The 144,179-nt window shown below is 40.9% G+C and overlaps 3 protein-coding genes and 1 long non-coding RNA gene across 4 annotated transcripts; all 4 read right to left on the bottom strand.

The window, feature by feature from the left end:
• Positions 1–59,758: 59,758 nt before the first annotated feature.
• LOC143784576 (uncharacterized) lies at positions 59,759–61,112 on the bottom strand. Its single transcript, XR_013217817.1, has 4 exons — positions 60,946–61,112; positions 60,176–60,384; positions 59,958–60,064; positions 59,759–59,873 (listed from the first exon to the last, which is right to left on the bottom strand). It is a non-coding gene; the product is annotated as an uncharacterized LOC143784576 (long non-coding RNA).
• Positions 61,113–61,119: 7 nt separating this feature from the next.
• Positions 61,120–80,840, bottom strand: LOC143786176 (uncharacterized). The gene is made up of 17 exons (XM_077275465.1): positions 80,790–80,840; positions 71,758–71,922; positions 71,410–71,618; positions 70,789–70,895; positions 70,590–70,699; positions 68,465–68,635; positions 68,100–68,341; positions 67,910–68,013; positions 67,005–67,123; positions 66,187–66,345; positions 65,633–65,835; positions 64,025–64,137; positions 63,691–63,803; positions 63,113–63,283; positions 62,606–62,853; positions 61,785–61,888; positions 61,120–61,310 (listed from the first exon to the last, which is right to left on the bottom strand). The coding sequence occupies exons 1-17, from the start codon at positions 80,838–80,840 to the stop codon at positions 61,171–61,173; spliced, it is 2,529 nt and encodes an 842-aa protein (XP_077131580.1). The 3' UTR covers positions 61,120–61,170.
• Positions 80,841–84,445: 3,605 nt separating this feature from the next.
• Positions 84,446–106,143, bottom strand: LOC143785508 (uncharacterized). Its single transcript, XM_077274416.1, has 30 exons — positions 106,016–106,143; positions 105,696–105,808; positions 105,285–105,467; positions 104,972–105,174; positions 103,939–104,045; positions 103,722–103,837; positions 103,124–103,291; positions 102,550–102,746; positions 102,338–102,441; positions 101,929–102,047; positions 101,635–101,793; positions 101,266–101,465; positions 100,680–100,786; positions 100,317–100,435; positions 100,076–100,237; positions 99,739–99,944; positions 99,202–99,299; positions 98,950–99,062; positions 98,087–98,254; positions 97,766–97,974; positions 95,569–95,672; positions 95,368–95,486; positions 93,934–94,092; positions 93,573–93,781; positions 93,396–93,490; positions 93,041–93,159; positions 91,689–91,844; positions 90,541–90,743; positions 89,165–89,268; positions 84,446–86,236 (listed from the first exon to the last, which is right to left on the bottom strand). The coding sequence occupies exons 1-30, from the start codon at positions 106,083–106,085 to the stop codon at positions 86,088–86,090; spliced, it is 4,338 nt and encodes a 1,445-aa protein (XP_077130531.1). The 5' UTR covers positions 106,086–106,143; the 3' UTR covers positions 84,446–86,087.
• A 1,593-nt stretch (positions 106,144–107,736) lies between these two features.
• On the bottom strand, positions 107,737–142,327 carry LOC143786175 (uncharacterized). Its single transcript, XM_077275464.1, has 28 exons — positions 142,219–142,327; positions 141,227–141,426; positions 140,643–140,840; positions 139,313–139,725; positions 126,174–126,298; positions 124,653–124,757; positions 124,457–124,494; positions 123,632–123,650; positions 123,499–123,583; positions 123,306–123,381; positions 123,117–123,138; positions 123,002–123,032; positions 122,658–122,742; positions 119,080–119,232; positions 118,743–118,951; positions 118,511–118,602; positions 118,285–118,391; positions 117,844–118,193; positions 117,645–117,748; positions 117,197–117,312; positions 116,513–116,698; positions 116,182–116,396; positions 115,179–115,276; positions 114,634–114,737; positions 113,609–113,794; positions 109,410–109,609; positions 108,016–108,104; positions 107,737–107,894 (listed from the first exon to the last, which is right to left on the bottom strand). The coding sequence occupies exons 1-28, from the start codon at positions 142,325–142,327 to the stop codon at positions 107,752–107,754; spliced, it is 3,858 nt and encodes a 1,285-aa protein (XP_077131579.1). The 3' UTR covers positions 107,737–107,751.
• Positions 142,328–144,179: the final 1,852 nt, after the last annotated feature.

Below are 144,179 nucleotides of genomic sequence, written 5' to 3'. Positions count from 1 at the left end.
TTTCAATGAGCTTTGTGCCTGACTCTCCTGGAGTCGCAGAACCTGTTGGTATTCTTAAAGAGGGAGTTATCTTGTCAGCCATTTCTCCTGATTTGCGACGCGTGTTGCAGAGATTTCAGGCTGGTAGACCTGACTCTTGTCCACCTGACAGACTGTTTGTTCCTGATAAGTGGACCAGCAGAGTCATTTCCGAGGTTCATTCCTCGGTGTTGGCAGGTCATCCGGGAATTTTTGGCACCAGAGATCTGGTGGCTAGGTCCTTTTGGTGGCCTTCCTTGTCACGGGATGTGCGGTCATTTGTGCAGTCCTGTGGGACTTGTGCTCGAGCTAAGCCTTGCTGTTCTCGTGCCAGCGGGTTGCTCTTGCCCTTGCCTGTCCCGAAGAGGCCTTGGACACACATTTCCATGGATTTCATTTCTGATCTCCCGGTGTCTCAGGGCATGTCTGTCATCTGGGTGGTATGTGATCGCTTTTCTAAAATGGTCCATTTGGTGCCTTTGCCTAAGCTGCCTTCCTCTTCCGATCTGGTTCCTGTGTTCTTTCAGAATGTGGTTCGTTTACACGGCATTCCTGAGAATATTGTGTCTGACAGAGGATCCCAGTTTGTTTCCAGGTTCTGGTGATCCTTTTGTGCTAGGATGGGCATTGATTTGTCGTTCTCGTCTGCCTTTCATCCTCAGACTAATGTACAAACGGAGCGAACTAATCAGACTCTGGAGGCTTATTTGAGGTGTTTTGTTTCGGCAGATCAGGATGATTGGGTGACCTTCTTGCCGTTGGCTGAGTTTGCCCTTAATAATCGGGCTAGTTCCGCTACTTTGGTTTCGCCATTTTTCTGCAACTCTGGTTTCCATCCTCGTTTTTCCTTGGGACATGTGGAGCCTTCTGACTGTCCTGGGGTGGATTCTGTGGTGGATAGGTTGCAGCAGATCTGGAATCATGTGGTGGACAACTTGAAGTTGTCACAGGAGAAGGCTCAGCGTTTTGCCAACCGCCGCCGCGGTGTGGGTCCCCGACTTCGTGTTGGGGATTTGGTATGGCTGTCTTCTCGATTTGTTCCTATGAAGGTCTCCTCTCCTAAATTTAAGCCTCGCTTCATCGGTCCTTACAAGATATTGGAAATCCTTAATCCAGTTTCCTTTCGCTTGGATCTTCCGGTGTCGTTTGCCATTCACAACGTGTTCCATAGGTCCTTGTTGCGGCGCTACGTTGTGCCGGTGGTTCCTTCTGTTGAGCCTCCTGCTCCGGTGTTGGTTGAGGGCGAGTTGGAGTACGTGGTGGAGAAGATCTTGGATTCTCGTCTCTCCAGATGGAGGCTTCAGTATCTGGTCAAGTGGAAGGGCTATGGTCAGGAGGATAATTCCTGGGTGGTTGCCTCTGATGTGCATGCGGCCGATTTAGTTCGTGCCTTTCACGCTGCTCATCCTGATTGCCCTGGTGGTCGTAGTGAGGGTTCGGTGACCCCTCCTTAAGGGGGGGGGTACTGTTGTGAATTAGACTTTTTGGCTCCCTCTGGTGGTTACTAGTGATATGACTCTGGGATTTTCTTCCCTCAGTTTGCACCCACCTGGGTCGTTAGTCCAGGGGTGTTGCTATATAAACCTCATCGATCCTTAGTCCAGTGCCTGGCATCGTTGTAATCAGATCCTTTTTGTTTGCTCCTATCTGCTGGTCCTGGTTCGTGCAAAATTTAGCTAAGTCTTGCTTCTTTGTTTTTTCAGTTATTTGCTTGCTCTCATTTTTGTCCAGCTTGTACTAAATGTGATTCCTGACCTTGCTGGAAGCTCTAGGGGGCTGGTGTTCTCCCCCCGGGCCGTTAGACGGTTCGGGGGTTCTTGAATTTCCAGCGTGGATATTTTTGATAGGGTTTTTGCTGACCATATACAGTGCCTACAAGTAGTATTCAACCCCCTGCAGATTTAGCAGGTTTACACATTTGGAATTAACTTGGCATTGTGACATTTGGACTGTAGATCAGCCTGGGTGTGTGAAATGCACTGCAGCAAAAAAAGAATGTTATTTCTTTGTTTATTTTTTTTTTTAAATTGTGAAAAGTTTTTTCAGAGGGTCATTTATTATTCAACCCCTCAACCCCCCAGAATTCTGTTTGGTTCCTCTAAAGTATTAAGAAGTAATTCAGGCACAAAGAACAATGAGCTTCACATGTTTGGATTAATTATATCTTTTTCCAGCCTTTTCTGACTATTTAAGACCCTCCCCAAACTTGTGAATAGCACTCATACATGGTCAACATGGGAAAGACAGAGGAGCATTCCAAGGCCATCTGTTGTGAAATTGGATTTTGGGCTCCCCCGGTGGCCACTGGTGGAATTGAACTTGTGTGCATCATCCCCTCTGTTCACCTGTTCCCATCAGGATGTGGGAGTCGCTATTTAACCTTGCTCCTCTGTCACTTCCATGCCGGTCAACATTGTAATCAGAAGCCTTTCTGTGCATGTTCCTGCTACCAGACAACTTCCAGCTAAGTCGGACTTTTGTCCTTGTTTGTTTTTTGCATTTTGTTCCAGTTCACAGCTGCAGTTTCGTTTCTGTGTCTGGAAAGCTCTTGTGATCTGAAATTGCCACTCTGATGTTATGAGTTAATACTAGAGTCTTAAAGTAATTTCAGGATGGTGTATTGATAGGGTTTTCAGCTGACCATGAAAGTACCCTTTCTGTCTTCCTGCTATCTAGTAAGCGGACCTCGATTTTGCTAAACCTATTTTCATACTACGTTTGTCATTTTCATCTTAAATCACCGCCAATATATGTGGGGGCCTCTGTCTGCCTTTCGGGGAAATTTCTCTAGAGGTGAGCCAGGACTATATTTTCCTCTGCCAGGATTAGTTAGTCCTCCGGCCGGCGCTGGGCGTCTAGGGATAAAACGCAGGCTACGCTACCCGGCTACTGTTAGTTGTGCGGCAGGTTTAGTTCATGGTCAGTTTAAGTTTCCATCCTTCCAAGAGCTAGTTCCTATGTATGCTGGGCTATGTTCTCTTGCCATTGAGAACCATAACAGTTTGACCGGCCCACAAAGGGTTAAATTAATTGACACTTCAGTTCTGAGTGTGCTTTCAATTGAATCACTTGCAAGTCTGCCTATATTGCAGCCTTCCTCTCTCTCTCTCCTTCTAATCCTGGAATGGCTCTGTGTTCACCTGTTTAAAATGGATATTCAGAGTTTAGCTGCAGGTTTGAATAATCTCACCACGAAAGTTCAAAATTTACAAGATTTTGTTGCTCATGTTCCTATATCTGAACCTAGAATTCCTTTGCCTGAATTTTTCTCGGGGAATAGATCTTGCTTTCAAAATTTCAAAAATAATTGCAAGTTGTTTTTGTCCCTGAAATCTCGCTCTGCTGGAGATCCTGCTCAGCAGGTCAGGATTGTGATTTCCTTGCTCCGGGGCGACCCTCAAGATTGGGCTTTTGCATTGGCTCCAGGGGATCCTGCGTTGCTCAATGTGGATGCGTTTTTTCTGGCCTTGGGGTTGCTTTATGAGGAACCTCATTTAGAGCTTCAGGCGGAAAAAGCCTTGATGTCCCTATCTCAGGGGCAAGATGAAGTTGAAATATACTGCCAAAAATTCCGTAAATGGTCTGTGCTTACTCAGTGGAATGAGTGCGCCCTGGCGGCGAATTTCAGAGAGGGTCTCTCTGATGCCGTTAAGGATGTTATGGTGGGGTTCCCTGTGCCTGCGGGTCTGAATGAGTCCATGACAATGGCTATCCAGATCGATAGACGTCTACAGGAGCGCAAACCTGTGCACCATTTGGCGGTGTCTACTGAGAAGACGCCAGAGAATATGCAATGTGATAGAATTCTGTCCAGAAGCGAATGGCAGAATTTTAGACGAAAAAATGGGTTGTGCTTTTATTGTGGTGATTCAACTCATGTTATATCAGCATGCTCTAAGCGTACTAAGAAGCTTGATAAGTCAGTTTCAATTGGCACTTTTCAGTCTAAGTTTATTCTATCTGTGACCCTGATTTGTTCTTTATCATCTATTACCGCGGATGCCTATGTCGACTCTGGCGCCGCTTTGAGTCTTATGGATTGGTCCTTTGCCAAACGCTGTGGGTATGATTTAGAGCCTCTTGAAACTCCTATACCTCTGAAGGGGATTGACTCCACCCCATTGGCTAGTAATAAACCACAATACTGGACACAAGTAACTATGCGAATTAATCCGGATCATCAGGAGATTATTCGCTTTCTTGTGCTGTATAATCTACATGATGTGTTGGTGCTTGGATTGCCATGGCTGCAATCTCATAACCCAGTCCTCGACTGGAACGCTATGTCTGTGTTAAGCTGGGGATGTAAGGGGATGCATGGGGACGTACCTTTGGTTTCCATTTCGTCATCTATTCCCTCTGAGATTCCTGAATTCTTGTCTGACTATCGTGACGTTTTTGAAGAACCTAAGCTTGGTTCATTACCTCCGCACCGGGAGTGCGATTGTGCCATAGATTTGATTCCGGGTAGTAAATACCCTAAGGGTCGTTTATTTAATCTGTCTGTGCCTGAACATGCTGCTATGCGAGAATATATAAAGGAGTCCTTGGAAAAGGGACATATTCGTCCTTCGTCATCTCCCTTAGGAGCCGGTTTTTTCTTTGTGTCTAAGAAAGATGGCTCTTTGAGGCCGTGTATTGATTATCGGCTTTTGAATAAAATCACGGTTAAATATCAATATCCGTTGCCACTGCTGACTGATTTGTTTGCTCGCATAAAGGGGGCCAAGTGGTTCTCTAAGATAGATCTCCGTGGGGCGTATAATTTGGTGCGAATTAAGCAGGGGGATGAGTGGAAAACCGCATTTAATACGCCCGAGGGCCACTTTGAGTATTTGGTGATGCCTTTTGGCCTTTCAAATGCCCCTTCAGTCTTTCAGTCCTTTATGCATGACATTTTCCGTGATTATTTGGATAAATTTATGATCGTGTATCTGGATGATATTCTGATTTTTTCGGATGACTGGGACTCTCATGTCCAGCAGGTCAGGAGGGTTTTTCAGGTTTTGCGGTCTAATTCCTTGTGTGTGAAGGGTTCTAAGTGCGTTTTTGAGGTTCAAAAGATTTCCTTCTTGGGATACATTTTTTCCCCCTCTTCCATCGAGATGGATCCTGTCAAGGTTCGGGCTATTTGTGATTGGACGCAACCCTCTTCTCTTAAGAGTCTTCAGAAATTTTTGGGCTTTGCTAACTTTTATCGTCGATTTATTGCTGGTTTTTCTGATGTTGTTAAACCATTGACTGATTTGACTAAGAAGGGTGCTGATGTTGCTGATTGGTCCCCTGCTGCTGTGGAGGCCTTTCGGGAGCTTAAGCGCCGCTTTTCTTCCGCCCCTGTGTTGCGTCAGCCTGATGTTGCTCTTCCTTTTCAGGTTGAGGTCGACGCTTCTGAAATCGGAGCTGGGGCGGTTTTGTCGCAAAGAAGTTCCGACTGCTCCGTGATGAAACCTTGTGCTTTTTTTTCTCGTAAATTTTCGCCCGCCGAGCGGAATTATGATATTGGGAATCGGGAGCTTTTGGCCATGAAGTGGGCTTTTGAGGAGTGGCGTCATTGGCTTGAGGGGGCTAGACATCAGGTGGTGGTATTGACCGACCACAAAAATTTAATTTATCTTGAGTCCGCCAGATGCCTGAATCCTAGACAGGCGCGCTGGTCGTTGTTTTTCTCTCGGTTTAATTTTGTGGTGTCATACCTACCGGGTTCTAAGAATGTTAAGGCGGATGCCCTTTCTAGGAGTTTTGAGCCTGACTCCCCTGGTAATTCTGAACCTACAGGTATCCTTAAGGATGGAGTGATATTGTCTGCCGTTTCTCCAGACCTGCGGCGGGCCTTGCAGGATTTTCAGGCGGATAGACCTGATCGTTGCCCACCTGGTAGACTGTTTGTTCCTGATGATTGGACCAGTAAAGTCATTTCTGAGGTTCATTCTTCTGCGTTGGCAGGTCATCCTGGAATCTTTGGTACCAGGGATTTGGTGGCAAGGTCCTTCTGGTGGCCTTCCCTGTCACGAGATGTACGAGGCTTTGTGCAGTCTTGTGACGTTTGTGCTCGGGCCAAGCCTTGTTGTTCTCGGGCTAGTGGATTGTTGTTGCCCTTGCCTATCCCGAAGAGGCCTTGGACGCACATCTCGATGGATTTTATTTCAGATCTTCCTGTTTCTCAGAAGATGTCTGTCATCTGGGTGGTGTGTGACCGTTTCTCTAAGATGGTCCATTTGGTTCCCCTGCCTAAGTTGCCTTCTTCTTCCGAGTTGGTTCCTCTGTTTTTTCAAAATGTGGTTCGTTTGCATGGTATTCCGGAGAATATCGTTTCTGACAGAGGAACCCAACTCGTGTCTAGATTTTGGCGGGCATTCTGTGCTAGGATGGGCATAGATTTGTCTTTCTCGTCTGCTTTCCATCCTCAGACTAATGGCCAGACCGAGCGGACGAATCAGACTTTGGAGACATATTTGAGGTGTTTTGTGTCTGCAGATCAGGATGATTGGGTTGCTTTTTTGCCTTTAGCGGAGTTTGCCCTCAATAATCGGGCCAGCTCTGCCACCTTGGTGTCTCCTTTTTTCTGTAATTCAGGGTTTCATCCTCGATTTTCCTCCGGTCAGGTGGAATCTTCGGATTGTCCTGGAGTGGATGCTGTGGTGGAGAGGTTGCATCAGATTTGGGGGCAGGTGGTGGACAATTTGAAGTTGTCCCAGGAGAAGACTCAGCTTTTTGCCAACCGCCGGCGTCGGGTTGGTCCTCGGCTTTGTGTCGGGGACTTGGTGTGGTTGTCTTCTCGTTTTGTCCCTATGAGGGTTTCTTCTCCTAAGTTTAAGCCTCGGTTCATCGGCCCGTACAAGATATTGGAGATTCTTAACCCTGTGTCCTTCCGTTTGGACCTCCCTGCATCTTTTTCTATTCATAATGTTTTTCATCGGTCATTGTTGCGCAGGTATGAGGTACCGGTTGTGCCTTCCGTTGAGCCTCCTGCTCCGGTGTTGGTTGAGGGCGAGTTGGAGTACGTTGTGGAAAAAATCTTGGACTCCCGTGTTTCCAGACGGAAACTCCAGTATCTGGTCAAATGGAAGGGATACGGTCAGGAGGATAATTCTTGGGTGACTGCCTCTGATGTTCATGCCTCCGATCTGGTCCGTGCCTTTCATAGGGCTCATCCTGATCGCCCTGGTGGTTCTGGTGAGGGTTCGGTGCCCCCTCCTTGAGGGGGGGGTACTGTTGTGAAATTGGATTTTGGGCTCCCCCGGTGGCCACTGGTGGAATTGAACTTGTGTGCATCATCCCCTCTGTTCACCTGTTCCCATCAGGATGTGGGAGTCGCTATTTAACCTTGCTCCTCTGTCACTTCCATGCCGGTCAACATTGTAATCAGAAGCCTTTCTGTGCATGTTCCTGCTACCAGACAACTTCCAGCTAAGTCGGACTTTTGTCCTTGTTTGTTTTTTGCATTTTGTTCCAGTTCACAGCTGCAGTTTCGTTTCTGTGTCTGGAAAGCTCTTGTGATCTGAAATTGCCACTCTGATGTTATGAGTTAATACTAGAGTCTTAAAGTAATTTCAGGATGGTGTATTGATAGGGTTTTCAGCTGACCATGAAAGTACCCTTTCTGTCTTCCTGCTATCTAGTAAGCGGACCTCGATTTTGCTAAACCTATTTTCATACTACGTTTGTCATTTTCATCTTAAATCACCGCCAATATATGTGGGGGCCTCTGTCTGCCTTTCGGGGAAATTTCTCTAGAGGTGAGCCAGGACTATATTTTCCTCTGCCAGGATTAGTTAGTCCTCCGGCCGGCGCTGGGCGTCTAGGGATAAAACGCAGGCTACGCTACCCGGCTACTGTTAGTTGTGCGGCAGGTTTAGTTCATGGTCAGTTTAAGTTTCCATCCTTCCAAGAGCTAGTTCCTATGTATGCTGGGCTATGTTCTCTTGCCATTGAGAACCATAACAGCCATCAGAGACAAGATCGTGGAGGGTCACAAGGCTGGCAAGGGGTACAAAACCCTTTCCAAGGAGTTGGGCCTACCTGTCTCCACTGTTGGGAGCATCATCCGGAAGTGGAAGGCTTATGGAACTACTGTTAGCCTTCCATGGCCTGGACAGCCTTTGAAAGTTTCCTCCCGTGCCGAGGCCAGGCTTGTCCGAAGAGTCAAGGCTAACCCAAGGACAACAAGGAAGGAGCTCCGGGAAGATCTCATGGCAGTGGGGACATTGGTTTCAGTCAATACCATAAGTAACGTACTCCACCGCAATGGTCTCCGTTCCAGACGAGCCCGTAAGGTACCTTTACTTTCAAAGCGTCATGTCAAGGCTCGTCTACAGTTTGCTCATGATCACTTGGAGGACTCTGAGACTGACTGGTTCAAGGTTCTCTGGTCTGATGAGACCAAGATCGAGATCTTTGGTGCCAACCACACATGTGACGTTTGGAGACTGGATGGCACTGCATACGACCCCAAGAATACCATCCCTACAGTCAAGCATGGTGGTGGCAGCATCATGCTGTGGGGCTGTTTCTCAGCCAAGGGGCCTGGCCATCTGGTCCGCATCCATGGGAAGATGGATAGCATGGCCTACCTGGAGATTTTGGCCAAGAACCTCCGTTCCTCCATCAAGGATCTTAAGATGGGTCATCATTTCATCTTCCAACAAGACAACGACCCAAAGCACACAGCCAAGAAAACCAAGGCCTGGTTCAAGAGGCAAAAAATCAAGGTGTTGCAGTGGCCTAGTCAGTCTCCTGACCTTAACCCAATTGAAAACTTGTGGAAGGAGCTCAAGATTAAAGTCCACATGAGACACCCAAAGAACCTAGATAACTTGGAGAAGATCTGCATGGAGGAGTGGGCCAAGATAACTCCAGAGACCTGTGCCGACCTGATCAGGTCTTATAAAAGATGATTATTAGCTGTAATTGCAAACAAAGGTCATTCCACAAAATATTAAACCTAGGGGTTGAAGAATAATTGACCCACACTTTTATGTTTAAAATTTATAAAAATTTAACTGAGCAACAAAACTTTTTGGTTTGTAAGATTTATGCATCAGTTAATAAATCCTGCTCTTGTTTGAAGTTTGAAGGCTCTAACTTATTTGCATCTTATTAAACCTGCTAAATCTGCAGGGGGTTGAATACTACTTGTAGGCACTGTAAGTTATCTTACTATATTCTGCTATTAGCTAGTGGGCCTCTCTTTGCTAAATACCTAGCTCATTCTTACGTTTGTCTTTTCCTCTTACCTCACCGTTATTATTTGTTGGGGGCTTGTATCCAACTTTTGGGGTCTTTTTCTCTGGAGGCAAGAAAGGTCTTTCTTTTCCCTTCTAGGGTTAGTTAGTTCTCCGGCTGGCGCGAGACGTCTAGAATCAACGTAGGCACGTTCCCCGGCTGCTGTTATTTGTGGTGCTAGGATTAGATATATGGTCAGCCCAGTTACCACTGCCCTATGAGCTGGTTTTTGTGTTTGCAGACTTGGTTACTATTTCTGAGACCCCCTGCCATTGGGGTCATAACAGTTATTGCCGCAAGGCCTTACTGGGAACGGAGCATCGCGAGGAGCATCGCCAAAGGCCTGGGCTTGATCTGGAGGCTGCCAGAAGGTGAGTATATAACTTATTTTTTTTAATTTTTTTAACAGGGATATGGTGCCCACATTGCTATATACTACGTGGGCTGTGTTATAGACTACGTGGGCTGTGTTATATACTGCGTGGGCTGTGCTATATACTACATGGTTGTACTATATACTACGTGGCTGTGCAATATACTACGTGGCTGTCTAATATACTACATGGTTGTGCTATATACTATGTGGCTGTGCTATATACAACGTGGCTGTGCAATATACTACGTGGTTGTGCAATACACTACGTAGCTGTGCTATATACTATGTGGCTGTGCAATATACTATGTGGCTGTGCTATATACTACATGGGCTGTGTTATATGTTACGTGGGCTGTGAGACTCTTTCGCCTGTAGCCCTCAAAAACCTGGAGCCGGCCCTGGCTTCACTGATTGGTCGCGACCCGCCGGCAGCGAACAATCAGCAACAGATCCAGTCCTGCCGCGAATTGGCACAGGATATAAAACTCGCTTCACTAATTGATCACGCCCGGCCGGCTGAATCCTGTGTATTCATTGCATTATTCTGAAATCTTCATAAATAAACTGCATACATATTCTAGAATACCCAATGCATTAGAATCGGGCCACCATCTAGTTCAGTTATAATTTATTAAAACTGCAAAAACACCAATAGGCTCTAGTTCTACGTTGTGTTTCCCTTTGGACATTGACACCTACTGCAGTAAGTGTATAAATTGGAAGCACGAAAGTAACCATTTTAATAAAGGCGATAACCTTATTTCTTGTTAATCTATTTGGATATCCACCTACCTGTGTAAGGTTTTTGTTGTAAATGATCAGATCTTCTGTGGTGGCATACTTGAAAAAATAGTAAAAATTAATCTGAATCCAGGTTTCGTAGTCTACAGCGCCACAAGCAATATCTGTGAATGAAGAATGAGAAAAATCATGATTTGTCAGAAGTTTATATACAGCATAAAATAGGGATTTTTGTGTACTCACCGTAAAATCCTTTTCTCCGAGCCATTCATTGGGGGACACAGACCATGGGTGTATGCTGCTGCCACCAGGAGGCTGACACTAAGTATTACAAAGAAAGTTAGCTCCTCCCCTGCAGTATACACCCCTCTGCTGGCTCCCAGCTAACCAGTTCGGTGCAAAAGCAGTAGGAGATCAATAACAACATATAAGCGTATAGCATGTCACATTATATATGAGAGTATAACATATCAAATGATAAAAACAAATACAACTAATAATAGGGAGGGAGCTGTGTCCCCCAATGAATGGCTCGGAGAAAAGGATTTTACGGTGAGTACACAAAAATCCCTATTTCTCCTTCGCCTCATTGGGGGACACAGACCATGGGACGTCCCAAAGCAGTCCCTGGGTGGGGACAACATCAGATCAGGCCGTGTAACCGCTACTTACAAGTGCGCCAAGGCGGCCTGCAAAGTCCGCCTGCCCAGACTCACATCTGTGGAAGTGTGTGAATTATAGTGCTTCGAGAATGCATGCGGACTGGAGGAATTCGCAAGCTTGCGGTCGTGCTTGCCGACGCCTGGTGCCTAGAGCCCTGAGACAGGGAGATAGGCTGACATCTAGCACGGAAGGACTCCTGGATGGTGAAAAGAATCCACCAGGCTAACGTGGCCGATGAACACGGCTAAACCCTTCCTGTGACCGTCGGGAAGCCTACTTACCATCGAGAAGCCCAAGCAAAGTGTCCAACCTTCGGAAGGACGCCGTCCTCGATACGTATCCACTTGGAGCACTCACTTCTTCCAGATTATGGAGAACCCATTCCGTTGTGTGGACTGGAGCCGAAAGAGATGAGAGGACGATGCCCCTGCAACAGTGGGAATACAAAACCACCTTGGCAACGAGGGAAGGGGATGGCTTGAGGGCAACGATGCATTGATGGTAATAAGGAAAAAAAAAAGACTGAAAAGCTCTGAAGACTCATCAGGATGACAAGAACGCAGAGAAAAAAGGGGGGTGACGTTCCCTGATAGTAAAGTCTTTCTGGATCGAAAAAGGAGTCTACTATAAGATCCCCAGGACCATTAAGGTCCCCCAGATCTAACGGTACGCGGTAGGGAAGAACTACAGGTGAAGGCTCCCTGCGAGAAGGTCCATATTTCCAGTTTTGACGAAATAAGACGGAGAAATACTAGTACCGCAAGCGAGAAAACCTGACATGGTCAGTGCGGGTCTCCTGGGATCACTGGAGGCCTTTTCTGCTTCCAAAAAGATCTCAAGACGTAGTGGAAGAGGAGTTATGGAAATTGGTACCGTGGAAGAAACGGAGCATGCACTGCGATGGACTTGGATCTTGAAGCCAAACCATGAACTGGAGTACATAGGCGTTCAGCTTGGACGCCATCCGACCTACATCTGGAGTACTCCAGTGAAGGCAGATGTGAAGGAAGACGTCCGAGTGAAGTTCCCACTCACTTGAGGAGAAAACCCTGACGGCTGAATATGTCAGCCGCCCAGTGTTCTACTCCAGGGACATGTACTGTTGAGATCACCGAATGATAGATCTCGGCCCATCAGAGAGTGCGAGGTACCTCGGCCATGGCGCTTGACTGTGGGTACCTGCGAGATGATTGACGTATGGCACAGCCGTGGCATTATCCAAATTGAAGACGGATGGTTGACCCGCCTAAGGGCAGTGGACCTGCTGTAGGATTAGCCGTACTGTTCGGATCCCCAGAGAAATGATCGGGAGAAGAAGACGGGCATTGGTATCCCTAATAACCATTGGACCAGAAGAAGGCTCTGGATGAGGAAGGAACTTAGAGACTACCTTTTGAAAGCCTGATTGACCTGCTGAAAACGAGCGGAGCAAAAGAAAACTACTTCCGTTTTCGTCTTATTGCTCAGAACCCTCCTAGCTAATTGAATGAACCGAGGGAATGAGTGATCAAGTGCACAAGCTCCGTGTTGAAGGGCCACGACCTTGACTCGAGAGAGAGAATTACCATCCTTCTTGTGCAGGATCATCGTCAAAGAGGATCTGCTGGGCTGGGAATGAGGAAAAAACTTGTCTAAGTTTAGATGCTAGCCCAAGTGAGAGGGTATTGCAAGTGATATAGACGACTTAGCGTAGTCCTTGTAGAGCGGCTAGAAAGTCGACCGAGTAGGGCAGGACGACCATGTTTCTAGGGTGCAAGAAGCACATGACAACTGCTATGAGCGTTGCGACCACTGTGGTGCGGTAGCCAGGCTGAAGGGCGAGGTCGTGACTTGAAAATGCTGTTCGCGAATGGAAAGGAGAAGAGATAATTGTAGAGGGGAAAAAAGTAGGCATGTGAGGGTAAGAAAACCGAATGTCGATGGATGCCAGAAAACTCCACTTTTTTTTTTTTTTTTTTTTGTTGAATGGCTGAGCGGAGGAACTGCCTCTGAAAAAGGAGGGCTTTGTCAAAGATTGTTAGAATGGTTTGAGGTCCAGGAATGATCATACTTTTCAATTTCTGCTTCGTGAAACCAAGATCTCTTAGATCTAGACTGTCCAGGACAATGCTTCTACTGCTGGATGGGTCTGTAGAAAAAATACGATCCCTTGTTAGTCTCCCGCTCAGAAGATTTGATTTGAATTGAAGTAGATAAGGTCTCTGACCAGGAGACTATTGGTCAAGCAACATCATGTGGCGCTAAAGAAGGGTAGAGCGCTGAACCCGAAGCCACAAGACGGAACGAACCAGATTTGCTATCTGACCGTCTGTGGTTTTTTAATTGATGATACATCGGGCAGGGATACTGGTAGGTATACCACAAGAAATTCCACCCGGTTAGACTGCCAAGTGGCAGAATGCGGGGCTGCAACCAGCAGGCCTCTTGCCATCTTCGTGCAGAGTAGAAAATTAGGAACCTTCGATCCACCATTCTGTTAACAGGGAATTGGAGAGGAATCGTCCGCTTTCTTGCATCATCCCCTAAATTGATACAAAGGGGGGTGCTCGGACGCCAAAGATGTGTGCCTCTGTACATCCCCAGAGTTGAGGTCCCCGGGTGGACAGGGCAGGTTGTTTGGCATAAGGCCTGGATGCAGAAGAGGATACATGGAGGCGACACTGCATGCGTTCGTCTGTTGAAGATGTGGGGGGAATCGGTGCCCTTAAAAGGACCCGTCGCCCATAAAAATCAGACCAGGTATGGCAACCTACTTAGCGGCTTCTGTCCAGTGAATTGCTCGTCGATTTGTTGATGGTATAAATAGGAGAGTCCCTCCTTTTCTGAAGCTCTTGCAATCCAAGGCAATATGCGATCCATATTCAGCGTTGTTCTCAACAAATCATGGGGGAGAGATTAGGAAATGAAAAACTTCCGTTTTGCAGACGCATGTACGTTTTTCTAGAACACTTGCGGCCCCTGCTAGCGGACGCTCCCATGTAGGAGAGGGACCATGTATCTCGGTCCTGCGAGTACTCCGAGCCACAGAGGGTTCACAGAGGGATTCAATCTCTTGGTCTGAGAAAACCATGGGTTGCGGTTAGGGGATGAGTGGCGAAGGCTCCTGAGCTCAGTTAGGGTGACCAGCTTCGGATTGATGATGTGCCCTTAAGACCAGTAAATACTGGTCATGCGCCTTTAAGACCAGGGAATACTGGTCGTGCGTCTTTAAGACCAGGGTATACTGGTCTTGTGCCTTTAGGAGGAGGGCATGCTGGTCATGTGCCTTTAAGAACCAGGACAAACTTGTCATATGCTTTGAAGACCAGGGCATACTGGTTATGTGTCTTTAAGTCCAGGGCATATTGAACACGTGCCTTTAAGACCAGGGCATACTGGTCATGTGCCTTTAAGTCCAGGGCATATTGGTCACGTGCCTTTAAGACCAGGGCATACTGGTCATGTGTGTTTAAAACCAGGTCATACTGGTCATGTGCCCTTAAGACCAGGGCATACTGGTCATGTGCCTTTAAAAACCAGGTCGTACTGGTCATGTGCCTTTAAGACCAGGGCATACTGGCCAAGTGCATAAGACCAGGGCCTACTGGTCATGTGCCTTTAAGACCAGGGCATACTGGTCACGTGCCTTTAAGACCAGGACATACTGGTCATGTGCCTTTAAGACCAGGTAATACTGGACATGTGCCCTTAAGACCAAGAAGTACTGGTCATGCGTCTTTAAGACCAGGGGATACTGGTTACGTGCCTTTAAGACCAGGAATACTGGTCATGCGCCTTTAAGACCAGGGCATACTGGCCATGTGCGTAAGACCAGAGTATGCTGGCCATGCGCCTTTAAGACCAGGGAAAACTGGTCACGTGCCTTTAAGACCAGGAATACTGGTCATGCGCCTTTAAGACCAGGGCATACTGGTCACGTGCCTTTAAGACCAGGAATACTGGTCATGCGCCTTTAAGACCAGAGCATACTGGCCATGTGCGTAAGACCAGGGTATGCTGGCCATGCGCCTTTAAGACCAGGGAAAACTGGTCACGTGCCTTTAAGACCAGACAATACTAGACATGCGCCTTTAAGACCAGACAATACTGGACATGCTCCTTTAAGACCAGACAATACTGGACATGCGCCCTTAAGAACAGACAATATTGGACCTGCGCCTTTACGACCAGCCAATACTGGACATGCGCCTTTAAGAACAGAGAATACTGGACATGCGCCTTTAAGAACAGACAATACGGGACATGCGACTTTAAGACCAGCCAAAACAGGACATGCGCCTTTAAGAACAGACAATACTGAACATGCGCCTTTAAGAACAGACAATACGGGACATGCGCCTTTAAGACCAGACAATACTGGACATGCGCCTTTAAGACCAGACAATACTGGACATGCGCCTTTAAGAACAGAGAATACTGGACATGCGCCTTTAAGAACAGAGAATACTGGTCATGCGCCTTTAAGACCAGACAATACTGGACCTGCGCCTTTAAGAACAGACAATACTGGACATGCGCCTTTAAAACCAGACAATACTACATGTGCCTTTAAGAAGGGAGAATACTTGCGCGTTTAATGCCTTGATGTAGAGTGGCTGTGCCCCCTTAATGCTAAAAATCGTTGCCTCAGTGTGAGCCGGCCGGGTGGACCAAGATGGCCGCTGTGAGCTGCAGAGTAGATAAAATCTCGCAGAGAGCGAGAAGCGCCAACTCGGGGGGCGGAGCGACGGACACGATGCTGAATAGGCCCAAGCCGGGGCCTAAATTTCTGTAGCAGGTGGGCGACACCAGCGGGGCGTTTCAGGAGACTTCCGGGATGCGGCCTACACATCGGCCGAAGCCAGGGGCTAAATTTTTGCAGCCGGCCAGAGCGTTACCTCAGAGAGGTGGGCCACAGGAAAGTGGCTAAGGCTGCCTGCGCCTTTATGGATATCCCTCTGAAGATGGGTCCACTCACCATCGTTGCGCGTCCCGGCATGGAGCCGCCGCGGATGTGGGTTTCAGCGCTGTTCTGTGCAGCGTGGACGGTGCAGGGATAAACCTCAATCCATCATCCGTTTGTTAGGGAGGAGGAGAGGACCATCCGCTCTTAATAGTGGTGGTGCAGTGGGGGCTGCTCGGACGCCACACTGGATTGTGCCTCTGAACAGCCGAGGGTATAACCTGGTGGTCAGGGCTGAATGTCCGGCAATAGGCCTGGCTGCAGAAGAGGATACTGAAGGTGACACTCCAGTGCTTGTCTGAAAAGGGAGGGGGGAGATCGGTGCCATGAAAGGGCCCGTCGCCCCTAGAATCCGCTCAGGCAGTGGCTTCCCACGTCGCAGGAGAGGATACGGAGAGGTGAAACTCCCGTGCTCGCCTGTTGTTGGTTCGGGGGAGATCGGAACATGAAAGAATCCGTCGCCCCCTTCGTCCGGTAAAAGGTAAAAGTAAAAAGATTCTTTGGGTCTGAATAGCAGACCAGTCCGTGTGCCTCCTACGGACACTAAGCAAGAACTGGTTAGCTGGGAGCCAGCAGAGGGGTGTATACTGCAGGGGAGGAGCTAACTTTCTTTGTAATACTTAGTGTCAGCCTCCTGGTGGCAGCAGCTACACCCATGGTCTGTGTCCCCCAATGAGGCGAAGGAGAAATAAAGAAATATATTTACAGAAATTGTGTGTATTTTCCAAGCTTAGCTATTATTCTGGAGTCTTACCTGCAGAAGTTGCCTGTTGAGTCATATATCTTTTGATGAAGTAATTGTAGATATCTCTCCCAGTGTCATCGCTCAGCTCAGAAGAATCAAGACTAAATCCTTTTACTCTGTGTCAAGAAATAAAGATAACAATTATGTATAAGGATTTCATCATAATATTGTTTTGAAAGATTTATTTTTTCTGTTTTAAAAGATGATAAGTTGCTGATGTCTTTGTATTTCTCCATAAATACTTGGTACTTACATAGCTTGATAGGAACTGCAGGAAATGCTTGTTGGCAGGAGCTCAAGTAAGGTTGCGTTGAAATATTGGATCAAGACTGTTAAGCTGCTCTGAAACAAAACCTGCCATTGCTCAGTGGTATAATTAGAGAAGCTGGACTGAAGTTGCTGAAGCTCCACAGCCAGGAGAGTTTCTTTTACATTGTCTACCAGCTCCAGAGACAGATTTGCCTACGAAAATAAAAAGAAAAGTTTTAATAAATTTTCAGTAAAACAGATCCAGCCTAACTGGTGCCCTACTATTAGTATTTGGTGTTACTGTTACAGCATTCTCAAACTGAAAATGTTGTGACCTTCTTGAATTTCATAAACCTCAGTTGAAGGTTCAAAATTGCTTACCTTTTCTGCTGCGGATGTCAGAGCAGTCAAGAAGACGGTGACATTTTCTAATTCCACCTTACTTAAATATGAAATGAGCAAGGTTTCATTCTGAAGAACATCTGTCCTGGTCACAAGTTCAGCCACAACATTTGGTGTCAGGGAATTCTGGAAAACGCATACTTTTGTTAAAAAAAATCAGCCCTGGCATTCTTAAAAAGTAAGTTTCCACATTACCGATCATATACAAAAATGTGTCAATATATTTCTCGATGGAGACGCAGTTGAGCCTGGTACTTTGTGATGGACTAGTGAACAGCTAAAGTATTGTTTGTCCTTGAGCTGTAAAATTGTTTAAAAATAACTATATCGCTAAACTAGTGTTGTATTTGTTTGCTACATATGACAATATCCAACTTGAGGTAAATTTACCCAAATCTATATAATAATCATCTAAGGTCCACTTGCATCTATTTGCGTGTTTGTCTGTCTGTCACGGAAATCCCATGTTGCTGATTGGTCGTGGCCGGCTGGGTGTCACCAATCAGCGACAGGCACAGTCCGGCCGCGAACTGGCCCCTCCTTACTTCCCCCAGTCAGCGCTCACATAGCGTTTTAGCAGTCCGTTAAATGGACTGCATTACACTGTGGCATAGCACAGTGTAATGCAGTCCGTTAACGCTGCCATTAACCCTGTAAGTGTGACCAACTTTTTACTATTGATGCTGGCTATGCAGCATCAATAGTAAAAACATATAGTGTTAAAAATAATAATATAAAAAAATCATTATATTCTCACCTTCCGGCGCCCGCAGTAGCCTTTAACGCTTCACGCGATGCTTCGGTCCCAAGAATGCATTGCGGCAATGACCCCACATGACGTAGCGGTCTCGCGAGACTGCTACATCATCACAGGTGTTGTGTATCCGCTTTTTGGGCTCCCCTGGTGGTTGCTGGTGGTACTGGTGACTTGTTTTCACTTTGCTGTTTCTGTTCACCTGCTTCCATCAGTGTTTGGGAGTTTCCTATTTAGCCTTGCTCTCCAGTCATTTCCTTGCCAGTCATCATTGTAACCAGAGCCTTCGGTTGCATGTTCCTGCTACTAGTCTGCTGATCAGCTAAGTGGACTTTGTCTTTTTGTTTTGTATCTTTTGTCCAGTTTACAGTTTTTGTTATTCTCTGTAGCTGGAAGCTCTTGCGGGCTGAAATTGCCACTCCTGTGTCATGAGTTGACACAGGAGTCTTAAAGTAATTTCAGGATGGTTTTTTGAAAGGGCTTTCAGTTGACCGTGAAGTCCTCTTTTGTATCCTTCTGCTATCTAGTAAGTGGACCTCTCTTTGCTAAATCTACTTTCATACTGTGTATGTCTTTTCCTCTTAACTCACCGTTATTACATGTGGGGGGCTGCTATCATCTTTTGGGGTATTTCCCTAGAGGTAAGCCAGGTCTGTTCCTTCCTCTACCAGGCGTAGTTAGTCCTCCGGCTGGCGCGTGGCATCTAGGAAGTCGTAGGTATGCTCCCTGGCTACTATTAGTTGTGTGGTAGATTTAGCTCACGGTCAGCTCAAGATTCCATCACCCAGAGCTCGTCCATTATTTTTGTGTTCTGATGTTTCCCTGCCATTGGGAACCATGACAGTATGACCGGCCTATGTTAAACTTATTGGCAGAAGAAAGGAGAGAAAATAAAAGAAGTCTGTAAATTTTTTTTTTTTTCCCCTATGCTTGCTCCATAGTTGGATCAGTTGTATTTCAGCTCTAATTACAGCCTTTGCCTTTCTCTCCTTATAATCCTTGAATGGCTTTGAGCTCACCTGTTTAAATATGGATCCTCAGAGTTTGGCTGCAGGTTTAAATAATCTTGCTACGAAGGTTCAAAATTTACAAGATTTTGTTATACATGCTCCTATTTCTGAACCTAAAATCCCTACACCAGAGGTGTTTTCCGGAGATAGATCTCGGTTTCTGAATTTCAAATATAATTGTAAATTATTCCTTTCTCTCAGACCTCACTCCTCAGGAGATCCTGTCCAGCAGGTTAAGATTGTAATCTCTTTGCTGCGAGGTGACCCTCAAAATTGGGCATTTTCATTGGCACCAGGGGATCCTGCGTTGCTCAATGTGGATGCGTTTTTCCTGGCTTTAGGGTTGCTTTATGAGGAACCTAATTTGGAGATTCAAGCTGAAAAAGCTTTGATAGCCCTATCTCAAGGGCAAGATGAAGCTGAGATATACTGCCAAAAATTTCGTAAATGGTCTGTGCTTACTCAGTGGAATGAGTGCGCCCTAGCGGCAAATTTCAGAGAGGGCCTTTCTGATGCCGTTAAAGATGTTATGGTCGGGTTCCCTGTGCCTACAAGTCTGAATGAGTCCATGACAATGGCTATTCAGATTGATCGGCGTTTGCGGGAGCGCAAACCCGTGCACCATTTGGCGGTATCTTCTGATGAGACGCCAGAGAAAATGCAATGTGACAGAATTATGTCCAGAAGCGAGCGGCAGAATTATAGGCGTAAAAATGGGTTATGCTTCTATTGTGGTGATTCTGCTCATGTTATATCAGCATGCTCCAAGCGCACTAGGAAGCTTGACAAGTCTATTTCAATTGGCACTTTGCAGTCCAAATTTATTTTGTCTGTAACCTTGATTTGTTCATTATCAGTTATTACCGTGGATGCCTATGTGGACTCTGGCGCCGCTCTGAGTCTTATGGACAGGTCCTTTGCCAGGCGCTGTGGGTTTGATTTAGAGCCTCTGGAAGTCCCTATACCTCTGAAGGGTATTGATTCTACACCTTTGGCTTGTAATAAACCACAGTTCTGGACGCAAGTGACTATGCGTATGACTCCAGACCATCAGGAGGTGATTCGCTTCCTTGTGTTGTACAATTTACATGATGTTTTGGTGCTTGGATTACCATGGTTACAATCTCATAACCCAGTCCTTGACTGGAAAGCTATGTCTGTGTTAAGCTGGGGATGTCGGGGAGTTCATGGGGACATACCTTTGGTGTCCATTTCGTCATCTATTCCCTCTGAGATTCCGGCATTTTTGTCTGATTATCGTGATATTTTTGAAGAGCCTAAAATTGGTTCACTCCCTCCCCACAGGGATTGTGATTGCGCCATAGATCTGATTCCTGGCAGTAAATTTCCAAAGGGTCGTTTGTTTAACCTATCTGTACCTGAACATGCTGCTATGCGCGAGTATATTAAGGAGTCCCTGGAAAAGGGACATATTCGTCCTTCGTCATCACCTTTAGGAGCCGGTTTTTTCTTTGTCTCTAAAAAGGATGGCTCTCTGAGGCCTTGTATTGATTATCGACTCCTGAATAAAATTACAGTCAAATATCAGTATCCGTTGCCTTTGCTGACTGATTTGTTTGCTCGCATAAGGGGGGCTAAGTGGTTCTCTAAGATTGATCTTCGTGGGGCGTATAATTTGGTGCGAATTAAGCAGGGGGATGAGTGGAAAACCGCATTTAATACGCCTGAGGGCCATTTTGAGTATTTAGTAATGCCTTTCGGCCTTTCTAATGCACCTTCGATCTTTCAGTCCTTAATGCATGATATTTTCCGTGAATATTTGGATAAATTTATGATTGTGTATTTGGATGATATTTTGATTTTTTCTGATGACTGGGAGTCTCATGTTCAGCAGGTCAGGAGGGTTTTTCAGGTTTTGCGGGAGAATTCTTTGTGTGTAAAGGGTTCAAAGTGTGTTTTTGGGGTTCAAAAAATTTCCTTTTTGGGGTACATTTTTTCCCCTTCTTCTATTGAGATGGACCCTGTCAAGGTTCGGGCTATTTATGACTGGACGCAGCCTACTTCTCTGAAGAGTCTTCAGAAATTCTTGGGCTTTGCTAATTTTTATCGTCGATTTATAGCTGGTTTTTCTGGTGTTGCTAAACCTCTGACGGATTTGACTAAGAAGGGTGCTGATGTTGCCAATTGGTCCCCTGCTGCTGTGGAGGCCTTTCGGGAGCTTAAGCGCCGCTTTTTGTCTGCCCCTGTGTTGCGCCAGCCTGATGTTTCTCTTCCCTTTCAGGTTGAGGTCGATGCTTCCGAGATCGGAGCGGGGGCGGTCTTGTCGCAGAAAAGTTCCGATTGCTCGGTGATGAGACCTTGCGCGTTCTTTTCTCGAAAATTTTCGGCCGCCGAGCGAAACTATGATGTTGGTAATCGGGAGCTTTTGGCCATGAAGTGGGCATTTGAGGAGTGGCGTCATTGGCTTGAGGGTGCCAGACATCAGGTGGTAGTTTTGACTGATCACAAGAATCTGATTTATTTAGAGTCTGCCAGGCGCCTGAATCCTAGACAGGCACGTTGGTCGTTGTTCTTTTCTCGGTTTAATTTTGTGGTCTCGTACTTACCGGGTTCTAGGAATGTGAAGGCAGATGCTCTTTCTAGGAGTTTTGAGCTTGACTCTCCTGGGAATTCTGAACCTGCTGGTGTCCTTAAGGATGGGGTAGTTTTGTCTGCTGTCTCCCCAGATCTGCAACGTGCTTTGCAAGAATTTCAGGCGGATAGACCTGATCGTTGTCCGTCTGGTAGACTGTTTGTTCCTGACGATTGGACCAGTAGAGTCATCTTGGAAGTTCATTCTTCTACTCTGGCAGGTCATCCGGGAATTTTTGGCACCAGAGATTTGGTGGCTAGATCCTTCTGGTGGCCTTCTCTGTCTCGAGATGTGCGTGTTTTTGTGCAGTCTTGCGATGTGTGTGCTCGGGCCAAGCCTTGTTGTTCTAGGGCTAGTGGGTTATTGTTGCCCTTGCCTATTCCGAAGAGGCCTTGGACGCACATCTCTATGGACTTTATCTCGGATCTCCCTGTTTCTCAGAAGATGTCTGTCATCTGGGTGGTGTGTGACCGTTTTTCTAAGATGGTTCATTTGGTGCCATTGCCTAAGTTGCCTTCCTCATCTGAGTTGGTCCCTCTGTTTTTTCAAAATGTGGTTCGCTTGCATGGTATTCCGGAAAACATCGTTTCTGACAGGGGTACCCAGTTCGTGTCTAGATTTTAGCGGGCAGTCTGTGCCAGGTTGGGCATTGATTTGTCTCTTTCGTCTGCATTCCATCCTCAGACCAATGGCCAGACGGAGCGAACTAATCAAACTTTGGAGACTTATTTGAGGTGTTTTGTGTCTGCGGATCAGGATGATTGGGTTGCCTTTCTGCCGTTGGCAGAGTTTGCTCTTAATAATCGGGCTAGTTCTGCCACTTTGGTTTCTCCTTTCTTTTGCAATTCAGGGTTTCATCCGCGTTTTTCATCTGGTCAGGTTGAATCTTCGGATTGTCCTGGAGTGGATGCGGTAGTGGATCGGTTGCATCGGATTTGGGGACAAGTGGTGGATAATTTGGAATTGTCCCAGGAGAGGACTCAGCAGTTTGCTAACCGCCGTCGTCGTGTTGGTCCTCACCTTCGTGTTGGGGACTTGGTGTGGTTGTCTTCCCGTTTTGTCCCTATGAGGGTTTCTTCTCCTAAATTTAAGCCTCGGTTCATCGGTCCTTATAGGATTTTGGAGATTCTTAACCCTGTTTCCTTTCGTTTGGACCTCCCGGCATCTTTCGCTATCCATAATGTGTTCCATCGGTCGTTGTTGCGGAGATATGAGGTACCGGTGGTTCCTTCTACTGAACCTCCTGCTCCTGTGCTGGTGGAGGGTGAATTGGAGTACGTGGTAGAGAAGATCTTGGACTCCCGTATTTCCAGACGGAGACTTCAATATCTGGTTAAATGGAAGGGCTATGGTCAGGAAGATAATTCTTGGGTAACTGCCTCTGATGTTCATGCCTCGGATTTGGTTCGTGCCTTTCATAGGGCTCATCCAGATCACCCTGGCGGTTCTTGTGAGGGTTCGGTGCCCCCTCCTTAATCCTTCCATCACCCAGAGCTCGTCCGTTATTTTTGTGTTCTGATGTTTCCCTGCCATTGGGAACCATGACACACAGGTTATTGCCGCAAGGCCTTACTGGGAACGGAGCATCGCGAGGAGCATCGCCAAAGGCCTGGGCTTGATCTGGAGGCTGCCAGAAGGTGAGTATATAACTTATTTTTTTTAATTTTTTTAACAGGGATATGGTGCCCACATTGCTATATACTACGTGGGCTGTGTTATATACTATGTGGGCTGTGTTATATACTGCGTGGGCTGTGCTATATACTACATGGTTGTACTATATACTACGTGGCTGTGCAATATACTACGTGGCTGTCTAATATACTACATGGTTGTGCTATATACTATGTGGCTGTGCTATATACAACGTGGCTGTGCAATATACTACGTGGTTGTGCAATACACTACGTAGCTGTGCTATATACTATGTGGCTGTGCAATATACTATGTGGCTGTGCTATATACTACATGGGCTGTGTTATATGTTACGTGGGCTGTGAGACTCTTTCGCCTGTAGCCCTCAAAAACCTGGAGCCGGCCCTGGCTTCACTGATTGGTCGCGACCCGCCGGCAGCGAACAATCAGCAACAGATCCAGTCCTGCCGCGAATTGGCACAGGATATAAAACTCGCTTCACTAATTGATCACGCCCGGCCGGCTGAATCCTGTGTATTCATTGCATTATTCTGAAATCTTCATAAATAAACTGCATACATATTCTAGAATACCCAATGCATTAGAATCGGGCCACCATCTAGTTCAGTTATAATTTATTAAAACTGCAAAAACACCAATAGGCTCTAGTTCTACGTTGTGTTTCCCTTTGGACATTGACACCTACTGCAGTAAGTGTATAAATTAGAAGCACGAAAGTAACCATTTTAATAAAGGCGATAACCTTATTTCTTGTTAATCTATTTGGATATCCACCTACCTGTGTAAGGTTTTTGTTGTAAATGATCAGATCTTCTGTGGTGGCATACTTGAAAAAATAGTAAAAATTAATCTGAATCCAGGTTTCGTAGTCTACAGCGCCACAAGCAATATCTGTGAATGAAGAATGAGAAAAATCATGATTTGTCAGAAGTTTATATACAGCATAAAATAAAGAAATATATTTACAGAAATTGTGTGTATTTTCAAAGCTTAGCTATTATTCTGGAGTCTTACCTGCAGAAGTTGCCTGTTGAGTCATATATCTTTTGATGAAGTAATTGTAGATATCTCTCCCAGTGTCATCGCTCAGCTCAGAAGAATCAAGACTAAATCCTTTTACTCTGTGTCAAGAAATAAAGATAACAATTATGTATAAGGATTTCATCATAATATTGTTTTGAAAGATTTATTTTTTCTGTTTTAAAAGATGATAAGTTGCTGATGTCTTTGTATTTCTCCATAAATACTTGGTACTTACATAGCTTGATAGGAACTGCAGGAAATGCTTGTTGGCAGGAGCTCAAGTAAGGTTGCGTTGAAATATTGGATCAAGACTGTTAAGCTGCTCTGAAACAAAACCTGCCATTGCTCAGTGGTATAATTAGAGAAGCTGGACTGAAGTTGCTGAAGCTCCACAGCCAGGAGAGTTTCTTTTACATTGTCTACCAGCTCCAGAGACAGATTTGCCTACGAAAATAAAAAGAAAAGTTTTAATAAATTTTCAGTAAACCAGATCCAGCCTAACTGGTGCCCTACTATTAGTATTTGGTGTTACTGTTACAGCATTCTCAAACTGAAAATGTTGTGACCTTCTTGAATTTCATAAACCTCAGTTGAAGGTTCAAAATTGCTTACCTTTTCTGCTGCGGATGTCAGAGCAGTCAAGAAGACGGTGACATTTTCTAATTCCACCTTACTTAAATAGGAAATGAGCAAGGTTTCATTGTGAAGAACATCTGTCCTGGTCACAAGTTCAGCCACAACATTTGGTGTCAGGAAATTCTGGAAAACGCATACTTTTGTTAAAAAAAATCAGCCCTGGCATTCTTAAAAACTAAGTTTCCACATTACCGATCATATACAAAAATGTGTCAATATATTTCTCGATGGAGACGCAGTTGAGCCTGGTACTTTGTGATGGACTAGTGAACAGCTAAAGTATTGTTTGTCCTTGAGCTGTAAAATTGTTTAAAAATAACTATATCGCTAAACTAGTGTCGTATTTGTTTGCTACATATGACAATATCCAACTTGAGGTAAATTTACCCAAATCTATATAATAATCATCTAAGGTCCACTTGCATCTATTTGCGTGTTTGTCTGTTTGTCTGTCACGGAAATCCCATGTTGCTGATTGGTCGTGGCCGGCTGGGTGTCACCAATCAGCGACAGGCACAGTCCAGCCGCGAACTGGCCCCTCCATACTCCCCCCAGTCAGCGCTCACATAGCGTTTTAGCAGTCCGTTAAATGGACTGCATTACACTGTGGCATAGCACAGTGTAATGCAGTCCGTTAACGCTGCCATTAACCCTGTAAGTGTGACCAACTTTTTACTATTGATGCTGGCTATGCAGCATCAATAGTAAAAACATATAGTGTTAAAAATAATAATATAAAAAAATCATTATATTCTCACCTTCCGGCGCCCGCAGTAGCCTTTAACGCTTCACGCGATGCTTCGGTCCCAAGAATGCATTGCGGCAATGACCCCAGATGACGTAGCGGTCTCGCGAGACTGCTACATCATCACAGGTTTTTTGTTGTGAATTAGACTTTTTGGCTCCCTCTGGTGGTTACTAGTGATATGACTCTGGGATTTTCTTCCCTCAGTTTGCACCCACCTGGGTCGTTAGTCCAGGGGTGTTGCTATATAAACCTCATGGATCCTTAGTCCAGTGCCTGGCATCGTTGTAATCAGATCCTTTTTGTTTGCTCCTATCTGCTGGTCCTGGTTCGTGCAAAATTTAGCTAAGTCTTGCTTCTTTGTTTTTTCAGTTATTTGCTTGCTCTCATTTTTGTCCAGCTTGTACTAAATGTGATTCCTGACCTTGCTGGAAGCTCTAGGGGGCTGGTGTTCTCCCCCCGGGCCGTTAGACGGTTCGGGGGTTCTTGAATTTCCAGCGTGGATATTTTTGATAGGGTTTTTGCTGACCATATAAGTTATCTTACTATATTCTGCTATTAGCTAGTGGGCCTCTCTTTGCTAAATACCTAGCTCATTCTTACGTTTGTCTTTTCCTCTTACCTCACCGTTATTATTTGTTGGGGGCTTGTATCCAACTTTTGGGGTCTTTTTCTCTGGAGGCAAGAAAGGTCTTTCTTTTCCCTTCTAGGGTTAGTTAGTTCTCCGGCTGGCGCGAGACGTCTAGAATCAACATAGGCACGTTCCCCGGCTGCTGTTATTTGTGGTGCTAGGATTAGATATATGGTCAGCCCAGTTACCACTGCCCTATGAGCTGGTTTTTGTGTTTGCAGACTTGGTTACTATTTCTGAGACCCCCTGCCATTGGGGTCATAACAGTATGCCAGGCCAACATTGAATGTTTAATGCATTGCAGAAGTGGGATTATAAGAAAGGAAATTCTGAGTTTTTTTTTCTTTTCTTTTCCTCTCTTCCTCCCCTTTACCTTTGAGTGGCTTGTGCTTGCTGCAGACATGAATGTCCAGACCTTGATTACAAGTGTAGACCAGCTTGCTGCTCGTGTGCAGGGCATACAAGATTTTGTTACCAGTAGTCCTATGTCTGAACCTAAGATACCTATTCCTGAACTGTTCTCTGGAGACCGATTTAGGTTTAGGAATTTCAGGAATAATTGTAAATTGTTTCTTTCTCTGAGACCCCGTTCATCTGGAGATTCAGCTCAGCAAGTTAAAATTGTTATCTCTTTTTTACGGGGCGACCCTCAGGATTGGGCTTTCTCGCTAGCGCCAGGAGATCCGGCATTGGCAAATATTGATGCGTTTTTTCTGGCGCTCGGATTGCTTTACGAGGAACCCAATCTTGAAGTTCAGGCAGAAAAAGCCTTGCTGGCTATTTCTCAGGGCCAGGATGAAGCTGAAGTGTATTGCCAAAAATTTCGGAAATGGTCCGTGCTTACTCAGTGGAATGAGTGTGCTCTGGCCGCAAATTTCAGAAATGGCCTTTCTGAAGCCATTAAGAATGTGATGGTGGGTTTCCCCATTCCTACAAGTCTGAATGATTCCATGGCGCTGGCTATTCAAATTGACCGGCGTTTGCGGGAGCGCAAAACCGCTAATCCTCTGGTGGTGTTGTCTGAACAAACACCTGATTTAATGCAATGTGATAGAATTCAGACTAGAAATGAGCGGAAAAATCATAGACGTCAGAATGGGTTGTGTTTTTACTGTGGTGATTCTACACATGTTATATCAGCATGCTCTAAACGCCTAACAAGGGTTGTTAGTCCTGTCGCCATTGGTAATTTGCAACCTAAATTTATTTTGTCTGTGACTTTAATTTGCTCATTGTCTTCTTACCCTGTTATGGCGTTTGTGGATTCAGGTGCTGCCCTGAGTCTTATGGATCTGTCATTTGCCAAACGCTGTGGTTTTGTTCTTGAACCGTTGGTAAATCCTATTCCTCTTAGAGGTATTGATGCTACGCCATTGGCGGAAAATAAACCGCAGTTTTGGACGCAGGTAACCATGTGCATGACTCCTGAACATCGGGAGGTGATTCGTTTTCTTGTTCTGCATAAAATGCATGATTTGGTCGTTTTGGGTCTGCCATGGTTACAGACCCACAATCCAATCTTGGATTGGAAGGCAATGTCTGTGTCAAGTTGGGGTTGTCAGGGAATTCATGCTGATTCCCCGCCGGTGTCTATTGCTTCCTCTACTCCTTCGGAAGTTCCTGAGTATTTGTCTGATTATCAGGATGTATTCAGCGAGTCCAGATCCAGTGCTCTGCCTCCTCATAGGGACTGTGACTGCGCCATAGATTTGATTCCAGGTAGTAAATTTCCTAAGGGTAGATTATTTAATCTGTCTGTACCTGAGCATGCCGCAATGCGTTCGTATGTCAAGGAGTCCCTGGAGAAGGGGCATATCCGTCCATCCTCTTCCCCTCTTGGTGCGGGATTCTTTTTTGTGGCCAAGAAGGACGGATCTTTGAGACCTTGTATTGACTATCGTCTTCTGAATAAAATCACTGTTAAATTTCAGTATCCTTTGCCTCTGTTGTCGGACTTGTTCGCCCGGATTAAAGGTGCCAAGTGGTTCACCAAGATAGATCTACGCGGTGCGTACAATCTTGTGCGCATTAAGCAAGGAGATGAATGGAAGACTGCATTTAATACGCCCGAAGGTCATTTTGAGTACTTGGTGATGCCTTTTGGGCTCTCTAATGCTCCCTCAGTGTTTCAGTCCTTTATGCATGACATTTTCCGGAAGTATCTGGATAAATTTATGATTGTTTATCTGGATGATATTCTGGTTTTCTCTGAAGATTGGGACTCACATGTGGAGCAGGTCAGGATGGTGTTTCAGGTTTTGCGTGAGAACGCGTTGTTTGTTAAGGGCTCAAAGTGTCTCTTTGGAGTACAGAAGGTTCCCTTTTTGGGGTTTATTTTTTCCCCTTCTGCTGTGGAGATGGACCCAGTCAAGGTCCGAGCTATTCATGATTGGACTCAACCCACGTCAGTTAAGAGTCTTCAGAAGTTCTTGGGTTTTGCTAACTTCTACCGTCGTTTTATCGCTAATTTTTCTAGCGTTGTTAAACCTTTGACGGATATGACCAAGAAGGGTTCTGATGTTGCTAACTGGGCTCCTGCAGCCGTGGAGGCATTCCAAGAGTTGAAGCGCCGGTTTACTTCAGCGCCTGTTTTGTGCCAGCCTGATGTCTCACTTCCCTTTCAGGTCGAAGTGGATGCTTCGGAGATTGGGGCAGGGGCCGTGTTGTCTCAGAGAGGCCCTGGTTGCTCGGTAATGAGACCATGTGCTTTCTTCTCTAGGAAGTTTTCGCCTGCTGAGCGGAATTATGATGTTGGCAATCGGGAGTTGCTAGCCATGAAGTGGGCATTTGAGGAGTGGCGTCATTGGCTCGAAGGTGCTAAGCATCGTGTGGTGGTCTTGACTGATCACAAAAATTTGATGTATCTCGAGTCTGCTAAACGCCTGAATCCTAGACAGGCCCGCTGGTCATTATTTTTCTCCCGTTTTGACTTTGTGGTCTCGTATTTACCAGGTTCAAAGAATGTGAAGGCTGATGCTCTTTCAAGGAGCTTTGTGCCTGACTCTCCTGGAGTCACAGAACCTGTTGGTATTCTTAAAGAGGGAGTTATCTTGTCAGCCATTTCTCCTGATTTGCGACGCGTGTTGCAGAGATTTCAGGCTGGTAGACCTGACTCTTGTCCACCTGACAGACTGTTTGTTCCTGATAAGTGGACCAGCAGAGTCATTTCCGAGGTTCATTCCTCGGTGTTGGCAGGTCATCCGGGAATTTTTGGCACCAGAGATCTGGTGGCTAGGTCCTTTTGGTGGCCTTCCTTGTCACGGGATGTGCGGTCATTTGTGCAGTCCTGTGGGACTTGTGCTCGAGCTAAGCCTTGCTGTTCTCGTGCCAGCGGGTTGCTCTTGCCCTTGCCTGTCCCGAAGAGGCCTTGGACACACATTTCCATGGATTTCATTTCTGATCTCCCGGTGTCTCAGGGCATGTCTGTCATTTGGGTGGTATGTGATCGCTTTTCTAAAATGGTCCATTTGGTGCCTTTGCCTAAGCTGCCTTCCTCTTCCGATCTGGTTCCTGTGTTCTTTCAGAATGTGGTTCGTTTACACGGCATTCCTGAGAATATTGTGTCTGACAGAGGATCCCAGTTTGTTTCCAGGTTCTGGCGATCCTTTTGTGCTAGGATGGGCATTGATTTGTCGTTCTCGTCTGCCTTTCATCCTCAGACTAATGGACAAACGGAGCGAACTAATGAGACTCTGAAGGCTTATTTGAGGTGTTTTGTTTCGGCAGATCAGGATGATTGGGTGACCTTCTTGCCGTTGGCTGAGTTTGCCCTTAATAATCGGGCTAGTTCCGCTACTTTGGTTTCGTCATTTTTCTGCAACTCTGGTTTCCATCCTCGTTTTTCCTCGGGACATGTGGAGCCTTCTGACTGTCCTGGGGTGGATTCTGTGGTGGATAGGTTGCAGCAGATCTGGAATCATGTGGTGGACAACTTGAAGTTGTCACAGGAGAAGGCTCAGCGTTTTGCCAACCGCCGCCGCGGTGTGGGTCCCCGACTTCGTGTTGGGGATTTGGTATGGCTGTCTTCTCGATTTGTTCCTATGAAGGTCTCCTCTCCTAAATTTAAGCCTCGCTTCATCGGTCCTTACAAGATATTGGAAATCCTTAATCCAGTTTCCTTTCGCTTGGATCTTCCGGTGTCGTTTGCCATTCACAACGTGTTCCATAGGTCCTTGTTGCGGCGCTACGTTGTGCCGGTGGTTCCTTCTGTTGAGCCTCCTGCTCCGGTGTTGGTTGAGGGCGAGTTGGAGTACGTGGTGGAGAAGATCTTGGATTCTCGTCTCTCCAGACGGAGGCTTCAGTATCTGGTCAAGTGGAAGGGCTATGGTCAGGAGGATAATTCCTGGGTGGTTGCCTCTGATGTGCATGCGGCCGATTTAGTTCGTGCCTTTCACGCTGCTCATCCTGATCGCCCTGGTGGTCGTAGTGAGGGTTCGGTGACCCCTCCTTAAGGGGGGGGTACTGTTGTGAATTAGACTTTTTGGCTCCCTCTGGTGGTTACTAGTGATATGACTCTGGGATTTTCTTCCCTCAGTTTGCACCCACCTGGGTCGTTAGTCCAGGGGTGTTGCTATATAAACCTCATGGATCCTTAGTCCAGTGCCTGGCATCGTTGTAATCAGATCCTTTTTGTTTGCTCCTATCTGCTGGTCCTGGTTCGTGCAAAATTTAGCTAAGTCTTGCTTCTTTGTTTTTTCAGTTATTTGCTTGCTCTCATTTTTGTCCAGCTTGTACTAAATGTGATTCCTGACCTTGCTAGAAGCTCTAGGGGGCTGGTGTTCTCCCCCCGGGCCGTTAGAGGGTTCGGGGGTTCTTGAATTTCCAGCGTGGATATTTTTGATAGGGTTTTTGCTGACCATATAAGTTATCTTACTATATTCTGCTATTAGCTAGTGGGCCTCTCTTTGCTAAATACCTAGCTCATTCTTACGTTTGTCTTTTCCTCTTACCTCACCGTTATTATTTGTTGGGGGCTTGTATCCAACTTTTGGGGTCTTTTTCTCTGGAGGCAAGAAAGGTCTTTCTTTTCCCTTCTAGGGTTAGTTAGTTCTCCGGCTGGCGCGAGAAGTCTAGAATCAACGTAGGCACGTTCCCCGGCTGCTGTTATTTGTGGTGCTAGGATTAGATATATGGTCAGCCCAGTTACCACTGCCCTATGAGCTGGTTTTTGTGTTTGCAGACTTGGTTACTATTTCTGAGACCCCCTGCCATTGGGGTCATAACAGTTATTGCCGCAAGACCTTACTGGGAACGGAGCATCGCGAGGAGCATCGCCAAAGGCCTGGGCTTGATCTGGAGGCTGCCAGAAGGTGAGTATATAACTTATTTATTTAAATTTTTTTAACAGGGATATGGTGACCACATTGCTATATACTATGTGGGCTGTGTTATATACTACGTGTGCTGTGTTATATACTGCGTGGGCTGTGCTATATACTACATGGTTGTACTATATACTACATGGCTGTGCAATATACTACGTGGCTGTCTAATATACTACATGGTTGTGCTATATACTATGTGGCTGTGCTATATACAACGTGGCTGTGCAATATACTACGTGGTTGTGCAATACACTACGTAGCTGTGCTATATACTATGTGGCTGTGCAATATACTATGTGGCTGTGCTATATACTACATGGGCTGTGTTATATGTTACGTGGGCTGTGAGACTCTTTCGCCTGTAGCCCTCAAAAACCTGGAGCCGGCCCTGGCTTCACTGATTGGCCGCGACCCGCCGGCAGCGAACAATCAGCAACAGATCCAGTCCTGCCGCGAATTGGCACAGGATATAAAACTCGCTTCACTAATTGATCACGCCCGGCCGTCTGAATCCTGTGTATTCATTGCATTATTCTGAAATCTTCATAAATAAACTGCATACATATTCTAGAATACCCAATGCATTAGAATCGGGCCACCATCTAGTTCAGTTATAATTTATTAAAACTGCAAAAACACCAATAGGCTCTAGTTCTACGTTGTGTTTCCCTTTGGACATTGGCACCTACTGCAGTAAGTGTATAAATTGGAAGCACGAAAGTAACCATTTTAATAAAGGCGATAACCTTATTTCTTGTTAATCTATTTGGATATCCACCTACCTGTGTAAGGTTTTTGTTGTAAATGATCAGATCTTCTGTGGTGGCATACTTGAAAAAATAGTAAAAATTAATCTGAATCCAGGTTTCGTAGTCTACAGCTCCACAAGCAATATCTGTGAATGAAGAATGAGAAAAATCATGATTTGTCAGAAGTTTATATACAGCATAAAATAAAGAAATATATTTACAGAAATTGTGTGTATTTTCAAAGCTTAGCTATTATTCTGGAGTAGTGTTGAGCATTCCGATACTGCAAGTATCGGGTATCGGCCGATACTTGCTGTATCGGAATTTCCGATACCGAGATCCGATACTTTTGTGGTATCGGGTATCGGGTATCGCAACAACATTAATGTAATAATGTGTAAAAAAGAGAATTAAAATAAAAAATATCGCTATACTCACCTGTCCGACGCAGCCGGGACCTCAGCGAGGGAACCGGCAGCGTTGTTTGTTTAAATTTCGCGCTTTTACTTGGTTACGTGAAGTCCCGGCTTGTGATTGGTCAGGGCGGCCATGTTGCCGGGACGCGGACCAATCACAGCAAGCCGTGACGAAATTACGTCACGGCTTGCTGTGATTGGTCCGCGTCCCGGCAACATGGCCGCCATTAACCAATCACAAGCCGGGACGTCACGGGAGGCTGGACATGCGCGTATTTTGAAAAGCGCGCGTGTCCAGCCTCCAGTGACGTCCCGGCAACATGGCCGCCATTAACCAATCACAAGCCGGGACGTCACGGGAGGCTGGACATGCGCGTATTTTGAAAAGCGCGCGTGTCCAGCCTCCAGTGACGTCCCGGCAACATGGCCGCCATTAACCAATCACAAGCCGGGACGTCACTGGAGGCTGGACACGCGCGCTTTTCAAAATACGCGCATGTCCAGCCTCCCGTGACGTCACGGCTTGTGATTGGTTAATGGCGGCCATGTTGCCGGGACGCGGACCAATCACAGCAAGCCGTGACGTAATTTCGTCACGGCTTGCTGTGATTGGTCCGCGTCCCGGCAACATGGCCGCCCTGACCAATCACAAGCCGGGACTTCACGTAACCAAGTAAAAGCGCGAATTTTAAACAAACAACGCTGCCGGTTCCCTCGCTGAGGTCCCGGCTGCGTCGGACAGGTGAGTATAGCGATATTTTTTATTTTAATTCTTTATTTTACACATTAATATGGTTCCCAGGGCCTGAAGGAGAGTTTCCTCTCCTTCAGACCCTGGGAACCATCAGGAATACCGTCCGATACTTGAGTCCCATTGACTTGTATTGGTATCGGGTATCGGTATCAAATTGGATCCGATACTTTGCCGGTATCGGCCGATACTTTCCGATACCGATACTTTCAAGTATCGGATGGTATCGCTCAACACTATTCTGGAGTCTTACCTGCAGAAGTTGCCTGTTGAGTCATATATCTTTTGATGAAGTAATTGTAGATATCTCTCCCAGTGTCATCGCTCAGCTCAGAAGAATCAAGACTAAATCCTTTTACTCTGTGTCAAGAAATAAAGATAACAATTATGTATAAGGATTTCATCATAATATTGTTTTGAAAGATTTATTTTTTCTGTTTTAAAAGATGATAAGTTGCTGATGTCTTTGTATTTCTCCATAAATACTTGGTACTTACATAGCTTGATAGGAACTGCAGGAAATGCTTGTTGGCAGGAGCTCAAGTAAGGTTGCGTTGAAATATTGGATCAAGACTGTTAAGCTGCTCTGAAACAAAACCTGCCATTGCTCAGTGGTATAATTAGAGAAGCTGGACTGAAGTTGCTGAAGCTCCACAGCCAGGAGAGTTTCTTTTACATTGTCTACCAGCTCCAGAGACAGATTTGCCTACGAAAATAAAAAGAAAAGTTTTAATAAATTTTCAGTAAAACAGATCCAGCCTAACTGGTGCCCTACTATTAGTATTTGGTGTTACTGTTACAGCATTCTCAAACTGAAAATGTTGTGACCTTCTTGAATTTCATAAACCTCAGTTGAAGGTTCAAAATTGCTTACCTTTTCTGCTGCGGATGTCAGAGCAGTCAAGAAGACGGTGATATTTTCTAATTCCACCTTACTTAAATATGAAATGAGCAAGGTTTCATTCTGAAGAACATCTGTCCTGGTCACAAGTTCAGCCACAACATTTGGTGTCAGGGAATTCTGGAAAACGCATACTTTTGTTAAAAAAAATCAGCCCTGGCATTCTTAAAAACTAAGTTTCCACATTACCGATCATATACAAAAATGTGTCAATATATTTCTCGATGGAGACGCAGTTGAGCCTGGTACTTTGTGATGGACTAGTGAACAGCTAAAGTATTGTTTGTCCTTGAGCTGTAAAATTGTTTAAAAATAACTATATCGCTAAACTAGTGTTGTATTTGTTTGCTACATATGACAATATCCAACTTGAGGTAAATTTACCCAAATCTATATAATAATCATCTAAGGTCCACTTGCATCTATTTGCGTGTTTGTCTGTTTGTCTGTCACGGAAATCCCATGTTGCTGATTGGTCGTGGCCGGCTGGGTGTCACCAATCAGCGACAGGCACAGTCCGGCCGCGAACTGGCCCCTCCATACTCCCCCCAGTCAGCGCTCACATAGCGTTTTAGCAGTCCGTTAAATGGACTGCATTACACTGTGGCATAGCACAGTGTAATGCAGTCCGTTAACGCTGCCATTAACCCTGTAAGTGTGACCAACTTTTTACTATTGATGCTGGCTATGCAGCATCAATAGTAAAAACATATAGTGTTAAAAATAATAATATAAAAAAATCATTATATTCTCACCTTCCGGCGCCCGCAGTAGCCTTTAACGCTTCACGCGATGCTTCGGTCCCAAGAATGCATTGCGGCAATGACCCCAGATGACGTAGCGGTCTCGCGAGACTGCTACATCATCACAGGTTATTGCCGCAAGGCCTTACTGGGAATGGAGCATCGCGAGGAGCATCGCCAAAGGCCTGGGCTTGATCTGGAGGCTGCCAGAAGGTGAGTATATAACTTATTTATTTTAATTTTTTTAACAGGGATATGGTGCCCACATTGCTATATGCTACGTGGGCTGTGTTATATACTATGTGGGCTGTGTTATATACTGCGTGGGCTGTGCTATATACTACATGGTTGTACTATATACTACGTGGCTGTGCAATATACTACGTGGCTGTCTAATATACTACATGGTTGTGCTATATACTATGTGGCTGTGCTATATACAACGTGGCTGTGCAATATACTACGTGGTTGTGCAATACACTACATAGCTGTGCTATATACTATGTGGCTGTGCAATATACTATGTGGCTGTGCTATATACTACATGGGCTGTGTTATATGTTACGTGGGCTGTGAGACTCTTTCGCCTGTAGCCCTCAAAAACCTGGAGCCGGCCCTGGCTTCACTGATTGGTCGCGACCCGCCGGCAGCGAACAATCAGCAACAGATCCAGTCCTGCCGCGAATTGGCACAGGATATAAAACTCGCTTCACTAATTGATCACGCCCGGCCGGCTGAATCCTGTGTATTCATTGCATTATTCTGAAATCTTCATAAATAAACTGCATACATATTCTAGAATACCCAATGCATTAGAATCGGGCCACCATCTAGTTCAGTTATAATTTATTAAAACTGCAAAAACACCAATAGGCTCTAGTTCTACGTTGTGTTTCCCTTTGGACATTGACACCTACTGCAGTAAGTGTATAAATTGGAAGCACGAAAGTAACCATTTTAATAAAGGCGATAACCTTATTTCTTGTTAATCTATTTGGATATCCACCTACCTGTGTAAGGTTTTTGTTGTAAATGATCAGATCTTCTGTGGTGGCATACTTGAAAAAATAGTAAAAATTAATCTGAATCCAGGTTTCGTAGTCTACAGCGCCACAAGCAATATCTGTGAATGAAGAATGAGAAAAATCATGATTTGTCAGAAGTTTATATACAGCATAAAATAAAGAAATATATTTACAGAAATTGTGTGTATTTTCAAAGCTTAGCTATTATTCTGGAGTCTTACCTGCAGAAGTTGCCTGTTGAGTCATATATCTTTTGATGAAGTAATTGTAGATATCTCTCCCAGTGTCATCGCTCAGCTCAGAAGAATCAAGACTAAATCCTTTTACTCTGTGTCAAGAAATAAAGATAAAAATTATGTATAAGGATTTCATCATAATATTGTTTTGAAAGATTTATTTTTTCTGTTTTAAAAGATGATAAGTTGCTGATGTCTTTGTATTTCTCCATAAATACTTGGTACTTACATAGCTTGATAGGAACTGCAGGAAATGCTTGTTGGCAGGAGCTCAAGTAAGGTTGCGTTGAAATATTGGATCAAGACTGTTAAGCTGCTCTGAAACAAAACCTGCCATTGCTCAGTGGTATAATTAGAGAAGCTGGACTGAAGTTGCTGAAGCTCCACAGCCAGGAGAGTTTCTTTTACATTGTCTACCAGCTCCAGAGACAGATTTGCCTACGAAAATAAAAAGAAAAGTTTTAATAAATTTTCAGTAAAACAGATCCAGCCTAACTGGTGCCCTACTATTAGTATTTGGTGTTACTGTTACAGCATTCTCAAACTGAAAATGTTGTGACCTTCTTGAATTTCATAAACCTCAGTTGAAGGTTCAAAATTGCTTACCTTTTCTGCTGCGGATGTCAGAGCAGTCAAGAAGACGGTGACATTTTCTAATTCCACCTTACTTAAATATGAAATGAGCAAGGTTTCATTGTGAAGAACATCTGTCCTGGTCACAAGTTCAGCCACAACATTTGGTGTCAGGGAATTCTGGAAAACGCATACTTTTGTTAAAAAAAATCAGCCCTGGCATTCTTAAAAACTAAGTTTCCACATTACCGATCATATACAAAAATGTGTCAATATATTTCTCGATGGAGACGCAGTTGAGCCTGGTACTTTGTGATGGACTAGTGAACAGCTAAAGTATTGTTTGTCCTTGAGCTGTAAAATTGTTTAAAAATAACTATATCGCTAAACTAGTGTTGTATTTGTTTGCTACATATGACAATATCCAATCAAGAACCATTGCTGGCATGCCTTTTATTTCACAATACGTATGTGTAAATAATCAAAACTAGACGTGTGTCATTAAAATCTAAGTTTTGTCGCCTTTCTCACCTTAGGATTTACTAAAATATGTATGATAACTCAAGATGAGAGAACATGAAGGTAATTTTTTTTTTAAATAATGTTAACACTTTTGGATGATCACCTACCCGTGTAAGGTTTTTGTTGTAAGATATTAGTTCTTCTGTTTTGGTGAATTTGAAAAAATAGGCAAAATTTTTCTCAATCCAGGTATGATAGTCAACATCATCGCATGCATTATCTGTAAATGAAGAAAGTGGACACATTTAAAAAAGCTTGAAGTAAGTTAAGATCTGCATATGATAAAGTGATATGTCATTTACAGGAAATCAGATTTTTGTTTTGTTTTCTTGTTCCGGAGTTTTGTGAGTCCTACCTGACACAGAACTTGATTGTTGAGTCATAAATCTTTTGATGAAGAAATTGTAGATATTTTTCGCAGTGTCATCGTCCAGTGTGTCAGCAGCAAGGCTGAACCGTTGTACGCTGTGTAGCAAAAGAAATATGGGATATTGAATATGAACTATCAGGATTTTTGTCATGATGTGGGTTTAAAGTTTTTATTATCTTTTTTTATATATATATTGTATGTATCCTAGAATGTGTCTTTGTATATGCATGGTACTCACATGGTTTGATAGGAAACGCAGGACATGATTGTTGGTAGAAGCTCTAGTAGGGTTGCGTTAAAATACTGGATCAAGGCAGTCAAGCGGATCTCAAACAAAACCTGCCAATCGTTCTTAGTATAAGTAGAGAAGCTGGACTGAAGTTGCTGAAGTTCCACAGCCAGAAGAGTTTCCTTTACTGTGTCTATCTGATCCTGAGACAGATTTGCCTATGGAAATTATAAAGGTTTTAATAAAGTTTCATGAAAATATTTGGCAATATTCAGGTAGTCTTCGGTGCGTCTTTTAAATGATCCTCAAAGTGTAAATGTTTTGATTGTGTTTAGGTTAATAGACATGAGCTTGGCAAACAGATTTGCTTACCCTCTCTGCTGAGGATGTCAAAGCTGTCAAAAAAAGCGTAATATTTTCCACCTCCACCTTTTTCAGACAAGAGATGAGCAAGGATTTATTCTGAAGAACATCTGTCTTGGTCACAAGGTCAGCTGTGACATCTGGAGATATTACATTCTGTAAAACATTGTGTTTGTTTTAATAAATTGATCTTTGGTTTTGCACAGAAACAAATAATTATTTGTAGTTTAAAAAAAACACTTGTTTCATTAACCCCTTTCTGACCTCGGACAGGATAGTACGTCCGAGGTCAGAACTCCCGCTTTGATGCGGGCTCCGGCGGTGAGCCCACATCAAAGCCTACAGCTGACATGTGGGCGCAATAGCTGCGAGTGGAATCGCGATCCACCCACCGCTATTAACTAGTTAAATGCTGCTGTCAAACGCTGATAGCGGTATTTAACCACCGCTTCTGGCCGCGCAGCTGGAAATGAGCGCATCGACGACCCCGACACACGATCGGGGGTCAGCGATGCATCAGGATAGTAACCATAGAAGTCCTTGAGACCTGTATGGTTACTGATGCTGGTTTGCTTTGAGCGCCACCCTGTGGTCGGCACTCATAGCAAGCCTGTAATTCAGCTACATAGGAGCGATCTGACGATTGCTGCTATGTAGCAGAGCCAATCAGGCTATGCCAGCTTCTAGCCTCCCATGGAGGCTATTGAAGCATCGCAAAAGTAAAAAAAAAATGTTTAAAAAATATGAAAAAAATAGTTTAAATCACCCCCCTTTCGCCCCATTCAAAATAAGCCAATAAAAATAAAACCTACACATATTTGGTATCACCACGTCCAGAATCGCCCGATCTATCAATAAAAAAAGGATTAACCTGATCGCTAAACAGCGTAGCGAGAAAAAAAATTGAAACGCCAGAATTACATTTTTTTGGTCACTGCGACTTTGCATTAAAATGCAATAACGGGCGATCAAAAGAACGAATTTGCATCAAAATGGTATCACTAAAAACGTCAGCTTGGCACGCAAAAAATAAGCTCTCACCCGACCCCAGATCACGAAAAATGGAGACGCTACGGGTATCGGAAAATGGCGCCATTTTTTTATTTATTTTTTTAGCCAAGTTTGGAATTTTTTTTCACCACTTAGATAAATAATAACTTAGACATGTTTGGTGTCTATGAACTGGCAATGGCCTGGAGAATCATGATGGAAGGTCAGTTTTAGCATTTAGTGAACCTAGCAAAAAAGCCAAACAAAAAACGCGCATGGGATTGCACTTTTTTTGCAATTTTGCCGCACTTGGAATTTTTTCCCATTTTTTAGTACACGTCATGGTAAAACCAATGATTGCTTTCAAAAGTACAACTCGTCTCGCAAAAAATAAGCCCTCACATGGCCATATTGACAGAAAAATAAAAAAGTTATGGCTCTGGGAAGGAGGGGAGTGAAAGACGAACACGGAAAAAAACGTAAAATCCCAAGGTCATGAAGGGGTTATTCAGGCATTAGCGGTTATTTCAAACTTTTCCAAACAATTTGGGTGATGGTGTCTTCATTTTTCACCCACAGTAAATGTAATGGTAAAGATTATTTGGATGCTTCTATTTTCATTATACCCTATTTCTCATACGAAAGGCATGATAGCCTGCTGCCGGAATTTCCAGTAGGACATCATAAATAAGTACCGTATTTTTCGCTTTGTAAGACGCTCCGGATTATAAGACGCACCCCAAATTTTGAGGAGAAAAATAGGAAAAAACTTTTTTTTAATAAATTGAGGGGCTTCTTATAATCCATGCGTCTTATTGCTTACCAGGGGTTGTGGCTGCGGTGGATCAGGGTCCCAGGGTCGTTGCTGGAGGCAGGAGTGGAGCATTGCTGCAGGCTGGGATGATGGGGTCTGCAGGGGGGCTTCGGTGCTGCATGGGGGCTGCTGTGCTGCAGGCTGGGATGAGGGGTGCTGCAGGGGGCTCTGGTGCTGCAGGGAGCTCTGGTGCTGCAGGGGGCTCTGGTACTACAGGGGGCTGTGGTGCTGCAGGGCTGTCTCCAGTGCTGCAGGGCTGTCTCCAGGGCTGTCTCCGGTGCTGCGGGGGGCTCTGGCAACATTTTGTGAAAGACCAGAGCCCCCAGCAGTTCGTCCATGCGTTCCTGTATGACTGACTCCGGGAAAATGGCCGCCGGAATCTCGAGAGATGAGATCTCAGTGCTGAAATCTAATCTCCCGAGATTCCGGCGGCCATTTTCCAGGAGTTAGTCATACTAGAACGCATGGACGAACTGCCGGGGGGCTCTGGTCTTTCACAAAATGTCGCCAGAGCCCCCCGCAGCACCGGAGCCTCCAGCATCACCCGGGGCAGCAGCGGACAACCCCGGCAGTGGCGGCGGGTGACAGCGGCGGCGGGCGGTAGCAGCGGCGGACACCCCCTCATCCCAGCCTGTAATGGTAAGCGGTATATCCGCTTTGTTAGACGCACCCACATTTCCCCCCCCAATTTGGGGGAAATAAAGTGCGTCTTACAAAGCGTAAAATACGGTACTTTGCAGATTTTCCTTTGATACAAATATTGATTTGGATGTGTTTAAAACTAATTATTTTCCTTTTTTTTTTCTTCTTGGATCAATATTTGTGGTTTTGTTGAAAAGAAGCTATTCAAATACTGTAGAGAACTGGTGGATTGTGTGGATATTCGTATCTTTTGTGTATGTCATGTGACAGGGTGGTATTATTATAGGGGAGGCCAGTCATGGGCACATTATGACCCCTCTCTACAAACGAAGTAGAATCATTTTCTTTCAGTAGTATTTTTGTAAGTGCCCCTTATGTAGACTTACCTGTGTTAAATTTGTGTTTATCTGAATGAGATCTGAATAGTTAGAGAGGATTTTGAACTCTCCAAAGTTAACATTAAGCCAAAATTCATAGGTGATGGCATCACAGACAACTCCTATAAATAAGAATGAACACAAGATTTAGCATTCATTTATCAATTTTCATCAAACTTTTTAGAATTGAAATTATGTTTTTTAATTGCCTAAACAACCATTTATTTGCCCGTATTTAGTATTAAGTTTGCCTATTTATTTTACTGAAACTGTTCCCATCACGTTTTTCTTAGCCATAATATATACTGGTAAAGCTCCCTATGTATGGAATAGAAAAGTTCACTGCGCTATCTTATCCCATTGGGACTAGTAAATACTGTTAGAGGGGATACTGTTAAAGGGGATGTTAAATACTGTTAAAGGGTATATCCTGAGTAATAACAGGCAGGTAGTTGCTACCCATCCCCTCCTGTTGCGCCTGGCGCTGTTCTCCACTGGCACAGAGTGATCACAGACTTCTGCTGATGTCATGTCAATATAGCGGCAGTTCCTTTTCCTGTTGACAGGGCGGGACTATGGGTGTCATGCTGATTGACAGCTAGCTTCCCTCTGCATAATTAGAGGAAGTCATCTTTCAATCAGCATGACACCAGTAGTCCTGCCCTATCAGCAGGAAGAGAAACTGCCGCTCTGGTGGCAGGGATAGCTGAGTCTCCGTCAGGAGCCGTCAATGACCGACGCCGGTTACAGCAGGCAGGTAGTCGCCCCTGTAAGCAGCTACCTGCCTGTTAGTGCTCAGGCACATTTTTTCTTAAAATCCCGGGTTTCCCCTTTAAAGTATAATTTTCTTTGCATCATTATAGCATTTGGCAATTGTCACAGGTAACAATTGATCTTACACGTCATGAGCTTTTCAACAACTTTTGATGACTTGTCCTTAAAACTAAAGCCATTGCTGTCCATAGTTGATGAAATCATTAAATACTGTAGATGTCAAAGAGTAACCGCCGTCAACATTTTTATTTCCTAAATCATTAATAAACATGAGATTAAGAAACTTTGAGGCATCTTTTATCTGAGAAATCTGCTACATTTTCGATCACGTTTTCAAAACTCTCAATTGATCTTATTACGCGGATCCAATTTGTCTGTAGGTTACACTATCCATCACTGTCTCTGTATGACATATATGGCGGAAGCTTTTGCAAGAATATACCTTAAAGAAAGACCATAAATGGGATATGAAATTCTAACACAGATATGTTTATAGTAGAGTTTCTTCTTTTGAAGGTTGTGTTACTGCCCATCTGTTGTTTTAGACCATGTCTTTTATTTATAGTGCACTTTGTGCGTCTACATCCATAGCCAGATGATAAAAACCTACGTGCAACTTTTTTTTTATCCGACTCTAGCTCCAAGAATAATCTTATAAATATGTCATCAAAGTTTTATCTCTGATATGGGTTTCCGTCTGGTGTGTCACTAACATATAGGAAAATCATATGGAAATGAGGCTTAAGTAAGGGTATTTCATTTTATACTTTTGTCCACTTAGCTTGAGATTTGCCTTAACTGAAATTAGATCATCACCGAGTATATCATACTGTACGGTACTAGAAATAATGAAAGGACTATAGGGACAATCAACGGATTCTTGTCAAGAATTTTTACTAAACGCTATATAAAACGTATGGGCTGAAACGTTATCTTTTTCTTTTACAAATTCTGAGAAATATATCCAGCTACAAGAAAGACATGATGACCTTTAGGAGAAGTCTAGTCATCACTCAAGAGAAGCCACCTTTGTGTACATATAGCCATGGAACCTCATGGATTCTCCATTAATATTCTCCAATATTTACCTGTACTTGTTGATGACTGGTAACTCATGTATCTCCAGATGAAGTAGTTGTAGATATCTTCTTGTGTCTCTCGAGTCAGAGACGTAAACCTGTTGCTAAATCCTTCCACTCTGTTAAAGAAAAAAATATTGTAATATCATGTATGTCATGGATGAATATGTAGCCTTACATAATGGTTACAAGAACAAGTGCCAACACCTCTTTAATCTACGACTTTCCAACAGACGGCACCACACCTCACAACTCATTGTCATCTCCCAAGACTTGCCCAAACATTTGTCCCACCTCAGCCATTTACATTAGTGTGCCATGTCCAGATTCACAATTAGTAGACTCTACATCTATTGTTAGTATTTTGCCTTATAACAATTTAATGTATTCATGATATGTATCATGTCACTAGTCATTTTTTTACGAGGTGGGATTTTTTTATTAGTACCATTTTGGGGTACTAACAAAGCTTTTTGATACGGTTTTTGGAGGAGGTGCAGTGATTGAAAAACTTAGTTTGCAGAGCAAATTTTTGAAATGTACAAGTTTAAAAAAAAATGCCACAGAAACAAAGGCATTTGGGTATTGAGATGAAGAATTGGAAGTTAATTGTGGCTTAAGTAAAGAGATAGGGGATTGGAAAAGTATGGCAAGGTTCTACTACCTTCTACTCATAGACAAAGCAACGTAAGTCCAACCCTCTGCATGGGTTTTTTTTAAGTCTCAGTTCCCTAATTAAAATGCATATTGAATTCAGTTGAATGTGCCTTATTTCAATGATTTGATAAATGGATACCAAACAAATAGGATGCCATTCTTCTATGGGCTAATAAAAGGATCAGATATAAAAAAAAAATGCATTGAGGCATAGGAGTAGTATTATCTTCCGATTCCATTTCCCTTTTTAAAAAAGACAAAACAAGCCAAGCAGTGGAAATTTTGTCTTTCTTTTCAGGGGAATTTTATTCTTCTACTTACATGGCCTGATATGAAGAGCAGGAGATATTGATTGGAAGAAGAAGAAGGAGCCTTTGGTTGAAACTTGGAATCAAGTTGAAAAGAATGGTTTCGAACAGAACTGTCCATTCTTGTGTGTCATAAGTAGAGAAGCTGGATTCGAGATTATCAAGCTGGACAGCCAGAAAAGTTTCCTTCACATCCTCCAACTGCCGTTCTGAGAATCCTTCCTACACATGACCAAGACATCGGAGAAAATGCAAAGATGGTTATACAGGTAACTGCAGTCTAACATTAAAGGGTTTTTTTGTCTTCATTAGCCAGTTAAAGAAGTTACGACACCAGTGGATAGATGATAATTGTTAGATCAATTTAGCATTTTGCAGTTTCCAGAAACTCCTTTCAGTTTCAATGGAGGGAAAGCGCTAATGGTCAACCACCGCATTCTACTCAGTGTCCATTCTACTTGCTGATTTTGTGCAGGAACATTTTAATTCTCCCATTTTAGTGATTTGTGGGAGTCTCACCAGTCATGCTCCTACAATTCTAACACTTATTGGAAAGAAAAGAAATGTTTTTGTATGGAACACCCCTTTAGAGCGTCGTCAATGTAGGTCCAAATGCTCGCACCACCTTCAATCCTAAAACCAAGACTGCATCTGAGAAATAAATAGCAGCCACAAAAATAGCATAGTAAAAATGTCACATTATACAAATTAGATATCTTCCAAAATTGAAAAAAAAACAGGTCACATTTCTTTTCATCTATTAGATTTCTTCCTTTTACAGAGAGCTACTTTGAGTCCTTTTTTTACTGCAGAGCATTGCCTGTAGGTCTCCATGCACCATCTTTATCTCTTCAATAATAATGTGAGGGGTTAAACTAAGATCAAAACTAAAGGCTTCATTTTTTGCTTGTAACTCCGTCTTCTTGCTCACGTAGATAAAATTTTGTTACTTAATTAGGCTATGGTTCATAATTGTTATGAAGACCTTGAGTGTTCTAACTTGAACCAGATAAGGGACTTGGGGGCGTATTGCTATACAAGACTCTGGGGCACCTGTTGATATGCTTTTTCTATGCCAAGAAGTCACGACCATATATGTAGTTTCTGGTTTTTCTGTATCATCATAGCTTAAGTTTTTCCTGCATTTTTATAGGTTAAGTGCTGAAAGTGTGTTCTTATGCTGATTGGTTGAAGTATAATTTCTATGATTATGAAAAGTGATACACAATAAACGGGGGCCAGAGATCTGCTTGATTCTCCCAAACAGAGACACACGTCTACGTATGGTCATTTTCAGTTGCCGGCAATGCCCTGTAAATTAATTTGAAAATCACTAGGTCAACCGTGAAGGGTCACTTCAGATCCTCCCTCAACAATAAGTGATACTGGCACAACTTCCCAGAACATGTCTTAAATTTATACTATTAAAAGTGACCACATTTTTCTCACCCCAGAAAAGTTACTGTGATTTGATGCCCACCATTCCTGCATGTACGATTTATCTATTTGATAGGCCATAAAAGTGAAATAGTTCCACATTTTTTACTATATATGAAATGTAATGAAGAACACCAATCTGAAGTTTGTTATATTGTGATCTGGACTTAGTGTGGATAAAATCATAATTAATAAAATATTAGCTGCTTGTCTTACAGTACCTTGACACTTGTGTTTAAAATAATTTCCAAATAGTCAGTGATATTTTCTTTTTCCACCAGTCTTGTTACTCTTTCTAGCAGTGTTACATTTAAGAGTACATCGGATTTAGTTAGAAGCAGAGGCACGTCACCTGGAACTAATATTTCCAAGACATAGCCCTAGAGTGCACACATAAAGCAAAGTTAGAAACCAAAATTAGTCGTTTAACAAAAGGAAAAAAAAAATCATGATTTTTCTTACTATTTCCAGATATGGGTATATGATTAGCAAATCAGAAATTGTTGCACTGGTGTAAAAGAGTCTAAGATTTTGACTGAGCCATTCTTCTGTGTGTAGGATACCGGATGTACATGCAGAGCCTAAAAGTCACAATCAATTTTAAAATAGTTATCTTATAATAGATATTTTATAAATACATATCCTATCCGTAACTTATATCCTCATTCTTGTAGATAGACAATACGTTACAGATGGTAGTTAGGTAGATAGTGCCTGAGAAAGGCCAAATATCCTACATACAGGTCCTTCTCAAAAAATTAGCATATAGTGTTACATTTCATTATTTACCATAATGTAATGATTACAATTAAACTTTCATATATTATAGATTCATTATCCACCAACTGACATTTGTCAGGTCTTTTATTGTTTTAATACTGATGATTTTGGCATACAACTCCTGATAACCCAAAAAACCTGTCTCAATAAATTAGCATATTTCACCCGTCCAATCAAATAAAAGTGTTTTTTAATAACAAACAAAAAAACCATCAAATAGTAATGTTCAGTTATGCACTCAATACTTGGTCGGGAATCCTTTGGCAGAAATGACTGCTTCAATGCGGCGTGGCATGGAGGCAATCAGCCTGTGACACTGCTGAGATGTTATGGAGGCCCAGGATGCTTCAATAGCGGCCTTAAGCTCATCCAGAGTGTTGGGTCTTGCGTCTCTCAACTTTCTCTTCACAATATCCCACAGATTCTCTATGGGGTTCAGGTCAGGAGAGTTGGCAGGCCAATTGAGCACAGTAATACCATGGTCAGTAAACCATTTACCAGTGGTTTTGGCACTGTGAGCAGGTGCCAGGTCGTGCTGAAAAATGAAATCTTCATCTCCATAAAGCATTTCAGCCGATGGAAGCATGAAGTGCTCCAAAATCTCCTGATAGCTAGCTGCATTGACCCTGCCCTTGATGAAACACAGTGGACCAACACCAGCAGCTGACATGGCACCCCACACCATCACTGACTGTGGGTACTTGACACTGGACTTCAGGCATTTTGGCATTTCCTTCTCCCCAGTCTTCCTCCAGACTCTGGCACCTTAATTTCCGAATGACATGCAAAATTTGCTTTCATCAGAAAAAAGTACTTGGGACCACTTAGCAACAGTCCAGTGCTGCTTCTCTGTAGCCCAGGTCAGGCGCTTCTGCCGCTGTTTATGGTTCAAAAGTGGCTTTACCTGGGGAATGCGGCACCTGTAGCCCATTTCCTGCACACGCCTGTGCACGGTGGCTCTGGATGTTTCCACACCAGACTCAGTCCACTGCTTCCTCAGGTTCCCCAAGGTCTGGAATCGGTCCTTCTCCACAATCTTCCTCAGGGTCCGGTCACCTCTTCTCGTTGTACAGCGTTTTCTGCCACATTGTTTCCTTCCAACAGACTTACCATTGAGGTGCCTTGATACAGCACTCTGGGAACAGCCTATTTGTTGAGAAATTTCTTTCTGGGTCTTACCCTCTTGCTTGAGGGTGTCAATGATGGCCTTCTTGACATCTGTCAGGTCGCTAGTCTTACCCATGATGGGGGTTTTGAGTAATGAACCAGGCAGGGAGTTTTTAAAAGCCTCAGGTATCTTTTGCATGTGTTTAGAGTTAATTAGTTGATTCAGAAGATTAGGGTAATAGGTCATTTAGAGAACCTTTTCTTGATATGCTAATTTATTGAGACAGGTTTTTTGGGTTTTCAGGAGTTGTATGCCAAAATCATCAGTATTAAAACAATAAAAGACCTGACAAATTTCAGTTGGTGGATAATGAATCTATAATATATGAAAGTTTAATTGTAATCATTACATTATGGTAAATAATGAAATTTAACACTATATGCTAATTTTTTGAGAAGGACCTGTACTAGCACTAAAAATGCACGTTATAGATAATGGGCCATTTCACAGATTTTGCGTTGGGTCCATGTTTAATTTTCATATAGACAACATCCATATTTGATTCTAATTCTTTACCCGTATCTTCTTTTTCTTTGGTGAGATATGTCTTGCAGTACATGTAAACTGATTCTATTTCCAAGCTTTTTAGCCTGTAGTAAATGTTATCCAGCTCTCTAATCCTGTGGTGCAGAATGGAAAGAATCATTTGTTAATAATAGTTATGTTAATATTGAATGCACCATTTCCTTAGAAAAATGCAATGAAAAATTAAGCAATTGTACAAATCCTTTAGCAACAATTGTACAAATCCAAGAATTATGGCTGATATTAGAGTTATCCTTTTTACATCTTTGTCATATCTACAGCATACAGCCCTCTGTGAAGATTAAATCTTTTGAAAGGGGTTGTCCACTATTTGGACAACTTTTTTTTTCTAAATGTTATAGTTCCCCATGTAAAAAAAAAGATATCAACTCCTTTCCAATAATGTAGGCGCTATGGAAAAAGAAAGGAAAAAATGGATCTCACCACCTTGGTAGATATATTGGAGATGGCGGAATAAGGAAAATAACCATGAGTGCCTTAATTCCGTCGGTGAAGCACAGCAATGTCCATGGAAAAAAAAGTACTAATTCTGCAAATCCATCCAGATATAATGAAAATTATTTGATCTTTATTAGAAGTCCATTTAAAGTTCCGGTACACAAATTAAAATCTGCAGCGATCTTAGCCCTTAGTCAAAGTAGGGGGGGTACTTGAGAATTGGAAATGCTGATAGTTCATACACACTATAGTTAAACCATGGAAGTTGCATGTGGTTTACCAGTAATTGCCTTAAAGGGGTATTCTCAAGTTATCCCTTATCCATTGTATAGGGGATATCTTCCCAATTGCTGGGGTCCGCTCTCTGGGGCCCCTAGTGATCCCAAGAACTGTGGTTCTGAAATCCTTGTGTAAATGGAGCCGTGGTTGGATCATGCACACCTCCACTCCATTCTTAGTGGGATCTAGCAGTCAGGTTATCCTAGGGTAGGGAGTAACTTCCAACTTGAAAATACCCCTTTATTTCACTTGTACATGCAATTTCCAGGTAAAGCAGGGCAATTTGTAGAGATTCATCTGTGGTTACTGTGGTTCAGGCAATCTCGCTCATCACATGTGTTGTCGATAAGTGAAGATGTCACCAAACATAACAAAAAAATTTTTGAGAACTTTATCTCATTTGTTTTACGTTATTTCCTTGTTACTTACATGGCCTGGTATTGTTGGCAAGACACGTCCAAAGGAAGTTGGGAGAGTTGTAATTCACCTGGAGTAACGGTGAAGCTATTAAGAAGAATGGTAAAAACTTGAAGCCAGGTAGAATTTTCCAAACAAATCTCTTTTTTATTGAGTAGGGGGAAGATGTTACTGATGATCAGATCTTGAGTCTGGTTGCTGAGCCTAGTTACTATTTGCAGTTCATCGCATGACTTATTCTTCAGATGTGAGTTATCCTACAAAACAAGAGGCTCGTCGGTCAGTGTATACATTGCATAGACGTAGAACATAGACATAGAAGTGATAACCTGAAATGATAGGGAGCAGTATCGGAGCTTACTACATACTGGTTTATTAATGGGATTAATGTATAAACACTTTGTAGTAAATTCCTAAGCTCCTGGTGGCTACAGTTCGACAGAACTTTGCCGATTAAATTGGATCTGTTGATTTGTTCAGATATTATTTCATACGATGTCATGAGTACTTACAAGACAGACATAGGTTTGTATTCTGTCAAGAAATTCCAAGAGAGATCCACAGTCGCCCAACTGTCTCAGCTCATTGACAAGGGCAGTGGTCATGCTTGTATTTTGGAAATAGTCCGTCAGGGATATGAAATCGGCAAAGTCATAAGCACTCAATAGACTTGGATTAGTCACCTAGGAATAAAGTAGAAAAAAAGAGAACATCTACAATGAGTATGTGATATTTTGCTTCACAATCAGTTGTATGAGACGGAAAAAAAGTCACGGTATCCCTTTGCGTAAGTGTTGTGCTCACCTTCTCAAAGTTACTGTTGAATGATATAATCTCCGATAGAGATGACTGCTGTATGAACAAACTCAAGTTTTCTTCAATCCACAATCTGATATCTGCAATCTCACATGCAACTCCTGTCGATAAAGCAAATTTTGTTATCAATCTTTAAATTGATATATAAACGTCATTAACTGTCATCAGCTACCCGTTACCACTCATGTGAAATATTTTGCTTCTTCCATGGACGTTTTTTACATACCCGTTAACTGTGATTGCACATCTAATAACTTCTTTATATAGGAGTCATAGATGGCACTTCTAGTTTCAATTGTGAGGTTGTCATAAAACATGATGAATCCTTTTACTCTGAAAAACAATGGTTTTACATTGATATGTAACATAATGGTTTTTTTCCATTAATCATGTAACCAGTGGGATACTCTAAGTCTACGTTCACATGATCAGTATTTGACATCAGTATGCGTAAGCCAAAATCAGCAGTGGAACAATCAGAGAAAAAATATAATAGAAATACGTGCCCCACTTCAGCATTTTTCACCCTCTCCTGGTTTTGGCTTACAAATACTAATGTAAAATACTGACCAAATACTGAACGTGTGAACGTGACCTTATAAAAGAAAAAAAGTTCAATGTGTATCACATGATACTCACATTTCATGATAGGAGGAACAGCTGATGTTTATGGGTAGAATTTGGAGAAGAGATGGAGTAAAACTGGGAAGGAGTAAAACCAGTTCAATTTGAAACAAGATCTTCCAATCTTCAGGCGTGTATGTAGGGAAGTTGGATGTCAGCTTGACGAGAACAGTCTCCAAGAAAACTTCCTTTACCATAGTTATTTCAGATTCTGACAGATTAGCCTACAGACAAAAAGTTATAATTTAAATAAAAATGCTTTAAACATAATATCACAATTTAGGAACTTCACTTTCTATTCTTGTAGTAATCTTTAACCACTATCTTCCTGTTCCTATAATGGTTCCACGAGCTTAAAGGGACTCTGTTACCTGAATTTGGTGGGCTATGTAAATGCCCTGTGTCCGGTCCGATGGGCAGTGTTTCCCCTTCTTTCATTCACCCCTTCCTTTCCCACTGGTCGCAATATTTTCTTGAATTTCAGTAGGTTTCCTCCGTAGTTCACGCGTGCGCAATGCAATGTTGCTTTGCGCACGCGCAGTATGCTTTGCCCAACTGCGGGCAAAGCCGAAAAACATTAGTGCGCATGCGCCACCGCACTATGTCCCATAACACAGCAAAACACTTCCGGGACATAAATGCGCACTAATGCTTTTCAGCTTTGCCCGCAGTTGGGCAAAGCATACTGCGCTTGCCTTGCGCACGCGTGAACTACGGACGAAACCTACTGAAATTCAAGAAAATATTGCAGCCAGCGGAAAAAGGAAGGGGTGAATGAAAGAAGAGGAAACACCACCCATCGGATCGGACACAGGACATTTACATAGCCCACCAAATTCAGGTGACAGAGTCCCTTGAACAACTAATCTTTGGATGATGCTCTTTTAGAATGTTCTTCAATACCTGATGAATGCAACACTTAGGCCTGCAGTAGATAATCAGAACATGATCCAGAGCAAAATAGGCTTCCAAATGTATCTTTATTATGGCTATCTAATGAAGTGCAAGAGTTGGATAAAAGAATACTGTAGCAATTAGCTTCATTGAACCCTAAGAAGCTTTTTAGAAGGACCTTAGCTTCAATCCTAACTCATGCGCTTACAGTAGGTTTACTCATCTGCCCACATTGGTGATACGATACTGACTCCATTTTTCTGACTTAACATCTTTTTATTTAGCTTTTATTTGCCATAGAAATTTACCTGTATTGCTGCAGTGATTATTGCAGTTGTGTACTCTGTAATATCTTGTGGTTGTAAAAGACCAAGGATTAGCCTCAACAATGTGCTATTTGCCAAGACGTCAGGTTTAATCAGAAGTGCAGCTGCATCATCAGGTGTCAGGATCTCCAAAATTGTTTCCTTTAGAATATAGAAAAACATGCTTTGTCAAAGCTGGTAATCTAAAGGAGATATATTTTATACTATTCTGTTATGTAAAAAGACCATGAAAGATGTGTTAAGAACTAACCACATCAAGCCTTGGATATAAGCTGAAGAGCACGGAGAAAGTTGCACGGATGAAAAAGGAGCCAAGATTTTTAGCAATCCATGTCTTCGTACTGACGGTGTCAGCTTCACATGCAGATCCTTATCGAGGAAATGAAACGTTATAGATTATTGTGCTATGTGAAGACATTTTTCAAAATGGAATTGGAGATTGAAATGGAAAACAAAATCAATTACCTGACAATTCTTGCTGCTCTGTTAGGTATGATTTGCAGTATGAATAGAAAGAGGTGATTTCAGCTTCGTCAAGCTTAGAGAAGACATTATTGATTTCCTTCACTCTAAAAAATAAAAAACATGTTGGTGTAAGGTAAAGTAAGGACAGCTGAGGATCGGTTCAACCATCACAACTAGGAATTATTGAAGTCTTCCTACGTGATACATGGCACTCACATGTTCTGGTAATCACTGCATGAAATGTTTAGAGGCAACTGAGACAGATGTGTTTCATTAAGGCCATCAAAAAATGAAATGATGATAGTATGGAAAACTTGGAGCCACTTGGACATGAACAGTAGACTCCAGTCTTCATTGAGCAAGATGAAAACATTAGTCAGAAGTTCCCGTTGGGTGAAGGCATTTAGCTGAGAAATTGGTGGCTCGAAATGGCATGAACTTATGTTAAAAATTGGACCTGTAACCTAACAAGATAAAAAAAGTATGTCAATAATTTACACCATACTTAATCTTGTGACAAATTCTGATAAAGCATCATAAAGATATGTCTTTATTTTTACCTGACAAGTGGCACCCTCTATTTCCAAAATAAATTCCATTAGTGTCTCATAATTTGTGAATGACGTGACCTGACTCAAAATAATTGTTGTCAGAGTTGAGTTGTGTATTGCATCGGCAATTAAAGTGAAATCCACAAGGTCCTGTACAGATACGTTAACGGGATTTTCCATCTGCAACATATAGGATCAAAATTAATCTACCGGTGTACTTCTTAAACGAGTATGTAGAGATAAGGTTAACATGTTGTCGCATTAATCCAAAATTCAATAATCTGAAACCCTTGCAATATTAAATTCGGCAAAAAAAATTCTAATGCCAGATAGCAAAAGAGTGATAAATACGATGCAATGAATCTAAAACTCATGGCAAGATGACATAAAGGGCCTGATTACTTTTTTCCCTTTGGAATTTTCCTCATATTTAGTTTGGGTTTTTTTTGCACCATCCTTGGAACTTCTGCTTGAGGATCAAAGCACCATAAACCTACCCTGCATGTTATTCTAAATGTTATATGAGTGGACAGCGTAACAATCCTATAATTACTGGAGATAGATGTGCCAATGTCATCGTTATGTCAATGCGATAGAGGTTCTTATGAACTCTACTGAATCTTCTGAGAAAAAAATGTTGGACCTTCCAATAATATACAAAGAATATTGGGAAAAAAAGTTCATACAACAACGCGTTTTGCGCTTTAACCCCTTCGTCTGGTCTTTATGATAATGATACATTAAGATAATAAAATACAAGTGTCCTGCAGTTTTATTGCCTCAGGTATTGTCTTTTACCTTTGCTAAGTTTTTATTGAATCTGATGAGATCTTCTGTCATTGCATGTGCAAAGTATTTTCCAAAGTTTATTTCAACCCAAATTTTTAGATTTATTGCGTTGCAGGCGATATCTGCAAATGATATTATGATATGGCATTAGTAATACAATAGTTCAATATAGATTGAAACGGTTTAGTAATAATATGCATCTAGAAACTCTGCAAAATTCACAAAGTTTGTGCACGTATTACCATATAGACGTAGAGAACTCAAGATTACATACCTGTAGATGATGATTGTTCAGTCATATATGGCTTAATGAAATATTTGTAGAAATAGCTTTGAGTTTCCGGAGCCAATGTTGTAAACACGAAACTAAATCCTCCCACTCTGTTAAGACAAGAAGGATTAATATCGGTATATAAAAATGCAAGATACAAAATAAAAGTTTTTTCAATTAATAATAAATTAATACAACTGTTTTAATCATCTTTAACATGAGGGCAGAGGGTTAGACAATCATCTGGTCAATCATTCGAGCATCAAGAGCTGAAAGAAGGGTGAAAAATGGTAAGGGTCAAATGTGTGCTTTTCGCAAATTGTCCTGGAGTTGGGATCTCCAGCAATCACTGTCATTTTGGAGAAACCTGAGAACAAATTAACAATTTGCCTGTAGTATCACTACAGTGGAAGAGGCAGAGAAGATGACTTTTTTTGTAGGCATATCTTAGTGGTCCCAAAAGGATGACCTTCAATTTTTAACTCTGAATTTCCTAATATGATCACTTAAAATGAGATTTCTAAACTAAAGAACCACTTTTATACATCAAATATAATGATGATTAATGAATTAGATGTACTACCCACTAATTTTTTTAGCTCATCTTTAAAGGAAGCTCAAATTATCATAAATTGATGGATATTAGTTCACGAGGTCTGATTACTAGCAGGAATGCAAAGAAGGTGAAAATTCCTTATCCACCTTTTATGTCAATAAGCAATTCTATACTTACATCGCTTGATAAGATGAACATGTGATATTGATTGGTAGAAGCCAAAAAAGTCCTGGATTGAAATATTGAATCAAGTCAACTAAGTCTGTCTGGATGAGCACTGTCCACTCTTCGGCATCATAAGTAGACAAACTTGATTGAATACGCAGCAGCACAGAGGACAATATGGTCTCCTTAATGATTGACAATTGGCTGTCCAATATATTTTCCTAAAGGAATAAGAAATGGTTTAATAGTGGAGTAAGATTAAAATTTCAGATAAGTGTCTCATTTTAGCACTATACCTTTACTGCAGTGTTGTTGATTATGGTTAGGTATTGAGGAATATTTTCTATGCTCATCCGACTTGCGACTCTTTCTAGCAAAGTGATATCTAGAAGAACAGTGGGGTTCGTAAGAAGAAGATTGATGTCGTCTTCTTGTAAGATGTCTAGGATAATCCACTGAAAGAAAGCATTAAAGGATAAAGTTTTAGACGTACCATAAAAAGGTGAATAAAAAATAAGTAATACTGTTGAGGGAGGATCACTACCTTCAAAAGACCTCCTCCACTGTCATCAAAAAATAGTTATCCGTAAATTGTAGCATACAGGGGGGACGGGTGCGCCGCAACAGCCATGGCTGGTAACATGGCACCAGTCATGTGAAGACCGTACCCCTCGAGCTTATAGCTCGGGATAGTACCTCTGATGCTGCACATTAGTTAACAAAATTTATCTAGGGGGGAATGTGAAGGAACAAATTAAGAAAGACTCTCCATTTTGTGCTTTGCGACTCCATTTTGCTGTTTTGATATAAATTTTGTTACTAGGCTAAAGTTCACAGCTGTTTTGAGACCTTGATTGTTGCAACCTGGACAGGACATGAGACTGAGGGTGTATTGTTCTACGAGACTTTGATGTACAGACTGTTCCTGCATTCTTATAGGTTAAGAACTGTGAGCGTGTTCTTATGCTGATTGGTTGAAGTATAATTTCTATGATTATGAAAAGTGATACACAATAAACGGGGGCCAGAGATCTGCTTGATCCCCCGAAACAGAGACACACGTCTCCGTCTGGTCATTTTCAGTTCCCGGCAACGCCCTGTAAATTAATTTGGAAATCACTGAGTCAACCATGAAGGATCACTTTAGATCCTCGCTCAACAATACAAATTCATATGCCTAGTGTAGGACCCAAATGGTTTGAATCATAACCTGTAGAAATATGATCAGTTGAGACAGTATATGATGATGTAAGATATTTGAGTAAGTTAATAAAGTATTCTCAAACTTACTATATCCAAGCTTGGAAGGAGCTGTATAAACTCAGTTATTCTGCCATATTTATAGAATAAGCCAAAGCTTTTATTAAGCCAATCTTCACTGTCTGTGACATTAACATAACATGCCGACCCTAATAAAGACAATTGCAAAAATAGATTTAACAGAAAGGTACTATAGTATAGAAATATGTAATGGGAAATAAAGCATACATTTTTCATTCCTTACATTTTTTGGAATAGAACATGTAATTTATACAAATATCGTTTTATGCTGTGTTGGGTAAACAGCACACCATGTGGTCAGACATGGTAGTGCAGGTAAAGCTTATACTACCGTTTAAGGCTCGTTTAGTTTAAAAATTATCTTAATGAATAAGATAGTTAAATGATAATTAGAGTTTTATAATAACAATTCTCAGATATTTTCCTTTACCTGTTAGTTGTTTTTGCTGTGTAAGATAGTTCTTTCCATATGTATAAACAGCTTCTTTTACCAAAGAATTATTAAACCTGTAGTAAACTGAGTTCAGCTCTTTTATTCTATGGAATACAACAGTAGAAAACATTATCAGTAAATTACATTTTTTAAATTTTGAGAGAAAAAATGAAAATGATTTATGCTGTGGATGAACTTACTACTTCTGCTATTACATTGTTAGAAGGCTTTGTCCAGGACGACTTTTTTTTTTACTATGAGCTTGTTGTGACCGACTCTGATATCTGCTAGAACTGTGTGATCACAGACTGCTCCTGCCTACGATTCAGCAGCTTCTGCTGATGTCACAACAACAGAGGAGCAACTTCTCTTCTGCTCTGCTTTGTTGGTGGGGCGTGACTGACAACATCATGCTGATTGAGAGTCGTCTTCCTGCTGCCTAACTGCAGGGAGCCGGCTGTCAATCAGCATGATGTCGGCAGTCACGCCTCGTTGACCGAGTGGCCAGGAAGAGGAAGAACTACTCTGTTAACTTAAAGCAGGTAAATTGCCAGCAGGAGCGGTCAATGACCACTTTGTGCTGGCACTGCGTAGAATAGGTAGGTAGTAACTACCTGCCTGCTAGTTTTTAGGCCCATCGTTATGTACGTCCTTAGATGGCAGATTCAGTCTTACCTATGTTTATCTAAATATTATACCCATCCCATTGGGCTCTGATTTCTATCTTGCCCATTGCTATTGCTGACCCTGACTGTTCTAGGAGCAGGATGATTGCCTGTGTGCCTCAATCCATCTCAACACCATGTTTGCCATTCTAAACTAAAGAAGTTGTCCAAGGTTCTAAAAAAAATTTCTTCCAGGACAGCATCCCATCTGTCATGCTGCTGCAGTGCAGTACTGCGCAACCTCCACCAGGGGGAGCTTGAGAGGGAAATGAGACTGCACACAGAGTAGCACCACAGAGCAGCAGCACAGGCGCTACCAAGTGGCGAGAGAGTGGTCAGACAAGCTGAGTCAAAAAACAAGCAGAAGTAGCAAAGGTAGCAGCAGTACACATGGCCAGGAACAAGCCAGGGGGTTCAGCAAAGGTGAGAAGTGGGTAAGACAAAGACAGAGGGCAGAAGTGAGTCCAAATACAAGCCAAGTCAAAAACCAGAGAATCAAACCAATAAACAGGGAAACACTGGTTAAAGGGTAGACAGAGGGAGTCAACAGACACGGGGCAAGTCAGTGATCACAGCAGGACAAATCAAGAGCTACCAGAGTCAGGTACACACACTGAAGGCAGAACTATAGCTGACACCACAAGCAGGATGCATCAGAGCTAAATGGCAAACCTGAACCCAGAATGAGGCAGAGCAAAGTTGACCCCTGACATGATCCGCCCAGGAAAAGGGCGGACAGGAGTAAACCCTGGAATGGATAATGACACCGTCTGTCCACAGCCTGTACGTTCAAATGCAGTTCTTCCACAGTAACTTAGCTGAACTGCAATACCACACATAACATGAGAAAAGGTAGTGCACTGTTTCTAGAATAAAACAGCCATATTTTTTTAATCCTGTAGAACCTTTTTAATCACCCCCATTTTTTTGGGTCTACTCACATGGTTTGATATTCTTCACAGGAAACACCTAATGGTAACTGTGAAAGCTGAAGCTCATTGAGAGTCACTGCAAAGTCATTGAGGAGGATGCTGAAAATTTGCTGCTTGGTCAGCAGGTCGGGGCACAATTTTCCTTCAAGGAATATTTCAAAGACATTGTTAAGAATTTCTTGCTGAGTTTGAATGTGAAGAAGTTCTTGAGTTCCACTGCAGGAGAAACTGTTCTGGTTGGAATTTGAGACCTGAAGATGTAAAAGTTGTTTATATTGTCAACTTGCGTATAAGAGTTTTCCCAAAAAGGCTTGACAATAACTTGAGAAACATGAGTGCTTACCTCTAAAAATGTTGCAAACTCTACCCACCAGTTGTGTCAGACATAAGAAAGGAGACATGATTTTCTAGCTTTATCAGCCCTTTTAAAGGGAACCTGTCAAGCAATCCATGTTGTCCAACAGTAGGCAGCATGAATCGCAGCCTGGCTGCATGATTGCAGTCAGGTAGATTATTTTCTAAAACACAATAGCATTTATTTGACAATCCAGTTCCTCCGGTTGTCTCTTCCCAGCGCTTCTAGAGGTGATTGAAAGGTCTTTCCATATGTAAACATGAGTCAGAAACCTCTTAGCCATCTACAGCAGTGCTGGGATGAGCCGACCGGAGGTGACACCAGACTTCTCTGTTCTCCAACTATGGTCCCCGGCCAAATCTTCAGAGAATAATATGCTTGTCTGCAACTGGGTAGCCACGCTGCGATTCCTGCTGCCCTCTATTTTGGCAGCATAAATAGCCTAACAGGTTCCTTAAAATATTAAACATATTCTTACAAATCAGGACTAAATAATATCACGTTATGTATGAAAACACATTTCCGGCCTACATTTGATGAATGTAAGCCCATGGTATCATAAGATGTTTTGCCAGAGAAAGCTTCAGACATACTGTAAACATGAATGCATGTCGCACTTTGCCTTAGAAACTTTTACTGTTACTCACCAATAAGTAAAAAGCACATTTATCGGAAAACAACTTAAAGGAACTGTTAGAAAAATATGAAGAAGCTATAGACATTACAACAAAAAGATCTCCTCAATGAGTCACTGACACTTTCAAATTGGGGGACATACCCTATCACGAGGTATCAGTTAAGCGAATGTGACCACTGCGTAGTCTTTAGGATGTTAAATTTGGATCTAAAGCAACAATCAAGTAGAACGATCATTATCTTACCCAACACATTGAGGCATTTACTTCAATGAGGTATTCCAGGACTGATCCGCAAGTACTGATATTTCTGATTTGATTGAGAAGTATTTCTGTTAGATTTGTCTGCTGGAAATAATCTGCCAAGAATGTAAAATCCGCTAGTTCTTTTCCACTGAGAACTTCTGGTGTTTGCACCTGGAGACAACAAGAAGATGGAAGTAGAAGGGAATAAGTGATAAATCTTAGTGGAACCAAAATAATTTTCAGTATGATTCACGATTACTGGTCCCTAGACTAATATTGTCTTCTCTTTCAGGCAAAATATAAGTAGGATTACATTGCATGATTTGCAGTTTTATTTTATCTGACAAGGTTGTGATGGTGAGTCAACTCCTTCAAAGTGGCTGAAGGCTTCAATATGAAGATGCCCAAAAATCCTTGATATATTTTTATCCAGTTATGTTACCTTCTGAAAATTTGTATTTATTGTAAGGAGATATGTGAAGGATGACATCTCGAGATACGCGTCCAAGTTTTCTTCAACCCAGGTTTTAATGTCACTTGTGTTACATGGAACTCCTATGGAAATAATATACAATATTTCATTACATAACATTAATATTAATGGATAAACATCAAACACAACCTTGTTGGATTTGATACCTGTAGATTGAGACTGTGTTTGCAGATAACTCTTGATGAACCCATCATAGATGAAGCCTCGAGTTTGAGTTGTGGTAGCCGCATACGACAATGTGAATCCCTTCAGTCTGTAAACAGCATATAATGTAAAATCAATAAAGAAGTAAAGAACAATTGCTAAGGTGGACTTTAATTTACAGGATGTACAGAAAAATATAATATATGGAAGTGAAACTTACATTTCGTGGTAGGAGGAGCAGCTAATATTTGTTGGTAGAAGCTGAAGAAGAGCTGGGGTGAAAGATGGTAGAAGAGGTAGAAGCTCGAATTGGAACAAGGTCCTCCATTCAATGTTTTCATAGGTGAGGAAGTTGGAACTTAGTTTAGTGAAAACAATCTCCAAAAAGGTTTCTTTCAGTGTGATGATCTGGGATTGTGACAAATTAGCCTATAGAAACCATAAAATTACATTTTAGAATGAAGTAAAAAAATCTTCTCCTGGTGGTTCCTCTTTGGTGCAAGTCAAAGTAGGTTTATCTCTTGTTGTTATTCTAACTGGTCATCGCTTACTTCGAACTTCACCCTGATCATTTCTCTGAACTATTAGTTTTTCTGGTTTGCAGATCTCATTGTGGGTTATGTTACTTTGCTTATCAATTTGTTCCCACAGTTCTGCATTTAGCCACTGTACCTCATGCTTTGGAGCCAGATTAGTATTTGGTATTTTAGCTGTTTCAAGTGACGTTGTAATTGGCTGATTTATTTTGATCAAGTTAGATGACTATGAGACTTCCAGAAACTATTTCCTTCACTACTTTTTTCTGCTGTCACTTTGATATGTTACCAAGAAAATAGATTTCTATAGAAACTCGTTAGTGAAGTAGAGCGTTTATATTACCATGTAGCATGCAAAGTCAAAAAGAGCATAACACAACCTAGGGACCATCCACATTGACTTTTTTTTATAGAGGTGACAAAAGTTAAAATATGGCACCTTAAATTTTATTACCTGGATGGCAGCTGTTATAATTACTGGCACATACTGTGGGATTTCTTGTGGATTAATAATGCTTAAGATTTGTCTCAGTAAAGTATTATTGCTTAGGACATCTGGTTTGGTAATCAGGACGGCAGCATCACTTGGCTTTATGATATGTAGGAATATTGCCTGTTAAAATAGATGGTTAATATCATGATTACAATAAGTTGCATCAATGATAAAATCAAGAAGATGTCACTTTTGTGGTGTACATACTAAATCGAGTCTTGGGAATAGTTCAACAAGCTCCAAGATGGTGGCACTAGGGACAAAAGCGGCAAGATTCTTGGTGACCCACTCCTCTGTGTCAGTGTTTGCATTGGCACAAGCAAACTCTAGATAAAAGATTAGAGGGTTAAGAAGGTTAGTATCTAATTCTCATGTTTCTGCTCAGCTGTAGAAGAATGCCAAGTTCCTTTCAATATCCTGGTGTAATTGTAATAGAATAACCCCGCAGTAATTATAAGAAACTTTGTCCTCAGTCGGACAAGTCTCAGGACTCAACGTCTTTAAAATGAAAGTTGTAGTTTTGCAATTTCTTGACAGTCATAAGTTCCAGATTATTGCTACGTGTAGTAGAAGAAACAGATCCTTCCAAATTATGCAAAGTACCTATGCAAAGTAGGGCAGACGTTTTTGGCTGAGTCAAAGTCCATAAGATCTAATCTACAGTAATAACCAGTGGCTTAAATGTTACCAATGTCAGTGTAACAGAGCCGTATTTGAACATTGCAATGTACTTATTTCTCTATTGGAAAGCTGAAGTTATGTGTTTTCTTTAGTCTAGAACACTAAATGTAAAGTTTTACCTGTGATCTGTTGCTGTTGACCCAAGTACGACTTGCTGTAGTTGTAAATAATTCCGATTTCAATCTTGTTGAGCTTCATGTAGACACCACTCAATGTTTTCATGCTTTTGGCAAAAAGTTATAGAAAAGATGTTAAATTGGAGACATATAGATCATTATGGATAGAAGAAAAAGATTTCTGGTAAAGGGGTTACAAGGGAAGTTTTTCGTTTAGGGCTAAGAACTTACAAGCAGGTAGTTGCTAACTATCTGCCTGGCGATGATCTGAGCAGGGTCAGGTGGTGACTCTCCAGCTTAACTTGACCTCGTATCAGTAGAGCAGCTCTTTCTCTTTCAGTCTGGTATGTTCTCAGGGTTCATGCTGTTTGCTGATTGACAGCAGCTCCCTGCAGTTGTCAATCAATATGACATCAGCAGTGCCACTCTGCCGATGTAGCAGAGTGGAAGAGAAGGAGCTGCTCAGTCGACATTGACGCTCTAAGATCGCTGCCAGGCAGAACAGGCAAGTAGTTGTGAGATCTCAGTCCATAGGTAAAAATAAGCAAAGTCCCAGATAACCTCTTTAATTCATATTGTTTTAGATTACTAGTATGGAACATCTGTATCAAAGCTAAATATGTTTTTTTTTTTATAAACTCCTTTCATTCTGGAAATCAGAGTTGGACAAGATCTTAAGATTATCTCTGGAGTATCAGAGGATCCTTTCCACTGTTCATGAGTATAATGGATACGTAAGCTTATGTTATCAATTGTCAATAGTGTCGTTTCTTTGTGCATATGAAATACTATATGTCATAATTTCAGAGATTAGGAGAACTTACATTGCTTGGTAGTCTTCGCAAGAAATGGACAAAGGCAGATAGGTTAAGTGGTTGTCATTCAAAGCATCAAAAAAGTCAGTGAAGATGATGTTAAAAACTTGAAGCCAATCAAGCATTGAATTGAAGGTCCATCGTTTTTGGAGCAGTGTGAACACATTGGTTAGAAGGTCTTGACGGGTGCGGACACTTAACTGTGTTAGCGGCTCATACAAATCGCAGGAAGTGTTGTTAAAATATGCGTCTGTGATCTAGAGTGGAAAATGGCAAAATTAATTAATATACAGTAAATGCCAAGGATATGAACAACATGGACCATTAAAGAAAATGCTCTACTGCTCCTTCTAAAAAGTTATGCTTTTAATACTGCCACCTTTATCCATAGGATAGTAGTGGTGATGGTTATAGTTGCCAAAAACTCTTAACTTGTAAGAGATTATATTTTTTTAAACTACACATATAATGGTCAAGTACAATACAGATTGACTGGGAAGTTAGAAGAAACTTTACCGAGCACAAATGACTTTTGATACTTGTAAGATATTCGAAAATCATTTCATAACTTGTAAATGCTTGAATTTCATTTAGGATGATAGTGGATAATGTTGAGTTTTGTAGATCGTCTGCTAAAAATGTTAAGTCAGCGAGTTCTCTTGCAGACAGGTCATCAGGATGTTCCACCTGTCAGAAAACGAAAACACATCAGTTAGATGCGTTAAGACTTTTTTGCATGTTGTTTAGTTTAAGTATAACATGACTAGTTCAAAAACTTGCTAAAAGGCTGGTTTCATAATGCCACGATATGACTGCATCGTAGTTTTCGTGATATAGGAGTAAATCTTCAACTTTTATTGACTGAACCAATACTTTATCATAGAACTGGTTCATCAAAGAACTGAACCAATACCTCATCGTAGAACAACCACAGCGATCTGGATCAGTATTTGTGTTATAGAAGTAGATCTTTGGTTCCTATTGTTTCTATTGAACCGCTACGTCATCGTAGAATTGCTTCCTCGATGAACTTCAGTAGAACCACAGTGATCTGGATCATATGTATATTATAAAGAACATATAGATTTTGTTACCTTAGTGAGGTTCTGATTGAACAATGCGAGATCTTTGAAAGTTGATTCCCGTATAAATTTATAAACGTTGAGTTTCACCCAACTTCGGAGATCTCCCGAATCACACACAATGTCTGATAACGACAAAATAACAAAAGTTTTTGACTTTAGCATACATGCAACTTCATTTATTCTGAAAGGCCGTAACATCGCTGGTAGCAATATATAGTAAAGAGTACAGAAGCTTTCTATATTTATTTCTTTGATTGCCATAGAGCTTTAGGCATCTATCTAGTGTTTCTTCGGGGATGGCTAACATGGATCACAGATGTAATTATAAAGCCGTGGGACTCACCTGCAGTAGATAATTGTTGGCTCATGTATCTCTTAATAAGACTTATGTAAATGGCATTCTTTGTTGGACTTGTCAACGATGAGTAGATGGGCGGTGAAGAGAAAACTTTCAGTCTGTTTGAAAGAATTGAAAACAAGTCATTTAGTGTAACAGGAATACAAGTATCACAAGGTATAAATAAAAACTGTTGGAGGAAAATAGCGCAATAGGGTTTTATCCGAGATTAAGCAGTCAGTGCAAAGTAAAAGCACTCACCAGACGTAGCTTAAGACAAGCATTGAAGAGATTCGCTCCCGCAGATCCACGAGGGACCGGCCATTGAGAATACAATGTAGGAGAACGTGGAGAATTCTTATGTGGTATTTCCTGATGAAGGAGTTCTTTGAAACTCAGAAACGCGTTGAATAAAGACCACTTTTAATAATACCTTTGGACTCCATGATTCAGCAGCGCAGAATTTGACCACGTTCTCCTACAAGGTATGAATAAAGTGATAACCTCAACCCTCTAATATATCGTATCTTCTGAAGAGAAAGACGTAATTTCCTCTTATTCCAGCAGCATATACTTCCCTTTGTTGTGTGTACAGGTAGCGTGTAACTGTTCAAAAACCTCTTTCGTTACCAAAATCTTGTCTTCAGTCTATAAACTGAAGGTAAGGAAGATGCGGAGAGAGGGAAGTAGCTGCAGTCTCTCTTCTTTAAGATGTGTGTAAAGCTGCTTTCGAACAGTGATGACACTCTACATTAAACCTATGCAATGGGAAAGCCCTTGGGACATAGTCTTCCATAAACCCCTTCTTCACTTAATTTAGGCCTCCATTTGGGCACTTTTCATTGTGTTTCCTATCGATATGTTGGAATGCCCTATTACAAAATGTGTCAGTAAAAAATGTATATCATGCAAAGTTCATTTTTAAAGTGGGTTTTGTATGTATGATGGATGCCAGTGAATGGCATCTGTTACAGGCCACTCATAAAATATACACATTAGGAGCTTTCCATACATGCATTTAACAGAAGTCAAAAGAACAGTAGGGCGCAGACAGACGGATGTACTTCTCGTTTGAGTATTGCATCGCAATCTAAGGGTTGACCTTTGGCTCTCTTGACTTTAGCATGACGGCTGCATAGAAATACGTCACGCTGTCATGCTCGGGTCAGGAGAGGTGATGGGCCAGTCTGTAAACTGGGATACGCTCCTCGCATGAGAAATATGGCCGTCTGTCTGTGCCCCTAGACTGTGAGAGAGGAGAGGAGACCTGATCTGATCAGATAGAACGACCAACACAGCTCTGCGTCAGGCAGCGTCCACCCACTTAGCACCGTTACAGAGAACATATTCGTAAATTATAGTACAAAAATAAAATTAGGCACAACTTATTTTTGTAAGCACTTGTTAAGTCGTTCAGTAACAGTAAAAAACAATTTCCGACACTGTTGGTAGAAAATATCCAGGAGGAAATAGAGACTTTACAGTGTGATCAAGATAATGACTTTTCCTTAAATCTTTCCAAGAACTCTCTTCAATGTAACAATTCATCATTAGGAATTTATTCTGTGAAAGTTGACCATGAGTGCAAATGTCTGGTTATTAGCAAGCACTTACATTGCCTGGTAGGAAGAACAGGTGATGTCAGCTGGAATAAGATCGAGGAGGGTTTGGTTGAAATATGGGAGCAGGGAGTACAAGTCATTCTCAAACAAGATGGTCCAGTCTTGTGTGGAAAAAGAAGAGAAATTCTCTTCGAGAAGTATAACAGCCAGTAGGGACTGCTTCACTGATGTTATTTCCGACACTGATATATTTGCCTGTAGAGAACAATAAATGTTGGGAAAATTATTAGCTGTAATAACTCCGTCCACACCAGTGGTGGGGGTGTGGTTGGACTAGGAGACATGAGACACCTAGTCCTATAGTGATAATCTTCTGTTCATAAAACACTGAATTTAATGAAACAACAGCACACAGCCCAGTAACACATCACTGGAATCAGGCTTTCAGACGCATTCCTCAAATTACATCGCAAAAAGATTCCCTTTGAAACTGTTGTTTTTTTTACAGTCATGCGATAAAATTTTAGCAGCTGGAAGATCTGCTTTCAGAGCTCAGGTTATAAAAACATCAATATCTAGTTAATTTGTGATTGTACAATGCATTACCTCATATGCGCTCTCTGTAATACCAAATACATATTCCGTAATGTTTTTCAGGTCTATTAATCTCAAGATGGTAATCATCAAGGTGTAATTATCCAGGACGTCCTCTTTAAGTAGCATTTGCGCCAACTCTTTAGGGTTCAACATTCTAAAAAGATCGCCCTGTAAAATGAGACAAGCTTAAGATGAGCGATAGCTCGCATGAAAGTTAATATATCATAAAATATAGCTTTATCCATTGTTATTTGCTATCCACATTGGACAATCCCTATTTCCCTGCAGAAACGAAATTAATATTACATAGTTTTCTTTGAAATTAATGAGCTTTTAAATGAAGTGTTTGCAAGTGAAGAATTTGGAAAAAATGACGAGTATGTGATAATGACAAGATCCTCATACACTTATGAAATCCAGTAGAAATACATAAGTATTTGGATCCAAGTTAATAATTACGAATTTAGCAAATTATTATATTTTAATTTTGCTAATTTAAAAAATTACTTCAAAATTGAATAATCTTTTCTCATTTCTATAACATTATTTAGTGCTGTTCCATAATATACTGTATATTCCCAAGTTATACAAGGAGATGCATGTTTGCCACTTCTTGAGGAGTTGTGAAGAGTATTTGACATGATTCTTTTCAGGAATACTAATTGCCTAAGAGGGATCATGCCAGACCTCACATAACTCAAGATGGACATAAATGGCTTCTAACTTATAAATTGCATTGTGTAGGAAAATATTTTCAAGTTCAAAAACATTTAGCAAACACAAGCTTTTTGTAAGAACAGACTGAAAATATGTACAGTCCCACTTACTATTTCAAGATTTGGATACAAGTATGTGAGTTCGGTGATCTTGCCTTCAGAATAATATTTTCCGAAATTCAAAATGATCAGTTTTACGGTATCATTAGAGTCCTGAGCACAAGCGGATCCTTCAAGAAAAACATACAAATTCTTAAAATCACTTCAGTTACGTAAATAATATCAAGTAACAATGTAGGTTGACCAGGACTGGAAAAACATGACTTTTTCCCCAAAAAAACATTGCCACATCTAAGTAAAAATCATGGGCAAATATGGGGCTACTTATGGAACAAAGAAGCCATCATTTTGTATTACTGATCAAGCCATTTAAAATAATCGCATTTAAAAAATTTTGCTATTTGCATACTCGATGTCACGTTCCAACTAGATGTGCGTGGCCTTGCTTAATCCAGTTTTATTGAGCGAGGCCGAGCATAGCATATCTAGTCAGAATGTGACCAAAAGTATGCACATCGCATACTTCCATTCACGTGATCTCCCGCTCTAGGTGTGCGCATCAGATAATCCTGACAGCGTGCTATGTGCGCACTGTGAGGATTCAAAAGTCAGCAATCACAGACTTTCATCTCAAACCTGGACAACCCCTTTAGTATCCTTTCTGGCCATACATGTTAGATATCTGATCGGTCAAGCATTCTCTGAAGGAAGAAGGGAGTGTCAGGAGAAGGCATGTTGAAATCCAACAACCCAATCATTTTTACCCATGGCATTTGCCTGAGAAGAAAATTCACAATACACATTCGATGGTCAACTGGTCTTCCCAAAATTGCTAAGTTTTGTTGACAATAATTAAAAGTGCAAAGTTAATGCAGAAATTGTAAACGATTTTCTACAAAACTGAGTATAAGAAGACATTTACAATCAGCTTACTATACAGTCCCAACCAGACGTACCCGTGTAGAGGAGCTGTTGGGTAAGGTATGATTTGGCGTAGTAATAGATGTAGTTCCTTTGTGCTTCGCTGAGTCTCGGATACACTTGGTCCATTGCTGTTATTCTAGTACATACCAAAAACAACCAAAAATGACTTACAACTCATCAGATGTTTTGTTAAATCCCTCAAGTATAAAAAAAATTACTTACAATTTCTGGTAGCTTTCACAAGACATATTCAGGGTAATGCTCATTATATTAGCCTGATTAAAGGCTGCGGGGAAGTTGTTCAGAAGATAACTAAATGTTGTCATCCATTGGGATATATTTCTGAATGACCATTCCTTTTCCAAGACTTTAAGCACACTTGTGATGACTTCTTGTTGGGTTTCTCCACTTAATTGACCGAAAATTGGTTGCTCGCTACACGAGGTCAGATATTTGGTTGACACCTACAATACATTTACAAATGTATGCTACATAAACATACATCGATTTCTTTTTGTCTTTTTTGAATGATTTTAGGTTTTAATTATAATATTTATAGTATACTTGATCTTTTGATTTCATCTTACCGGCACTAGGATGTCTTGTAGATATTCCAGATATTCCTGAATAGCCTCAAAGGACTCAAAAGTAGTAACTTGGAGTAACACATCGTTCAATAACGTAGGTTCACACAAGCTGTCTAATATTACTGTGAAGTCTGCCAGCTCTTTTGTGGTTAGGGTTGTGCTGTCGAATACCTGTGGTTGGAAAATAATCATTGTGTAATGCTTTCCCAATTAACTTAACCATTCGCTCTAGTATTATAAAGACATTATTTGGTAATGGCCGTACTTATATAGAAAAAGTTCTTGAGAAATTCATTGACATTAACAATAACAATTGAAAACATCGTCAATATATCTTAGCTACATAATAAATAGTTCTGATTCATTTCTTAATAGTTAAATTATAAAATATTGGGTTTTTATAAGTGAACCCATTTTTTACATTAGACATAGGAGTACATCCTACGTCGGGTACACTTTTATGGGGAAGGTTTAGGAACTGAGCCCAGACGTTGGCCGTGTTAAACAGCTGGCATCTACCTATAACAAGCAACGTTTAAACAATTACATGTCAATGTCGATTAATTGTAATGGAATGGCATCTAAATGCTGTACACATTGACCAATTCTCATTGTATCTCTCCCCGATGCAATTATGGGTCTGTCTATGGGTTTTTATGATGATATGTCCTGCTTTACTGTGGCATTGGTGTATGCAGAACAAGTGATCAAGCAATCACAGGTTCGCGTTCCCTAAACAGCTAAAAAACTAAATAAAAAAAAAGTAAAAAAAAATCAAAACCACCCTTTATAAAAAAACATTTGTTGTCCAATTTTTCAAAATAAAGATTTAATTAATTTATATTACATATTGTAAAGGCTGCAAAGAAAATAATTGAAATGCCAGAAAATGCAGTAAAAATACAGCAAAAATACAACTGTTTAATACATTGATTGTACGGAAAATGAATTCCTCAAAATATGTCAGCTCGTCATGCGGCAAACAACCTCTCACAAATTACCTAATTTATTTTCATAACTTAAAGGGGTTGTCAACCCCTTCTTGATCAAAATGTTTTGCGTCGATAAAATAATAGACTATAAAGACCTCCTGTGCCGGCGCCGTTCCCGTGGTGTCAGCACTCGCTGTCCTAGGGCTCTCATGCTCAATCAGCATCAGCGTCACTGTCCCCGAATTTTGACAAATTAAACATGAAGTGAAAGTCCAGGCTGCCGTGACTTCTGACTTCCTCTTCCTGCTCAATTCGACAGGAGGTGGAGAAAGCACTGATTGGGCACCGACATCACATGTCATAACATCAGCCCGGGAGACAAAGTACCGACACCACAGGAACAGCACCGGCATGGGAGGTGAGTATAGGCTTTATTATTTTATGGGGGCCAAGTGAGGGGTATGAGAAGTAGTTTTCCAAGTATCGGACAACTTCTTTAAATAAAAAAATAAATGAAAAACTAAAACAAGTTCGGTTTCATTCTAATTATTACCCTGGAAAATTTTGTTACCATCCCATTACAATGGCAGAATTGCAATTGTCAGAAACATTTTTTCCACCATTGCACCTCACTTGCAGTTTTTGGTAAAATTATTTTTGGAATTCGATACTACATTTATTCCACAAAAAAAACGGAGCCCTAAAACAGATATTGTTGGGAGGAAATAAAAAAAAATATGGGGAGTGAAAAAAAACTAAAAACAAAAATTGGCTGTGGTTGGAAGGGACTAAAGAAGCGACACTGGATTAGAAAAAACATGGCCACTTTCTTTCTGGAAACATCGCCATACTTGTCTATAGGTTGGAGCCCAACTGCAACACCACACACATTTGGACAGCTGTGAGGCTGTTTTTGGTAGAAAGCAGCAGCATTTTTTCTAATTTTACATAGTAGCTGCTACGTATGCCTGTAGCTCCTCTTCTGGTGGCTCAGGCGGACTGGATTTTATACGTTAGCTCTATGTCTATGCATCAGAAAAATGGCGCTCAAATGGTTTTAAAGGTAGGTTTAAAAAGCATCCTCCAATATAGAAGATTTACGGTTATTTAAATTTTTTTGTACTAATTCATTTTTGAGACTATTATACTGCTTTGCCCCTTGATTACACTTTAACTGTTGGGTAAGTACTGACCTTGGTAAGGTTTCCATTAAATTCCAATAAATCCAGAAGGCTGGCCTGATTTGTGAAACTTGCTAGATTGTCTCTCACCCACTGTATAGGTTCGGTATAGTTACACCCATCTGTGACATAAGCAGTAAAAACGATTCATATATGATATTACGAGTTTGTATTGCGTATTAATAGATTACATCGTCTATATAATAATTACCATGAGCGAGAACTTTCTTATTCCAGAATGTCTTAATGTAGATGTTGTAAAAACTGAGTCTTGTGGAATGTGGCAAGTATTCATAGGCTTGGTTAAATCCGCTTATTCTGGTATAAAAAATATAAAAAAAAGTTGATAGATATAATGCAAAAATTTAACTTTAAAGTGAACTTGTCAAGCATTTAGCGCTGCCCAAACCGTGGACTGCAAGAATCGCAGTCTAATAATTCCATGAAATTCTCTAAAGTTTCAGAGAAACTAGTTAGAGACCAGACTAGGTGCCGCTGCAGCTGATTAATAGGTTTTTCCCTATGTATAAGTGAGGAAGAGACCCGTCAATCACCTAGAGCGGCGCTGGGAAAACAGTAGAATTTGGGGCAAGAGGGAAATAATACTTGGCTGCTGGATCAGACTTTACAGGTTTTTTTGTAGCCTATATAGTGGCCATTGTTGGTTGGGCAGTGCAACTCAGCTCCTATTAACTTCAGAGAGATCTTCAACCATCAGATCGGGGCAGGTCCCGGGTTTCAACGCTGGTTGACATTTCCATCATTGCACATTAGAATTTCACATATTTTGTCAACGGATGAAAAATAAGATCAAATATTAAGATATGCTTACACTGATTGGTAGGAAACACAAGAAACATCGGTAGGAAGTAATGTAATATCTGCTTCATTTATTCCTGGCAGAAACAGTGGTAAATACCCATTGAACCATTCACCCCATAGTTTTTCTGAAAAGTATTTTAAATAAGGCTTCAGCCAGCCCAGAAACATTGCCAGCATGGCATCTCGGACCTCAGAGTTGGGTAATACAGTCAGGTTAGCCTAAAACAAAAGAAAAAAAGAAAGTGAAAATTTGTTATTCCAGAACCCTTTCTACTATTGGTTCTACGCAATTGGTTATTAGTTTGTTGGGCTGTTTAGGACCATAAAATAATTTATAACGTCTCGGGTTTCGGTTTACCTGTTGGGCGGCGTAGTTAAATTGTCTGGCATATGCAGTAAGATTGCCGTATGGGAATTTTTCGACAATGAGCAGGATCAGGTTGTTATTGTATGGGCTGTTAAGTGTGTACGTCACCGTTAGCTCTCCCAGCTCTTCGGCTCCCAGACAATATATCAAATGGATCTGCCAAGATAATAGAGTAGGTTAGTGTCTTTATGGTCATGATACTTCATCCCTTTCACCAAACCTAGTACTAATACACATTCTTGTAAACTGGATAAGACAAAATTGACAACTCAAAACTACAGAGTTGGAGCACAAGTCTTAAAGAGGCCGTCCAAGTAAGACAACGCTATCAAAATAATCCAAAAAAAGAAAGGGAAGAAAAGAGGGAACTTCTGGAAATTCCCCTTTTTCTTTCTCTCCCCTCTTTTTAATTATTTTGCTAATTACTCGAGGTTACACCGGTGTGGAGGATTTTGTGCTTTTACTGGCGGTGTAGCGGTAAACTGAACTTTTTTTTACCCTTACAGTTTTTGCCTATTTAGATTTCCCCGAAAGGCATATGGCCACCTTAGAATAGGTTCTTATGCTTGGAATCCCTCTTTATGAGCCAGAATCGAGAACTGCGAAAAGTGTCTTCCCTACTGGTAAACTTGATCTGTCCATGTACTGCATGGACGGCCATTTACTTGACTGACTGGCATTGGGTAGCTTTCATGTAACTGGTGAAAAAAAAGCCCTGGGAGTCTAAAAACTGGTACCATTAAGTCAACTAATTACAATGGTGACTATTTATATATAAGGGGTTAAATTAATGTCACATATTATAAAGGTCTTCAGGAAGAATTGAAGAGGGCAGCCCAACTGGTTCCAAATAATGAAGAAAAAGCAAGGACACAACATTTTCAAATTAATGGCAGATATTCTTCATAATTTACTTGAATACGACAACATAAACCCAACTGGTGTCAAGATTAGCAAAACTCAGACGGATACAGTGGTAACAAAGAGCTTTACAATGGTTTAAAAAATATCACAGACGTCTCATATTCTTCACCATTGGCACTAACCAAATGTTCACAGTTTATTTGGACTGTCTGTAAATTTATGGATGGTTAACAAGTCTTATGGGTGCTGGCAATGCCCAACACAATAAGATATACAGATTGGGCCATTTATATGGATACCCCTAAATAAAATGGGAATGGTCGGTGATATCAACTTCCTGTTTGTGGCACATTAGTATATGGGAGGGGGAAAACTTTTCAAGATGGGTGGTTACCATGGCGGCCATTTTGAAGTTGGCCATTTTGGATCCAACTTTACTTTTCCCCGTGTGAAGAGGGTCATGTGGCACATCAAACTTATTGAGAATTTACCATGAAAAACAATGGTGTGCTTGGTTTTAACGTAACTTTATTCTTTCATGAGTTATTTACAAGTTTATAACCACTTATAAAATGTGTTCAAAGTGCTGCCCATTGTGTTGGATTGTCAATGCAACCCTCTTCTCCCACTCTTGACACATTGAGAGCAACACCGCAGAAGAAATGCTAGCACAGGCTTCCAGTATCCGCTGTTTGAGATGCTGCACATCTCGTATCTTCACAGCATAGACAATTTCCTTCAGATGACCCCAAAGATAAAAGTCTAAGGGGGTTAGATCGGAAGACCTTGGTAGCCATTCAGCTGGCCCACGACGACCAATCCACTTCCCAGGAAGTGCCTGCCATGTGGCTTCATTCCTCAGTGTGCCAGCAAGAAGCATACAAGCCAGAAGCCTGCCAGCAACCTGCCTGATGGATAGATGCATAGATGGTCACAATATTTGCTAGAACTCCTTCCATTTCTGCCACTTGCTCTACCACCTCTCAAAGATGGGGTGTTAAAACACTGAATATATAGGTTTCCATTATTTTCCAGTCGCCAATCACGTTTGGGAGCCTCCCATTTGGAGATATGAAAAAACAGATCCGTAGAAAAAATGGAAGAAACGGATGAAAAAACGGATACAACGGATCCTTTTTTTGACGGATCCGCTATACGGATCAGTCAAAAAAACCTGGATCCATTGTTTCCGTTTTTCACTATTTTTGACGGATCCATCGCGACGACGGATTTTGACTGACGCCAGAAGACTGAAGTGTGAAAGGCCTTAGTAGTTTTGAAACATGTCCTGGTTTTCAGCTACATGCTCTGGTTGTGGGTCCTCTTCCAATTTTTGCCCCAACACAGGTGTTTTTTATAACACACGTGACGGTGTTGTCTGGTACATTACAATAGTTAAGCCAGCCACCTTCTCTGTCTATATATTGGCTGTGACAGAGAAGGGGGCTGGCTTAGCTGTTAAAATATCAGTCAGCCAGCCGCTTTTACATACAGCTCTGACCATGTGACGACACTGGATATACTTTCCTCTGTTGGACACAATCCGGAAGAGAATTTGCAAAGACTTTGCAACTTACTGAATTAAGGACACTTAGCAACATTTTTATAGTTGGTCGACCCCTTTGGGGTAAATTTACTTTGCAAAATATGAGAGTAAAAAAAATCACATATGGTTCCAACTAACAGCTACATTTCACTATTGTTGTCTTGTGTGTCCTCAAGACTAAATGACCTAATTCTAAAACATTGTGAAAATGGTTTTCTGCGCTGACTCATTCTTTATTTCTATAAAGGGCAAAGCTCGGTCTTCTAACTCGGAGCTCCAGAGTTGTGTGATAAAATTTTGGCTTCATCTTTGGGGAAATTTTCGGGTCGTTTTAAGTCAGAGCAGTGGGTACTAAAAGACTTGATAGATCCTAAGGTCTGGAATGTGTTAATGTGAAATCGTTACCTCTTTGCTCTAGTATTTTTGTAATCATATGGTGCACTGACAAGCCCAAAGGTTGACTCGTTAACTTAGGTGGAGGAACACTATGGGGAGAGAAGATGCTGAACCTTTTGGGGACTTCCTTTGCGCAGAATATCAGATCCTACTGTCTGTCTCTTGGTTACAGCTCTAGTAAAAGCAGTTATGTCTTTGATTGCATTTCAACAAGGCTCGATCCAGGCTCGGGAGCCATTGACAACAGTATGGCTCACGCATAGAATAGATGACTTAGATCACCCCCTATACCTCTCTGGGCATTTGGATTGTGAATGTTGGTTATTCAGATTTAGTTAGGGCTGTCATTTGTATATCTCTCTAGTTACGGTGATCTACATGAGGACACGATGACTGGAAAAGTAGAGCAGTGTTTAACTTTGGTGGACTCACAATCTGGCAATGGAATTTACTTTTAGCTCTTTTCATTTGGAATTTAGAGGTTAGTTTATATCATCCTTTGGGCATGTGTTAAGATGCATTAACACTGCTTAATTATTGTGAATGAGCCGTAACAATTATCTTGCAGTTTAAACTGGCTGCCTAATCACCCTACAAATAAGCAAAACACTCGTTCGTCCAGGGAAACGATCTTTCGGTTAGTCCAAAAGATCGTCATTCTCGGCAGCGCACCATCCTGTGTAAACTGGACCTGCACTGTCTAGGACAATTGTAGCTGATGTGCACTGAATGCTCTATTACAGATTGTTCAGTGCAAATCTGAAAGGCTATTAAAGGACCACTTCATTAAAGTGATGCAATTTATTAGATACACATAATAATTCAATAAAATATGATACACAAATGTGAGGTAGGCAAGGAGTGATTCATGGAATCACCCAGGGAAACATAGCCTTGGAGAACGGGGAGCGTCACTGATCACAATTAACTATCATAAATTAAAGTTTCACGTCAGAAATATAAGACATGAGGATCTCTTTAGATAGGAGTGAATAGGTACAATACCAATCACATAGGCACATGTTAAATTTGCTGCAAGTGACTATTGAAACCCAAATTGGATAAAGTGAATAGCAGCAAAAACATAAAGTGCAAAGTGCCTGTGCCATAAGATTAGGATCAATAACACTCACCCATAGTTATCTGCAAGTGCACGGCAAGGTTCTCAGGGGACAGCTCCGGACGCGCGTTTCATGTTCCCTTTTTCTCTGTTGAAACGCGCGTCCGGTGCTGTGTTGAAACGCGCGTCCGGAGCTGTCCCCTGGGAACCTTGCCGTGCACTTGCAGACAACTATGGGTGAGTGTTATTGATCCTAATCTTATGGCACAGGCACTTTGCACTTTATCTTTTTGCAGCTATTCACTTTATCCAATTTGGGTTTCAATAGTCACTTGCAGCAAATTTAATACGTGCCTATGAATTCCAGTGATTGGTATTGTACCTATTCACTCCTATCTAAAGAGATCCTCATGTCTTATATCTTTAATTTATGATAGTTAATTGTGATCAGTGACGCTCCACGTTTTCTAAGGCTATGTTTCCCTGGGTGATTTCATGAATCATTCCTTGTCTACCTCACATTTGTGTATCATATTTTATTGAATTATTATTTGTATCTAACAAATTGTATAATTGTAGTGAAGTCAGCACTCTTTTTTCTTTATTATAATCATTTGGGCTTATGGGGTTTCTTCTTATAGATTTTTTTGAGTATTATAAATCCGGATAGTAAACATGCTATTGGCATCTTTATTAGATTGTTATACTATCATTATTCCTGTGAACCACATAATATTAACGGACCACTGACCGACAACCATGTTACTGTTTTTTTTAGAACTGTGTATCGCACAGTATAAATGCAAACTTTAGGTATAATTGAGTGTAAAACTGGCCATAAACTTCAGATAACTGTTTCCTGGTTGTCTGACAGCTATTCCTTCCCAAAGACATACACATTTAGGTTGGCCCTATGTTCATATTTTCTCCGTGGGATGATGGGGGTAAGCTGAGTCACCTTTCTAGTCTCTAAATTCCTCTAGTTGAGGCTTCTGTTCCCTGAGAACAAAGTCTTGGGCTGGTTGATATCCAACTCCGCAATCCTTTTTCCCCCAGATATGACATCTACTACTAGGTGAGGTCCCCAAATATGTTAGATACTTAGCCTGATCTGCCAAAATCATCCTATTTTGCTGACATTTTTGGCTATATTAAAGGGAATCTGTCAGTAGGGTAAGCCCTTCTAAGCTATCTAGATCATAGAAAGTTGAATAAAATGATACTTAGATATCTGCAGTCCAACGTTTTATTCTAGTGAAATTTACATTTTTCTTAATATGAAAACTAGCTGTTAGGATCTATGGGCCGGACATAGTTCTCATTGAGAATCTGTCTCCAGAACTTATCTTAAAGAAAAGGGAGCATTACCAGTGTGAGACATGCAATGACTGACAGTCTGCTCACCCGATCTACATGTCTCACACTGGTATCTCCGCCTATGATTTAAAATAAGCATTGGAGGTGGAGTCTCAGGAAGTGCTATGTCCGGCCTTTAGATCTTAACAGCTCATTTACATATTAAGACAAATGTGGATTGCTCTGGAATAAGACATAGCAACACAGATACCAAGGTATCATTTTATTCAACTTTGTATGACTTGCATGTCCATATAGAAGGCTTAGGAGGGTCGATCCTACTGATAGATACCCTTTAAATCTGTTTTATATTGACCTTATATTCAAGCCACTTAGTAATGACTTGACAGTAAGGATAAAATGAAGTTAGCAAGTCTTTATTTGTCTATGGGCATCGAAAAAATGAATTCAACAACGCTTTGGTTTGTTTACATCATTTTTATTAAGTTTTATGTAAAAGGAATATTTCCAGGCTTGGACTTGGCCTGTTAGGACCGCAGGCTTAGGGTGGGGAATGGGCAAAAAGTTGAAACGTTACTCATTCAAGTAAATATCTTCTTGTCTTTAATAATTTTCCTTTTTATAGTTAGATTATAGACTTCTGTTCAAGGGACCAAGGGAGCTTTAGAAACGGCGCATGTAGTTGTTCTGGAATCCGTAAGTATTAGGTAACTCAAGTAAACATGATTTTACTTTCCTATTGTCTTTGTTTCTTTGTTCCTGAAGAAGGATCCCCCTTCTTCACTATCACATCAATATTGCTAAATACTGAGAAGTGTTCTCTTCACCCACAGGATTGTGAGTCAAAGATGGGAGATGACAACAACTCCGAGGCAGTCCCGTTCCGAGATGGAATGACATACTGTATACCTCAATCAATGCTGCGCTTTATGGATTGGGGTGGTGCAGACGAGTGCATAACTATATAAGAAGTCCAAAAAAATTTTTGCCTTAGGTTGAAGGCAAATTTCTGCAAAATCTCTAGAAATTGTATTGCACTAATACTCAGATAATGCCAGGGATGGGATTCGGCCGGTTCTCCCTGGTTCGATGGAATCGCTTGTTAAAAAAGCAGCCGGTTCCCCAAACCGGGGAGATTCAGAGCCGCAATCTGGTACTTATGCACACCTCCCAACCGTCTCAGATCCAGCGGGGCAGTCCCAATTTGGACTTTAATAGTCTGCCCCATGGTCACGGGCAGGACATTAGTTTTCCCACACTGCAATGTCAGCCTCATCCCTCCACCTGCAGAGCAGCACACCACATATATGGCTGCTCTGGGCACACAAGACCTGTGATGAGGTCACTGGAGGGGAGGAGTCAAGGGTCACATGATCGAGACCTCTGTGTATGCATGCAGGACTCTGCTGGTTGTCATGGTGCTGGATGAGGGTAAGTTTATGTGGGGTTAGGAGGTGTTTACAGTGTGGATGTAGCAGAGCCGCATGTGTATGAGGTGTACGGATCGGAGCCGCGTGTGTACGAGGTGTACAGAGTAAAGCCACGTGTGTACGGAGCGGAGCCGTGTGTGTACGGAGCAGAGCCGCGTGTGTACGAGGTGTACAGAGCGGAGCCGCGTGTGTACGAGATGTACGGAGCAGAGCCGTGTGTGTACGAGGTGTACGGAGTGCAGCCACATGTGTGCGAGGTGTACGGAGTGGAGCCACGTGTGTACGAGGTGCACGGAGCGGATCCACGTGTGTACTTGGTGTACGGAGCGGAGCAGCGTGTGTACGAGGTGTACGGACTGCAGCCGCATGTGTACGAGGTGTACGGAGCGGAGCCACGTGTGTACGAGGTGCACGGAGCGGATCCACATGTGTACTTGGTGTACGGAGCGGAGCAGCATGTGTACGAGGTGTACGGAGCGGAGCCGCATGTGTACAAGATGTACGGAGCGGAGCCACGTGTGTACAAGATGTACGGAGCGGAGCTGCATGTGAACGAACTGTACAGAGCGGAGCCGCATGTGTACGAGGTGTACGGAGTGCAGCCTCGTGTGTACAAGGTGTACGGAGCGGAGCTGCATGTGGACGAAGTGTATGGAGCGGAGCCGCATGTGTACGAGGTGTACAGAGCAGAGCCGCATGTGTACGAGGTGTACGGAACGCAGCCGCGTGTGTAAGAGGTGTACGGAGCGCAGCCGCGTGTGTAGGAGGTGTACGGAGCGCAGCCTCATGTGTACGTATGTAGGAGTGGAAGCTGCTGCGAGGGAGCACGTTGAAAGGTGTGTGTGTAGGTGTGTGTGTGTAGTGATGAAGAAGGCAATGATGGGGGTGTGAGGGCAATGATGGGGTGGGGTAACCATGTGTGGCCTTTATACTGTATGAAGTATCATGTGGGGCCATTATACTGTACCCAGCATCATGTGGGGCCATTATACTGTACCAAGCATCATGTGGGGCCATTATACAGTATGGAGCACTGTGTGGCCATTGTACAGTATAGAGCATCATGTGTGGCCATTATACAGTGTGGAGCAGAATGTGTGGCCATTATGCAGTATGGAGCATAATGTGTGGCCATTATACAGTATGGGGCATCATGTGTGGCCATTATACAGTGTGGAGCATAATGTGTGGCCATTATACAGTATGGAGCACTGTGTGGCCATTATACAGTATGGAGCATCATGTGTGGCCATTATACAGTATGGAGCATGAAGTCTGGCCATTATCCAGTATGGAGCACTATGTCTGGCCATTATACAGTATGTAGCACTGTGTGGCCATTATACAGTATTGAGCATCATGTGTGGCCATTATACAGTATGGAGCATCATGTGGGGCTCATTATACAGTATGGAGCATCATATGGGGCTCATTATACAGTATGGAGCACTGTGTGGCCATTATACAGTATTGAGCATCATGTGTGGCCATTATACATTGTATATGTTTGAGGAAAAGGTGTCTATTCTACTCTGAATTGCTACAATGTTTCAGAGAAAACATACTTTGAAAAGCCACCTGGGTACCGTGTGTATTGGTTGACTAGTGTGATATGGTTCCCGGCTGGATTCTCCATGTCTCCATGTCCTCATTAGTAACAGGTCTTTCTTTAGATAATAAGGAAAGACTTGCCAGTCATGGGAAGTGGGGCAGTGAGATGCCAGCTGAGGACCACATGGGACTAATCAGACAGACAGTCCTAAAGTATGTTCACTGCAGCGTAAAACATACCGGGGTCTGTCTATCACAGCTGATTAGTGGATCTCGGTCGTCTTTTCCGTGCTCCGCTCCCCATTACTAACAGGTCTTTCTCTATGTAATAAGGAACAACTTGTCAGTCATGGGAAGTGGGGCAAGGAGAAACCAGCCGAGGACCACATAAAGCTAGTCAGCCAAGACAGACAGTCCTGGATAGCTGCTCAAAGTATGTTTTCTCCAAAACACTGCTGCGTAAGATATACCGGGGTCTGTCTATCTCAGCTGATTACTCCCATGTGGTCCTCAGCCGGTGTCTCCTGCCCCACTTCCCATGACTGATATGTCTTCTCTTATTACAAAGTGAAAGACACGTCATTTAAAAGGGAGCAAGGCAGGGACAAGCCAGCCGGGGACCACATCAGACCAGTCAACCAAGACACACAGTCCCCTGACGACTTTTCAAAGTATGTTTCTTCTGAAACGTTGCAGCATCAGAGTGTGAAACATGCCTGACTACAATCATGCTGATAATCTCTGATTCATGCTGCCCATGGTTCAGCCAGACTTAATTTAATGTTTTAAAGTCTAGTTATATCCAAAACGTAAAATTAAATTGTACATTCTTCTACTGGAGAAGTGATTTCAATCGTACCTGGCATGATGGAAACATGGAGGCAAGACTATGGTTGCCAGTGAAGTTCATATCCTAAATAACTAAATGCTATGTCAAGAAGTCAATAATCGATTTTTGACTATGTACTGTATATTGCCTATTTAGTCAGTTTAGGAATTAAATTCTGTCTATTTTACGTCATTACATTAGGCTATGGGGCAATTAAGGGGTTATTCTAGTCATAAACATTTATGGCTGCCCTTCATCCTTCTTCTGGTCATTACCGTATATATTTGGACAGTATTAGCCAGTAGATAGAAAAAAGAAAAAGTGAGAGACCTCAGTGGTTGACTTGACACCTTTTAATGACTAACTGAAAAATGTGGGCAAAATTGCAAGTTTTGTAGACTACATAGGCCTTCTCATCAGACATAGAGACTAGAGATGAGCTAAGCAATCGCCAGACTCACTCCATTGACTACTTCAGTATTCCATGGCCGTTGGACGGGAGCTCGGTAAACCGCTTCCTACCAGCTGGCATCCCTGGCTCCTCTTTTCACTAGCTGGCATGGCATGACGTCATGCGCACATTACTCTGCAACAACGACATTGCGCCACTTAATCAAAAGCGGAATCGCGAATTCCAGCAGTTAGGAAGCTGTCGGAAGGCTCCCATCCAGCGACCATGGAATAACTGATCGATTCAACCATCTCTCATAGACACTTGTCTCGAAAGTTTGGAATTTGTCATCATCTTTTCATTTAGCCATTAAAAGGTATCAACTACTGAGGAAGCTCAATTTTTTTTTTACCCCTGTTCATTGATCTAAAGTAATGTAAGGGTCAATAAAAAGGAGAACGTAGGATGAAAATGAGCACTGCTCTTTCTGTTACATTCTATGGGAGTTATGGAAGTACCAAACTACCACGCCCAACTGTTTCCTTAACACCCACAGTCTTCAATGAATAGCTCTCCATCTTCTCTAATTTTTGGCCATTACAACACTTTGGTGTACCAATTGGAATTGTTGTGGATTAGGTTTTGGGTGGTGGTAGAATTTAGTTCACCTTTTACGATGATAGACAGAGTGGTGTTAGGTGGCCCTTTAGCTACAAATAGGATGGGGCCAGTGTCGGTACTGGTCTATGTCATTACCCATCTCAGGACAGGACTGTCTGGTTCTTGTTTTAGCCCTATTTATGATTTCACACATTTATTGGGAAGTTGGCTTGAGTCAACAGTATAATATGATATACATGGGCTATATTTCATTGACATCTTCATAGTGACTAGCTGTGAAAAGTGTAACCATTTCATGATGCTGGTTGAAGTTGGTTCAATGAAACGCTCAGAAAAATCAGGTTTTACAACCACAATATAAACTGTAAGCTGCGTTTTATCTTCTATTGTTGCAAAGGTTGATTATTCTTCCTGCTGAGATCTATAGGGAGCCAATTCTCCCTGGGAATATTATCCAAGTAACTCTTCTCCAGAAGGAAGGAAACTGACTCTATAGCGCCACCTATAGTTACCTATCTTAACAGATGCATGTCTGACATGGTTGAGACCTGTTTTAAAGGGTTATTCTCATATCAGCCTTTTGAGGTTGAGAACGGTATTACTACAAATGGCCGCAGGACATGGTGCTATGACAAGTCAGCGTGGCTATGCTACACCGTTTCCATAAATCGCTTTGACTTCTGTGTGTCAGTTACGGTATTTTTGTAACTCCTATGGCCTGGACGCAATTATACTCGACTAGGGCCCTAAAAGAGATCCAAAGGGTAACTTATCTCCTTGTGGAGAGTGCCACGCAAGTCTAATGAGTTTTATATTCCATTCAATGCTTCTCCTTTCATCCAGGTAAATCAGACTTCTAGCTCTGCACTGATGAGGGGCAAACACCCCAAACATGTGCCTGCAAATAGAATGTGTCTGACATTTTTTATTAGGTCACGTGGCAAGATTTGTTATTGAGTTTTAGGATTGCTATGTCCAATAGTTGGCACTAGAGTTCAAGTGGTCTTCCGTTCTGAAGAGACAACAGGCCATAAAAGATTGAAGTGGAATAACCCTTTAAGTTGGTTTTGACTTGAGTGGTCTCCTATTAGTGACACTAGATACATTTGTTGACTACATTTTTTTTTTCCCTTTACTGGTTTTATACTTTTTTACACATTTGAATGTTATTTTTAGGGATAAGAAAACACCCTTCAGGGTTTCTATTTCTTTACATGATTTATTTGATGATACTAATTCTATATCAAACTCTTGAAGAAACCATTCTGGGAAAAAAAAAACATTTTGACTTGCCACTTTCACTAAATATACCTACTTTGACTATTCAGCTTTAATCATTACTAAAGTGAAGCTTCTTTGGTAATATTAATATTGGTGAAGTTGAAAGAGGTCAATACCAAAAAGTTGGTTAATATGAATCTAAATCCTTCACGAAGAGAGGTATATTCACGGCGCGTACTACTTTTTTTGTGTGGTGGAACATGGACTTAATGTCTACCTGCATGGTCAGAAGTTTTGATTTATAAGGGTCTGGGTCCATTGACCCCTAGAAACTGCAGACTGAACCCATCGACTATCTGTTGAGCCTTTCTTCAGTTAAGCAGCGATCAGCTGAAACTTTTTACTGCTTTGGTTTTGCGATCAGTAGGCGTCTCGGAATCCGAGGCCCACCAAAGCTTTTAAAATGTCAAAGACAGGTCAAAAGTTTTCTAGAAGGAGTATTCCCATCTCATACATTTATGACATATCCACAGGATATGTCGTAAATGTGTAGTAGACACTAGTCCAACCATCTCTTTCGAGACCATAGTTCTATCGCCGACCGATGCATTCTTTTCAATGACAATTCCGACGACTTCCCCAGTGGGGCACCATTTTCGAGATATTGATGGGACTCTCATCTATGACATATCCATATGGGAATACGTCTTTAAGTGTCGGTTGACCACCCGCTGTTATGGTTTTAACCTCTTTAAACTCCACCAATATTGATTTTGCTGTAAAATTCTTTACAATCTATTTTTTTTATGTCAGGTGTTATTCCCATCTCTTCCTTTCATGGTGGAAATAACTTCTTCTAGGTTCTGGCCAACAGAAACGAGCCACGTTGTTTGCATATCTTGGGCACAACAATGTAGCGTTCTTTGTTAAGTCGTTCACATTTATTTCTAGGGAAGTTTTACATATCGGCGCCTTTGGTAAGTAAACTATTCCCGATGTGAAAGGCAGGGTCGGAAATAACCTTCTAAGTAGCCCGTTATGTAATTGTAGTCCCCCCGACGGCATCCAACACATCTCCACAACTCATACAATGACTGCTAAACGATTTATAATACAGATAACAGAACAGGAAAGAATGTTAAAATGAAATATAAAGTAGAAGTTACAACAAACAAAAAGTCATAACCAACCACCACAAATATATTTTAGACACAGTCCCAATGAAAAACGCGAGTGGTCTACGGTTGTCTCTACTATGGTTACCAGATTATGATCACCCATCTCCGCCACCCATGTTAGTTTGTACATGTCCTACTCTTAGTAATTTTACATTAGCTCCAGTTTAGTTCAACCAGTAGCAACAGGGTTAGTTGTTAGACAAACATAGCGTGACATAACGAGGAGATAATCGATAAGCCATCTTACGAAACACCATGTAATGTATAAAAAGGAGTTTTTGTTTTTTTTTCAATGAATATTTATTATAAGCAAACAGACAGCTACAGAATCAAGACAAAGAAGGAAAAGAATTTTGCTGGCAATGTCTCATAGGGTGTACATTCAATGAACAACCAATGCCGTGAGTGTCTCATCTTTACAGTGACAGAAATGATCAAATATAATAATACAACATTTCCATTGCGTTGGCAATTTCAATAGTTCATACATTAATACAATTCATAACACAACTGTGGGAGATATATATATATATATATATTAATTAATGTGAGATTTTATTGACCCTGAATTGGACTGGCTGATTTATTTACATAGAAGAATATAAGAATTACAGAAGATAATGGAGTTGTCCCACAACTTGTAATGTCTAGGCCAGCAGCGGTAATGGATGTCACTATAGAGAAAGTACTGTATATCCAAGGGGATAACCTCTGTCTTCACTGGGAGCTGAAGAGCGGTCTTCATGGCGGTTACATTAGGGGTTACACATTCAGTAAGGAGGAGGTAGCAGGAAAGAGTTTGCGATCTTACAAGAAAATGCTTTGCTACTGATCAAACTAAACATTCAAGAGACAGGACGTTGCAGGATGGCCCGAAACCTTTGGCTTTAAGTCCCTTGTGTAACCCCCTGTAAGCAGACTACTCTCGTAGGCATCACGTAACAATTGACCACCAAATGAATGGACGTTGACTTTGATCGATGATTCTCGTTGAATGTGGCTAATTCATTCTAAGAATGTCTTTCTATTAATCTTGTTTCTGGGATCGCGGCAATGTAATGTAATGTAATATATTGATATCGGGTTGGAGTATTAAACCTTAAGGAGAGGTGTTACTTAAAGCTCCTTGACCACAATGTACACTCTTTAGCGAAGCCCTCCCAAGTTATTATAATTAATTTGTATCACTGGTCTCGTCATATGGGACCATTCTCCAGGGCCGGGGTCAAATATTGCAACCCAGTTAGGGATCAGCAAAAATACAAGGAATTTCTTTAGCGTAAAGTCAAAAGATTAATTAAAATTTCGACTTATGCCTTAGATATACATCTTAAGAAAGGGAAAATGTCTTGGTTGCTCCAATCATGATTTCTTAATGATTACTTTGAGTTTTCAGGTAAGACACCAGTGGGGCTTATCCTTTCTTGTAGCCCCCCTTAAGTAATAGCATGTTGGCCTCTAGATGGATAATGTAGGGCTATTGGCGGGAGCGATGAATAATGCATTGCTTGCTTGGGTGTAGTGTGGGGGCAGAATATGATGGTGTGGTAGTGGATGCCAGATGACCAGAATATGATGGTGTGGTAGTGGATGGTAGATGACCAGAATATGATAGTGTGGTAGTGGATGCCGGATGAGCAGAATATGATGGTGTGGTAGTGGATGGCAGATGACCAGAATATGATGGTGTGGTAGTGGATGGCAGATGATGGACCAGTCGAATGTCCTGACTGAGATTTTCCAGCTACTGAATTGGTAACCACAGATAAACAAATCTCATTTCCCATCAAAGTAACAGAAAGTTATTAAATTACAGTACAACAAGAGAAGAGCCGTACAGCGTTGGTGGGAAGGACAGTCGGAATTAGAAGAGGAATCATGCACAATCTTCCCGTTAAGACCTTTCATCTCTGTTCCTTAGGACAGACTGCAAACCTTCATAAAACTTACTGGATCTAAGGCAGAATAAATCGCTGTAACGTTTCCATCTTTCAATTGATTACAGAAAAGTCCACAGTTCTCCTGTATATAACTGAGTACACTGAGGCCACTGGAGCATGGATCAGCTGTTATTGGGAAAAAAAACAAAAAACACATTTAGTCATGCAGGACTTTACTTGCTAAGATCTGCATTATCGAGAGAGCATACCATGATCTTTCAGGACGAAAGAGACCATTGCAACTGTCTGGTATACTTTAATTTATCAATATCTCTGCTTACAGTCATTGAATGATAACCCTCATTGTTTAATCGCAGAGGCTGAATATCTGTCCCAAGCCTTTGATGTTTACATGGTTCCAAGTTCTTATCTATCCGAAGGATAACTATTTTGATAGCTGGGTCTCCCACTGATCCTGAGATCATTACTGGGAATGGAGCGATGACCAAGCCATGCATGTGAGACTGTGCTCTAGTCATTGGCTATGGGACTGGAAATGTGAAGAAATATACGGCAACACTCACCGGTCCAAATGTGGTGCAAAATCTTTATTGAAGACTTGAAAAAAACATCTCGTTCACGGCCCGGGACGGTGGAACAGGAAAGGAGGTGAGCAGGATGTGACGACGGCCATTTCGCGCCTACGTCAGCGCTTCAACGGGTCACCGGGAACCGTTCATGCGCTGACGTAGGTGCGAAACGGCCGTCGTCACATCCTGCTCACCCCCTTTCCTGTTCCACCATCCCGGGCCGTGAACGAGATGGTTTTTCCAAGTCTTCAATAAAGATTTTGCACCACATTTGGACCGGTGAGTGTTGCTGTATATTTCTTCACATTTCCTGATGGTTGATTCTTCTTCATACGAGCACCTCTACCGTGACATCAGGTCCTCGCTTACCACTGGAGGGACCGTAACCAGCCTCTGATCCAGCAGCAGCTGTGCAGTCGCGCTTGTTTTCTTTTCTTTTTGTGTATTGGCTATGGGACTATCTGACTATCCAATATTGCCTATGGGATATCCAACTATCCAATATTGCCTATGTGACTATCTGACTATCCAACATTGCCTATGTGACTATCTGACTATCCAACATTGCCCATGGGACTATCCAACATTGCCTATGTGACTATCCAAATATCCAACATTGCCTATGTGACTATCTGACTATCCATCATTGCCTATGTGACTATCTGACTATCCAACATTGCCTATGGGATTATCTGACTATCCAACATTTCCTATGGGACTATCCAACTATCCATCATAGCCTGTGGGACTATCCAACATTGCCTATGGGACTATCCATCTATCCTACATTGCCTATGGGACTATCCAACTATCCAACATTTCCTATGGGACTATCCAACTATCTAACATTGCCTATGGGATTATCAAACTATCCAACATTGCCTATGGGAAGATTCAACATTGCCTATGGGATTATCCGACTATCCATCATTTCTTATGGGACTATCCAACATTGCCTATGGGATTATCCGACTATCCAACATTGCCTATGGGATTATCCGACTATCCAACATTGCCTATGGGATTATCCGACTATCCAACATTGCCTATGGGATTATCTGACTATCCAACAATGCCTATGGGATTATCCGACTATCCAACATTCCCTATGGGACTTTCCAACTATCCAACATTGCCTATAGGACTATCCAACTATCAAACATTGGCTATGGGATTATCCAACTATCCAACATTGCCTATAGGACTATCTGACTATCCAACGTTGCCTATGGGACTATCCAATTATCGAACATTGCCTATGGGACTATCCGAGTATCCAACATTGCCTATGGGATTATCCGACTATCCAGCATTGCCTATGGGACTATCCAACTATCCAACTTTGCCTATGGGATTATCCAACTATCCAACATTGCCAATGGGACTATCTGACTATCCAACATTGCCTATGGGACTATCCAATTATCAAACATTGCCTATGGGACTATCCGAGTAGCCAACATTGCCTATGGGAATATCCGACTATCCAGCATTGCCTATGGGACTATCTAACTATCCAACATTGCCTATGGGATTATCCGTCTATCTAACATTGCCTATGGGACTATCCAACTATTCAACATTGCTTATGGGACTATCCGACTATCCAACATTGTCTATGGGATTATCCAACATTGCCTTTGGGACTATCAGACTATCCAACATTGCCTATGGGATTATCCAACTATCTAACATTGCCTATGGGATTATCTGACTATCCAACTTTGCCTATGGGATTATCTGACTATCCAACTTTGCCTATCGGACGATCAGACTATACCTATGGCTATCTCCGGCGGTCAGATTGTGAATCAATGGAGTGGTGTAGCAACCACTCCATTAATAAATGGCACCTCTGGGTCCCACTTTCGGAATAGTAGGTGTCAGAAAACACGTTGTAAAGTTGCAATAAGCTTTATTGGCCGAGACCAGAATTACTGTAACTGGAACATTCTGTACATTTTGGGCCAGCTGCACCCTTGTCACACTCCTGCTTTCTGGAAGTATTTATCTTCTTTACTAGATAGTTGTCTACAGCCGCTCAATAAATACTGCGCATTTATATATTTTATTATGCATCAGGTTTACGAATAACCCCTCACTAAAGGGGATGGCCACTATCTCAAAAGTGCCCCTTGTAAAAGAAAAAGGGGTCTTCTTTATGTAGAAAGGAGTTTTCCAGGTGGTGGCCAACTCTTTAATAAAGGGACAGAAATTGACTTACAATATAGTCACCCCTAAACCTATAAAGTTTTTTAAAAAATGTAGCCTTTTTCCAAAAGGAACTGTGGTATTCCAGCTCGGCCCCACTGACTTTAATGGAAATGCTCTGCAGTACCACATACCACCATGGTCAGGTGGGGCACTGTTTCTAGAAGAAAGCAACAATGTGTTTCCCATTCTACAAACGTCTTTAAACTTGATGAAAGCTGCGAAGCATGCCTCATTCCAGCAAATCAGTTACATCTTGACTACACGTTCCATTGAGAGCACATATGTGTGTACGGTAAAGAAATGAACTTACATTCTGTTGCAAGTTTGTTTAACAAAAACTCTTCTATAAAGTTGGCGACATCCTGCCTCTTTACAACTGTTAAACTGTAATATTGCGCACTGAAGGCTCCCACTCTGCAAGACAAGAAATGGCGTTATAAAATGTATCAGTGGTCACAATGTAAACAATGGAGCCTATAACACATCGTCTAGGGTCACAGACACGCTGGTGGATGTTATTATGGTTGGGTCGTGGAGTAACATGATTGGACCTGAACTGCTTGCTGAGACATGGTTGTAGCAGCTACATGCTGCGACCACTAGGGGGAGCCCACTGAAAACTGCATGCAGATATTGAGACCCACCACTAGGAGGCACTCACTTCATACAGATTTATACAGCCACCACTAGAGGGGGATTATGGCATACAGATGCATAAGTCACTACAAAGTGCAGCTCATTTCATATAGATTTATAAAGCCACCACTAGGGGGAGCTCACTGCATACAGGTTTATACAGCCACCACTAGGGGGAGCTCACTACATACAGATTTATACAGCCACCACTAGGGGGAGCTCACTGCATACAGATTTATACAGACACCATTAGGGGGAGCTCACTGTATACAAAGTTATACAGTCACCATTAGGGGGAGCTCACTGCATACAGATTTATACAGTCACCACTAGAGGGAGTTCACTGTATACAGATTTATACAGCCACCACTAGGGGGAGCTCACTGTTTACAAATGTATACAGCCACCACTAGGGGGAGCTCACTGCATTCAAATTTATACAGCCATCCATAGGGGAGCTGACTGCATACAGATTTATACAGTCACCATTAGGGGGTTAAAGACAAAAAGAATGAGCATTTTTAAACTTAGCACAAAATTTATGAAGAATTGGGACAAAAAATATCAAAAGCAGAAATGAAAATCGCAAATCATAAATTGGTCTCATAGCCTACTGGAAAGGAGCCATTCATGCTGGGAAATTGAAATCTGGATGGCCAATTGACTACAGCCTCATATAGGCCTTCCTATGGCTAAAAGGCAGACTGGGTGGAGCAAGGTGATAGCATACAGGAGGAAGCATATAGCCACCAATAAAGGTGTTTTCTAGGATTAGAAAAACATGGACTCCCATCTTCCAAAGACAGCGCCACATCCATCCACAGGTTACATATGGTATTGCAACTCTTTTCCGATCACCATAATTTAGCTTGCACAATGCATGGAAAATTGAGGAACTGTTTTTAGAAGAAAATAGCCATTTTTGGGGGGCAACCTCTTTAATTAAGAATTGGACATGTGAATATAATATGAATTATTATGTCTCGGCAATGGACCTGTTGGTATGGAGGATGCAGACACTGTAGGCGTACATTATGTGGTTCTACTTACATCACTTGGAAATTTTCACATGGGCATGATAGTGGAATTAGCTCCAGCATGGTGGAATTGACACTGGAAAGTAGACTACTGGATACAGTCATCCATTTTTGAGTATCTTGTACGCTGAAACCACTAAATTGTGGGTATACCAATGTTGCAAACATCATCAGCAAGATTTCTCTCAATTTAGCGTTTGAACTAAGTACTGAATTCTAAAAGAAAAAAAAGATTTGTGGAATAAAACAGATTATTGAAGGTAACGTAATGTTCACAATAAATTAAAACATGGGGTGGAGGAGAGGTAGTTGGCTGTTCCTCAAATCTCATCTTGGTTTCTCAAGAATGTCTTGAATAGGGGCCTAAGGTGTCCCAATGACTTTATCTGGACAGCAATGGGTTAAAGGGATTCTGCCAGTAGCATCAACTCTCCTAAGCCGTCTATATGGGCATGCAGTTCATAGAAAGCTGAGTAAAATGACACCTTGATACCTGTGATCCGATCTCTTATTCCAGAGAAATCCATGTTTTTCTTTAATATGTAAATGAGCTGTTAAGATCAATGGGCGGGGCATAGATCTCCCTGAGAATCTTCCTACAGAGCTTCTTTTAAATGAAAGAGGATGTTACCAGTGCGATGCATGTAGATCAGGGGAGCAGACTGTCGGTCATTATATGTCAGTCACAGTTAAAATAAGCTCTGGAGGCAGATTCTCAGGGAGATCTACGCCCCGCCCATTGATCTTAACAGCTTATTTACATATTAAGAAAAACCTGGATTTCCTTGGATTACAGATATCAAGGTATAATTTTGCTCAACTTTCTATGACCTGCATTGTTCAACCCCTGTAATTAAATCTGAAAGTCTAAACTTCAATTGTATCTCAGTTGTTTCATTTAAAGGCAAAATTAGCTGAAATCACAAAGACTCAGTTACTGGAAAAAGATTTCTGGTTGTTTCCCGGTTAGTAAAAGAGGTAACTTCGCATTATTTTGCTGTCACCATTGGGAGTTAGAGGATCTCTGAATGTTTTTACAGGTGTAGAGATCTCGTGATTTTCTGATTAACTCCTGAAACTTAAGCAAGGAGGAGCCGTGGAGTTCAAGCCCATTTTTGATAATAAGTATTATTGTTTTTGTTTTATTTTGCTGAATCTTACCTGGTCCATGTTAGTAGTCAATGTTTGCATGTAAGTATAGAATTCATCCATAGTGCCATTAAAGGAGAACACCAAAGTGGTAAGTTCTGCGCTGTTACTAATCATAGAAGTGGCAGAGGCCAACTGAGTCGCGGTCAAATAGCCTTTCACTTCCGTCTACAAAAAAAAGAAAGCAAAATGAAAGATCAGTTGAAGAAATTAATTAGTATAGGGGAACTTCTTTCCCAATGGTTTGTGGTTACAGTAATAATGCGGCGCTCTGCGGGTGGAGGTATCTGTGGCTCTGCAGTGCGGGACAAGTACGGTCCCGCCCGTGACCGCGGGGCAGACTGTCAAAATCGGGACTGCCCCGCGGAATACGGGACAGTTTGGGAGGTGTGCATTTCTCTTGAATAATGTAGCAACATTAGCTTTCTAGTTGTAGCATTTTTTGTAAATTATTTTTTGGTAAAGCCTCACTAATAATGGCTTAAGGAGAAATCAAGGAGCTGTAAAGGCAGAGAACAAATACAAGAGAGGAAGACGTAGAAGAGTTGTAAAGGTAATGAGCAAGTACAAGAGAGAGTAAAGAATATGAGAAAAAAGATATAAAGATGCATGAGATCTCTAAAGGTATGAAGCAAGTACGAGAGAGACGTATGAGGGTTGTAAAAGTTTGGTATGGAGCAAGTTGGAAAAAGAGAGGCATGTCAGCTGTAAATATATTTAGAAAGTATGAGACAGATGTATGAGAGCTGTGAAGATATAGAACAAGTATTGGAGAGATGTATGAGAGCTATAAAGGTGTGGAGTAAGAACGAGAGAGATATGTGAACGTTGTAAAGGTGTGGAGCAGGTACAAGAGATAAAAAGATATGAACTGTAAAGGTATGGAGCAAGTATGAGAAAGAGAGGTGTAAAAGTATTGAAGAAGTTTCAAAGAGAAGTATGAAGGTCGTAAGGATATGGAACAATTGTGAGAGAGATGTATGTGAAGAACAATAAGGGTAAGGCCTAAAGTACAAGAGAGAAGCATGAAAGCTGTAAAGGTACGGAGCAGGTACAAGAGATGGAAACATGTGAACTGTAAAGATATGGAGCAAGTACGAAAACGAGGTATGAAAGCTGTACGTTTGTCTTATCTCCCTTATACCTCTGATATCAAGATGTTATCAGATTTTCTTGAATGTTACATACAAGAAATTAAAGAGCTAAAAAAAAGGTGCAGAGCAAATACCATCATAGTACAGAAGAAGAGGAGAGTAACCAAATGTCCGGTAGAGCAGGTCACGAGAGTAGAGCGAAGCAAGACGCCTGCAGGAGGCTGACGTGAAATAGCATCCGAGACTCAGCACAATGAGGCCAATACTCACCACATCGATGGCTGGGAACAATGTAGTAATCTGAGTCCATGATGCTTCGGAACAGTATTTCCCCACGTATGTCGTGAGCCATTGGCTTGAGCTCAGTGCAGAGCTTGTGCAGGCAACACCTAGTATTAATAATGATGGATGTAGTTACACATGAGAGCAAGAAAGAATAATACTGTAATAACAGCCAACATTTTCCAAGGGGATGGCAAAGCTAAATCGGCATTGACTTTTTTTGCAGTATTTGTTGCTTTCCACCCCGTGGCGCTCAGCACCCAGAGGTGGTATACGGGGCGTCCTAGTCTCACAGAGACGTTACATATTGCTATTCACCTGGTTAGGATACACTCTGACTTACCGAATGATGCTATTTGGGCCTCCAGAACTGAATAGCAGAAGTCGAATATATCCTCAGGGTTCGCGGGGTTCTCCACTGCATTGAAAGCCGCCATACTGTTGGGTACAGAAAACAGGTCAGCCTGCTGTGTGCCATACAACGAGGGACGCTTAGAGGAAAGCAGGATTGTGGTCTTACATGGCCGCAAGAGAGTCACAGCTCATGTCAGTCGGTATAAATCCTAAGGCTTTCGCGTCAATTGAGCTGATAATAAGTTTAAGTCTTATACCGAACCATAGAGTATAATCACTGGCTACGAAGCTTGACATACTGGGTCCGAGCTTACAGAAGGTTTCTCCCAGCAATAGATTTTTCACCTGTACGTTATTTATTTGTGTGATGCCATTCTGTAATGAAAAAAAAACAAAACCAAAACAAAATAATGTAACTTTACAAACATTCTTCCATTGTGTTGTATTAAAAAATAGCTACAAGCATTCTAAAAATCGCTGGACGAAAAGACGTAATCCGCTGCATTAGGAAAAGGAAACGTTTTTACCTTGGCAGCACCGTCATTAAAAGCGTCCATGAATTCCCCAAAAGTCGCACCAGTTATTCCATCCAGAACCTTGGAAAACTTGTCCTTGTCTGACAAGACATCCGGAGTGCACGCCACGTAGCCGAGCTGCTGAGCAGTGAGGTAGGCGACCGCATCGATCTAACGGAAAAGAAGAGGTGCACTCATCAGTGTCTGTCTATTATCTATATCTATCTATTATCTATATCTATCTATTATCTATCTATCTATCTTTCTATCTATCTATCTCTCTATTATCTATCTATCTATCTATCTATCTATCTATGTATATATCCGTCTGTCTGTCTATTATCTATTTATCTATCTATTATCTATATCTATCTATTATCTATTATCTATCCATCTGCCTGTCTATTATCTATTTATCTGTCTATTATCTATCTATTATCTATCTATCTATCTATCTATCTATCTATCTATCTATCTGTCTGTCTATTATCTATTTATCTGTCTATTATCTATCTATCTATCTATCTATCTATCTGTCTGTCTATTATCTATTTATCTGTCTATTATCTATCTATCTATCTATCTATCTATCCATCTGTCTATCCATCTGTCTGTCTATTATCTATTTATCTATCTATCTATTATCTATCTATCTATCTATATTTCTATCTATTATCTATTATTTATCTATTATCTATCTATTATTTATCTATCTATCTATCTATTATGTATCTATCTATCTATTATCTATTATTTATCTATTATCTATCTATTATTTATCTATCTATCTATCTATCTTTCTATCATCTATCTATCTATCTATATATCTATCTATTATCTTTCTATGTTTCTATCTATCTATTATCTATTATTTATCTATTATCTATCTATTATTTATCTATATATCTATCTATTATTTATCTATCTATCTATTATCTATCTATTATCTATCTATCTATCTATCTATCTATATATCTATCTATTATGTATCTATCTATCTATTATCTATTATTTATCTATTATCTATCTATTATTTATCTATATATCTATCTATTATTTATCTATCTATCTATTATCTATCTATTATCTATCTATCTATCTATCTATCTATATATCTATCTATTATCTATCTATCTATCTATCATCTATCTATCTTTCTATCATCTATCTATCTATCCATCTATTATCTATCTATCTATCTATCTATCTATCTATCTATCTATCTATCTATCTATCTATCTATCCATTATCTTTCTATTTATCTATTATCTATCTATTCTCTCTATATAATATGTACTATCTGTACTATCTTTCCATCTGCTACATTTGTTATTCATCTATATATCTTTATCTTCTCTATCTACTGGCTATAAATCTATAAATATAAAATTCTATTTTTATATATTCATTATTCTATTTATCTCATACTCCTAGATGTATACTCACAAAACTAAAGCCTGGGTATAAAGCTGCAATGTCTTCTATCGATAAAAGGTCACTAAATATTCCAACGCATGTATCAAGCCATGCACCGCTGCCTCCTGAACTTACAGGACATTTTGGTCCTAGCAAAAAAAATAATAAGTTTTTAGAAATTGCAAATGTGAACCAACATTGTATAAACAGAGAGAACATATCACTTCTTACCAAAGTCTGGTTTATTAAAACTGAGATAAGCCTTGGCTTTGATGGCGACTGCTGTTTGCACAGTTCCAGATAGTTTGCTGTATTGCAGGCTGAGGCCAGATATTCTGCAGAGGGGATAAAAAGAAATGTCATATCAATACCTAGATAATCCCATACACCGTGCCACATACTGTGTATAACATAGATTTTCCATGATTTTTCATAGAATCAACTTTTTTGTCCAGAGCCTGTGAACAAGAGTGGCACAAATTCTAAAGGCACTGATGGGATCCTTTATGGAAAATGTAGGTTGGAGTAATATGTGGTCAATAAACAAATCAGTTTTTGATGTTAAATGTATTTTTTATGTTAATGGTTTTTCTCAGTTTTCTCTATAACAATCTATGCAAAAAATAAATCATAAGTCTTATAATTTTCGTATTGTACATTCTAATGTTAGACCCATGCCCTCTGTTCTGTACAGATGACTTTTCAGTAGTCTCATTATCATCACAGGTAAAATTACAGTGATAGGTGACACTTCTATAAAAAGATCACAGCTCACCCCCTCCTCCTGTACAATGACTGATAACACCTCTATATACAGTAGATAACACAGGACCCACCATTCACAATAGGTGATGTCACAGCTCACCCCCTCCTCCTGTACAATGACTGATAACACCTCTATATACAGTAGATAACACAGGACCCACCATTCACAATAGGTGATGTCACAGCTCACCTCCTCCTGTACAATGACTGATAACACCTCTATATACAGTAGATAACACAGGACCCACCATTCACAATAGGTGATGTCACAGCTCACCTCCTCCTCCTCCTGTACAATGACTGATAACACCTCTATATACAGTAGATAACACAGGATCCACTATTCACAATAGGTGATATCACAGCTCACCTCCTCCTCCTGTACAATGATTGATAACACCTCTATATACAGTAGATAACACAGGATCCACCATTCACAATAGCTGATATCACAGCTCACCTCCCCCTCCTGTACAATGACTGATATCACCTCTATATACAGTAGATAACACAGGATCCACCATTCACAATAGATGGTATCACAGCTCACCTCCTCCTCCTGTACAATGACTGATATCACCTCTATATACAGTAGATAACACAGGATCCACCATTCACAATAGGTGATGTCACAGCTCACCTCCTCCTCCTGTACAATGACTGATAACACCTCTATATACAGTAGATAACACAGGATCCACCATTCACAATAGGTGATATCACAGCTCACCTCCTCCTCCTGTACAATGACTGATAACACCTCTATATACAGTAGATAACACAGGATCCACCATTCACAATATGTGATGTCACAGCTCACCTCCTCCTCCTGTACAATGACTGATATCACCTCAATATACAGTAGATAACACAGGATCCACCATTCACAATAGGAGTTGTCACAGCTCACCTCCTCCTCCTGTACAATGACTGATAACACCTCTATATACAGTAGATCACTCAGTATCCACCATTCACAATAGAAGGTATCACAGCTCACCTCCTCCCCTTCTGTGCAATGACTAATATTGCCTCTATATACAGTATTACAATGACAATGACCTCTATACAGAGACCCAAGCATGCCCAGAATATACTTGTTATTTTGATATATCTATGGGGTCACAACAATTCTATTGATGCACTTGTCCACGTCGTTGCTGAAAAGAACAGGACGTATGAATCTAATAGTAAGTCTCGGGTGAAAACTGCAAGATTTCTGATTTTTTTATGTAGATAATAATATGGAAAATTGAAAAAAAAAAAAAAGATAAAAGTTTAAAAAAGTACCGTACATTTTCCATACAAACCGGAGTTAAGCAATTGATAATTAATGGCATTTTCCCTACATAGGAGGCCATCTTAACAACACGGTAGACGTTTGCAATAGGGACATTGAAGTATATTGGTTAACTAATACATTTAGCATGACACCGAGTTATTGATACAGTGAAACCTCTTTGAAATGACTCCTCCAGAATTGCCGAATAGTGTTACATCTTCTTCTAGAGATGTGTCCTTCTCAACAAGAAATGCCAATAGAAATAGAATATAAATGAAATATCGGCCATGGAAAATCAGGAGTGATCTTCTCAATGAGGTCGCATTTTGGAAAGGTTTAATTATAAATAATATTCTAGAGATTTTTTTTTTTTTCTCTTACACGGACTGGTAGGCCAAGCAGCTAATGCTATCAGGTATCAGATCAATCTGGTCTTCAGTGATGCTGGCTAGGAAGAAACTGAGTCTGCTGGTGAAGTACAAGTTCCACTGGTCTGCAGTCCATGACATAAACTGCTTTGAGATTACTCCGTAAGTTGCGTCGAGTAGAAGGCTTTTGATTTGGACATTTGCTATGGCGGTGAAGCCGTTCTGTTGGCAAAAAGAAAAGGGAAAACTAATGTGAATTTTACGTGTAGAACAGTGAGGATATTTTTCAATAGATCGATAGATCATTAATATTAGACGTGGATATAGTCCTTACTTGTTCTGCGGTGGCCAGGAAACTGGTCAAGAACTGGTCTACTTGCGCAAAAGACATTGCCTGTATACTATTCCCAAGGATTGCGGCGTTGCTTTCATTAGTGAGTGTGTCTCCGGTAAAGGCTAAGCTGCCTTGCTGACTAGCTGACAACAAACTAATGGCTGATAGCTGCAAAGAAAGAAAGAAGAAATTAAAAAAAAGAATAGATCAAAGCATTGAAGGTTTTAGAATGTTCTTCTTGTTTCAAAAGAAAGTCAAAATACTTAGAACATTTCAATTTAGACAAAACATTGTCCAACTATTTCAGATATGCCAAAAAGCTTACAGTACTATATGTCGGGAATCATGGAACTACACAGAACACATTATTGGTCTACCTTAGGTGGACCTTCTCCATCTACAAGCCGATACTCGCTAGTCCACCCTAATTTTCTTACTCTAACATTTCATAATTATTTTCAGAAAATATATCAGAACAATATTCTATATTCACCCCTAAAGATTAGCTATTTTCGCCTTCTAATTCTTTTTTTTTCAACCTCCTTCTGACTGTAAGGCACCTAGCTGCAGCCAGAACCCTCCTCCAATACATTGTCAGTCCCTCCATGAGCCAAAAATGTTGTCTTTGAAGAGGCCTTCCAAAATTAGAAAAACATGGATGCTTATTTTCTTCCGCCCTCCTACATACAGCACCATAGTTTGTGTGTGTTATTGCAGCTTGGTATCATTCACCGAGCTTAGGTTCGATACCAGACACAAACACCAACGGCCATGTTTTTCTTATGCTCGATAGCAAGTGGATCCTTGATACCATACTTGTATTTATTTACCATTAAAAAAGTAATATAGAAAAGTGCACTTACCCAATCAAAACCTGATATATAGCTGGATAACTTGTCAGATTGTACATAGTATATGAATTTGCTGAAAAGCGCAGAAGCGACGACACTGCTTTCTCCACTCATAGGGCAGGTACCTGCGGACAATTTGTAAACCAAGGTCTTAAGTAACAGTACATATCGTAGAAGTAAGGATTGGGCATTCATCTGTGAAGGGCTAAAGTGCATGGGTAAGTTTATATGGGCGCCAGCAAGCTTTGAATACTCCTATCTTACCTGATGGCTGCCCGTCGAGGAAATCTGTTAAGCAGCCAGCAAGTGCCTGTTGGGTGTCAGCGGAAAAGTCATCAAAGATAGCGCCCAGATATTTTACTCTAGATATGGAGAAAAAAAAAATGAAAATGCCATTTTAAAACAAATAATTCCAGACACAAAAATTAAGAAGACACATATCCACCATGAAAAGTATTAGGCTTGGACGTTTTGTCACCTGGAAGTACCACGAGTCATATTGGACATCGATTTGACATGGTTAGGATTGTTACAAATCTTTGCAAGTCCCTTATTACTCTTCCCTCAAAGGGAAAGCATGATATCGTGAGGTGGTAGTGCCAGAAGTCTACCAGGACTCACAGACAACCAAAATTTTCATGGAGCCCCACTACAAAATTTTGGTTGAGTCTATGGTATCAAGATGGACCTTAGGTCTACACGACATGCCGATGTTTAGTGTCCACAAATCTTGAGTAAAGGCGAAGGAAACCTGGACATCTAAATCCTTATCTCCCATTTACAGGTATAGGAGTTACTTACATCACAAAGTAACCAGAACAGTCAGCAGAAGCCAAGATGGATGTCAACACTTCAGCATTCATGCTGAATAGGAAAGGTTGTAGCTGGGCAGATAAAAGATTTGTCCAGTCATCACTCGTGTACGTGGCAAACGATGACTTCAGAGCAATGACTGATGCCGACAGGAGCTTGGAACCGATTTCTGTGCTTGTAATCGTTGCATTGCTCTACAATAGACAAACAACATGGCAGTGTGAGATGACACATTGTACAAAGAAAACTTTGTGGATCAGCTGAATAACTGAGAAGGAAGGGTGGTCCATCAAGAATCTCCAGGTTTAATAAGGATCCACTGTACCGTTTGGAAGGCTGCATAGAAGCTATTAAGGAAGGTGTTTGCATCTTCAATCCCAAATTGCTGCACTCTACCCGCCACCTGGCACGCGACCTCTTCTCTTGCAATGTTCTGTACAGCAATTACTGCCAGTTGACCAGGGCTCACAGTTTCAATGACCTCAATCTTAAGGGAAAAAAAGACATTTATAACTTATAGAGAATCGTCACATGAGATTATTGAGTTGCTGGCAGAAGATACTTACACTATTAAAGTTGATATTCCATATTTGAAGATCTGTAATGATTGCATATATGGAGAAAGATGCCATGTTTATATCGAGCCATTCCTGAGTCCTTATTATGCCTTCTCCACACCGAACACCTGAAACAATTCAATGTGCAATTTACAGTATGTAGAACAGTGGTAATTCTGTGAATTTATAGTGGTGGAGGTATGTATGTCTATCTATCTTTCTTTCTTTGTTTCTTTCTTACCTATCAACTTCTAGAACTGATCAATGCAGCTGAGAGTTATAGTCAGGTTTATAGACATAATCCATAAATAATCCTTGGAATCTGTACACTAGAGTTATGGATTTGCACTAAAGAACGTCCCATAGACTTACCATTTACAGCGGGAGCCATGCTGAGCTGAGGTCTTATACAAGAGTTGTATACGCTCTCTCTGGTTTCTTCTGTCATCTGATCTTGGACATTGGCGAAGGCTTTTACGCTGTAAGGAAAAGCATTTTCAGAGGCAGCTAGTCATAAGAATCGGGTTTTTTTCATCATATTTTGTCTATACGAAAGTATTTTTTTCACAAAATTGTTCCTTATATATATTTTTTATAATGATTTCCAGACGTATGAAGTCAAACGAAGGTTAGGCTGCCTGGTTCTCCATAAAGGGGTTGTATAAGACTAGAAAAAAAGGCTCAAAAACAGCGCCATCTTTCTCTACCCAATTTGGTGTTGCAGCTCAGTTGTATTCACTTAGATGAGGCTGAGTTGCAATACCTGACACAGCCTAAGAGCAAGAGTGGAGCTGTTTCCATGTGCAAAATAGTAGAGGACCATCAGAATAAGACTATGGATGGCTGCACCCATGGCAGAGTGATCAAACTTTAAGCTATCAACTATCTCATGTATTTGGGACCCCTAAGACTAGATAGAATTAGCATACGTTGCATTGATTACAGTGTATTTACTCACAGTGACTGATAGGAAGCACAAGGTAGTGGGAAGCCAAAGAGATGCATATCGGAATCACTGATAGTATAGAGGATATTCCCGAAGACAACCTGGAACCAGTAAGTCCAGTCGTCTACTGTGAACGTGTTAAATCCTGTATAGATCACTTCTATTGATCTTGACATAATCACGCTCGCGAATGGACTGTTATGCAGCTCGACCTGCAATACAAGGGAAATGCAAATAGTAAACTCCGAACAAGAAGCCAGTAGACCATGCAGTTTTAACATGGCCAGTCGACCGGTTTCAATAACAGCATCTAACGCTTCACAACCAGCAGTGATTGCGCATAAGATACATTGACGATGCCACCCTACTTTGGAAACCTACCGAATCAATTAGATTCAAATGCACCAAAAAGTCTTCCACTTTCTGTATTGAGTTTATGCTTTCAAAGATGGCGAGAATTATCCCCTCATCTCTCAGTCCTCCCGATGCAATACAGTAGTCTGCAGCTTGTGTACCGGAGAATACCACCAGTGCACTAATCTAAAGAAAAAAATACGTGTAACGTATAAATGTGTGTTTGAAATTATATTATAGCATGATTTAAAGTTTACAGAAGAAAACAATAAAATAAAACTTCATAATAGAACTCGAGCATCTTTAGCTTCAATTACTTACTGCAGAGAAGTCAGGGTTGTATTGTATAAATTCCGAATATGAAGCCATTACGTCGTATCTTCCATAGAAGAAAGATACCCACTCGCTACTGTTTCCTGAGTCTGTCTTACAAGCAGATCCTGGGAAAAGAAAAAAAAGATTCTAAGTGCCAAGAAATTTACATATTATAATATGGGTGATGTAATATAGATCATCATATAGAGTGTAAGAAGTTAGTGTAAGTCAATAATGGATCAATTTGACCATTTCCTGCCTAAACTTGTGGTCTCCAACTTTTGACTCAGGATTCGGTACATCTACAACTGCCGGCATATACTGAAATCCATAGCTTGGCAGGAAAGGCTGGAAGTCGTAAGTTTGCAACATCTATAAAACTACAGATTGGAGACTTGTGATTTTCAAGTATTACCTGATCTTTCTAGCTGTGCCCCATTGCATTCTTTGATTTTTCTATACATAGCATCCTGTTGGCTTGCATCCTGTTTATCATATACTGTACTGAAAGCGCCAACCCTACATGCGGAAAAACAAACAATCTTGAGTTAACAAAAATATCCTGTATGCTTCGTTTTGGAGTATAAATATATTTGTTATATTGAGACACCAGTAATAAAAACTTACAGGAATCGTTGAGAATTGCAATCAGGGACTTGAATGGCGTCAATAGCTGTGGCAGTAACACTGGATATAATAAGTAAGGCATTTTCTGAAAACCATTGGAAGTCGGCTTCTGTTATTAAATGTGTAGATATTGTTCCCCAACAAGTAGTAAATAGCAATGACTCGATATTGTCATTGGGTAATGACACAATGTCTTTCTAGAGAAGGAATGCAAAAAAGGAAATAATGTCATGTTTTGTACGGTGTTTGTAACAAAGGAACAGAGGAAAGGAAGAGCTGGTTTCCCCAAATTGTTGAGAAAACGCCTTTTGAAAAAACCACCACCAATGTAGCTCAGATTTTCAATCACTCTAACTAGTGTGTTGATTGACTAGATAACAATTCTTCTATCAAAGTAATTTTGGGCAGTCATGAATTAATTTCGCGTACACAGTAAAACCTGTCTTTGAAAAAAAAGATCCCCAATGTAGACGGAATTTTTTTAGGGACACTTCTTCTTTGAGTAGACCTCAGCTTTAGAAGACCAAACTTCACTGCAGTTTTATTTATACCACCGTAATATATAAAGTCTTACCTCTTTAGCAATCCTTGTGCACTCAACCAAGAAGCTAGAGATCCCTAGGTAGTCAAGCTTTCCAAGTGCCACGAAAATCTGGATGGCTTCAAATTCGTTATTAATGGCAGTGCTGTTCATGAACAGGTTACCCAGTTGCTCACCACTGCACAGATAGAGGACTTCATACTATTGGATATGAAATTCAGAAGATAAAGTGCACAATTTAGTCAATGTACCAAAGTCAAATTCTAAGGTAATTTAAGGATGGCAGCCATTGTGGAGCCAATGTTAGAAATACATTATTCCAACTTTGTGTAGTCTCTATAGATCTAAATTAAAGGCGTCCATTTGTTTTAGAGATGATCCTCTCAATGTCATCAAGAATGGTTAACCATCTACTCTTCCCAGACATATAAAGATAGAAGAGGGCTAAGGATCGGGCATGTTCGATTTTATTGCTTGATCCTTTTGTTCTCCTGGGAGATAATGAGCCATCATTGGTATCTGGCATCTTGCTCCAATCTCCTGATTAAAAACACATGTATGTTTGGCATAGCCGAGCTTGCATGTCTATAGAAGGGGACGGTTGGGACAGATACAGTAGTTGTCCACCTACCACATTGAATTCTTTGTAATAGGCAACCATCTGATAGAAACTGGCATATCCAAAGAAGCCAAAGTAAATGTTTGTGACATAGGTTATACTGTCCGTGTACAAGATTCCGCAGACATCTGTTGGATCACAAAAAGAAGGATTAATATCAGGTTTTTTTCGTTATTTAAAGATATAATTTAGCTCTTAGTCTATATATATATATACAGTATATGGTCACCTGATGATCCAGTGGATTGGGCATCAAGGTAATTAGTCATTGCATCAAAAATTGACTTTTTCATATCTTCGCTTAAGTCTGTGATGACACTGCTTAGAGCTGAAAAGCTGAAAAGATACACAATGAGTTGTATTATTGTTTCAATACTAATACCTGGTTGTGTTCACTTTATCTGGACAAGCAAGTCAGTACTTATTTATAAAGATCAATTACAGGGAACAATGAGCCAAAAACATTCAGTCTCTACCCCAAGCTTGGCCTCCATAGCCTTACTTGTCTTCAAAAATATGCTGGCATTGTGTAATTGACTATCAATATTTGTAGCTAGACCTTTGGGGGTGCCGAAGATATCCAGTCATGTGGTTATAACAAATATTAATATTAACGATATGCCAGAAGGTACCACAAAGGGCATCATCTACCATAAAGTGCATCCTGGTGGCACTCATTTGGCAAGACTAAGATCAAACCTGATGGACTATAGCAGGGATCCCCAAGAAGTGACTTGAAAGTCACATATGGCTTGCAGGTCTATGATATGTGGCTCGTGATTGTCAGTTTGGTGCATTATCATCAGGTCTAGCGAACAGCTATGAAGAGCAGGTCTTCAGACGGTGACGTTTGTGAGAAGCCCTCACAAAAGAGAAGAACTGGAGCTTCTACTGGGGTTGAAGAGATACATTAAGTGCTAAGCTGGAGATGGGATATTACTGCCAGATAGAGGAGGTGATTGAAGCTTGATGTGATAGCGAGGTGGGATTGCTTACTATGAGAATACCCAATGGGGGTATGGTGGGAACTCCTGGATGCAAGTACACTTCCTTAGTACTATTTCTGTGGGGAAGCTTTGGTCGTCATTATACCAATAATGGGGCTCTTGATGTCACTAATCTAGTGGAAGGAGGAGCTGGATGTCACTATGTGGGGGAGGAGAGGGCTTGTGACCATTTTTCAGATCTGAATGTGGCACTCAAGGTAAGGAAGGTTGGGGACCTCTGGACTACGGTATAGACAGGCAGGGACTGCTACTCACATGGTTTGGTACACATCGCAGCCCATCTTTGCTGGGATTACGTCTAAGGCAGTCACAGTAACACCCGAAAGGAAGAACTTGAAATTTGCCTCAAACTGTAAAATTTCTTCTGTTGACATTGAGTTCAGATTTTTTATCCAGCTTGTAAAGAGGAAGGTAAAGATCTCTTGTTGCACTTCATATGACATGTATTGGACAGTGAGCTACAAAACAAAGATCTTGGTGTCACTCCGGAATAATTTAAAAAAAAAAAGTATTATGATGTTTTTATGAATACAGTATTAAGTAGTACCAAGAAAAAAATAATACTTACGCCTTCATACTTCAGGTTGAAGTCAGAACAAAATGAGTATATCTCCGATGTAGTTACAACATTGTCGCCTGCATACATGGAAGCCAACACGATATTGATTGTCTCTACATTTACCAAAATGTCTGCGGAGCTGAAGATAAACTCAACCTTCTGCGAGACGCTGGTGCTGTTCATGACTGAAAGCTGGCAAGTAAAAATACATCATATTTCAGTTGAATTTGTTTATATCAACCTATAGATACCCGCAACATCCCAGTGTGACGCTGCAAAAGGAATTGAATATTTTCCTTTAGAATCCCATAAACATTACAACTGATCACTGGGGACCTGAGCTTAGCTTACTTTTGAAGGACCCTCTTAAAAATAAACAACCCCTTTAATATTAATGATCATTACTGTATAATAACTTACAACGTCAAATTGAGGATAAACTTTTTCAATCTGCGCTAAGGAAACGTCTGAGATGAAGCGCTTCATTGTACTGTCCGCCCATACTGATGTAGTCTGTGAAATGTTTCCACATCCTTCAAAGACATGAAACCCAACAGTAAGCAAATGACATCGAAATGTAGATGTTTCTTTTATTTTTGTTCGCACAGTTGATCACATGATTTATTAAAAATAAAAAATATAAATAAACAAATTAAATTTTTTCCCCAGCAGTCTGGAAGTTTTCGTATAACTCATATGTAAACGTTCCGCTAACATTGATACTTCACTATGACATTTACCATTGAGATTTGGGGACATAAGAAGGTCTATAATCCAGGATGCGATGTCCTCCTGGGTGTCTGGGGTCATGCTAGTGAATCCTTTGTCCAACTCATTCACACTAAAAAAAAGAATAATAGAAATGGCGGGATGTTAAAAAATAGTTTTACGATTAGCAACGAAATAGTACTCCATCCAAAACAGCGACATTGTCTAAGTAGAAGATTAAAAAAAATATTTGTGGTTGCTTCCAAAAACAGCGCTACACCTGACCTTGGGTTGTGTCTGGTATTGCAAAGTGTTTGCAATTAAGTGGGACCGAACTACAGTACTACACACAACCAACAGACAGATTTGGGGCCGTTTTTGGAACAAAAAACCAAGTTTTTCTTATCCTGCAGAACTCCTTTAATGGATTGGATGGACGGGTGGGGGTCAAATATCCAGCTAACGAGATTATAAGTGTTCACTATTTCTAATAGGTTCTAATTTCCCTCCAATTCATCAGGTCTACAATAGATGCCATTTTGAGGAATTCCAATGAATTCGGGACTGAAAAGAAGAGTAGAAGTAAGGAGACAAACTCGCTCGATGCGATATATACATTTGTTAATAGGACTATATATATATTATTGATCACATGAATCCATGTACCCTTCTATTTTAGGCCCATTCTGATCATCGTTATCACTTACATGACGACCAGGGTATCGCAGTCCCCAACGTTAAAGAGCTGCAAAATGGTCTTTGAGAAGAATTCAATGAAGAAGGAAATTCTGAATTCGAATAGTTGTATAATTTGAGCCTGGCTGTATGTTACTAGGCTAGTCTTTATGATGGTTAGGTAACTTTGAAGGATGAACTGTCCGACACTGAAGTTTGAAATGTTGATATTATTCTGTGGGGAAACCAAACAAAAATATTGGTTAGCCTTGTTCTTGGTATCTCAGACCTCATTAATATCATGTACATATACCCAGTGTCAGACTCAAGAACCTTGGACCCACCAGAGGATTTGATTCTGAGGGCCCATCATTCTCCCGCACTCAAGAGCCCCATAGGAGCTGCACGTTTTACACTATGAGCCCTCCTGAAGAAGAAGCCAGGGCCCACCGGAGGATTCTCCAGTCCAACCCTGCATATACCATAGAAATATAAGACTAGCGGGCACCATTGTATCAACTACATGGAGCTGAAAAATATCTTCCCTCCTCCGTGCCGTCATGCTCTCGGCCATTCTGCAGAGCCAATAATGATTAAGTGAATTGTTGCCATGCAGTCTTAACAAGAGTTCTTCATCTGAGCCATCGATCGTTCATTAACCATTTGAGGAGTCATTTCACATAACATTTTAGAGATTTTGCAGCTTATAAAGCCTACCTTTATGGCTGTTGCGGTGAACTGGGCAATACAGATATCCACATTCTCGATTGAAAGCGTCTGCAGGTACGCAAAAACTTGAACACACAACTCTTGGCTTTCATACACGTTGGCCAGAACCATCATGTCTCCTATCTGTACTACAGACATTGTTGAAAAGACTCCTTTGTCAAACTAAAAGAAAAGTAAAAATGTGAGAACATTAATGTTCAAGTTCATTAAAGGGACACGTCCGCTTCTTCAGCCAGGTGGTCCAACTACAGGTTAAAAAAAATAAACTGTAAATCAAAATGTCCAGGTTTTTAGAATAAAAAAAATTATACATTTTAAATATATTTTTTAGAATGATCTCATTCACTTTTTAGATCTAACCTAACTAGCCATAGACATTAATACTTACGGGATTGAATTCTGGGAAGCAACGTATGAGCTGTTCATAAGTAAACATAACACGGTAATTTCCCACAAATGTGTCCATGAAGGTCACAGTGGTGACTTCCAAATCAAAGCATTTCGTGCCTAGGAAGAATACAACAAAAGCGAGTATAAATCCTAATGCTTCCTGGTAATGGCAATAACGATTGATAATGGTGTAGATACTTTTTACGTTTTGCATAATCAGTTGGCACAATCTACTCACCCTTTGTAAAGAATGAGATAATGAAGTTGTAGACGGCATCCCGGCTTGTTTCGTTAGTTTCTTCATAGTTTCCACTCAGCCCAGATATGCTGTAATATGACAGAAAGTTATTTTTTTTTTACTTTAAATTGAAATCATATTAACTTAAACAAATGTACCAATGTTCACTCGATATCCTTTGCTGTTGGGGCAGAGGTGTATTACTAGATCTATAACAGAAGCCCTACCCACCATGCGCCATTTGTAATTCTGATCTTCCCGTCTAATGTGGTTGAGGGTTATTTGGACCTTGTTGGGTAAGAGGGTTACGTACAACAACTACCCCTTTAGCCCATGTAGCTATGTCCATTGTTGGACTGGGCCTATCAGTAACTGACGCAACAGTAACTTTAGCTACATGCAAGTATTACATTCACAAATGTTCTCGTTAAATGATTGATGAGCGGGATTATACCCTTGTATTGTGGCATATTTTTTCCTTGATGCGTTTCCCTCCTCTTGGAGCTGGTGTAGGTGCCTTACGAAAAAGACCACCCTTCTGCTGTGGGAGTTAACTAATGTTGGTCACATTCCTCATCTAATCAGCTCTGGATGGTTTCTTAAATAAATGATGATTGTGAGTTGTCTATTGTGTCAACTACTGCCCGTATGGGGGGGTTGGAGGGCCCACCAGGGGATTGGAGGGCCCTCCGGGGAATTCACGTGTCCCCCTGTAGACCTGACCTAGCTTGGTTATGTTCTTATGTTGCTCGATATTCTCCCCTAGATGCATCTCCTGCCTCTTGGAACTGCGTAGGGTGTATGCACCATACGAAACGGTCCATCCTTCTGCTGTAAGTCTCAACTAATTTAGGCCTTATTCTTCAACTTCTTAGATTCGGCTCTCCTTCTGTAAGTCACTGCAATGTTAGCAAGCAATATGGAAGACACATCGCAAGAGGAATGGGGGGTAAAAAAAATACTAGATTCGCTGGTTCTTCCCTAGATGCATCTCCTGCCTCTTGGAGCTGCGTAGGGTGTATGCACCATACGAAACGGTCCATCCTTCTCCTGTAAGTCTCAACTAATTTAGGCCTTATTCTTCAACTTCTTAGATTCGGCTCTCCTTCTGTAAGTCACTGCAATGTTAGCAAGCAATATGGAAGACACATCGCAAGAGGAATGGGGGGTAAAAAAAATACTAGATTCTCTGGTTCCTGGTTTTGATTTGAAGTGGAGTAAACCAGTTTCAAGAAGAGGGCTTCATTTTGATTGTTGGAGCTTTAGCACTTTCTTTCTAATCATCCGATTGGATAAAGGTTAACGTTTGTTTTACTATCATATCGTGACTACGTGAGAAATGAAGAAAAAATACCCCTACTAGGAAGATATGACTTCTATTCGGCATCACTTACATAGCATTGTAGGAGGCACAAGAAATGTTCAATGGGATTTGAGCAAGGATGTCTACGGTAACCACTGTTGTCACGAAGTCGAGTCTGACGGCCCACCACTGGTACCATTGTTGGTATGTGAATATGGAATATTGCAAGGAAATCTCTTCCGTCGTCAGTTCCAATAATTTTAGTTTGACTTCTTCAGTGAACTCGTCAGCCTGCACAAAAGAAGTAAATGTGTTGGAAATAAATAAGATATTTTTTTTTCCTCAGAACCTAATAATAGGAGACATTTTATCTGGTCATAGAAAAAAAAAAAGAGCTGGTTGGGGTCTCACCGAGATACAGGTCAAACTTTAAACCACACACAAGGCCTAAATTACCTAAAGTGTAACTCCAGAGAAAGGAAGCCTGACCTGAGCTGTCACCGAAATGTCTGACTACATCTGCGATGTGTGTGTGCGATGGGTGTGTATGTATATATGTGTACCAGCATGTATAAATTATATAGTATGTATGCTAGTGTTAATGTATGGATACATGTATGCAACTATGTGCTTACATATATGTACATCTGTGTGTGTATTTATGTGCATGAATTTACATGTCTGCCTAGATGTAAGCGTGTATGTTTGTTAGTGTTAATCTATGGATAACTGTTTGTAAGCATGAGTGTGTTGGTATCAATGGTTGTGTATGTTTATTCCGGGTATTTTTTATTTGTGTGTGTATGCGGATATATATATATATATATGTATATATATATATATATATATATATATATATATATATATATATATACATATGTGTGTGTATATGTATGTACTGTATGTGTGTATGGTTACGTGTATGTCTGTATATATGTATGTAATGTATATGTGTCTGTATGTACTTTATATGTATGCGGATAAATATGTGTGTATATGTATGTACTGATGTGTGTATGGTTACATGTATGTCTGTATATATGTATGTAATGTATATGTGTCTGTACTTTATATGTATGCGTATATATATGTGTGTGTATAAGTATGTACTGAATGTGTATATGGTTACATGTATGCCTGTATCTATGTATGTAATGTATATGTGTCTTTATGCGGATATGTATATATATATATATATGTGTGTGTTTATGTATGTACTGTATGTGTGTATGGTTACACGTATGTCTGTATATATGTATGTAATGTATATGTGTCTGTATACGGATATATGTGTGTGTATATGTATGTACTGTATGTGTGTATGGTTACGCGTATGTCTGTATATATGTATGTAATGTATGTGTGTCTGTATGCGGATATATATGTATGTGTATATGTATGTACTGTATGTGTGTATGGTTACGCGTATGTCTGTATATATGTATGTAATGTATGTGTGTCTGTATGTACTTTATATGTATGCGGATATATATGTGTGTGTATATGTATGTACTGTATGTGTGTATGGTTACGCGTATGTCTGTATATATGTATGTAATGTATATGTGTCTGTATACGGATATATGTGTGTGTATATGTATGTACTGTATGTGTGTATGGTTACATGTATGTCTGTATATATGTATGTAATGTATATGTGTCTGTATGTACTTTATATGTATGCGGATATATATGTGTGTGTATATGTATGTATTGTATGTGTGTATGATTACGCGTATGTCTGTATATATGTATGTAATGTATGTGTGTCTGTATGCGGATATATATGTATGTGTATATGTATGTACTGTATGTGTGTATGGTTACGCGTATGTCTGTATATATGTATGTAATGTATGTGTGTCTGTATGTACTTTATATGTATGCGCATATGTATGTGTGTGGATGCCATCACATGTACTTGGAATATGTTGGCATTTCTTTACCATTATCTATACAGTAAGTGTATTGGTGTAAACACATTAAAATATTGAGTCTGTAATGTCATTACCCTTCAGTGAATTCAGTGCTATTCACTAGGAGCCAGTGGGTGTTATAATTCAGTTTATAAAGAGGCATGCCCCCTCACCAGCTTGCAACAAGCATTGGATTACCCACCATAACACAAGGGCATACGATCACCTATGAGGAACAATGCAGCAAAAAAAAAAAAAAAAATCCAACTCCAGTGCATTTCTTCTACCAACATGCCTCCGATATTACGAGATAGGTTATATTTTGTTTTATGAGAAGAAGAGTTGGAAATTCATTAGACTTCTTCAGTCTGCCTTTTCATAGTTACTCAGACAATCCTTTCTTGACAATACCAAAAGTATAGGAAATATCTATGTGTGCTAGAATGTATGGCTGTCGGAGTTCCCAGTTCCACCTATTGCCCAATATTAGTACTGTAGACAACTGAACGTAGCATACACCATATTCAATTCATTCTATGTCGTTGGTTGAAAAACTGTAAAGCGTAAAACATTATGTGAAATGACAAAAATATAAGTGGGCACTAATGGTGTTTTTTTTTCTTTAATGCAACCCAAATCACTAATCTTTCTGATCCCAGAGAGAGGGCACTTAAAATCCCCCCAAAAAGTTATTTTTATATTTCGAAATTCACTTTTTGCATTTGCATTTTCCCACAACCTTAGAAGGGAAATTGTTGAATAAATAGAAGAAAGGGATATGAAAAAAAAAAAGCTGCAATATTTACCGCTTAAAAAGGGTCAAGAGGATATATGTAAAGCAAATCCAACTAGTAAAGTCCAATCACCCAGATCATTAATGCCATAAGGAAACCAACAACTGAAACTTCACAACTCTGTCCGATATACAGTATTTCTCTATCATTTTAAATGTTGAGTTCATTGAGCGGAATTCTGAGGTTTAGATCATTGGTTTCCATATAAGAACTAATTAGGAACATCACTGAGACACCTGCACCACCTCTAATTTAATATAGCCACTGAGTTGATGCAAAACATTTGTTATGTAGCTAATAAAAAGAACAAGTTTGTGTTAAATGTTAAGCCAATGCTTAGAAGCAAAGATTGGTGTTAGGGGGTATTTTGGTCTAAACCCGATGTTTAGTTTAAACTTGATTAATATGTTTTTTAGGAGTTTTAAGAATCTGTATAAATCTATTTCACCAGTGAAACCCCAGTAAAATCCAGCATACTAATTAGTTGTCAAATGAACCATAACGACAGTAGATCCAGTCAAACAGGTTAGACAGTAAGAGCTAATTATATCATCAGAATGATGTGATTGTTCCTTATAAATAATGCATGCACTGATTTTTAGAGGTTGATTGTAATAATTGCAAACAAGTCTTTCCATAAGTTAATTGCTTTGTTTGTGAGGAAGTAAAAATCCCATACCATGTTTGCCAACAATAACTGATCGAAAGTTGACCAATAGTTATTGTGAGATCAAACATTTGGAGTAATTACATTGCACAGATCTGAGGTATGTAGAACATTCCTTGGCATCAAGAAGGTGCAGGGATGGGTGAAGATCTAAATACCTTATATATTATTATATCACTCATAATTGTTTCTGCTGTCAAAACAAATTATAATATCAGCATGTTGACCAATACACAAAAATAAAAAAATCTGATTTTTAGGAACCGCAATGGGGTCCTTACCAGTCTAAACCTTATCTCTGCTTCCCTCTTGCTGCAAGGAAATCTCTTTACAAGATAGTAATCTGACTAAAGGAGTGAATAATGCCTTCTTTTGTATCATTGTAATTCCATTATAGATACAATGCAAAAGAACTAATAAAGAAACATAGGGCCCACTGTGACACCTGATGATAAATACCACATCTTACCTTGTAAAGAGACCGCCTTCGTCTCCTTAAGGAATTCTGTAAACGATTTCTTGTTTCCTATCAAAAGGCAGTATTTTGTTTTTTTTCTTTTTTGTCAACTAATGGTTTATTGTTTTTTTATTTTGCTTGGCAGAAAATTGCGGTAAACTTGTTGCACCCCATCGTTTGCTACAATGAATGAACATTATTCTAACCTATCCCTCTACCTTCTGATTTTATAGTGATATGGATGCTTGCCGTGACATTTTTCTCATTTTTTTTATGCTTGTCGAAGTAAAAGGGTAAAAAAACACCCAGAATCATTTGCACACTCATCATTGATTTGCTCTAGCTGTCCATTACACCCAGTGTTTTAGAGACATTGAAAGGATTGTCAAGTAATTCTGAAATGGCACTTGTAAAATTGAATGGAAGGTATGCAATACAATAGCTTCAAGTTATTACCTCAATAAGTTGTTCATTAAAACCGTCCCAAAAAAATCCACAATTCTCGATTGTCTTCGCAGTGTCGTTTTCAACTATGAGGTACTCAAAGATGATCTCTATGAGGGTTACATTGCTGTGTGCTTCTGTTTTGGTGAATACTATTTGTCCCATCTGCGATGGGGAAAATTGATCTAATGCCTGAAGCTGTAGAAGAAAGAGGAACAAAATGGAAAGACTTTTTTTAACAGTGGACAATCCAAAAATATATGGACGTTAACTGTGTTACGATAGTTGGTTTGTCTTATAAGAGTACAAGCTGATCCTCCAAAGAAGACCCCAATGGATCTGACTTTAGGGACAATAATTTACCACTAGAGTCTATCAGATGATTCAAAAAGAACCTATTAGACCTTATTCTACGTCCTATGTAATAACATTACAAAGCAACTAAAGGTGGGAGGGAACATGTTCTGTATAGACAGAGGGAGGGTCCCTCAAAATCTCTTCTTCTGGCGGGCTCTGTGAACTTCAACCTATTATTATTAAGTCTAATTTTGATCCAAATAAACTTAAAATCTCAATGAAGCAGTTACTAAGAGCCTCATATTAGAGGAAACGTTCCATCCTCACTTCACCCTCCTTCCAGCCTGGATCAATCTAAGACCCATCACTTGTATATTTTTATATTTTATATAGCTTTAACATATTCCACAGCGCTGTACTGAAATTGCCTTTACTTATATCGGTTCACAATATAAAATTCCAATTTAAACTACTTGTAATTTTTGGGGAGTCGGATTCAAAACCTAGGATCTCAGTCCGACAAAGCCACAAAGCTAAGAATCTGTCTCTCAAGAAAATCCGTAGTCTCACTGCTCTTACTGTAAAGAATCATCATCTATGCAGCGATGTAGTATAGGAAATGTACTTTCAACAAAAATGACTTTTTTTAGATTGTAAGAAATAGTTTATAACCAAAGTCATATCTTCCTAAAAAGATTTGTTGCTTTTTTTTTGTTGTCATCATTGAATTGTATTCTTACCACATCAAAATTGGGATTCAGCGTCTCTATTACTATAATACTGATTTCCAATTTAAATCCTTTGAAATTGATGTCAAGCCAATTGCCTCCACTTTCCACGCATCCTTTTAAAAGAGAAATATTAAAACTTGAGTAATTTGGTGAAGAAACAAAGTTACCAGAGACATTATACAAAATCTCGATCTGCATAGTCATTAATGAGGTGAGTTAAGGGCCACACTATTGTATTTCTAGAAGCCTAGAAAATAGCGCAACACACTTTGCACACAGATACGGTCTTGTATAGAGTTCTCCTGCCATTGTCTCATCTTTACGGTAATAACTGTACTCCATCCGCTCCTGGAGTGCATATTAGTCTACGGACATATTTCTGACCGCTAACAACCAATCGTTGCAGCTGCCATAAAGCAAACACACCCCAATTTGTGAAAATAAATAGCAACGTTTTAGAAAAAAAACAAAACTTGACTTATCTTCTATAGACATATATTGAATACCGAGTAATAGAATTACATAAAGCATTCTCTTTACATGTGGTCACTTACTGCTTGTGTCATTCTGAAGGTATCCTACTATCCAGTTGACAACATCAGATTTTGTCTCGTCCTCCATTTGCCCAATTGCAGAGTCAAGTCCTCCAACACTAAAGAAGAAATGCAAGCAAAAAATTTTTAATATGGACTCTAATTTTCATTGTAATAATTGTGGCAGCCGGTGTTCCGCAAAGCATTCGTTCTTAAATGTTATTCTTTGTAAAAATGAAAAATTCGATTTTTCAAGATGTCTGCTGTTCCTCATTCAAGAGGATTTTTACTTTTAGTGTATAAAAAAATCTGCTCTGTCTGATGGAATCAGGACTACTGTGTCTACTAATGATCTGTATGTCCAAGACATAATCATAGACATATTTGTGACCCCTGGATGTGAAGAATGATAGTTCTATTAATTGTCAAATTATAAAAAAAAATGTTGAAAATGTGCTACCCCTTTGACCTTCTATACTAAGCTCGTTTTAATTGTTTACCCCTCTCAAATTGTTCTATCTAACACTATAATGAGTTGTTGTTGTTTTTTCTCAAAAACAGAGCTACTCTTATTTGTCGTCTGTGAGATATAGTCACTTTAATGGAGCTAAACTGTAATAGCAAACACAACCCAAGAGTGGAGCTGGTCGGGTAAAATTGAAGCCCTTCTTTCAATTTGACAACTGTTTCTTGATGATTGTCTTGTGTAATATCTCTGCTATAGAGTCTATGACATGATGATCAAAGTTAACGCTCCGGATGCCATTCTTTCTTTCTAAATGCCAAATCTGTCTGATACGGATTTTATTTTTGTGTTCCTCTTCGTCAAAAACTCAAAAGTAGAACTTGTTAAAACTTTGGTTTATACCAACCCAAAAGAAGGCTTACACTTACTGTAAGCGCTTCCTCAAAAAAATCATTTGTGGTTGACAAAATGATTAGAACATAGATGTATGTTCAACCTATGATGCAAATTACAGCTTATTAACTAAAACATTTCAGCGTCAAGTCAAATGCTACATACATGGATTGCATGTTGTTGCAGCCATCCACCACACCGTTGGAGAGTACGGAAAGTTCTTGGGTGGTAATTGCAGACAAGGCAAAGGGCAAATATTCTTGGTACCAGATGAGCCAATCATTAGTGCTGAACTCGGCAAACCTTTGTTCCAAAATTGCCCAAACCCCTTGTAAGAAGAGCCTTCGGACATTAAAGTTGACGATAAATTGGATATTAATCTGTGAAGAAAGAAAACAAGATGAACTCATTGGAAAACAATATTTGAGAGGACCAAATGCGGTAAGATTTTGTGTAGCTTTTAATTCATTGTGTTTTCTGGTAGACCGCCACTCACCCGAATTAGATATGCTTTCAATTCTATCATGAATAATTTTAAGTACTCAAATCCCTTGACTTTCAGGAAGGTGATGACTGCTGATATACGAATCTCAAAGTCTATTGGAGATGCAGAAGTCAATAATTCAGATGTTTCGATAAGCTGCAGACTTTGACTTAAGCTGAGATATGCAAAAGCAAGATACTAGGAAATAAAAGAAAGCACAAAGAAATGGTCAACACATTTGCTTTTGAAAAGGGTTTAACTACTTTCGAGAATGAAGCTTCAGAGACACCTGGAAATCAGTCACTGTCTCCAAGGCAAATGCTATCCTTAGGGTTGTGCAACCTGTGCTATCAACTACCACGCGGATGGCCTAGTGTCGAAAACTTGTGACCACCACCATGAATTGTACGGCACTGTTGAAAGTCTACTTTATGTTTGGAGATAATATTTGGATGGTAATATTTCTGCACTGTTATATAGACTCCATACACTCTATTAATTTGGTAGTGTTAATTGGCCAACTTATGACAATGTTATTTTCACATCATGCAGTATGGCGCTTATATTAGATACTATGTGATAGCTTATGGTTATTTCCACATTATAGGGAGTTGGGAGTCAACAGAAGGTACAGGGTGTTAGCAACATACTTTTCTGGAAAAATAATAACTAAGTTTGACGAGAACAAAGACTTACTCCATCGAAGTAGGGATTGAAAACCATAATATCATCATATGAAAAATTGCTAGCGGACATCCCTAAATTGAGCTGCAACCACACGGAACTTGACACACCGTATGTGCAAGCGGATCCTGCAGAAATAAGAAATCATTTATTACAAGATTTATTTTTTTGTACTAGTACTCAACTTTATTGGGCTCATTATGAAAATATATAAAAAAAAACAACATTGTCCAGGCTAAAATGTCTTTTTTTTTCTTCACAGAAGCAGTCTCTGATACTCCTTTAGGGTTCATGTGCTGCTCTCTATGCAATGCATGAGCATGTAACATCCTCCAGTCCAAAATACAATGTTTGAAAACTTTATCTGCTCTGCTAAATAGGAAAGACTCCAGAACACTATGAGTTTTCTAAATCCAATGTGAATTCTAGATTCTATACAGGAAAAAAAAAAGACCCTTACCTGACTTTTGTACTTCTGAGTTTAAGTAATCGCGTCGGTAGTTATACAATAATGTTTGCACATCTTCTGAAAAACTGGAATAATCTAAATCAATAGCGGCATATCTGTAAGAAAACAGAATGTAGCCAAAATCTAGTTAATACCATAGAGCAAAGAATAGGGTTAAGTAGTGGAAAGTGTAGATCTCAGGGTTACTTACACGGCCTGGTAATCGGAGCAATCTCCGAGGACAATCAGGTCGAGGATAGAACTATTGATATATTTAAATAAGAAGCTGAATTTCACTTGGAAGATCGTGGTTATTTGTGGTCTACAAAGAGGATCGTCGGAAGCGTTAAGCTTGATGAGTGCAGTATACAGCAAGGAGTATGAGATCTCTTGGCCGTAGTCATCCGCTGACAAGGCAGATAGAAAATTGAAAATGAAGCTAATGTCTTTGTTATCCAGTACTTGCAGAACAGGTAAAGCTGTTTGATAGCTGCTGAAAGATTTGGAAACACCAACGTATTGGGCCAATTGGAAGTCTGTTAAGCCTCCTATTGCAGATTCCTGTTAAGTAAAAAGTTCAATAATACGTTGAATTACCATTTATTACAATTTACCCTAATGAAGAATTGATTACTTCAAAGTAGCAACTTACCATCTCTGCATTGCTAAAAGCTACAGATATTGAAGTAAAGTCAACATTTGGAAGAAACGCTCCATAGTAGGACTTGATAGAATCGGCTGCGTTTGTTTTCGTGCAAGCTTAAAAGGCAAAAATAATTTAGTTAATAAAATGCACTTGTGGTGGACACAATCCATACTGATTAGCATGGCTAGGATCTCTGGCCCCACCCATGCTGATACATTTCCATTAAACTTACAATGGGCGGAAAGAAAACTAGTGATCCATGATCCAATTTGTTCCCTCTTGCTTTGGTCAAATTTAGAGTACGATACAGATAGGCCCAAAACACTGTGAAAATAACGAAACTCAAAGGTTAGCAAACTTTTGAATTTTAGGATAGAATTTGCCATGTTTTCATCGAAAACAATAACTTACTAAGAACTTGAGAACTTGGGGTTCTCAACTTATCATGGACTCACTATACTTACATGCTCTCAAAGCTGTCACATGAAATAGACAAGGAAGTTATGCAGTCCAGAATATCTCCGTCAATGCTAGGAATATACGGGTATAATTTTTCTGTGAACCACGTTGCTAAAAAACCTGGAGTAAGATTTTCGGGATTTTCAGACATGTTTTCCCATAATGAATTCAGAAAATACTTTCTGTTGTCTTCTGATATGTCAGCAGAAGGGATCTGAAATATGAAGATTCAAAACTAAATAAAGGGATATGTTGCACTGCAGTGTGGTGGTCAGGAAAAAATGCAACTGCTATCATATTCTAGGCAACTGCTGCGTCCTTACTGGATGTAGATGTGCTTACTTGGTTATTGAGTATGTTTACGGTGGCCCCAAGAGTGTCCAGAGATATTTGTGAGATGATCAAAGCGAAGGCCTCCTGTGATGTGACAGTCGTGTTACCAGGAAGGTAACATCCAAGGATTGCGGCATAGGTGGTAGCTGGGAGGCCTCCAATCTACGGAGAAGAAAGCAAAAAGATAATTTCAAGCAATCATTAATGAGGAGCATCGTATGACTGTCTATGAGTTAGATTCAGAAAATATACTTAGTTATAGTAGTAGTTTTATTGTTGTACAACAAGAGACAGTATTATAGTAGTTATATTCTTGTACATAGGGGGCAGTATTATAGTAGTTACATTCTTGTACATATGAGCAGTATTATAGTAGTTATATTCTTGTACACAGGAGCTGTAATATAGTAGTTATATTCTTGTACATAGGGGCAGTATTATAGTAGTTATATTCTTGTACATAGGGGCAGTATTATAGTTATGTTCTTGTACATAGGAGCAGTATTATAGTAGTTATATTCTTGTACATAGGGGCAGTATTATAGTAGTTATATTCTTGTACATAGGGGCAGTATTATAGTAATTATATTCTTGTACATAGGGGGCAGTATTATAGTAGTTATATACTTGTACATAGGGGAAGTATTATAGTAGTTATATTCTTGTACATAGGAGCAGTATTATAGTAGTTATATTCTTGTACATAGGGGCAGTATTATAGTAGTTATATACTTGTACATAGGGGAAGTATTATAGTAGTTATATTCTTGTACATAGGAGCAGTATTATAGTAGTTATATTCTTGTACATAGGGGCAGTATTATAGTAGTTATATTCTTGTACACAGGAGCAGTATTATAGTAGTTATATTCTTGTACATAGGGGCAGTATTATAGTAGTTATATTCTTGTACATAGGGACAGTATTATAGTAGTTATATTCTTGTACATAGGAGGCAGTATTATAGTAGTTATATTCTTGTACATAGGAGCAGTATTATAGTAGTTATATTCCTGTACATAGGAGCAGTATTATAGTAGTTATATTCTTGTACATAGGGGCAGTATTATAGTAGTTATATTCTTGTACATAGGGGCAGTATTATAGTAGTTATATTCTTGTACATAGGGAGCAGTATTATAGTAGTTATATTCTTGTACATAGGGGCAGTATTATAGTAGTTATATTCTTGTACATAGAGGGCAGTATTATAGCAGTTATATTCTTGTACATAGGGGCAGTATTATAGTAGTTATATTCTTGTACATAGGAGCAGTATTATAGTAGTTATATTCTTGTACATAGGGGCAGTATTATAGTAGTTATATTCTTGTACATAGGGGGAAGTATTATAGTAGTTATATTCTTGTACATAGGAGCAGTATTATAGTAGTTATATTCTTGTACATAGGAGCAGTATTATAGTAGTTATATTCTTGTACATAGGAGCAGTATTATAGTAGTTATATTCTTGTACATAGGGGCAGTATTATAGTAGTTATATTCTTGTACATAGGGAGCAGTATTATAGTAGTTATATTCTTGTACATAGGGGCAGTATTATAGTAGTTATATTCTTGTACATAGAGGGCAGTATTATAGCAGTTATATTCTTGTACATAGGGGCAGTATTATAGTAGTTATATTCTTGTACATAGGAGCAGTATTATAGTAGTTATATTCTTGTACACAGGAGCTGTATTATAGTAGTTATATTCTTGTACATAGGGGCAGTATTATAGTAGTTATATTCTTGTACACAGGAGCAGTATTATAGTAGTTATGTTCTTGTACATAGGGGCAGTATTATAGTAGTTATATTCCTGTACATAGGGGCAGTATTATAGTATTTATATTCTTGTACATAGGGGCAGTATTATAGTAGTTATATTCTTGTACATAGGAGCAGTATTATAGTAGTTATATTCTTGTACATAGGGGCAGTATTATAGTAGTTATATTCTTGTACATAGGGAGCAGTATTATAGTAGTTATATTCTTGTACATAGGGGCAGTATTATATTAGTTATATTCTTGTACATAGAGGGCAGTATTATAGCAGTTATATTCTTGTACATAGGGGCAGTATTATAGTAGTTATATTCCTGTACACAGGAGCAGTATTATAGTAGTTATGTTCTTATACATAGGAGCAGTATTATAGTAGTTATATTCTTGTACATAGGAGCAGTATTATAGTAGTTATATTCTTGTACACAGGAGCAGTATTATAGTAGTTATGTTCTTGTACATAGGGGCAGTATTATAGTAGTTATATTCTTGTACATAGGAGCAGTATTATAGTAGTTATATTCTTGTACATAGGAGCAGTATTATAGTAGTTATGTTCTTGTACATAGGGGCAGTATTATAGTAGTTATATTCTTGTACATAGGAGCAGTATTATAGTAGTTATGTTCTTGTACATAGGGGCAGTATTATAGCAGTTATATTCCTGTACATAGGGGCAGTATTATAGTAGTTATATTCTTGTACATAGGAGCAGTATTATAGTAGTTATATTCTTGTATATAGGAGCAGTATTCTAGTAGTTATATTCTTGTACATAGGGGCAGTATTATAGTAGTTATATTCTTGTACATAGGGGCAGTATTATAGTAGTTATATTCTTGTACATAGGGGCAGTATTATAGTAGTTATATTCTTGTACATAGGGGGCAGTATTATAGTAGTTATATTCTTGTACATAGGGGCAGTATTATAGTAGTTATATTCTTGTACATAGGGGCAGTATTATAGTAGTTATATTCTTGTACATAGGAGCAGTATTATAGTAGTTATGTTCTTGTACATAGGGGCAGTATTATAGCAGTTATATTCCTGTACATAGGGGCAGTATTATAGTATTTATATTCTTGTACATAGGGGCAGTATTATAGTAGTTATATTCTTGTACATAGGAGCAGTATTATAGTAGTTATATTCCTGTACATAGGGGCAGTATTATAGTATTTATATTCTTGTACATAGGGGCAGTATTATAGTAGTTATATTCTTGTACATAGGGACAGTATTCTAGTAGTTATATTCTTGTACATAGGGGCAGTATTATAGTAGTTATATTCTTGTACATAGGGGCAGTATTATAGTAGTTATATTCTTGTACATAGGGGCAGTATTATAGTGGTTATATTCTTGTACATAGGGGGCAGTATTATAGTAGTTATATTCTTGTACATAGGAGCAGTATTATAGTAGTTATAGTCTTGTACATAGGAGCAGTATTATAGTAGTTATATTCTTGTACATAGGAGCAGTATTATAGTAGTTATATTCTTGTACATAGGAGCAGTATTATAGTAGTTATAGTCTTGTACATAGGAGCAGTATTATAGTAGTTATATTCTTGTACATAGGGGCAGTATTATAGTAGTTATATTCTTGTACATAGGGGCAGTATTATAGTAGTTATATTCTTGTACATAGGGGCAGTATTATAGTAGCTTTATTCTTGTATAGGGACAGTATTATAGTAGTTATATTCTTGTACATAGCAGTATTATAGTAGTTATATTCTTGTGTATCAAGGTGGTTTTAAAACAAAAAATAAAAATAAAAAAGCTTACTTGTGCACAACCATACTGTAGCATGGAATGTGAGCAAACATCTGATAAATCTGATCCAGAATTCAAGTAAGCCGTAATATCAGAACTGCAGATAAAAAGAAGCACATAAATTAGGAGACTGTAATAGAAATTGCCCGTTCATTTCTCTGGGAAGATTGAATCAGATGCTATGAGCTAAAGCCTCACATTTTTTATAAGTTAGTTTTTGTCACAAAAGCACAGAATTCTATAGTAAAGTGACTGATATCATTGTATATAATAATTTGGCTTATGGATAGTGCACTATTTAATTATTGCTATGTATAAAATATCATCATAAAAGTTTTATGAAAAATGTTACTTACGTTCCACTCACTGAGCTACAGATAGCTTCACCTGTTGGGCCGGGAAAAAAGACAATTAGATATGGGTTAAAGCGTAATCCTGATTAGATAGTAATGTAAGGATAGGAATACTTACGATTTTGTGTGTATGAAGGGCACTAAATTAATAGAAAAGTAAGAAAAACTGTCAGAAAATTATCCATCTATTTATCTATTTATCTATCTATTATCTATGTATTTATCCATTTATTTATCTAGGAACTGAGGTTAAACAATAACTTATTCTGTTTGACTCTAAGAGTTAGTGAAAAATCAAAGTGCTTACCGATTGACTGCCCAAAACAGATCCTACTGTTGTTGTTGATTCGAATACTAATGGTTCCACCGTCATCGGTGCCGTCTTTGTCATCGGTTCCGTCGTTTGCGCCAGTGCCGTTGTTGTCGCCGGTGCCGTCGTTGTCGTCGTTGTCGCCGGTGCCGTCGTTGTCGCCGGTGCCTTCGTTGTCGTCGGTGCCGTCGTTGTCGCCGGTGCCGTCGTTGTCGTCGTTGTCGCCGGTGCCGTCGTTGTCGCCGGTGCCTTCGTTGTCGTCGGTGCCGTCGTTGTCGCCGGTGCCTTCGTTGTTGTCGGTGCCGGTGTCGGTGCCGTCGTTGACTCTTGAGCCTCACTTAGCTGTAAAGTGTTAGAAGAGAACAAGGAAAATAAAAACATTGCTAATATTAATACTAGTGTTATATTAGATTGCTCTTTTTAGTGGCATATAATAGCTGTGTAGCACCACTCATGACCACTGGGTGGCGAAAAAAAAAAAACTTTAAAAAAAAGTTTTACAATATAATTTGTGCATTTTCTTAGTCGATAACAATATTTACCGCACTTTTAACATACAATAAGTCTACAGTATATATTGTCTTATAAATTATAATTAATGAAAAGAGTGTTGTAAAGAATTCCTAACGTTCCTTTAATAAGTGCTGCTTCTGTAAAATACACTCTAGTGAACCCATGGACGTTGGGTGTGTTCGTTAAAATAAGACCTTTCCTTTTACTGTATCAATTGTGCAAATACACTGAAGGCATCTCAAAACTGTACAGTATTTATGCCAAAGGGTGTAGCAACATTCTTTCAAATTTGCTTTGTTCCCCCGAGGTAAAAGAATTATTTTTGTTTTTTTTCCAATTAATTATTTTTACCAAAACATGCAAAACACTGTGATATGAAGCATATGGCAATTGACAGTGTTTTTGTGGGAAAATACCAACTGTCAAAACTGTCCTATTTTTGCTGATTTTTTTTCCACTGAATTTTTATTCAATTATTCAATATTACATTTTATTTTATTTTTTTATTTCTTTTTGCGGGGGGGGGGGGGGGGGGGGGGTAAATTGATCACATAAAGACACTAGGATAAGACCCATAGGTCCTTTATGTGGGAAATAAATTTAGAAAAAAAGTACTTTTTTTGTGTCATACTTACATTTTGAGGCCCAGTGGTTTGTCCTTTTGCTCCATGATCTAAATATAAGGGAAACAATTATTTTATTTTTTATATATTTTTCATGATCTTGATTTTGACATGAGCACTTTGAAGCTATAATATATTTTTGTGGTGCTCTTTTCCTATTGGTTTTTCACCCCAAAAAATAGTGTTCAAAAACATTGTGCTTACTTACCCGACAGCAGGAGGCCAGCTATTATTACCAAAACGGATAGTACCCCTTTCCTCCCCATCGTTCCAGACATCTGGCTGTCCGGTGAAAACTTTGGTTCCGTTCCTTCTGTAGAGTAAACACAATTATAGCCCGTTAATCAGTATAATTACCTTAATTATCAGATTAGATTATCATCTAAAGTGAATCTAATTAAAAATTCATAGATTGTAAGCTTGCGAGCAGGGCCCTCATTCCTACTGGTATCTGTTTTGAACTGTGATTTCTGTTATGCTGTAATGTCTATTGTCTGTATAAGTCCCCTCTATAAGTTGTAAAGCGCTGCGGAATATGTTGGCGCTATATAAATAAAATTATTATTATTATTATTATTAAATCTAATAAGTAGAGTAAACCTTCGCACATTCCAGAAACAAAGTCTACCGACAGGTAATTGCTGATATAGATGATATGCTGATATAGATGATATGATATAGATACATATATTCATTAATTTTGATGTTTTTGCCAGAACCTCAATTAATAAACAGCAATTAACTAGAACTCAAAGTAGCAACGACAAAGAATGAATAAGATGAGACCTTGAGGGACCCAACCAAGGTTCCTTCACTTCATTCTTATGAGTATAGAACTTTCTTTAGAGAGATACATATTGAATGTAATAAGACCTTTCCCATAAAGTTTCTAAAGGTTTTACGCCAACCTTAAAGGTGGGGTAGTAGTTACAGATTCTTAATATATAAGCCGAGCATTCATGTAAGTAACATCAAGCATTATTTCTGCTAGGGTCCTTCAAGGTCCCAAATTGTTCTATAGTGTATTTGATAACTAGAAAACCCTCCCCGAAGAATGAAGAATAACTTTGGGCCGATACCTGATCCTCCTGGGTTGATTCGAATGATTGGTACATAAAGGTGAATATATACACATTATATATATATATATATATATATATATATATATATATATATATATACGTATGACACAAAAGTATCTAAAGTAAAAATGGGAATGACCCTTTAAAAAAAAAAAATCTTATACGGTAAGATTAACCCTAAAATAAATAATTGACTTTGTGCCAACACTTCGTCCCCTTGGGTTGACCTTAGTGATACATAAAAGTGAATATATGACCAAAAATATCTAAAGCAATATGGTGAATGACCCCTTTAAAAATATTTTCAGATTCCTCGACTTTAAGATCTTCTACTCTATAACTTAAAAAAAAATCTATAACAATGATCCAATTAGTCCACTTCCTTTTTTGCTCGTGCCGACATAGTATCAATCTCGGAAACGTTCATTTAAGCACTTAGAATATTAGTAAAGATTATCTAACAACTAGTAGAAGCAAGTGTTCAAGCCTTCAGATGTTATTATCATATTTCTAATTTTCAAAATATTTACAATTTTAAAAAATTGAAATTGACATAATAGGAATCTAAATAAAGTTGTTTGATTATCATCCATCTGTTTGCGGTAGAACCCAGCTCTTAACTAAATACATGAGTTCAGATCACTTACTTTCGGTGTTTCCTCCACACACCTGTCCTTGGAACCTTAAGGTGAACACTGGTGAAGGGCTCGGATGGAAGCAGTACTTATAGGCTGTCTTAAGGCTCAGATTTGCAGGTGAGTTATGCTGCCAGCTATTTGGACATCAGTCAAAGGACCCATCCCATCTAGAGGCTGTTCGGTGTGTCACTGCATTCCTTGCATGTGTCCGTAAGACACATCAGAGGACATTCTCTGGCCTAAGGTACATTTCTCTGTCCCTACCCTGTACCTGAGGGGTTAAAATTAAAGGTCAATTAACGAAAGTGGAGCATTGCATTCCACACAAAGGGGACACTTTGTTTATCATCATAAGTAGCAGTATATATTATTGGTATTGACACTATTAAGTTTATGTCCCATTACTAGTGAATAACTCATATTCGCTGTGAATTTTACACCCTCCCCCCGCAAAAAAAAATATATATATATATATATACAGGGTGGGCCATGTATATGGATACACCTAAATAAAATGGGAATGGTTGGTGATATCAACTTCCTGTTTGTGGCACATTAGTATATGGGAGGGAGGAAACTTTTCAAGATGGTGGCCATTTTGAAGTCGGCCATTTTGGATCCATCTTTATTTTTTCCAATGGGAAGAGGGTCATGTGACACTCCAAACTTATTGAGAATTTCACAGGAAAAACAATGGTGTGCTTGGTTTTAATGTAACTTTATTCTATCATGAGTTATTTACAAGTTTCTCTTTGTTTACAGCCGTTGACATGTCGCAGAGGTTAACACATGAGGAGCGGATAGAAATTGTGTTGATGTCTGGTGAACGCAGTACCCAGGTCATTGCAGAAGATTTCCACCCTATGCAAGAAAGCTGTCACCATTACCATGTTACTTAGATGTATCCATATAAATGGCCCACCCAAAAAAGTTGGCCTCATCAATGAACATAATGCTCTGAGTAAACTGAGGGTCCTGTTCCAATTTTTGTTTTGCCCATTCTGCAAATTCAGCGCGCCAATCTGGGTCATCCTTGGGTACTGTGTTCACCAGACATCAACACAATTTCTATCCGCTCCTCACGTGTTAACTTCTGCGACATGTCAATGGCTGTAAACAAGGAGAAACTTGTAAATAACTCATGAAACAATAAAGTTACATTAAAACCAAGCACACCATTGATTTTCTTGTGAAATTCTCAATAAGTTTGATGTGTCACATGACCCTCTTCCTTTGGAAAAAATAAAGTTGGATCCAAAATGGCCGAATTCAAAATGGCCGCCATAGTTACCACCCATCTTGAAAAGTTTTCCCCCTCCCATGTACTAATGTGCCACAAACAGGAAGTTGATATCACCAACAATTCCCATTTTATTTAGGTGTATCCATATAAATGGCCCACCCTGTATATATAGCTGCCCTGTATACAATTTGCCATCACTATTTTCTACTATTGGACCTTTTCTTCTTGTAGTGCTCCGATTATATTAGGCTGAATGTGTAATTACTCTAACGATAAGTATAAGAGAATCCAAGTGATGTGACTGAGCATGTGTGACCACCCACGCTGGACACATGTAGTGGACGTTGTGAGTGCGAAACAAAAGATCCCTTATATTTTTATAAATTTAACATGTATAAATATTTTGTATTAAATTTATGAATTTTAAATGTTAGGTCAATCTAGGCCACAGAAAAGCTTAATGGGAAAACCTGAATACAGCACTCAATTATTTCTGACAGTCCAGAAAATAAATGACGTGAAGACCGAGCATGTGGACCTCTTTATTCAAGATAGGGGCTCTACTAAGCCTTGTTCTCGAGGTTCCGGAGCTCCATTCTTAGAAGTTCCAGCAGTCGGACTCCCAGTAATTAGTGAGTTATTTTCAATCCTATGGTCCTCTATCCTACTTGCTGTTTATTTAAAATCCCTTTCTTGTGTACTGTATGTTCTTCTTTTATTTTTTTTATATAAGTTTTATAATGCATTAATTAAATTAAACAGAAACGTGACGCTAGGACATAGATAGAGGGAGCAGGGCAAATGGGGCATCTACCCAGGAGTCCAAGGGAGCATCAACGAGCCACTTTGCCTTGGCTATGCTTTACAGGTACAGAGTTGAGGGCGGCAAACTAAACCTTGGCCCTACATGAAAAAAAGGCAAAGTACAGCTCTGGCTTCGTTATATTTTAGATATTTCCATTTTGTGAAATCAATAGAAAACATAATGCTCATCTCTTCTTTGTATTGTTCTCCTGTTTCTTACAACCTCCTTAACTCTATGGTCCTACAATCATCCTATTTTCTGCATGCCTACTACAGTTCTTCTTTAGAGCTGCCCCTTTTTCCTCCATTGCTATTTCCCACTCTATTAGAGTGACCTAAAGCTTTTAATTGTTTGAAGTTGCCTACAAAATCCATATCTCTGAAATTAATCTACATATTAATACCTTATTCATAAATGATTAACCGAATAACTTGACTAAGATATGCATACTTTGCAATTCATGTGATAATGAGCTCGTAGAAATAGGAGTACTATGTGTAATCAGCCAGTGAGACACAGGGCTCTATCACAACATGGTGCCAATATACATCATTTATGTTATACAGATTAAAGTTCCATCAACAGGAGGTTTTGTTTTAGCAGTTTCTTGGAACGTTCATTTTTTTAGCCACACACATTAGACTTCGATCAGTCAAACCTGCTACTTTTGACAGGAGCAGTCTTCCATCAAATTTGTATTTAATGTTCGTCCAAAGTTGACTTGACCTGTACCAGGGGCAAAAAAAAGTGAATTGCCAGTTTATAACATGCCCAATGTTTTGTGGCACCCCAGGGTCCTGGTCGTCACAGTAACATTGCTTTCCTCACATGGAGAGTGATGTTACGTTTGGAAGCGATGAAGGATATCTTTTATCAAGTAATCACCATACACACAACATGTTCACACTCCAGGCCACAAGGGGGCGTTTTTGATACTATTCCTAGATGATTCCCCTATATATTTTGTGGTTTGGAGGGAAAGCTAGTGAGTTCCTGTCAGAGAGACAGAGGAGAGGGCAGACCGACATAGAGTGTCAGAAGGTCTGAAGGGGTCCTGTAGTCCGAGGTACTACAGCCCCTGGAGAAAGAGATATACAGAAGGAAAGAACATCATTCGGTGAGCGAAGCACAGGAGAGATCAGGGAAGACCAGCTGCGAACAAGCTGCCTCCCTCTGATGCGCAGATAACCAGTAGCCCGAATACCGAGGTTGTAAGGGACTCTACGACTTACAGCAGAGACCGGCAGGACAGCTGAACTGCAAGTTACCTGTCCGCTACACACACCTGAAGACACAGTAGCACATAGAGCCTGGGGCGTGATAGAGTCCCTGTAAAAAGGCTCGAGTTACCTGTCATACAGGTTTATGTCCTATCCTATATGGGGGACAGAGAGAAGAACTGTGAGGACCTTATCAGAAGCTATAGGCAGTAAGGGACTACAACACCCCCGCGCTAGAGGAAGGCTTTTAACTCCACCTGGTAAAGGGGAACTCTGGATTTGCTTCCAAGCTGGCCAGACTCTGCCTGCCCTGTGATCTGGAGCCCTGGACTGTGGCTGCCTGAATTCTTGAGTAAACCAGGTAAACAGACTGCAAACCTGTGTCCTCATTCTTTACTGCACCATTCACCATCTTCCATCTACACACCGGGAGCCTGGGGATACACTTCACCTGTGGGAAGGTATACCATCTAGCTGCCATAACATCACCCCAGAGAACCCCTTAAAGCAGCGACGGTCACCCTGACCGAATACCACAGGTGGCGTCACGAACATAAACTTTATTCAATTTCCCTTTTACATGGGCGCCCAGGGCCACGGACGGGTCGCCACCGTGACATCCCCCTGTGAACACTGGACCTGGTACCGGGTACCCCACGGCCCTGGCGGGCGACTCATTTTATTTCTCAAAGGACTTAATCCATGTTAAAAAGCATATAACAGCAGTTTATTCCTTCTTATTCAGAACACATGGCTGAATGAGCATTTGGCCAACAGCTATTGAATATATAACTTAAAGGGGTTCTCCAATAATGTAATTAATGGCACCCAACTCGTAATTCAAACTTCAGGACGGGCTGCAGTGTGAAGGAAAACTCTGTTCCCGCAGCGGTGTCCCAACTGACAGAGGAGCTGTATTGTTAGCACACATACTGGTGAGCTGTCAAAGAAGGGTTGTGACAGGAGAAGAAATAAATCTTCTCTTCGGCTGCATGGAGGACTAAGACTAAGAAAAAAATCCTTTGTGCTCCGTCAAGGAAAATATTTATTTATTCTAATCTCACAGCTCTTCTCCTCAACTCAATGAGGTATGGGTGTTTATGATACAGCTCCTCTGTCAATTGAGACCCAGGTCTCGAGAGCTTTATTTTTTCAGACTGCAGTCAATCATAACACGTAACTAGGACTGACTGCCATTTGAATTACGTGACAAGGGCCACTTTATTACACTCTAGGAAAATGCCTTTACGGTAAAATCAGCTAAAATATTGAATATAGATCACCAAGGGCTGGATTCATCATTTACGATTACTTGATGTCAGTTATCTTAATTTCTATTATTGTATACGTGGACATTTTTTTGCCAAGCTCTTCTAAATGGTGCATGCGATTCATGAATTTGGTGCAAAATCAAAAATGCTCTTTATTTTTGTCTTTAAATATTTGTGACTTATTAGCACCAAAGTTGCATAGTCTTTTAAAAAGTTTGTCTAAAAATGTGTCAAAGTGAAAAATCTAGGGAGAAACGATCCAGCGAGAGAGAGGGTTTTTCTTTTAAATTAAAAATTAGCATGTATTCAAGTATGAAATACTCCAAATGTACAATCTGTCTTGGTCGCAGACCATGAGTAAGATAAATTGTCGAAACGAATAGATCCTGTTAACAGTATTTTATACTACATTGCCTGTACTTTTAGAGTTTTTTTATACTTGAATAAAAGCTAAGTTTTACTTTTAAAAGAAAGCCATTATTCCCGCTGGATCATTTCTCCCTTCATTTTTGTACATGTGCAGCTGCTCCGACCGGATCTGTGCGTGGCTCAAACCATTCCACAAGCAGGAAATGGAGTGAGATGCGCAAAAAAATGCAACAATTGGTAAAAGTTGCATTTTATGTGTCTGTCTAAAAAATCTAGATATAAGTTGTCGAAAAAAGACTTGAAAAGAAAGAATACTTAACAAAAAGTGACACAAAAGGTATAGAGTATACTCCAATTACTCCAGAAAACTGTAGATACAGCATTGATGAATCAGGACCAAAGACCTTTGCAGGCTAGTCAGTTACATAATACTGCGGCGCCCCAGGGTCCTGGTCGTCGCAGTGGTATTGCTTTCCTCTCGGGGAGAGTGATGCTATGTTTGGAGGCAAAGAAGGATAACTGCATCCAGGTATCACAAACATGCAACACATTTCACACTCCAGGCCACCAGGGGGAGCCCCTGCTCCTATTTATTAGGTCACTCCCCATATATATATAACTGGTAGTCTGTAGGGAAAGTTAGTCAGTTCCAGAAAGGAGTCAGTTCCAGACAGGAGTTCTGGAGGGAGTTCCGGACAGTAGTCTGAGGAGGATGGAAGGTTAAAGGAGCTGTGCATGCCCTCAGAGCTGCAGTTCCCAGAAAGAGACATTGAAAGGCAGAATTGTATTGCTCGAGCGTGAATGAAGTAGAAGCAAAGGAGAGTATACCAGAAGGGGACCAGCCCCACTCAAGCTGTCTCCTTCTGAGGCACAACATCCCGGTAGCCGGAACACCGAGGGAGTAAGGACCTCTACGCCTTATTTCAGAGACCGGCAGGACAGCTAATTGCAGGTTACCTGTGCGCACCTTCACCCAGGAGGCACGGTGACACCTACAGAGCCGGGTTATCTAAGAAACCCTATAAACAGGCTCAAGTCACCAGTCATATGGGTTTTGTCCTATCCTATATGGGAGACAGAGAGAGCGAAACATTGCATCTGTGAGACCATTATGTGAAGCCATAGGCAGTAAGGGGCTACACCACCGCAGCGCAAGGGAAGACTACTGATTTCCACCTTGTTAAGGGAACTCTGGACTTGCCTCCAAACCGACCGGACTCTGCCTGCCCTGTGATCTGGTGCCCTGGACTGTGGATGCTGAAGTCTTCAGTAAAGGTAAAGAGACTGCAACCCTGTGTCCTCGTTCTTCACTGTGCCATTCACCATACCACCATCTACACACCGGGAAGCCCTGGGGACATACTTCACCTGTGGGAAGGTATACCATCTAGCTGCCGTAACATCACCCCAGCCGACCCCTTAAAGCAGCGTTGGTCACCCTGACCGAATACCACAGGTGGTGTCACGAACATAAACTCTATCCCTTTAAAGACCTTTCCCTTTTACATGGACTTCTCAGGGCCACGGGCTGGGTCAGCCACCGTGACATCCTCCTGTGAACCGAAGGACCCGGTACTGAGTACCCCGCTGCCCTTGGGGCGCTCCAATACAAGTGCAAGATCCATCAACAGTAGCTTACTGACAGTTTCTAACTAGCACCACAAGAACACTCCAGCCAAAACTGATACATTGTACACTGACCAGAGTATGGGGCGACAGTGAAATATATTTTTTCTATTCTTTCTGTATTGTTTTTGTGTCACACGATGCCTCCTGACATGACCATGCAGCCACATAATAGAAAATTAAAACTCCTCAATAGTATCTTGTAAACAGTTTGCAGATGCAACATGATACAGGAAAGATATATATCTTGGTACCGTGTTAGCCGTGTCAGATGCAACATGATGATTCTGCAGAACCTGATTTTTTTCTCGTTTCACTTTGCTTGACTCAACCAAAATATCAGCCTTCCGGCCACAATTTTTTTAAGTCTGGAAAAAAAAGCATTATACTCTCGTCATTGCTCCTCTGTCCAAAAGTTGCAGCTCCCATCCTGGACTCTCTCCTGGTAGAGATGAGCGAATTTTTAAATGTTAGGTTCGGATTACAGATTCACCGAACATAGCCGAATGCCATTGGAGTCAATGGAAGGCAAAAACAGGAAAGTGGGCTTAATTCACTGACAGTACAAATTTTAGAATGGCACGGCAGCAATAAGCCAGGCATGAGGTACCGGGGTCTGGGCCAGCATTTACAGCTTTGAATTGTACTTCAAATTAAGATGAGGTGGGTGGGAGATCGGTGTAGGCCTGCTGTGCTGTGAGCCCTGATACCACATGCAACAGCTCAACCCACTTTCAAGCTCAGCCACACTCAGGTGGCACAAAAATCAGTTTCGTAGACTACTATTGTCAGAAAAATGTAAGGATAGTAACATGGATAGTTGACTCAAAGGTGGTGGAGGCCTGCCGGTCTCGGAGCCCTACTGCTACAGCAAGACACATAAAGGAGACACAACTAGGAGTGTGCAAATTTAACATAGTTAGGGGCAGACACCAACAAAGTGGCATTAATCTCACAGTAGAAATAGTATAATGGGGAGTGACATATCTTCCACTACAGCCAACCCAGCAGATGTAGTCCCAAAGAGGAGTGTGCAGATTTCCAAAAATTAGTGGCGGACACCAACAAAGTGGCATCAATTTCACCAGAGTAGAAATAGTTTAATGGATACCGACAAGTCTTACATTACAGCCAACCCAGCAGAGGGAAAGACCCAATCAGGACTCTCCACATTTCCAAAAATTAGTGGCAGACACCAACAAAGTGGCATCTTTATCACCACAGTAAAAATAGTATAATGCGGAGTCACATCTCTTCCACTACAGTCAAGCCAGCAGATGTACACCCAATCGGGAGTGTACACATTTCCAAAAAGTAGTGGCAGACACCAACAAAGTGGCATCAATTTCACGAGAGTAGAAATAGTATAATAGGGACCAACACGTCTTCCACTACAGCCAACCCAACAGATGGACACCCAACCAGGGGTGTTCACATTTCCACAAATTAGTGTTAACATCCACAGCAACAGCAGGCACAGAAGACCCACTAAAGATATCACAAACTGCAATTATGCAAGATCAATGCAGCACCCTAAAAACTACAACATCGACTAGTCTGTACAGTCTACAATTGAGGTGCAGAAGTCGTTGGAGATACATGACTTGTTAATCTTGATGAAAGTTAGGTGGTCTACACTTTCAGGGGACAGCTGACTGTGCTTATCCATCAGGACACCCCAAGCAGTGCTGAAGACACGTTCTGAGAGAGCGTTTTTTGCCGGGCATGATAAAACCTCCATGTCGTGAGAGGTGAGCTCAGACCACTCATCCATTTTTGAAGACCAAAATGTGAAAGGGTCTAAACCCTTCCTGATGGTATTGATATTTGAGTTCTAGAGACTCCTGCACCATCCTCTCCAGTCATTCACCACATGTCAGACTTGGACTCTATTGTGCTGGTGCACAAGCTGGTCTAAAACAAGTGTCAAAGGACTCACAGAAATTGCACTTATACTACGTTCCTGGGATTGGATGTCTAGAGCTGCGATCCACACTATGTGCCTCACTGCTGTCTTGGGGAAAACCTCTCTTGAGGTTGTATAAAAGCATGTTGCGATACTCCAGCATTCATGGGTCCCTTTCCAGAGCAGTAAGTATCTGGCAAAATTTTGTCTTATAACATGGATCTAACAGAGCGGGAACTCAGTAGTCAGCACTATTTCAAATCATAACTAAACAGGGATTATGTTGCAGATAGTGCAGCAAGAAGGCACTCATATGAAGGGAGAAATGAACGGAGCAGCGGTGGAAGATGCTGCACTGTTTCTCTATTCAAATGGGAATAAAAGTGCCCAGCAGTCGGACCCCCACCAACCAACAAGTTACCACCTATCTGGTGGATAGGTGATAACGTTTTAACTGGACTACAACGCACTAGGGACCATAAGTAGCAGCCAAATCTGCCCAGCTATAGTTCCGCTGACCAGCTCTACTGATTGACCAGCCACGTCAAGTGATTGGCCACAAACACTGTGAGCGATCCGGGCGCATCTGCTAATCAGTATGCTACTGATTTTGAACTGGGTCCCTAAACTGGTGCAACACCATAGGTTGCTCATTGGTGAGCTGGATCCATCAGCCATAAAAGGTTGTACAAAGTTAGAAAATATGGCTTCTTTATTTCAAGAACAGAACCACACCAGTCCATAAATTGCAGCCCAGCTCTATTGAAATGAACGGGGTTGAACTGCAGTACCACATACAACCTGTAGATAAGTGTGGCACAGTTCTTGAAAGCAGACAAGTTGATCTAATTATGCACAACTTTTTACAAGCCATCTTCTACCTATTAACACCATGGATGGAAGTATTGGCATGCCAGGGAAAAAAAGGGACAACCATTTATTCCAATTGATGGCAGCCTTTAATGAGTGGTGTCCCTCTGTAATCACAGGACAGCGTTCCTCTTTAGTAAATGTGCAGTGTGACTAGCTTTGACTTACACAAGACTCTGCCTCTTCTCAATGTAAGACTGAATATTTGAAGGGTTCGTGTTTTCTGGACTTCTGCCTTAAAGGAAATATTTCATTCTGATATTTCTCGTGACGCATTTGTTTTGTTTCCTCCCTGGTTCTTATTTTACGTTTTGCAGAAAAAGTTGATTTATGCAAAACCACTAAGACAAGTGGAAATACTTTCTGTGCATAGCAATACTACTGCAGGTACCTGAAAACTTTCTGTAACACTTGTGTTACGCTTTGACTCACGGATAGTCCTCATCCCTGTTTTGACCAACGTATCTTGATAAATATCCACCCCATAGACGGCATGTCTATCGAGTATCCTCAAGTGGAACCAGCCACATCGGGACCCAGAAGGTGACAACATGTACTTAACAGGGGCAGCACGGCGGCTCAGTGGATAGCACTGCAGCCTTGCAGCGCTGGAGTCCTGGATTCAAATCCCACCACCAAGGACAACATCTGCAGGGAGTTTGTATGTTCTCCCCGTATTTGTGTGGGTTTCCTCCAGGTTCTCCAGTTTCCTCCCACACTCCAAAGACATACTGATAGGGATTGTAGATTGTGAGCCCCATTGGGGACAACAATGATAATGTGTGCAAACTGTAAAGCGCTGTGGAATATGTTGGGGCTATATAAAAATAAAGATTATTATTATATATATACCGGAAGGTGAGAATGGGCCCTAAAAATGCTTTCCCTAGTGGCCACGACATTCCCCCTCTCAATAACTGAGAGCCATAATATGTAGAGCAGCCAAAATATTTTTCTTCCAATCTACAAGTTCTAGGACTTCAATACCTTATGATCAACACACAGGGCTCAATATGTCCTCAAACCTTAGTAATATTGCAATACCAATACAACTAAAGGGACATACACCATGTTTACAGTCAGAGTAGCACCTTTCCTTAAAGAGTAACTAAACGTTGAATTTTTCATATTTGGCAGATACTATACATGCCTGCAGATTGGTGGGGTTCTAAGTCCTGAGACACCCATTCACTAACTCACTAGATCCCAAAACAGTACACAGCCCAGCAGACAGGAGCACAAAGCTCCTGTCTGAGCACAGTCACACATTGTGAGGTATGGATTCAATGCAAAGCCCAGACTTCGTAGCCTATGCTTGCCATTAAAGCTGTACTCCTGATTATTGAGCTGTGAATTGATCGGAGATCTATTGTGTGATTGGTGGCGACCTCATGACGTAGAAGTTCGCTGATCTACAGGCATTTAAGTAACTGCCAAATATATAAAATCAGATTCAAACTTTAGTTGCTCTTTAACAATAAGTGTTCCAGATTAAATTAGTACATCGCTGTAACTCAATTTCCCATTGGAATTCTAATAATTTTTCAAAACATTAGTAGAAAATATGCTCTAGCGCTGGCTCTTATATATGTTGGGACCATTATACTGTGTGAGGTATCATACTTTTGCATGGTGGGGAGTGATTTAGGGCCCTGAAACTGTGTGTGAAAGGTATTGTGTAGGAATGCATTGTGGAGCGATCATACTGTGTTTGGGGGGCACTTTTGCTGTTTTGTTGGTATCTTAATTCATGGGACCACCAAGGGGCTTCAAAAGGAGGAAAATTACTTTGTAAGGGCTGCAAAGTTGCGAAATATGCTCTTCTGTGACACCACAAAAATATGTTTTGTTTTTTTGTTTTATTTTATGAAGGGCCCAATTAGGATTTCTGCTGTGGGGCCTCATGATTTCTATGTACACCCCCTGCTCGGAAGTGGATCAGGGGACACATTGAGTTTAGCTTTTGTAAGCTAATTATTATGATAGAAAGAAAATTCTTAACATTCTGCACTGAAAGTGGAGAACATTGGATGTTAATTAAATGCAATCTATTGTATATTCATAAGATCAAGCAGGATCCTTAATATCTTATGCACAGGATTATGGGTGGTGTGGAGCACGTATCATTCACAAATGGGAACATGGTACATATTCTTATCTATCTAACTTATATCTATTAATAATATAAATTTTAATCTTTATATAGCGCTAACATATTCCGCAGCGCTTTACAGACATTATCATCGCTGTCCCCAATGTGGCTCATAATCTAAATTCCCCATCAGTATGTCTTTGGAATGTGGGAGGAAACCGGAGAACCCGGAGGAAACCCACGCAAACACGGAGAGAACATACAATCTCCTTGCAGATGTTGTCCTTGGCGGGATTTGAACCCTGGACTCCAGCGCTGCAATGCTAACCACTAAGCCACCGTGCTGCCCACATCTATTATCTATCCATCTATCTATTATCTATCTATTATCTAAATGTAAAATATCCTCATTGTTGAAGGAACGCAGTCACCGTGGGTGAAACTTGCTAGTGGGAAATTATCATTCTATGTTAGTGAGTTGGCAATGAAAAAGGATATTACGATGAATTAGTACCCTTATTCCCCTTGAGTATGTGAATATGTGGTGTGAAAGCTTTGACCTATCCAAGCTTCCTTCAGCAAGAGTGTTTTATTCTGTGTTAGATAGGTTTCCTGTTGACAGACTATCGCTGGGTGAAAGGATTTAGTGTAATCCAAATTAGCCCTCTGCTTCATTAGATAATTAACTCCCCTAACATTCGATTACAGAAGCATTATAACATCAGTCATTTTCAAAGTTGAAAAAAAGAAATAACGAGCCCCTACTTAGGGCCCAAAGTGAAATGGAACCAATTTGCATTGTACTCCACAGGCAGCAATATCTACAATAGTTTTGCAAGCCTAGGAGGGAGATACATCGCAATAGCTTGTGCCAGAGGGGCAGCTCGAGGACAACGAGGAGAATCAGGGTACTCACCGAGGACCAGACGGGTGGAGCAGCCACAGAGAAAACCCAGGACTCAGGACACGGCAGGGTTCACACAGGGGATCCTGGACGGAGCAGAGCACGCACTGGAAGCGTACAGGGACTGAGCAGAGCACGCACGCACTGGAAGCATACAGGGACTGAGCAGAGCACGCACGCACTGGAAGCATACAGGGACAGAGCAGAGCACGCACTGGAAGCGTGCAGGGACAGAGCAGAGCACGCACACACTCGAAGCATACAGGGACCTGACATACAGAAACCTAAGTGGACCTGGAGGGAGCACGGAAAGGCACAATAATAATCAGGCGCTTCCTCTAGCAGGAAGCGACCTCATATACCCAGAGGCAGGACAGCGCTTCCGGGTCAGTACAACCCGGCATCATAAAGAAGCCGGGAGTGCGCGTGACCACAACCTAAGTGGCCTAGCCGTATGCACTGGGAGCAGGATCCTGAGCGCGGCCGAGGACCCGGAAGAGGAGGAGGGACACGGCGAGGGACCCGGGAAGCAAGGTGAATATCGCAGTGCGTCGTAATAATACTCCCTCCCTTATATCCCCCTTTCTTAAGACTGGAAAGAAATCTCAAGATACGAGGAGCGTTGATGTTCTCCAGTGGTTCCCATGACCGCTCCTCAGGCCCATACCCCTTCCAATCAATCAAGAAGAAGGTTCTCCTCCTAACCTTTCTCCTGGCTAGTATATCTCTTACTTCAAAAACATTATCAGTGCTAACAGGTGGCGGAGAAGAACCAACAGAAGAATGATGGCGGATATGGACCACAGGTTTAAGAAGAGACACATGGAAGGAGTTGGAGATACAGAGCGGCAGGCAACCTCAACTTGTAGGCTACATCATTGATTTGAGCCAGGATCTCAAAGGGACCAATGTAGCGAGGATCCAATTTATAGGAGGGAATCTTAAGACAGATATACTTGGTCAAAAGCCAGACCTTATCGCCGGGTTGATAAGGAGGAGCATCCAAACGCCTTTTGTTAGCATGCTTTTTCATCCTAATGCAAGACCTCTCAAGCGCATCCTTGGTCTCCTCCCAAATCTTAGAGAATTCCAAGGACAGGGAGTTAGCAGCCAGCACACCCAAACCAGGGAAAACCGGAAGAGGCAGGTTGGGATGTTGACCAGAGACGATGAAGAACGGGGACTTGGTAGAAGACTCACCGGAGTGAATGTTATAGGCAAACTCGGCCCAATGGAGGAGGTCAACCCAATCGTCCTGGTGGGCATTAGAAAAATGTCAGAGATACGAGGTCAAGACCTGGTTAATCCGCTCCACCAGACCATTGGACTGAGGATGATAGGCTGAAGAGAAATCTAAAGTCACGTTCAAAAGTTTACAGAGAGCTCTCCAAAACCGAAAGGTGAATTGGACTCCCCTATCTGACACGATGTGTTGAGGGAAACCATGGAATTTGAAGATGTGATGAATAAAAATTCTTGCCAACTCGGGAGCTGAGGGCAATCCAGGCAGCGAGACAAAGTGGGCCATCTTAGAAAACTGATCCACAACCACCAGGATAGTTGTGCAACCCATGGAGCGAGGAAGATCGGTGACAAAGTCCATAGCAATATGCCGCCAGGGAACCGAGGGCACGGGAAGAGGATGCAGGACCCCAGAGGGTAGTTGTCTCAGAATCTTGTTCCAGGTGCAGGAAGGACAGGAGGCTGAAAATTCTTTGACATCCTGGCGCAAGGACAGCCGCCAGTAGATGTGAGAGATAAGGAAGTACGTCTTCTTAGTTCCAGCATGACTGGCAATTTTAGAAGAGTCCCCAGCGCAGCACCCTCTCCCTGTCTTTCTCAGAGACTAATGTCTTACTCGGCGGTAAGGTAGCAACCCTCAAGGGAGCCACCAAGATGATTTTGTAGGGATCAATAATGTGGGATGGATGCTCTCAAAATCAGCTGACTGGAAGGACCTTTGACTGGAGCGAAGATGAGACGAGAAATTTTGGCAAGGCAAACTGATAACAGGCATTGATCATGGCAGTGCTGACCCCAACGAAGAATGTTCCCCGAGCGCCAGTCCAGGATAGGTTCATGTGCTCTCAGCCAAGGTTGCCCGAGAAGAATTGCATGTAGTAAATTGGGCAAGACGTAGAACGCGATTCTCTCGCAATGCAGAACCTCCACCTGCAACTCCACCTCTTCCATAACCTTCATGACGGTCTCTTGTAAAGGCCTTCCATCCACAGATGAAATCAGACTCAGCTCCTTCAGGATCCTGACCAGAATCTGGTGCTTCTTGACCTCCTCCAGACTAAAGAAGTTGCCTGCCGTGCCCGAATCCAAATACGTCAACCCAGAATAGCGCCCATTCACAGAAGTTATCTGGACAGACATAGTTAAAGCTAGAGAGGAGTCACACAAACCCAGGGAGGCCTCTCCTACCTGACCTAGGTGGAGGATTTTCCCGGCCGAACGGGGCAGGAACGGAGTAAATGCGAGGCACTACCACAATAAAAACAAAGTCCTTGTGCAGCCCACTCTTTCTGATGCTGATCCGCCATCTTGGCCTGATCCACCTGCATAGGTTCAGGCGCAGGAATGGAAGAGGATGCCACAGATCGCGGGCTGAGGGATCTATTAATGGAGGAAATCGGACGATGGTACCTCCTCTCCTGGACGGACTCCCCGGAGCGCTCCTGGAAACGTAGGTCAATACGTGTGGCCAGAGAGATCAAATCCTCCAGGGAAGTTGGAGTATGCTGACCCACCAATTCATCCTTAAATCGACCCAACAACCCACGCAAGAATGCTCCAACCAGTGCCTCGTTATTCCACCCCAGCTCCGAGGACAGAGTACGAAAACGAATAGCATATTGCCCAACCGTAAGGGAGCCTTGGTGGAGATTAAAAAGAGCCTCAGTGGCCGAGGCTACACGACCAGGCTGGTCAAACACTTCGTGAAATGTCTCTAAAAAGGTAGACAATTGAGAGGTTATGGGATGAACTATCAGTATGATTTTGAGGACTTACCATTAGCTGCAGAGATAGCTAACCTTGCTGACTATCTAGGGTGCCCAGCCACTGCGGGACCTTATCTGAACGGACCTATATGAACTTTACTTCTGGATTGGTGACTGAGCCCACTGGCACATTTTCATTTCAAGACTCCCCTGATGATTCTCCTGCACGGGAGTTGAAACACGTTGGGAGATAAGAGACATTTTCGGGTCTACAGACTGTATGGTGGGCGTCCATAGTAGGGCACACTTGGGGCCTGTCCTTGTCAGGACAGGAGCTGTACAGGGGTTTACAGGGAAGATAGTGGAAGTGTCCCTACCCCCACCCTTTGCCCCATGCTCTGGAACCACCACTTTTTTGGATATTGGGAGGCATTACCTTTATACGTCCGTCTAAACTGTATAAAATATAAAACTGGTAAGTCTGTTCCGGTTTTTTATCTTGAGCACTGGTTCACTTGAGCACGTTGTCTTTGGTTATATATGTGTTTTTGTTGGGATCCAAGATTTTTAATCTGAGTACATTAAAAGCTATGTTTTATATAGTGGTTATCCTCTTTAGCTATTTTTGGATCATCACGTTCCCACAAAGGATTTACCCAGGCCAGAGCCTCGCCCTCCAAATGTGATACCAAAAACGCCACTTTTTCCCGATCGGTGGGATATTAATTCAAAATGTAGGCGGCATTGATTAAAAAAACTCCAATACAGCTTGCGGTCACCATTATACCGGGGTGGTTTACCAAGACGGGGTGGAGGATGCGGAGAGGGATCAGGGTTACGAGACTGAGCTTGGGCAGAGGCTGCGGCCGCAGACTGAAGGGAGAGCAGACTGTCATCCACTGAAGCCATATAACTCAATATGAGTCTGGGTGTCACGCTGCTAAACTAGCTCCTGTTGGAGACTGGCGAGCTGGGAAGCATTCCCAGGGCAGAAGCCTGTAAAGTGGACAACCGAGATTCCATGGACTTCATGAACTACATTATACGCGTCTGATTCTCCCGCAAGTACACCAACTCTTTCTGAGTGGCAACCAAGGGACCAGCGGGGTCCATGTGTTATGATCCGGTGACCTTGGAGCCGCATGAGACTTTCTCAGGAGGTGGAACCTGTACTGACCGCAAACCCTAAACTGACACCGCAACTAGAAGTAGCCGTGGGGTGTACCTAACACATCCTAGACACCTCGACACAGCCGGAGGACTAAATACCCCTATAGATGGAAATGGGTATTCTATCTTGCCTCAGAGCAGAACCCCAAAGGATAGGCAGCCCCCCACAAATATTGACTGTGAGTATAAGAGGAAAGACAAACGCAGGCAGAAATCAGGATTTAGCAAAAGAGGCCATGCTAGCTAAATAGGAAAGGATAGGACAGAATATTAAGCGGTCAGTATTAAAACCCTAAAAATATCCACAGCAGATAATGCAAAAAATTCCACCATCTAACTAAAGATATGGAATGTATCTCTGCATCTCCTGAGAATCCAACTTGACTGAAAGTATCCAAACACAGTCTAAGCTGGACAAGAAAAAACAATGAATAGCACTGAATTGTAAAGCACACCGCATGTGTGCAGCAGAAACAAAACCAGACACTTATCTTGGCTGATTTGGCAGCAGGGCAGGAGGAACCAGACAGAGATGCATAACCTCCAAGAACAATGGACAACTGGCAAGGGCTAATGAATCCTGCACACCTAAATACCCCAGTCAGAGCTGCAAACAGCAGGAACACCTGCCCAGGATTGCAACCCAGGGACAACTGCATTACCACCAGCAACCACCGGGGGGAACCCAAGAGCAGAATTCACAACACCATGGCCTGATTATTCTGTTATGATTCCTGGAGTGGACCCACTGGATCACAGTGACGATCGTTTCCAGGCGAACTGACCAGGTGGAACCGACCCCTATACAGTGACCATTAGGGGCAAGCCTAGAAGGGAGATACACCGCGATAGCTTGTGCCAGAGGGGTGGCTCATGGACAATGAGGAGAATCAGGGTATTCACCGAAGACCAGACGGAAAGGCACAATAATAATCAGGCACTTCCTCTAGCAGGAAGCGACCTGATATACCCGGAGGCCGCTGCCCAGGCAGGACAGCGCTTCCGGGTCAGTGCAACCCGGCATCATAAAGAAGTGGCGAGGGACCTGGGAAACAAGGTGAGTATCGCAGTACGCCGCAATAGCCTACAGTTCTTGCATCCATGTAGCCAATGTATAGTCACGTCATCAAGTTCTGCATAAAAGGGGGGTTTGCATATAAAAAACTAATGTAACCCAAAGTACGTAGATCTGCTAGGTACGACTCTGCAGCTGGTAGAAGTAGGTCTTCTGCTCATAATCCATGTAGTTCAGCTCCTGAGCTAAACAGATAATGAGCACAAAACTTTCCCATGTCAGAAACCTTTCAGGAGACATTTTCAACACTACGACGCCAGGCCACATGTTCCTCGTACTACTGTGGGCAGCCAGCATGACCTAAACGTGCTCTCATGGCTGAAGTGTCTCCAGACTTGTCTCTTATTGAGCACATTCAGAACATCATCACTAGAGATAAGCGAACTTGTTCGGAAAAAGTTCACCAGTTTCAAATTCGGCACAAACGTAACACATTCAGATTCGTGTTCACATTCATGAGCATTTTTACTTAATGTCGGCAAAATTCGGTCACAGTTCGGTAAATCATTGTATTTC

Source organism: Ranitomeya variabilis, chromosome 7, assembly GCF_051348905.1.
Source record: "Ranitomeya variabilis isolate aRanVar5 chromosome 7, aRanVar5.hap1, whole genome shotgun sequence".
Lineage (NCBI taxonomy): Eukaryota > Metazoa > Chordata > Amphibia > Anura > Dendrobatidae > Ranitomeya > Ranitomeya variabilis.
The sequence above is the reverse complement of the archived record's forward strand: the minus strand, read 5'-3'. Positions and strand labels throughout refer to the sequence as shown.

Coding starts and splice junctions, on each gene's coding strand:
- LOC143785508 (XM_077274416.1), bottom strand. CDS start 106,085: ATGACCCCAGACACCCAGGAGGACATCGCATCCTGGATTATAGACCTT. Junction 95,487..95,568: donor TTTTAATAAACCAGACTTTG/GTAAGAAGTGAT, acceptor TTTTTTTGCTAG/GACCAAAATGTCCTGTAAGT. Junction 86,237..89,164: donor AAACAAACTTGCAACAGAAT/GTAAGTTCATTT, acceptor TCCCAATAACAG/CTGATCCATGCTCCAGTGGC.
- LOC143786176 (XM_077275465.1), bottom strand. CDS start 80,840: ATGAACTTCACTGGCAACCATAGTCTTGCCTCCATGTTTCCATCATGC. Junction 68,636..70,589: donor TTAATGGAAACCTTACCAAG/GTCAGTACTTAC, acceptor TTCCAACCACAG/GTATTCGACAGCACAACCCT. Junction 62,854..63,112: donor TCAAAAGTCATTTGTGCTCG/GTAAAGTTTCTT, acceptor TTTCCACTCTAG/ATCACAGACGCATATTTTAA.
- LOC143786175 (XM_077275464.1), bottom strand. CDS start 142,327: ATGGCTTCAGTGGATGACAGTCTGCTCTCCCTTCAGTCTGCGGCCGCA. Junction 140,841..141,226: donor GTCGATTTAAGGATGAATTG/GTGGGTCAGCAT, acceptor ATGTCTGTCCAG/ATAACTTCTGTGAATGGGCG. Junction 118,952..119,079: donor TAAACATACTCAATAACCAA/GTAAGCACATCT, acceptor TTCATATTTCAG/ATCCCTTCTGCTGACATATC.